The following is a 144,179-nucleotide window of genomic DNA, read 5'->3' on the forward strand; positions in this document are numbered from 1 at the left end:
TCAAGATTCTCAACATGCAATTTAAATTGGACATTTCTATGACTTCCACCAACTGCCATTGAATATGTTCCCATCCAATTCAATAACATCTTGCACATCAGAATTAGCATTGGCAACCTGTGTTGGCAACAAGGTTGCTACTGTAGGTTACATTTTTTGTCACCTTTGTTTGTGTTTGTTCTATTGAATTTTCATGACGACTAATCTCAACATGACTTTGTGAAGAACAACCATTCATCAGTTCATTAAAATTAACATCAAAACTGACCTTGGTATTTCATCGAACAATTGGCATATGCGATTCTGTGTATACTGTGTTCTGCCATATTTTAACAATTTGCTCATCGAGGTTGTTGTTTGAGGGGTCGAGATCAATATCCAAATGAATTGGAATAGATTGGCATTGGTTTTGGCCAACTTTAACATCTGTAGCTCCATTCGTGACCAGCCGCCATTTGTCGTCATTTTCTGAAATGATGTGTGTCGATTGCAATTGAGATCTTGAGCAACCTCCATGGCTTTGAATCAGTCGATTTGGTTAAAAAACATTGCAGTGAATTGCTATTGTCTCCAGTCGTTTTGTTGGTGAGTTGACAATTCTGCCATTGTTGACTGTTGCAGTAGATGAGGAAGAATCGATAGGGGAGCCTACTTGGGTTTTGTGCGCAATGTTAATATGCATTTGTTGGGATTGGTCTGATGGATTTTCTCCACTGGACGAAGGATTGTGACCATAATTGTCTTTCAATACACTGTTCAAATAAATTGCCTATGTAGAGAGCATTTGGTGTACTATTGAATTTGCATGGTTGCCTGGGTGCTGGGATGTTCTCTTTTGTGGACTATAGGATCGCATTTGCGATGGGGAAATTGGGCAGGTGTGACCGCAATTGCGATCAATGGGTCGATTTGGCAAAGGGGTCTTTCTTCCCATTTGCAAAGTGAGTGTCGCTTTTGCGACATTCCCTAGGATTAGCAGGCATCGTATTTGCGATCATTTGGTTGCATTTGCGAGGGCTCACTTTGCAACTTCTGTAGCTAAACAAAAGTTGGGATTTCGGGACTTTTTTTAACAAATATACTACTAAGTCATCAACCTAGTAGCTAATATATTAAAGAAATCCCAAATTGGGTACAAATGTTACAAAGTATCCCATAAAATAGGGAGGTTCTGAAAATAGTGTATTGTAGGTAACTATTACAGAATAAGAAATGACAATTGTAAGCTATCTCATTTTATCATATTTTTTAGCTCTATACTCGGTGGGAGGCGATTTTAGGAAGGGATTTTCATACAAAGCTATTGGGTAATTGATTTTGACTCAATTTCGATATTATATCATGATTATCTATTAATCCATGAGATTTGAAGTGAATGTTTTGAGATAATTTACTACATTTTCAAGAAAATACAAATTTTAGATTTGAGAGTCGAATTAGACTCGGATTTAAAAATCAAACATATATATGGGGTTATGCACAGTCGAGATCTACCCCTTGACTCGGATTTTGACGAGGAAAGCCCGGGGTTGACTTTTATTAATTGGGGAATTGTATAATGATCTTAACTTTATTAATCGAAATTGGTTACTCTTGCATTGTTTGATATTAGTAAGTCCCTGTTGAGTAGATTTGAGTCGTCTGCAAGTAAACTTTAAAGAAAAAATATTTTTAGAGTATTGATTTGGCCTAATTGAGGTAAGTATCTCGCCGAGCTCTGTGTGGAGAATTAACCTTTAGGATTTAGTTTAATTTGCATAACTTGTGATATGTGAAATGCCATGTATATAAGGTGACGAGTATGTACATGGGCATTTAATTGACCGAATTTATACCTTAGGCTATTGATATGCCTTGAATTGGAGTTGTTATTTATATCAAACATGTTTTATTGTTGTTCACTCCATGTACGCTTATGTTATTGTTATAATTCTTGTACACATTATTATTGAGTCGTGGACTATATCGTGTTGTGACTTTGGTATGGTTATTTTGGTGATGATATGGCACATATGTACGTGATGTGCGGATTGATTGTTATTCTGGGGATTATAAGGGTGGTGAGATGTGCATGCAACAACATAAGGGTGGTGTTTATTGATGCGCATGCGGAGAGATAAAGGTGGCTTGTACGCATGTTACAAATAAGAAAAATATTTCATTGCGACGCGCACACGACAAGATAAGGGGGATTATGCGCGTGTGGCTATATAAGGGAAACTATTTCATTGTGAAGCTCACACAGCGTCATAAGAGTGGCTTGATGATGATGTGTTGTGGTATTTCGGGATGATCCTTGATGTTACTAATGTGTTGGAACAGGTTGATGTTTTGAACATTCCTGGTGTCGCATCCCGTTTTCTCATAAAAACGGGTTTCGACGTGTGACAACTCTTTTAAACGGGTGTTAAAAGAGAAGGGCCGCCACCTAAAGATTTTAAGGTGCGTTAGGGCATCTATTTTGAAATAACTCTATTTTAACTAATCTGTGTCACCAAAGATCGGGCAAGGACTCAAATTACCTCAAATAGAATATGTTAGGCACTCTTCGAGGTCCAAAACTGTGGGCCCCGATCGAACTTTAAACTATGTGAATTATCTAATTAGGCTAGGTGATCAAATAAATAAAGGTAAATTTAGATGTCGAAGAGTCTTATTAGGGCACGTGAGAGTCGGCACAAATCTTAATGGCTACAGAGATACAACTACATTGATCTATGTTAAATGAATAAGTGTAAATAACAAATACATAAAGCAAAGGAGAAGATAGGGGGGTCCTAAGTTTTTTAGCTTAAAGGATCACCCCGTACAACATAAATAATACTTCGCAACTCCTTTGAGCTAGGGGTTGCTCATATTATTCAGCAGGCATAGACTATCATCTCCTGCTACCTGATAACTATATTAAACTTATTTACCTAAAGGCGCTCTAATTCAATTCTAGGCTGTACCCTATGCGTGCACTACCCGTCCCATACTTATGGTCCAGGAGGCTTTGGACCTCTATTTGGGTGGTGCTAGACTCTTCTTTAGGCTTCTCAAATAATAAAACTAGCGCACATTCAAAAATACATGTAGCACTACACATAAGTTGTAACACCCCGAAAAATTTCGATGTATTTCAGTGTAAAGCCCCGTAAGTTTCGCAAATGAATTCAAGGTTTCGTGGTGCCGGAGTACGCTTACGTGTTTGAGGAGTAAGTTCAGACTTTTTGGGTTGAACAATGCGCTAAAAATTAAAGGAAAAAATTTGAGCAGAAAAATGCATTTCTACGGCCCACTATGCGGTCGCAAAATCACTTTGCGGACCGCATAATGGCCGCAAAGTGAGGACGAGATGGGCAGGCTTGGATTCCATTCTGCGATCGACTATGCGACCGCAGAAGTATTTTGTGGTTCATTATACGATCACATAACAGGTCTTCTAGTTGCATAGTGACTGCAGACCTAGACATGCGATATCAGATTTGGGCATCAATTTTGCGGCTAATATGCAGACCACATATCAATTATGCAATCTCATATGCGACCATATATCCTGTTGCGGAGCTTCGTTTTTGGATTTTTATAACCCGACCCTACTTCATCAAATACACGTAAAGGACATATTTTGAGCCAAAAATCTAATGGTTTAGAGAGAAGTGAGAGTGTTTTTGAGAGAGAGGAAACCCTTATTCATCAAGTCTTGCTCAAATTTTGGAAGATTAGCAAGGTCTTCAACCTAAAGGTAAGATTCTACACCCTAACCCTCAATTTCGAATTTTGTCTAGAATTGGGTAATTAGTAAGATAATATTTGGGCATGGGAGTTGTCCATCTTGCATGTGTGTGCTATCAAAGGGTGTAAGAAGATTGTTGAGCTAAGAATAGTAGATAATGGGCTTGTAATGATGGAATCTTCCATAAAAGAATCTTGAAACTTTAATGCACACCTAGTGTTTGATAAAATGCTCAAATGAGCTAGAACTATGATCATCCTCCTAATTTTGATTCAATTTGTTACATTTTCAAAATAGATTGCAGTTGCTAAGATTTCCGGAATATTTTAGAGTGTAAGGAAGCTCAATTGAGGTAAGTTGGCTAAAATTTCTCTCTTAGAACCGAATTCCATAATGTTCTCATGAGTTTCAAAGTATGGGATGCGTATTGACATATTGTGGCTTGGAAACGTATTTCAAATGAAAGCTAGTATGCCAAATTATATGAGAAAATCTTAATATTCTTAAGACTCTTAATTGCTCATATGGGTACCTAAAGTCTTGATTGGAAATGTCTTATTGTTGATAACCTATAAAGGTAGTTGGAAATGAAATAATTGAATTGGGGATATAGTGTGTGGCCAACGTGCCAATAATTTAATTTATGACTATGGCTAGTAGTGCAAATGATTTTAGAGAATGCGATAAAGAATACGAAATGAGCCTCGACTAGATTGTTGAAAAAACGATTTCAAAAATAGAATTGCCTAAAGGCTTTTGTACTCAATTCATGCCCATAAGTGGCTTCTTTAACTAATGCTTTACTTTATAAATATATCCAATGTGATTCTAGTTCTTACATACTCAGGTGTTGAAAGTTTATATTGTCATTTCTGGGAAGGAGTATTACAAGAATAAATGGTGTATTGATTGCTTATGATTTTGATATGTGCCTGTATTGCTGGTCGGTATGCCCCATTATTTGGGAATGAACATTGTGTGTTTAAAGTTTCTATTACTAATAAATTTGTGGTATATGATTTCTGAAATATTATATATGTTGATATTTGTTGTTGACCTTTGAAATTGAAAGAGGTGAAAGTGTGAAATATGAAATACAGCCACCGTGCCAAGAATAAAGAATCTTGTGAATGGCCAAATGAGCCAAGGAAATATTGTTGTTGTGAGTGACTGAAAAATACTAATGAGAATTTATACAATGTGAAAGATGTTGAGGTGAGTACAATTGTATTTATGTTACCTTTGTGTGCAAATCAAAAAAATAATAAAATTGGGAGAATCATTAGCAAAACTAAGGAAGGGTGGGTCATAAGGCCCTTACTTGAAACTACACGTGCCGGTGTAGGGGTGGATTGTGATTATTCCCCTTATTTGGGATGGAATTGAAATATTAGAGAAATTGTTATATTATTCCCCTTAATTGGGATGAATCTCGTAACAATTGTGGGTTGGAAAAGTCGACCCACACGGAATATATGGGAAGGCGGCCTAGCTGATCGAGTGGAGATCGAACGCCATATTGCGCACATGGTGGTACTACCCTTGGTAACAACTTTCTTTCGCATCACTTGTCAAACCACATTGTTCGTGGGGAGATGGCTTAGCCGATCGGGCGTGATCGGAGTCCGTGATAACAAAGACGGTGGTATATCGGTACTAATGATCTCCCAACCAAGATATTGTATATGAAGTTCGTATTTTAAAAATTATTATGTTTTAACTGGACATTTGGATATTGTGGATTGTGACTTGCTATTTCTATGTGTTGCCTTTTCTTATATGGGAATTCAATTTTGAAAGAGGATTTTAGCTATACATACTAGTGCTATTCGACAGTACTAACGCCCCTTTTGCTGGGGGCACTGCATCTTTAATGGATGCAGGTAGTTCTACAGCAGGCGACATTGATCAGCGATAGCAGTACACTCTTTTCAGCTGATTTAGTGAGCCCCACTTTATTTTGGGGTCATGTATCTTTTGTTTCTCATGTACTGTGTTTTGAGATATAGCCGAGGCCTTGTTGCCGGCATTTTTATATTACTCTTCTGTTGTACTTAGAGGCTCCATAGACAAGTTGTGTATTGTGGTTAATGTTGGGAATTGAATTAAAAATGTTGGTATTTGGAAATCATGTTTTACATTAATTCTATAAACTCGGAATATTTTGGAAATAATGAATGAAGCTGCTAATGGGAATGTAAAGAAAGTTGTTAATAAAATCTTTTCAGTGTTTGATTAATAGAGTGCATCTCTTTTTTGTTCATAGATGAGTTTGGGCAGAAGAAAATCTTACAGGCTTGCTCAGTCGGGTTCTCTCGGTTGAGCGCCGGTCGCGCTCCCCGAGTTTGGGGCTGGACATAAGTACAATTAAAGGCTCAAATTAACCTCCACACATAAATGCACGCGGACAGTTAGGCAATAGACAATTTCAAACTCATTAGAATTATTCAGTCCTATAGGCATAGCTTCTAGATGATTCTGATTTTCACTGTTGTACATGTAGTATTGCAGCTTTAAGCTAATAGATTTTTATATTAAAGGCGTTAAAGGCCCTATGGACGTAATCTCTACTTGTTTGTACGATGAGGCAATAAAACTATTTGAAAACTCAGAGTTAACGACATTGATTTTATAAACATGATGTCTAAGATGAGTAACATTATCCTATAGGTAGGATTTCTAACGGTTGATAATTGAAACTAGTTTTATAACACTTTATCCCTATAGGCATGTTTTCAAGGTGAGCAATGTGATAAGAATAGCAATAACAGTAGATAATTAATCAATTAATGTCCCATAGGCATGATATCTAGATGAATATTAATTGGAGAAGGTCTTTATCACTTAACGCGGTCCTATATGCATGTTATATAACAATCGCACAGCAATAGCATAAGTTGAGGAAATAATCAATGATATTTGAATAAAGCATGCGAACAAGGGAAACACTTATATTATAGACATGTTCTAATGTTAGCATGTAACACATTTAAGTTCTTATAGGCATGCTTTCTATCAGTGTATAGAAAATAGGGCATGTCAAACAAAGTAACAAGTAAAGCAATTAAACCCTATAGACATGTTTTCTACCCATTCATGTTAGAATTAAAATGCCCTATGCCCTTTTTCACTAATTTACCATATGTTTTGTTTATAAATTATTGCAGGCCCGAAACAATGAATACAAGTGCAAATATTACATACCGAAGGACTACATGCGCAATAAACAGAGACGACCCAAAAGAGAAATAACCCAGTACTGCCTGGGCCTTCAACAAGCTCACTTTTCACGCGAATAGTAGACCCAGATCCAAGCACACCTCAAACAGGAGAGTGTATAAATTGCACAACTCGAGGCCACACATGAGCTCATACCAGGCTTAGATGGAGGAGCCATACATTACAACTAATTGACAACTCTCAAGTCTATAATACCGCATAGGGACACGATTACATAAACATATAGGAACTTTTTTTAAAAGTTAAGGGAACAAGATTGATCAAATAAGAGGGCTTGGGCATGCCAACTAGGTGGACCAGCGAGAACCAACTTTAACATAGCAAGTTGACATAGAAAACTAACGCCATATTGAGCAATCTTTTAACAAAGAAAAGGGTATAGCATGCTGGACACTGTCACATATTAGGAGGACTTAAGAAGCAAGTCCATTGGGTTAACAGGGTAAGCGTGCACACACATGCTAAGTTTCCAGAAATCAAGTTTAGCATAAGGTATTAACTAGAATAAGTCGAAAAAAAGACATATGAGCCTTAATCATAGTAGTTATAGTCAGAGGGATAGCAATTTCAAATGAAGATTTCTAACATGGGAGCATAATAAGATCACAATCAGTACAACAAAAACCTAATAGCATGGTCTACAACAGACCTCAACAGTGCCAAAATCCAAAGAATTCATGAAAAGCATATCAACGTAAGAGGAATAGGACAAGCAAGCATAATAACTCATACCAATTATCCAGACATAAGAGAGGAAGCTAACATAGAAATTTTCCATAGAAGAAATGTTGAAGACATAGGATTAACAAATCAAACATACACTAGAACTCAAATGGCATGAAAACATGCCTTAGCTAATCAATACAGCCTCAGAAACTTAGCTGGTTGGACAATAATAACTCAACAAGGTCTAAAACATAGGCATTGATTTATCACAGAGATACAGGACAATGTGGGGAACACACATTAGTTTACGAGTAGCACGTTTAGGATAATAACATGATCAGGAGTTAACTCTAGAAGAGTATTAAATTGCATATTGTTACAACCCAAATTCGCGTACCTTAGATCACGCCGTAAGTCAGTCGACGTAAATCCAAGAAGAGATTATCTTTGAGATGATAAGAATTTAATCCTATTGGTCTTAAACGATATAAGGGTGTATAAGAGTGGTTAACAAGTATTAGAAGTTAAACGAATCAAGGATGTTGTAACCCGTATTTTTGGGTAACACTAGAGGTGATTAATTGTCCCAAGAGGTCATGTTTTAATGTATTTGAATCATATAATATCCGTATCATAAGTCTTGAAGTCAAGCGAGTTATGAAACAAAGTCGACATAGGCGGTTTAAGACATATGGACAGATATAAGATACCTCAACCCCGTTTTAAGTCATTATTTTTCAGTATATTCAGACCTTATAACCCTAAAAACAGTCTCTCAAGGTTCTCTCATGATCCAAGACCCAAACAAAGGGCAAACAACACAAATCAAATGTCGGGAATCCCGTGGCGCTAGTAAGTTTCTTGTTCTTCTTGTTGTTGCTGATTTTTGTGTTGTTCCAGCTCGTGTGGGAGGTTGTTTTAAGTGTTTTATGTCCTGTAAATACACCTTCATGTTTTTAATATCAACCCTAGGTGATTTCAAGTCTTCTAAAGTAATTCTAGTGCCGAAAAACCCGAATTAATTGCTAGTTTCGCTTCCTTGTTCTTGTGGAAGAATTGAAGGGATATTAAGTGTTTTATGTCCTGTAAATACACCTTCAAGTTTTTAATATCAACCCTAGGTGATTTCAAGTCTTCTAAAGTAATTCTAGTGCCGAAAAACCCGAATTAATTGCTAGTTTCGCTTCCTTGTTCTTGTGGCAGAATTGAAGGGATATTTCGTGGAAAATTAAGGTCAAATTGGAGTTGTTCTTTCTGTTTAAAGGTAAGGAACCTCTTACTCTATATATATTTAAGATTATCCAAGTTGCAGCTAAGTCGTTGAAGCTAGAACTTGTGAAATATATATCGAAAGGCTTGGTAGTAATATTGTTGGTTGGTGGACTATTTTGGAGGCTCAATATGATTATTAATGATGTTGTTTGGGCTGTTTGGTAATTTTATTGACTTGTGGGAAGTCATATAAATAGGGGAGGTGATGTCCGTTTTATCGTAAAATAGGTTGTGGTCAATACATAATAGTTACGTCGCTTAAACGATAATGATAGTGTCATTTGTCTTATTATAGACTAAGGAGTCGTGACATTTGCATAGCTTGAGGTTGGGAAGTATATACAAGGTATGTAAGGCTATCCCCTTCATTCTTTTGCACGACTCCGATTGTACATAATGTAATGAACGAGCTCCTAAAGATACTCTACTCTTAGAAGCTAGCAGTACTTACATTGCTGCCCTTCTTATGAAACGATTGATATTGATGTTACTTCTCTTATTCTTATATTATCAATGTTGTTGGTAGTTCCTGATTCTTATAAGATTCTTGATGAAGAGTTAATCCTAATAACGTGTAAGAAGGATACCGACCTTACGTCACTCCGAAAGGTTCAAAATGTGGTTCCAATGAGTCCAGCATGCATCATATATATGTATCTATTTTACTCTACCGAGCCACGCTATAGTCGGCCGGGTATGGCACCTATTGTGCAACCACTGATCAGTTGGGTTTTACCGAGCTCCACGTGGCCGGGTACGATTCTACCGAGCCCTATGATGGCCGGGTACGTTTTACCGAGCCTATTACGGCCGAGTACGATATGATAATGATGATGCCCACAAAGGCGTATGTTTTAAAAGTTTATGTATATATATATATATATGTATGTATCATGTATTTCATGTCAGTAGCCCTCAGAGGTACCCAGATGTCACAGGTTGTATATTCCCTATCACTGTTTACATTATTGTTCTTACTTATGCTTTCCTTCCTTACATATTCAGTACTTTATTCGTACTGACGTCCTTTTTATTTATGGATGCTGCATGTCGTGCTGCAGGTCCTGATAGATAGGTAGACGTAGCTCCCCCACCACAGTAGGCTGTCCAGTTCAGTGGTTATTGGCGAGATCCCTTCTCCGGACTTACCGTGGTCTTGGTATGCATTTCTGTTATAGACATTATGGGTATGTCGGGGCTCTGTTCCGGCAATGTTGTAGCACTTATGTTCCTTTAGAGGCTCATAGACAGGTGTCGACTTATGTATGGTTTAGAATGCCTTGTCGGCTGATTTTTGTTGTATAGTCTTTCATGGCATGTTATGTTAACAATCTTGTCGTCCCATGTTATGTATGTTCATGACATTATCTTTCATTGTTGGATGTTCATGATCCATGTCTACTATTTATATTGATCTTGTCGGCCCTTAAAGATAATAAGGAAGGTTAGATAAAATGTACGTTGGTACTCGGCAAGTATGGCCCGGGTGCTAGTCATGACCCTCCAGTTGGGTGGTGACACATATGAATGATTTAACAAGAATTAGAACATGTTTTAGGTGTGATACAGAAGAAAGAAAGAAGTTAAACTCAGAATGAGAAATAGTAATAAGCATTCAAACGCATACAGTAGAGCAAACAGTCTTAAGTAAACAAAATTAAGGCAACAAATAGGCAAATTCGGTTACTAGAAGGTATATAGCCTCAAGAAGAACTTCAAAGCACACAATAGCATGTCGGTTCATAAAAAGAATCTCAGAAACATGGATATGCAGAACAAGAATTCAAACGAAAGAGAATGAAATAGCAAGGGTCATAGGTACTTACCAGTTACTAATTGAATAAAAAAAGAATAATTTTAGTAATATCTCGAACGTCAGTAGCAGAACAAACAGTAGAACCCCAAAATCTCAGTGCGTCAGAGTTCCCAAGGATTTTAGATGAACCCCGGGCAGTGCTCGCACTGAGAAAGGTCGAATAATCGAATTTTGGTGGCCTAAACTTTCAACCAGCTAAGAGTTTAAGCTTCAGAATAGTGTAATGCGAGAATAAGAAATAAAATAGTAGTTTTGTTTAGCGACCGGAGTCCGTTAAATGTGAAATTCGGGAGGGGTTTATATAGTAGTAAAGATAAACATACAAAATAAGGAAATATAGTCAATCAAGCATAAACTAGGAAAGAGAAGCATGAAAAATCTCTCATAATCAATTTAGGAGAGAATCGGGCAAACCCTAGTTCAAAAGGAGAACACAGATGGTCGAAATATCACTGAATCAGACCCATATAGCCTAGTAGTGAGTGTATCCAGAAGAAATATCGTCTAAATATCAAAAGTTGAAGGTGATGGCACTTGATTTGGGAGATTGGTACTTGCCAAAAATGGGGCAAGTACTATGTAATACCATAGTCTTGTAAGAAACAACGAGATATTGCATAGAAGGTAAGGTAATCATGGATTGATTCTTTTTTGGGGTCGGATTTGGAGAAGCTTCAGAGATACGACGACTAGGGTTTCTCAGAGACGAAGAGAATAGAGAGGATTTAGGGGCGACTATATATTAGGTAGACGTGTCTCTAGGGTTTGGGTGAGGAAGATATAAGGAAAGGAGAAGGGTCATTATGGGCCGTTGATAATCTAAGATCAACGACCATGATTAAAGGGGAAGCGGGGTGGGTCAGGAGATGGGTATAGGGTAATGGGCTGCTGATATTGGGTTAAGGGGTATTGGGCCAAGGTTTTGGTCCGAAAATTAGCCCTATATTGGGCTAAGAATTAAATACACCAAAATTGTTTAAAATAATTTATAACAAAAATATTAATAAATAATAAAACTATTACTTATGAAATAAAATGATTGAAAGCAATAACTTAACATTATAAAAATATAAAAATGCTATATAACATGAATAATGTAATAAATTTAATTATGCGAAGAATATAGGCTATTACTACAAAATTATGTAAATAGCTCAAAGAATGCAAATATAATTACATGAAACAAAGTAAACATATTATCAAACATATATGTGGATGAAAATAATAAATTTAGATGATTAAGTTATCATAAAATAATTTAAAGAGGTAATTAATACATATTCAAGCAATTTAAATGCAAGAAAATTAATTTTAAAGCTTTAAAAATTATGAAATATTATAGAAAATACTCATATGACTTTTGTAATTTACGTAATAATGCAAAATGACATTTTGAATTTGAAAAAATATGAGGGAAAAATTGGGTATCAACAACTGCCCCTATTTACCCAGTAATGACGAAAGAGTTGTCGGGTAAAGAAAAATGATGACCAATTTTGTATTAGTATCCCTGGTGTTTCGCGAACCAGTCCATGTGTAGTTCTGGATCCAACGGCAAACGAAACCGATGGCATTGTTATAAGAGTGGTCATTTGTTTCGAAAAAGGATCTTTTGGGTAGGATAGTGTCGTAAATAACGGATAATCTTAGGTGGAGCTATGAATGCGGATTTGAACGTTACAGATGTATAAGGCCAATATTTGAATGGCTATGTGAGAAAAGGTAATCAATTACTAGTCGTCGGTTACGTCTGATATAGTCAGGGATGTGAACGTTGTGAACGGAAACCAGAGAGTGAATTGCTCTTGTTTGTAGAATAGCTACCTCCTGAGTCACCCGCATAACTTAAAACACGATGCACGCGAATATATGTAGGTTATTGCAAAAATTTAAACATGATGCAAATTCCCTTCGGATTATGAGGGTTGTCTTCGGACGATGAGGATGATGTCTCTAGACCATGACGTCCTGGGCCATGAATGCCACAACCCAAATTCTCCTATGGGCCGTGATGGCCCCCAATGTTATCGCTAGGCAAGCCGACAATGAACTAACTCTGTGATCCTTTCTTTTACAGATTTGAAATAGTTTATTTTTTTAGTTGGGCATGATTTAAGAAGTAAGCATTTAATAAAGATGAAAAATCAAGATTTTTAAAGCAGTGAGATAAATAAGATAACCCAAAAATCACCACGTGCCTACTAGCTTAAACCACCAAGGCCTGGTGTGACAAGTGTACGAGCAACTAGTAGAATATATAAAAAGAGTTCTACGCTACTGTCTGAAATGAAGTAGATAGAAATACAAGCAAAATATTAGACTTGGGCTGTTACGGAATAAGTCAGAAGGCAGCTCACCGTGTAGTCACATAGAAGTGGTCAAGTGTGTGTGCCAGACTGATATCCAAATGCACTTATGTCAGATCCTGCGCATTAAGTGCAAAAGTGCAGCGTGAGTACATAAACAACATGTACCCAGTAAGTATCTAGTCAAACCTCCAAGAAGTAGTGACGATGGTCGACTTTGACACTTACTATGGGCTAACAATAAAATGTCAAAACAATAACTAAGCTTATTTCCATCCTTTAACAATTCATATCTCAAGTCAACAAAACAATATCAATTATGATTGATTCCTAAGATTTATCATGCGTAATTTTAACTGAGGTCGTACAGCCCGATCCAACATAAAAATATTTAAATTGTGCACTTCCGAGAGTCGAACGATGCGAACCATAGATGAATCTATCTGCTACGGAGGCGTTCGGCCCGCTCCATGAAAAGATAAAATATTTATAACAGTTAATTCCAGATTTATTAAGAGGCTATAAATAAAGAAACGTCAATCCTCAATAACAGTCAAGTGGCCCGTTCAAGAATTTAAGTAAGTGCAATTTAGCCTTCTACCATTCCTCTATCAAGTTCCAACATCATTTAAGCAATTAAGTTAACAAGTAGGGTGCAAACATCATAAATATAGCATGGTATGGGTCCTAGACTACCCGGAAAATAGCATAATCAGTAGCTACGTACGGACTCTCGTCACCTCGTGCGTACGTAACCCCCACAAATAGAAGCACATTTTAATAAATTCACCTATGGGGCTAATTCCCTCTTACAAGGCAAGAAAAGAGACTTATCTTGTCTCAAAGCCCACTTTTCAGTCAAAGATTGTAATCAAACCCTCAAGATGGTGCCAAACGACTCGAAACTAGTCAAATATTATATAAAATGATCAACACATGTTCAAAAGTTCATATTCTAACTATTTAAGTGATTACCCAACCCCAAATGTAGGATTCCTAATTTTCACCCCCGGGCTAACGTGCCCGGATTCCGAAAGTTTCAAAGAAAGTTGTTACCCATAACCTCATGAACTCAAATATGTGATTTTCACTAAATTCCATAACACATTCCGTGATTATATCCCATTTTTATCAAAAACCTAGGTTTTTACCTAAACCCATGACTATCACTAACTTACATATTAAATCTACCCATAAACTATGTATTTAACTAACATTGCGTAGAAATTACTCACCTCAAAGTGTTAGGTAAAATCCACTCTTTAAGAGTTCCAAGAATCGCCCAAGAAATGAAATAAATGAGCTCAAAATACCTAAGTTCCGTCATTAAATGAGGTTTCTGCCCAGAAGTACTTTCGCATCAGCGGTAATTGGGCCGCATTTACGGTGCGGCTTCCACAGCACAAGGCCCGCTTCTGCGAAACTCCACAAGCCCAGCATAGGCCACATCTGCGGATGGAACCCCGCTTATGCTATGAGATTTCCACTTCTACAGCTCATATCGCTTCCGCGTTTTCCCCAACCGCACTTGCGCTTTCGCAGGTGCAAAAAATCACACGCATCTGCAGTCCATGGCCAAATGCTTCCAAGCCGCTTCTGCGGTACAAATTACGAATATGCGGGCTCGCACCTACGGCCAAAAGCTCGCAGGTGCGGGCACACCAGAACTGGTGCACCAGCAATCCCTTTTGAGTCTTGACTATCCGCGCATCATCCGAATGGCATCTGGGGCCTCGAGGCCCCCGTCAAAACATACGAACAAGTATAAAAACATAATACGGTCTTGCCTAAAATCCCGAAACACATAAAAGAACATCAACACTAAGAATCACACCTCAAACCAAATTGCATCAACCTATTAACTTCAAGTTCTTCCAACATACTCCGAAAACGCCGAAACATACTTAAACTACCCGGAGAGTGAATTTCTTTTGTTTGTAGAACAACTACCCCCTGAGTCACCCGCAAAAATTAAAACACGATGCACGTAAATATATGTAGGTTATTGCAAAAATTTAAACATGATGCAAATTCCCTTCGGATTATGAGGGTTGTCTTCGGACGATGAGGATGATGTCTCTAGACCATGACGTCCTGGGCCATGAATGCCACAACCCAAATTCTCCTACGGGCCGTGATGGCCCCCAATGTTATCGCTAGGCAAGCCAACAATTAAATAACTCTGTGATCCTTTCTTTTACAAATTTGAAATAGTTTATTTTTTTTGTTGTGCATAATTTAAGAAGTAAGCATTTAATAAAGATGAGAAATCAAGATTTTTAAAGCAGTGAGATAAAAAAGATAACCCAAAAATCACCACGTGCCTACTAGCTTAAACCACCAAAACCTAGTGTGACAAGTGTACGAGCAACTAGTAGAATATACAAAAAGAGTTCTACGCTATTGTCTGAAATGAAGTAGACAGAAATACAAGAAAAATATTAGACTTCGGCTATTGCGGAACGACTCAGAAGGCAACTCACCGTGTAGTCTCGTAGAAGTGATCACGTGCGTGTGCCCGACTGATATCCAAATGCACCTACATCAGATCCTGCGCAATAAGTGCAGAAGTGCAGCGTGAGTACATAAACAACATGTACCCAGTAAGTATCTAGTCTAACCTCCAAGAAGTAGTGGCAATGGTCGACTTTGACACTTACAATAGGCTAACAATAAAATGGCAAAACAATAACTAAGCATGGATTACAGAAATATATATATATCTGAAAACTCAATAACATGAATAATAAACAATCATTTCGCTAATAGTATGTCCCAAGTTTATTTCCATCATTTAACAATTTATATCTCAAGTCAAAAAAACAATATCCATTATGATTGATTCCTAAGATTTATCATGCGTAATTTATGCCGAGGTCATACGGGCCGATCCAACATAAAAATATTTAAATTGTACATTTCCGAGAGTCGAACGATGCAAACCATAGATGAATCTATCTGCTACGGAGGCGTTCGGCCCGCTCCATGAAAAGATAAAATACTTTATAACAGTTAATTCAAGATTTATTAAGAGGCAATATTTAAAGAAACATCAATCCTCAATAACAGTCAAGTGGCCCGTTCAAGAATTTAAGTAAGTAAAATTTAGCCTTCTACCATTCCTCTATCAAGTTCCAACATCATTTAAGCAATTAAGTTAACAAGTAGGATGCAAACATCGTAAATATAGCATGGTATGGGTCCTAGACTACCGGGACAAAAGCATAATCAGTAGCTACGTACGGACTCTCGTCACCTCGTGCGTACGTAGCCCACACAAATAGGAACACAATTTAATAAATTGATTTATGCGGCTAATTCTCTCTTACAAACTAGAAAATAGACTTACCTTGTCTCAAAACCCACTTTTCGGTCCAAGATTGTGCTCAAACCCTCAAGATGGTGCCAAATGACTCGAAACTAGTCAAATGTCTATAAAATGATGAATACATGTTCAAAAGTTCATATTCTAACTATTAAAGTGATTACCCAACCCCAAATGTAGAGTTCCTAAATTTCACCCCCGGGCTCACGTGCCCTGATTCCGGAAAGTTTCAAGCAGAAAGTTTCAAATAAAGTTGTTACCCATAACCTGATGAACTCAAATATGTGATTTTTACTAAATTCCATAACACATTTCATGGTTATATCCCATTTTTATCAAAAACCTAGGTTTTTACCTAAACCCATGACTTTCACTAATTTACATACTAAATCTACCCATAAACTATATATTTAACTAACATTGTGTTGAAATTACTCACCTCAAAGTGTTAGGTGAAATCCTTTCTCTAAGAGCTCCAAGAATCCCCCAAGAAATGAAATAAATGAGCTCAAAATGCCTAAGTTCCGTCATTAAATGAGGTTTCTGCCAAGAAGTACTTCCGCATCTGCAGTAATTGGGTTGCATTTGCGGTGCGGCTTCCGCAGCACAAGGCCTGCTTCTGCGAAACTCCACAGGCCCAGCGTAGGCCGCATCTGCGGATGGAACACCGCTTCTACGACGAGAGTTCCACTTCTGCAGCTCATATCGCTTCCGCGTTTTCCCCAATCGCACTTGCGCATTCGCAGGTGCACAAAGTCACACGCATCTGCGGACCATGGCCAAATGCTCCGAAGCTGCTTCTGCAGTACAAATTACGCACATGCGGGCTCGCACCTGCGGCCAAAAGCTCGCAGGTGCGGGCACACCAGAACTGGTGCACCAGCAATCCCTTTTGAGTCTTGACTCAATCCGCGCATCGTTCGAATGGCAACTGGGTACCCCGAGGCTCCCTTCAAAACATAAGAACAAGTCTATAAACATAATATGGTCTTACTTGAAATCCCTAAACACATTAAAGAACATCAAAACTAAGAATCACACTTCAAAACAAATTGAATCAACCTATGAACTTCAAGTTCTTCCAACTTACTCCGAACGCGCCGAATCATACTTAAACTACCCGGAGAGTGAACTGCTCTTGTTTGTAGAACAGCTACCTCCTCAGTCACTCGCAAAACTTAAAACACAATGCACCGGAATATATGTAGGTTATTGCAAAAAATTAAACATGATGCAAATTCCCTTCGGATTATGAGGGTTGTCTTCGGACGATGAGGATGATGTCTTTAGACCATGACGTCCTGGGCCATGAATGCCACAACCCAATTTCTCCCGTGGGCCGAGATGGCGCCCAATATTATCGCTAGGCAAGCCAACAATGAACTAACTCTATGATCCTTTCTTTTATAGATTTGAAATAGTTTATTTTTTTGTTGTGCATAATTTAAGAAGTAAGCATTTAATAAAGATGAGAAATCAAGATTTTTAAAGCAGTGAGATAAAAAAGATAACCCAAAAATCACCACGTGCCTACTAGTTTAAACCACCAAAACCTAGTGTGACAAGTGTACGAGCAACTAGTAGAATATACAAAAAGAGTTCTACGCTATTGTCTGAAATGAAGTAGACAGAAATACAAGCAAAATATTAGACTTCGGCTGTTGCGGAATGACTCGGAATGCAGCTCACCGTTTAGTCTCGCAGAAGTGATCAAGTGTGTGCGCTAGACTGATATCCAAATGCACCTATGTCAGATCCTGCGCATTAAGTGCAGAAGTGCAGCATGAGTACATAAACAATATGTACCCAGTAAATATCTAGTCTAACCTCCAAGAAGTAGTGACGATGGTCGACTTTGACACTTACCATGGGCTAACAATAAAATATCAAAACAATAACTAAGCATGGATTACATAAATATATATCTAAAAACTCAATAACAGTAATAATAAACAATCATTTCGCTAATAGTATGTCCCAAGTTTATTTCCTATCATTTAACAAATTTATATCTCAAGTCAACAAAACAATATCAATTATGATTGATTCCTAAGATTTATCATGCGTAATGTATACCGAGTTCGTACGGCCCGATCCAACATAAAAATATTTAAATTGTGCACTGCCGAGAGTCGAATGATGCATACCATAGATGAATCTATCTGCTACATAGGCTTTTGGCCCACTCCATGAAAAGATAAAATACTTTATAAATGTTAATTCAAGATTTATTAAGAGGCAATATTTAAAGAAACGTCAATCCTCAATAACAGTCAAGTAGCCCGTTCAAAAGTTCATATTCTATCTATTAAAATGATTACCCAACCTCAAATGTATGATTCCTAAATTTCATCTTCGGGCTCACGTGCCCGTATTCGGGAAAGAAAGTTGTTACCCATAACCTCATGAACTCAAATATGTGATTTTCACTAAATTCCATAACACATTTCGTAGTTATATCCTATTTTTATCAAAAACCTAGGTTTTTACCTAAACCCATGACTTTCACTAACTTACATATTAAATCGACCCATAAACTTTGTATTTAACTAACATTGTGTAGAAATTACTCACCTCAAAGTGTTAGGTGAAATTCCTCTCTCTAAGAGCTCCAAAAATCGCCCAAGAAATGAAATAAATGAGCTCAAAATGCCTAAGTTCCGTCATTAAATGAGGTTTCTGCCCAGAAGTACTTCCGCATCTGCGGTAATTGGGCCGCATTTGCGGCGCGGCTTCCACAACACAAGGCCCGCTTCTGCGGAACTCCACAGGCCCAACGTAGATGGCATCTGCGGATGGAACCCCGCTTCTGCGACGAGAGTTCCACTTCTGCAGCTCATATCGCTTCCACGTTTTTTCCAATCGCACTTGCGCATTCGCAGGGGCACAAAATCACACGCATCTTCAGTCCATGGCCAAATTCTACCAAGCCGCTTCTGCGGTACAAATTACGCACATGCGGGCTCGCACCTACGGCCAAAAGCTCGCAGGTGCGGGCACACCAAAACTGGTGCACCAGCAATCCCTTTTGAGTTTTGACTTAATCCGCGTTTGTCCGAATAGCAACTGGGCCCCCCGAGTCCCCCGTCAAAACATACGAACAATTCTATAAACATAATATGGTTTTGCTTGAAATCCCGAAAAACATTAAAGAACATCAAAACTAAGAATCACACCTCAAACCAAATTGAATCAACCTATGAACTTTAAGTTCTTCCAACTTATTCCGAACGCGCCGAAACATACTTAAACTACCCGGAGAGTGAACTGCTCTTGTTTGTAGAACAGCTACCTCCTGAATCACCCGCAAAACTTAAAACACGATTCACGCGAATATATGTAGGTTATTGCAAAAACTTAAACATGATGCAAATTCCCTTCGGATTATGAGGGTTGTCTTCGGACGATGATGATGATGTATTTAGACCATGACGTCCTGGGCTATGAATGCCACGACCCAATTTCTCCTATGGGCCGTGATGGCGTCCAATGTTATGGCGAGGCAAGCCGACAATGAACTAACTCTGTGATCCTTTCTTATACAGATTTGAAATAGTTTATTTTTTTAGTTGTGCATAATTTAAGAAGTAAGCATTTAATAAAGATGAGAAATCATGATTTTTAAAGCAGTGAGATAAATAAGATAACCCAAAAATTACCACGTGCATACTAACTTAAACCACCAAGACCTAGTGTACGAGCAACTAGTAGAATATACAAAAAGAGTTCTACCCTATTGTTTGAAATGAAGTAGAAATAAATACAAGCAAAATATTAGACTTCGCTGTTGCGGAACGACTCAGAATGCAGCTCACCGTGTAGTCTCGTAGAAGTGATCAAGTGTGTGCGCCAGACTGATATCCAAATGCACCTATGTCAGATCCTGCGCATTAAGTGCAGAAGTGCAGCATGAGTACATAAACAACATGTACCCAGTAAATATCTAGACTAACCTCCAAGAAGTAGTGACGATGGTCGACTTTGTCACTTACCATGGGCTAACAATAAAATGTCAAAACAATAACTAAGCATGGATTACTTAAAAAAATAATATATATATATATATATATATATATATATATATATATATATATCTAAAAACTCAATAACAGGAATAATAAACAATCATTTTGCTAATAGTATGTCCCAAGTTTATTTCCATCATTTAACAATTTATATCTCAAGTCAACAAAACAATATTAATTATGATTGATTCCTAAGATTTATCATGTGTAATTTATGCCGAGGTCGTACGGCCCGATCCAACATAAAAATATTTAAATTGTGCACTACCGAGAGTCGAACGATGCGAACCATAGATGAATCTATCTGCTACGGAGGCGTTCGGCCCGCTCCATGAAAAGATAAAATACTTTATAAATGTTAATTCAAGATTTATTAAGAGGCAATATTTAAAGAAACGTCAATCCTCAATAATAGTCAAGTGGCCCGTTCACAAGTTCATATTCTAACTATTAAAATGATTACCCAACCCCAAATGTAGGATTCCAAAATTTCATCCCCGGGCTCACGTGCCCGGTTTTCGGAAAGAAAGTTGTTACCCATAACCTCATGAACTCAAATATGTGATTTTCACTAAATTCCATAACACATTTCGTGGTTATATCCCATTTTTATCAAAAACCTAGGTTTTTACCTAAACCCATGACTTTCACTAACTTACATATTAAATCGACCCATAAACTATGTATTTAACTAACATTATGTAGAAATTACTCACCTCAAAGTGTTAGGTGAAATTCGTCTCTCTAAGAGCTCCAAGAATCGCCCAAGAAATGAAATAAATGAGCTCAAAATGCCTAAGTTCCGTCATTAAATGAGGTTTCTGCCCAGAAGTACTTCCGCATCTGCGGTAATTGGGCCGCATTTGTGGCGCGGCTTCCGCAACACAAGGCCCGCTTCTGCGGAACTCCACAGGCCTAGCGTAGGCCGCATCTGCAGATGGAACCCCGCTTTTGTAACGAGAGTTCCACTTCTGCAGCTCATATTGCTTCCGCGTTTTCCCCAATTTCACTTGCGCATTCGCAGGTGTACAAAATCACATGCATCTGCGGTCCATGGCCAAATTCTTCCAAGCCGCTTCTGCGGTACAAATTTCGCACATGCGGGCTTGCATCTGCGGCCAAAAGCTCGCAGGTGCGGGCACACCACAACTGGTGCACCCGCAATCCCTTTTGAGTCTTGACTCTATCCGTGCATCATCCGAATGGCATCTGGGGCCCCCTAGGCCCCCGTCAAAACATACGAACAAGTGTATAAACATAATACGGTCTTGCTTGAAATCCCGGAACACATAAAATAACATACAAACTAAGAATCACACCTCAAACCAAATTGAATCAACCTATGAACTTCAAGTTCTTCCAACTTACTCTGAACGCGCCGAAACATACTTAAACTACCTGGAATGGCACCAAATTTTGTGTTCAAGTCTTTAATCACCATACAGAACTATTTCCGGTCTCGGAACCCAATTGCACCTCGATATCACCAAAACCTACTCTAAACCAAATTTAAAGAACTTTAAAAACCTTCAAAGTACCAACTTTAAATTTTAGGTGCTGAAACGCTCCCAGGTTATCCAAAATCCGATAACATACGCCCAAGTCTAAAATCATCATACGAACCTATTGAAACCATCAAATCCCGATTTTGAGGTTGTTTACTCAAAACTTTGACCGATGTCAAACTTAGGCACTTTACCCAACCTTAAGGAACCAAGTGTTTCGATTTCAACTCGAACCCTTCATAAAAGAACAAACCATCCCCGCAAGTCATAAAATAGTAAATGAATATGCGAGGAGTCTTATTTAAGAGAACATGGTTCTAAAAAGTAAAATGACTGGTCGGGTCATTACATTCTCTACCTCTTAAAAAAATGTTCTTCCTCAAACGGGTCTAGAACAATACTAGAAGTGCAGAATAAGTGTGGATATCTGCTCTGCATGTCCTCCTCGGACTCCCAAGTCGCCTTATAGACTGGTTGGCCCCTCCACTAAACCTTTACCATGGAAATGCTCTTAGATCTCAATTGGTGAACCTTCCTATCAACAATGGCAACTGGCTACTCCTCTTAACCCGGGCTCTCTTCTAACTGAATCGTGCTGAAGTCTAACACATGAGACAAGTCGGCATGATACCTCCGGAGCATAGACACGTGGAAAACCGGATGAACTCTCGATAGACTGGGAGGCAAAGCAAGCTCATAAGCAACCTCTCCAACTCATCTAAATACCTCAAATGGTACTATAAACCTTGGGCTCAACATTCCCTTCTTCCCAAACCTCATAATCTCCTTCATCGGTGAGACTTTCAAGAGAACCTTTTGGCCCACCATAAATGATACATCACGTGCCTTCTGATCCGCGTTGCTCTTTTGCCTGGACTGTGGGGCGCGAAGTCACTCCTGAATCAACTTTTCCTTTTTCCAAGGCATCCTTCACCAAATCAGTACCATATAACTTAGCCTCCCCGGGCTCAAACCACCTGATGGGAGAACGACATCACCGATAATATAAGGCCTCTAATGGTGCCATTCGATGCTAGACTGATAGCTGTTATTGTAAGCAAACTCAGTCAAGGGCAAGAATCAATCCCACTGCCCTCCAAAGTCGATCACACATGCTCTGAGCATGTCCTCCAAGATCTGAACTGTTCGCTCTAAGTGCCCGTCGGCTGCAGAAGAAATGATGTACTGAGCTCTACACGGGTCCCCAATTCACTCTATACTGCTCTCCAAAAATGTGAAGTAAACTGAGGGCTTCTGTATGATATGATGGAAGCAGGCACACCATGCAACCAAACTATCTCCTGAATATAAATCTGGGCCAACCTCTCTGAAGTATACGTAGTCACAACTCGGATGAAGTGTGTCAACTTGGTCAATCTATCGACAATGACCCAAACTGCATCAAACTTCCACAAAGCTTGCGGCATCCCAACTACGAAGTCCATAGTAATGCACTCCAATTTCCACTCTGGTATAGTCATCTACTAGAGTAGGCCACCTGGCCTTTGGTGCTCATACTTGACATGCTGGAAATTTAGGCATCTAGCTACATACTCAACTATGTATTTCTTCATACGCCGCCACCAGTAATGCTACCTCAGGTCTTTGTACATCTTCGTATCACCTTGATGAAGGGAATATCGAGAACTGTGTGCCTCTTCTAGAATCCTTTCCCTCAAGCCATTGGCATTAAAACACATAGATGACCATGGAGTCGCAGAACACCATCCTCGCCAATATTAACCTCCTTGGAACCACCATGTCGTGCCATCTCTATGAGGACCAAAAAGTGTGGATCATCAAACTGTCGAGCCTTGATCTGCTCCAATAGTGAAGACTGGGCAACGAGACATGCAAGGACTTGGCTGGGCTCTGAAATATCCAACCTCACAAGTCTGTTAGCCAAGGACTAAATGTCCAAAGCTAGCGGTCGCTCCTCTACTGAAATGAATGCCAAGCTACCCATACTCTTTGCCTTTCTGCTCAAGGCATCCGCGACTACATTTATCTTGCCCGAATGATAAAGAATGGTGATGTCATAATCCTTCAGTAACTCAAGCCATATGTGCTGCCCCAAATTGAGATCCCTTTGCTTGAACAAATCCTGCAAGTTGCGATGATCAATCTAAACCTAACACGACATACCCTAAAGTTAATGCCTTCAGATCTTAATAGCATGAACAATCACGACCAACTCCAAATCGTGTGCAGGATAATTCCTCTCACGGGGCTTCAACTGACGTGAAGCATATGCAATAACTCGCCCCTCCTGCATTAATTCATATCCCAAACCAATGCATGAAGCGTTGCAATACACAATATATGTTCCCACACCGAAAGGCAACACTAGAACTGGTGTTGTGGTCAAAGCTGTCTTGAGCTTCTAGAATCTCACCTCGCAATCATCGGACCAAAGCAACGGAGCACCCTTCTGGTGAAATTTAGTCAATGGTGCTGCAATGGATGAGAATCCCTCCACAAACCGGCGATAATAACTTGCTAATCCCAAGAAGCTCCTGATCTCAGTCATCGTAGTAGGATGAAGCCAACTCTGAACTGCCTCAATATTCTTGGGATCCACCTTAATACCCTTGCCTAATACGACATACCCCAAGAATACTACATAATCTAACCAAAACTCACACTTGGAGAACTTAGCATATAGCTTCTGCTCCCACAAGGTCTGAAGCACCACTCTCGGATGTTGCTCGTTCTCCTCCATGTTGCGCGAGTAGATCAAAATTTCATCAATGAAGACGATGACAAACAAATCAATGTATGGCGTGAACACCATGTTCATTAAATCCATAAACGTCGTTGGGGCGTTAGTAAAGCCGAAGGACATCACTAAAAACTCAAAATGTCTATATCTAGTAAGAAAAGCAGTCATCGAAACATCCGAGTCCCGAATCATCAACTGATGGTACCCCGATCTCTAATTGATCTTAGAGAACACCCTAGCACCCTGCAACTGGTCAAACAAATAATCATTATGTGACAATAGGTACTTGATCTTAATGGTAACTTAGTTCAACTCGCGGTAATCAATGCACATCGGCATAGTCCCATCTTTTGTCTTCATAAATAACACTGGTGTATCCCAAAGTGATACACTCGTCCTGACGAACCCCTTTACTAGCAACATCTCAAGTTGTTCCTTCAAGTCTTTCAGAGCCATACAGTACGATGGGACAGATATAGGCTTGGTGCCTTGAGCCAAATCAATGCAGAAATAGATATCACGATTTGGTGGCATGCCTGGAATATCAAAAGGAAACACATCGGAGAACCCCCAGACTACTGGTACTGAATGAATCACCGTAGACTCTGCGGTAGAATCCTGAACATAAGCTAAATAAGACAAATAACCCTTCTCGACCATGTGTCGAGCCTTCATAAATGAGATGATCTGACTGCCGGCAAACAAACCCTTCCACTCGAATCTAGGCAACTTATGAATCGCCAAGGTAACGATATTGGCATGGCAATCAAGGATGGCGTAATATGGAGATAACCAGTCCATGCTTAGGATAACCTCAAAGTCGGTCATATCGAGCAAAATGAGATCCTCTTTAGTCTCATAACCACAAAATATAACCACACAGGACTGATAGATCTAATCCATAACAACAGAATCTCACATAGGAGTGGACACATAAATAGGAGTTCCCAAAGACTCAACACCCAGGAAATGAGAAAACAGAGATGACACATATGAATAGGTAAACCCTAGATCAAATAATAGCGAAGCATCCTTACCACAGACAGAAATAGTACATGTGATCACGGCATAAAATCTAGCTGGAGCACCGATTGGCTGGCCTCCGCTTGACTAAACAGTAGCTGGCTGACCTCTCCCTACCTCGTCTCTACCTCTAGGATGGCCCCTACCCTCCTTCTCTCCGCCTTTGGCGGTCAGACGGCTGTTGTTGTAGTCATAGGCTGAGAACCCTGTTGCACTGCCTTGCCCTGAAGCTTGGGGATGAACCTCCGCACGTGGTTAAAATCCGCACACTCTAAACAACCTCTTGTAACGAAGGGCTGCTGACTTAAAGTATGTCCCTGATGGCCTGAATACACAATGAAAGGACCCTGAGTAGCTGGTGGGTGGTAAGAACTCTCTGGCATGACACTGAAATAGGGTCGCACTAGAGCACCCTGAGGAGGTGGCGGTGCTGAATAGGTGGGCCAACTGAGTTGACCCCTTATGAACTGACCTTTTCCCCCAGAGGTCCCGAAGCCTGAGCAGTAGGGGTCTGTGCTCCCCCTCCCACCTGAGATGTGACTGGGTATACTGGAAATAAACTAGCCTGGGTCATAGAATCCATGAACTGTAGCATACGACCCATGACCTCCTAAAAGACCAGTGCTGACATGAAATCTACTAGGGTTGGCTCTGCTGTAGGCACCTCGCCCTCCTCCTCAATAGCGGGATCCTCTACTGGATCCGCTGGTGGTATGGCTGGGGCAGCAACAGGGGGAACAACCCTTCCCGAGTTTGGAACATCCGCTGTGTGCGTTCTTACCATTTGTGAGAGAATAAGAGAAAGAAACTTAGTATAACATCAACCGCACGATAATAGATGAAGAAAGAGTAGTTTCCTAACACCCTATAGCCTCTCAAATATAATTACAGACATCTCCGCACCAATTCGCAAGACTCCATTAGGCCTGCTCATAACTTGTGAAACCTACATGAACCTAGTGCTCGAATACCATGTTGTCACGTCCCATCTCCTATGGGCCGTGATATCGCCCAACGTTATCCCTAGGCAAGCCGACAGTGAATTAACTCTGTGACCCTTTCGTTTAAAGATTTGAAATAGTTGATATTTTTAGTTGTGCATAATTTAAGAAGTAAGCATTTAATAAAGATGAGAAATCAAGATTTTTAAAGCAGTGAGAAAAATAAGATAACCCAAAAATCATCACGTGCCTACTAGCGTAAACTACCAAGACCTGATGTCACAATTGTACGAGAAACTAGTAGAATATAAAAGCTCGTTGAAGTGATAAAGTATGCACGCCGGACTGATATCCAAATGCACCTGCCTCAGATCCTGTACATTAAGTGCAAAAGTGCAGCTTGAGTTCATAAACAACATGTACCCAGTAAATATCTAGTCTAACTTCGAAGAAGTAGTGACGAGGGTGGACTTTGACACTTACTATGGGCTAACAATAAAATGTCAAAACAATAACTAAGCATGGATTTTTTATATATATATATATATATATATATATATATATATATATATATATATATATGAAAACTCAATAACAGGAATAATAAACAATCCTTTCACTAATAGTATGTCCCAAGTTTATTTCCATCATTTAACAATTTATATCTCAAGTCAACAAACAATATCAATTATATTGATTCAAAAGATTTATCATGCGCAATTTATGTCGAGGTCGTACGGCCCGATCCAACATAAAAATATTTAAACTGTGCATCTATCTGCTACCGAGGCATTTGGCCCGCTCCACGAAAAGAGAAAATACCTATTAACAGTCAATTCTAGATTTATTAAGAGGCAATATTTAAAGAAACACCAATCCTCAATAACAGTCAAGTGGTGCGTTCAAGAATTTAAGTAAGTGAAATTTAGCCTTCTGCCATTCATCTATCAAGTTCCAACATGATTTAAGCAATTAAGTTAACAAGTAGGGTGCCAATATCGTAAATATAGCATGGTATGGGTCCTAGACTACCCAGACAATAGCATAATCCGAAGCTACATACGGACTCTATTTACCCCGTACGTATGTAGCCCCCACAAATAGGAGCACATTTTACTCAATTCACCTATGGGTTTAATTCCTTCTTACAAGGCTAGAAAAGAGACTGACCTCATCTCAAAGCCTACTTTTCGATCCAAGATTGTGCTCAAATCCTCAAATCGGTGCCAAACGACTCGAAACTTGTCAAATATTATATAAAATGATCAATACATGTTCAAACATTCATATTCTAACTATTAAAGTGATTACCCAACCCCAAATGTAGGATTCCTAAAATTTACCCCCAGGCCCACGTGCCCGAATTCTGGAAATATTTGAAGAAAGTTGTTACACATAATCTCATGAATGCAAATATATGATTTTCACTAAATTCCATAACAAATTTTGTGGTTAAATCCCATTTTTATCAAAAACCTAGGTTTTCACCTAAACCCATGATTTTTACTAATTTACATGTTAAATCTACCCATAATATACATATTTAACTCACATTGTGTAGAAATTACTCACCTCAAAGTGTTAGGTGAAATCCCCTCTCTAAGAGCTCCTAGAATCGCCCAAGCAATGAAATAAATGAGCTCAAAATGCCTAATACCCATTATTAAATGAGGTTTCTGCCCAGTAGTACTTCCGCATCTACGGTAATTGGGCCGCATTTGCGGCGGCGCTTCTGCGGCACAATGACCTCTTCTGCGGAACTCCACAGGCCCAGCGTAGGACACATGTGCATATGGAACCCCGCTTTTGCTGTCCCACTTCTGAGATGAGAGTGCCGCTTCTGCGCCTCATACCGCTTCTGCATTTTCCCCAATTGCACATGCGCGTTCGCAGATGCACAAAATCACACGCATCTGCGGTCCATGGCCAAATGCTCCCAAGCCGCTTCTCATGAACAAATCATGCACCTGTGTCCAAAAGCTCGCAGGTGCGGGCACACCAGAACTGGTGCACCAGCAGTCCCTTTTGAGTCTTTACTCAATTCACACAACGTCCGAATGGAATACGGGGACCCCGAGACGCCGTCCAAACATACAAACAAGTCTATAAACATAATACAGACTTGCTAGAATTCCCGTAACATGAAAAACAATATCAAAACTAAGAATCCCGGCTCAAACCAAATTGAATCAACCTATGAACTTCAAGTTCTTTCAACTTTCCCCGAACGCGCCGAAACATACTTAAACTACCCGGAATGATACCAAATTTTGCGTGAATGTCTTAAATCATCATACAGAATAATGTCCTATCTCAAAATTCCAATTGGACATCTATATCACCAAAACCTACTCTAAACCAAATTTAAAGAACTTTAAAAACCTTCAAAGAACCAACTTTCACTATTAGGTGCCGAAACGCTCCCGGGTCATCCAAAACCCGATCCGAACATGCGCCCAAGTCCAAAATCATCATACACACCTAATGGAATCGTCAAATCTTGATTCCGAGTTCATTTTCTCAAATTATTGACCGAAGTCAAACTTAGTCATTTTAGCCAACCTTAAGGAACCAAGTGTTCCAATTTCAATTCGAACGCTTCCAAATCCTGAATTAACCATCCCTACAAGTCATAAAAGAGTAAGATCACATAAGGAGAGTTTTATTTAGGGGAACGGGGTTCTAAAAATCAAAATGACTGGCCAGGTTGTTACAATGAAGTGTATGATAAGAGATTCGTAGGCCATGAAATGATTTCCTCGGGCTATGAGGATGATGCCTCCGGACTATGATGCCTTTGAATAATGATGTGCAGTTTTCGAGAGATCCTCATACCATGGAATGGTGTCTTCAAGCTATGAGGATGGTGCCTTCGGACTTTGATGCCTTCGGACAATGTGGCGATGTTTCAGCCCATAAAATGCAAAAATGTGGCGATATCAATCATTTGATGGAGAAAACAAGTGATGTTTAGTCATATGCGAGGACGAGACAAGAAAAGTCTTAGTCTTGTATGAAATGAGGGCAGTGCTTAGCCCTGTGCGAAGAAGGGAAACAATGTTTAGTCTTATGCAGAGGAGCAGAGACAGTATTTAGTTTCATGCAAAGAAAGGCAGTGCTTCATTTTATGCAATGTGGAGACAGTGCTTAGTCTCATGCAACAGATGGAGAAAATGTTTAGTCTCATTCAAAGAAGGCAATGTTTAGCCATTTGAAGGCAATGCTTAGCCATTTGAAGGCAATGTTTAGCCATATGCAATAGTAGAGACAATTCTTAGTCTCATGCAGAGAATGGAGACAATGTTTAATCTCATGCAAAGAATGCAATATTTAGCCGTATGCAATATTGGACAGTGCTTAGTCTCATGCAAAGAATGGAGACAATGCTTAGTCTCATGCAAAAAAAGCAATGTTTAGCCATATGCAATAATGGAGGCAATGCTTAGCCTCATGCAAGGTATGGATACAATGCTTAGTCTCATGCAAATAAAGGCAGTGCTTTTCCCTGTGCAGTAATGGATGCAATGTTTAGCCTCATACAAGGTATGAAGATAATGCTTAGTCTCATGCAAAGAAAGGCAGTGCTTAGCCTTATGTAATAATGGAAGCAATGCTTATCCTAATTCAAGGAAAGGCATTGCAATGATGAGAGCAGTGCTTAGCCCTGTGTGAGAAAAAGAAATGACTAAGTGTGAGAGGATAAAGCATTTCTTAGCTTGATGTGTTTGCATTTGGAAATTCTTGTTGTTGTGAAGATAGTGATCTTGTTGTGTGTATATATTTGCGGACATTCCTATTATGTTCATTGCGATTGCATCCAAAGAAAAGTCGTGAGTTTTGCGGGGAAGAGGTTGGTTTGTGCTCTCGATTTCCTTGCTTCGCCTTTTGCCTTGAGGCCCTGCTTGAGTCACCTTGGGTAACGCCTGGCTATGATAGAAACACAATCTTCGAAACACATGCATATATTTGATAAATTATTTGCAGAAATGTAGTTTTTGAAATATGTGATAATATACGAGATGAACTGGTGACTGTGACACATTTTGAGACGTTGCAACCTCCTTGCTTCGGAATTTTGAGAATCCTCCTCAAAATTCTGTCCCAGTTTAAATACATACTTATAGCAACACATTCCTTGGCGGTTTCAAATGTGTTGAGATCGGGCAAACTCAAGACCTTGCCCCAATTTCTGACCATAGGAAAAATGAGGATTTTATTGTGATATGACCAAACCCACGGGGCTGCCTACTTATCCCCTCTTAAATAGAAATCAGGTCAAGCGTAGTTCAGTTACATGAAATAGAAAGTGCAAACATAATCTTAAACATAGTATCTCTTGATTGCATTCTAATTGATAGGTTTTGGCTAAATGTCTCCATCCATCTCTGCAACTATAAGTGCTCCTCTTGTCAATACCCGGTGAACCATGTAAGGGCCCTGCCAGTTGGGTGAGAATTTCCCCTTTGCTTCATCCTGATGTGGGAAGATTCATTTTAGTACCAACTGCCCCGGCGTGAATGGCCTCGACCTGACCTTTTTTTTTGAAAGCTCTTGCCATTCTGTTCTGGTAGAGTTGACGATGACATACCGTATTTATTCTTTTTCCATCAATGAGAGTAAGTTGTTCGTACGGGATTCGTACCCATTTTGCATCGTTGGGCTCAACTTCTTATATGATTTTTTAAGAAGAAATTTCCACTTCCGCGGGAATAACGGTTTCAGTACCATAAACTAGTAGGTAGGGAGTTGCCCCAGTTAATGTACGAACTGTGGTACGATACCCGAGTAAAGCAAATGGTAGCTTCTAGTGGCATTGTTTGTATTGTCTACCATTTTCCTCAATATCTACTTGATATTCTTGTTGGCGGCTTCTACGGCTCCGTTAATTTGTAGCATATATGCTGTAGAGTTTCGATGCTTGATCTTCAATGTTTTACACAAGGCTTTTATCAAATCGATATTGAGATTGGCGGCATTGTCTGTGATGATTGACTTTGGTACCCCAAACCAACAAACAATGCAGTTCCAAACAAAATCTGCTACGACCTTCTATGTTACTACTTTATAAGATGCGGCTTCAACCCATTTTGTGAAGTAGTCTATGGCCACCTGAATGAACCTATGTTCGTTTGAAGTAACAGGTTCGAATGGTCCGATGACATGCATACCCCAAGCGGAGAAGGGCCAGGGCGAACTTGTTGCATTAAGTTCATTGGGTGGTACCCGTATCATGTCAGCATGTATCTGGGAATGGTGACACTTATGAACATACTTGATGCAGTCTGTATCCATAGTCATCCAGACATACCCTACTCTTAATATCTTTTTGGCCAAAACGAAACTGTTCATGTGGGGCCTGCAAGTTCCGTCATGTATTTCCTCGAGTAATCTAGATGCCTCCTTGGCATTGGCGCATCGCAACAATCCCAAATCAGGAGTCCTTTTATACAGAATTCCTCCACTTTGAAAGAAATGGTTGGCCAATCTTCGAAGCGTGCGCTTCTGACTGTGGGTAGCGCTCTCTGGGTATTCTCCCTTTTTACAAGTACTTCTTGATGTGATAGAACCATGGATTTCCGTTAATCTATTTTTCAATATGAGCACAATAAGTTGGCTGCTTATGAATTGCTATTGGGATAGGATTGATGAAATTTTTATCTGGATGTTGTATCATGAAAGACAAAGTGGCTAATGCGTCAGCAAACTCATTCTAAATCCTTGGAACTTGTTTGAACTCTATCTTTGTGAATTCTTGATCAGCTCTTGTACATAGTGCAAATATGACAATATTTTGGTGTTCTTCGTAGCCCATTCTCCTAGAACCTGGTGCATTGATTATCCTACCTAGTTGGGTGTATTTAAGATGTAGATTGGGAGTTTGAAGCTAGGGATTTGGAAAGTTTGATTTGGGGATTTGGGTGATGATTTGGTGTCGGATTTTGATAAATTTGGTACGGTTGCACTCGTGGTTGAATGGACTTTTATCGAATTTCGAGACGTGAGCCCGGGGGTCCGTCTTTGAGTCGATTTTTTACTTTTGATTAATAACATTGTATTTTCTTATGGAGTTGATTCCTTTAGCCTGTATTGATTATATCGAATTGTTTATGGCTAGATTCGAGGCATTCAGAACTTGTTTCACGAGGAAATGGTGTGTTGGAGTAGAGATTATCTAGGATTAAGGTACCTAACAGTTCTAAATTTGGTTCTGAGTGTACGAAACCCCGTATTACGTGTCATGTATTTGGTTTTGAGGTGACGCACATGCTAGGTGACAGGCGTGTGGGCGTGCACTGTAGGAATTGTGACTTGGTCAATTCCATTGGACTATGTAGTTGAATAATTTGCGGTTATCCGTACATTTCCACGTATTAGGGAAATTGAACTGCAAATTATGTTTAGACCATGTGTTGACATTGTAAGGACCCACAGAGGTCGTGTACATATTGAATTATATGCTAAATTGATGCTTTATATTTAGTCACCATTTTTACTTGTATATTACATCTCAGTCTCTATTGTTCATTATTGATGCATTATATCATTGTTGTTTGGGCTGCTTATCATGATTTCTAAGAGCCCGAGAGATTGGAAAGGTTGATGACTTAGTAAGGCCGAGGGCCTAATTGTGAGGATATTTATGGGATCGGGTTACACGTCGCAGCATGTTTCATTGATATATGCCATGATTGGCTTGTTATAGCGCTTGGACTGAAGGAGCCCCTCCAGAGTTTGTACACACCCCCAATGAGTGCAGGTACCTACTGAGGGCGAGTGACGAGTGCTGAGTGCTGAGTACCGAGTGCATAGTGCCGAGCGATTGCGAGGAATGAGTGACTATGAGGAATGAATGATTGTGAGGTTGGAGTGAATGAGAGGACTGAGTGACTATTGCTCTGAGAGGATGCATTTGACTTTTATTTCTGTTGCACTTCAACTGTCATATATCATTGTCTTGGAATTTTTGAGAGATATTATCTTCTATTTCAGTTGAACTTGACATGAATTTACTGGTTTGGCCTTAATTGTCTAACTTGAAAGCATGCCTACCTCCTATGTTGAAATCACTGTAATTAAACTTTGACTGTGAAGTTCGTCACTACTTTCAGTTCTTTATTTAGTCTTGTTACTTACTGATTTGGTTGTACTCACGCTACACCCTGCACTTCGTGTGCAGATCTATGTGTTTCCGGACACGGTGGGTGTTGGTTTCATCGCTCAATTGATCTTCTCGAGATTTCAAGGTAGCTGCCCAGTGTTCCGTAGACCTTGTCTCTCCATTCCTATGTTTTCTCTTATTGTATTTAGTTTCAGACTATTATAGACAGTATTTTTCATACTTATGATGTATAAATGCTCATGTACTCTGTGACACCCCGATAGTTGGGAACTTCCTGGAGTTGTGTTTTGGGTTTCTATCCCGTTTATGAGAATTTTTATTGTTTAAATTGCTTTAATTCATTTTCTGTTGAAAGTGTTGGAAATATTGTGAAATGTCGGTTTGCCTAGTACCATGTTAGGCGCCATCACGACACGTTAGGATTTTGGATGGTGACAAAAACAGGATGACAACTAATAAAAGAGCAATTATCATTGATGTCATTTGATATTGTCTTATGGATTTCATCTTTTGTGAAGGATTTGGTGCAACTAGGAATGTTTCCAAACCTACGGAAGGTTCTACTATGGTTATTTTTGGCTCGGGAGGTGTTGTCCCTGCGGTGAGTATATATTCCACCTCTATTTTTCTATATATGCAGTTTTCAATGTCCTAACCATATGTAATTTGAGAATGTTTTCCCTGCCATTTCGATAAATTATATTAGGCAGCTGAACGAGCTAGTATTGTTGGGGCTTCTAGGATCATTGACATTGATTTGAATCCCAATAGATCCAATGACGGTGACTGCATCATACGAAACTATCGGAATTGTCAAAACACCAATCCAAGGTTGTTTATCAAAAATATTGACCGTGGTCAACTCTAGACTCATATTAAGTCAAAAATCACATTTTCATCAAAATTTTACGTAAAAACTTTTCGGAAAACAATACAGACCATACATGCAAATTGATAAACATCAAATAAAACTATGAGGGATCTTGAAATACAGAAATTAAGGATAGTAATCAAAATGACCTATCAAGTCTATCACACAAACAAAGACGATTTATTCAAAACTCGTCCAACGAATATGTTGAATGAGAGGTCTCTAAAGAGTACCTTCTTTGGCAAACACGGACAATATTGCCACGTGAAGTGGAGCACAAGTCTTACTAATGATAATCAAACAATCGGTATCTTACAGCTTGTAATTTGGATGGTTGTTATTTATCATATTGTATTGTATTTTATTGTTAATTTAAATATAAAATTTATTTTAATTATTATTCAGATTTTATTGTATCATATCGTTAAATCCATCATTGTATAACGACGAAAAGTGCCACGTTATGGAATGGCAGATTTTGTTGTGGTGGCGTCATTTCCTTGCTTTTTTCTCTCATGTCCTTCCTTATTATTAAATAGTCAAATTTTATCATTTACCTTAGCTTACTTTTTTATATAACAGTTCTACTCCGTATCTTATTTTTTTCTTAGTATTGTTGCACGTTTGTTTTTCATATTATTAGTACGTGATATTATGAAACGACGACAAATGATACAATTTATCCAAATATTTTACTCATCATATAATATAATACAGTACAATATAATACGATACATTATGAAACGATATGTAACAATAATCCAAATAAGTTGTAAGGTAGAATTTATTATTGACATCAGTTTAAGTAATATGTCAAACCAAATTAGGACACTTACATATGTCAGGCCCCTTTTTACCCCAAAAGATATGTATGTTTTATGGAGTGTGGGTTAAAGAGTTTTTCCAATTAAAGTGACAAACTTGAGTAGGAATTATCTTATTTACAGAGTTGTCACTTGGAATTGATTTTGGGTGTTCCAAGTCACATTTTATATGAATCCTTAGTCAATGGACGGTTTGACTCTATTATTAATGATCCGTAAAAATAAAGTTCGGGTAAGAAATTCTATTGACCGGGGAGAAGGTGTAAGGCATTCCGCGAGTCCTCTGATTCTACCACAGTCACTTTATTGACTAAAATGGCTTGAATTAATTTGGACAAACTGTGTTTTATTAGATTTCTATGTTTTACCTATCCGCTTTTAATTATTAAAGAAAAGATTTGAATAAAATTTTTCTAACTGCACCACGCAAGCGAACGTGCGACCGAGATGAATTTTATTGGTTTTTGTCATAACCTCTCTACGCAAGAGAATCCGCAGTCATAACAAGGATTATTAGTACATTATTACTTTTGGAGAAAATTACTACATTCAAAGAAATTAATTTTGAAATTTATTAAAAGTCAATGTCACGACCCAAAAATCTAAGAAAGGTCGTGATGAAGCCTAACACCGATGTCAGAAAAGCCAATAATGAATGATTAACTTAATTAGTCATTTTAGTACTTCTGAAATCATAATTTTCATCAACTAAATAGTAAGAAATATAATTCACAAGGTAAATGACAATATTTTTAAAACTTCAATAATGAACAACCCGTAAGCACCCCCAAAACTCGGTGTCACAAGTGCATGAGCATCAACTAGAAAATATAATAAAATACATTTGTCTCGACTACAATAATAGATATGAGAATATAAATAACTCTGATGGAGACTCTGCAAGCTGGGGACCATAACATGAAATGCATCTCACGGTAAGTCCCCGCAACATCCGCGCCCGAAAGACCACTAGACATATATGTACCTGCACAAAAATGTGCAGCAAGTGTAGCATGAGTACGTAAATCAACGCGTACCCAGTAAATATCTTGCCTAACCCCATAAAAGTAGTGACGAGGGGTCGACATCAACACTTACTAGTGGTCCAATAAGACAGATACAGCAAGAGGTAAACAGATATGGGGCAGAGTAAATAAACGAAATAAACAAGTATAAATACGTGGTACAATTCTCCTCTCAACAGTAAACTCTAACTCTCGATTAGCAGTTACCCCATCAACCGGAGTAACTGCTAATAATGAACATATATATATATATATATATATATATATATATATATATATATATATATATATATATATATATATATATTATATATATTTATTTATAATGGACCTCACTAGATAGATCGTAATAATTCAAATCAGGAAAACTCCCTGATACACTAGCATTTTTACAATTAATACATACTATTCCATAGGAATATTTTATAGAAATGCGGAGGCGTACGGCCCGATCCCATCATAATATGTGCACTGCTGAGAGTCGAACGACATGAACCATACATACATCAATTATATTGGCAAAGCGAACGGTCCGCTCCCATGAGAGTGTGGTACATAATCCTGCCGAGGCGAACGACCCGATCCCATAAGATGTGCGCACTGCCGAGGGTCAAACGGCACGAACCACAGATGTATCTATCTTGCCGAGGCGAGCGGCCTGATCCCATTAGAATAAGAAGCTTGGATGGATCCTTGACCCCACTCACGAAGGGGCATGTGAGTTATAAGAAGCTTTGGGGAACAATTTCGATGAGAACGAATAACGCGGGAGAAATTCGTAAAAGGAATACAATTATTCGCGGCTAATCACGAAGCCCGTTGAATCTCTACCATAGCGAGTCTATCGCTCTACACAAATCTAGTATCAAGTCGTAATGTAAAATAAAGGAATTTAATAGACAAAGGACAACTCAAATAGTATAGCTACAACATGGTGTGAACCTAAGTCTACTCGGACAATAACATAGATTTAGCTACGCACAGACTCTCGTCACTTCGTGCGTACGTAGCCTCCGCAACAAGTAACACATATCAAATACATCACCTAGGGGTAGTTTCCCCCTCACAGAGTTAGACATGAGACTTACTTTGCTCAGAAGTTCCATAACCGGCTCCAAATCCTCTCTAACACCTCAAACAGATGCACGTCGCTCCAAAATTAGTCAAACAATGTGCAAACCCATAAAATTTACTCTAATACCCATAACAAATCAATTAAAACAAATTTCCAACTCCGCTCAAAAAGTAGATAAAGCAACCCTCGGGCCCACGTACCCGGATTCAAAACTTTTTCGAAGATAACCATTACCCATAACATTACGAACTCAAATAAATAATTTATTCTCAATTCCATGTCCAATTTCGTGGTCAAAATCCAAAATACCAATTTCTAGGTTTTTCTTCAAAATCCCAAATTTTCATGCATGAACCATATAAAAACCATATTTAACTCACTATGTGAATAAATCACTTATCCCATAATAGTATATGAAGATGGCAGTCCAAAATTGCTTCAAAATCGGCTCCCATGGACGAAATGAAGTGGAATTGAGCCAAACCCTTCGTTTTAAATGGACACTGCCCAACCCCACTACAGCACATGCGGCCGCTTCACCGCATCTGCGGTCTCACAGGTGCAGCCAAAACCTTGCACCTACGCATACCCTTTGCCCAGCACAGCTTCGCACCTGTGATGCCAAACGCGCCCCTGTCGTCTCGCACATGCGGAGAACTTCCACTTCTGCGACTCCAGCTGCCCAGTTCGCATTCCGCGTATGCGGAGCATTCCTCGTTTCTGCAGGCTCGCATATGCAAAAACATCCTCGCATCTGTGGCCATCCCATCTTCGTCCAAATGTTGATTCTACGACCACATCTCCACACAAACGGGCTCGCACCTGCGGCCCTTTTCACGGAGGTGTGATTGCACCAGTTATCAGCTACGTCAACATTTCTTCCAAGTCCAAACTCTATCCGTTGATCATCCGGAATCCACCAGAGGCCCTCGGGACCTTAACCAAATATACCAACACGTACCAACATATGATACGAACTTAGTCAAAGGCTCAAATCATGTTAAACAACATCACAACTACAAATTGCGCATCGATTCAAGCATAATCAACTATTAATGTTCTAACTTCCACATCTGATGCCGAAACCTATCAAATCACGTCTGATTGACCTCAAATTTTGCATACAAGTCACATTCGACATTACGGACCTACTCAAACTTCCGGAATTAGAATCCAAACCCGATATTAAAAGGTCCACTCCTGGTCAAACATCCCAAAAAATATCAAACTTCCAACATTCGCCACAAAACCCCGAAATGACCTACGGACATCCAAATCCATATCCGGACGCGCTCCTGAGACTAGCATCACCACATGGATCTATTCCCAAGCTCGGAATCCCAAAAGGACATTGATAAGATTAAAAATATGCTTCAACCCAAAATTATGAAATTCTTCCAAAATGCCAACTTTCCACAATAAGTGCTGTAATGCTCCTGAGTCATGCAAAACCTGTTACGGACATACACTCAAATCCAAAATCACCATATGAACCCGTTGGAACTTTCAAATCCCGATTTTGAGGTCGTTTCCTCAAAAGTCAAACCTTAGCCAATTCTTCAAACTTAAAGCTACCGAAATTACAGATTTCTTTCTAAATCAACTCCAAACTTCCCGAGAATCCAATTCCGACCATACGTACGAGTCATAATATATTAAGTGGAGCTACACAAGGCCTCATACCATTGAACGACACGCTAGAGCTCAAAATGATGGGTCGGGTCGTTACATTCTCTCCCACTTAAGCATATGTTCGTCCTCGAGCGTGCTAAGAACTACTTCGGAGTTGTCCAAATCATTGTTTAACTACTCGTGCACCTACCCGTGCCACCACAACCCAGTTGAGCACATTAGCTCGAGCCAAACTGAAGATCATTCCTGCTACCTTAGCTAACAAACTTTAGAACCAAATTCCAACATCCGAAATTATCCACGATACCAGATCCTAACACACGAACGTCGTATCAATCACAAGACGCTGAACCCAATGTGACCATGCTCCTCTGCTGAAATCACACCATGCACCACATAACTCATTTTCCCAAGGCAATCTTCCCCAAGCACAAAAACTAAAATTTTCGCTAACATGAAGCATGTGGTATACCCCATAACATATATAAGCCATGTTCCAACTCTAGCAATACTTCCACAACGGAAGAGATCTGTAGAATCTGATAACCATTTACCGAATCACAATTCATGGAGTCTCTCCCCCTGACAATAACCATTACTTCATTTTGAACTGAATAACGATATTTGCTCTTTAATATACCTTTCCTAACTCTGGTCGCACTGATCCAGGTCCAATAACCTTGTCTCCCCCAATACCAGTCGCTCAGGTAATAAGCCATCTCAGGCACTACCAAAAGTCTCATATGATGCAATAATATGCCAGCAATCTACAAACGCGAATGTGATACATAAGGAAAACGAACTCTCGAAAGAACTACTCAACCCACATTGCAAATTAAACAACCGAAAAGATGTTATGAACCTTCCTAAAAAATGAGAAGCAACACAAAGAAGAATAGATATAGGGAACTGTACTCAACATCACACTGTTACGGCGTGCAACCCGATCCACACATGATACCGTTGCGGCGTGCAACCCGATCCAACCATAATACCCATGGCGGAATGCCACCTGATCCAAACAACATACCCGCAGCGACGTGCCACCCGATCCACACATAATAATCTATAAGGAAATACCTATCGAGCCAGAATGCTCATATCTACGAAATACCCGAAAGACGACCACAAGCATGCCAAGTGCATAATTTAAATTCTGGGGAGACAGATAGCACCGTATGCTATGAAACCCAAGAACAACTAAGGTGAAATAAATGACCTGCATCTCGAGAGACATCCTGCTCTCAAAACACCACAACTACATGGGATCTCAATACGTGTGCAAATAATCAAACCGTCGCACAACCTACATGGCACAATAGATATTACACGGAATAGCTGACGACAAAAATAACATCCGAGGCCCGAAGACTCCTCTGTAAGCAACGTTATGGTAAAATGAATATATCCGGACTGATATAGAGAACAGATTCAAATTTAGATCCATCCACGTACCTTAAGCCGATTTTGATCGTACCGTACTCGGCTAATAACCTTTCATGGATCCACATTAACCTTTTCCCATGACATACAAGAGCAACCGTCAAATCCAGAACAAACATCCATAGTCCACGACCAAATGAATAGAGTTCCCTTCAGCCATAATTTCTTATATTAGCGATAGTACCACAATTTCCAAACTTGGTTTCAATCTTTAATCATTCAAGTGACTAAATGTCACACTTATACAATCTCCCCATGGGATACGCTTTCACGACCTCCCGCACTAGGTAACAAAGTCTGCACATCCATACCACCGGCCATACTAATGATTTAAAGCAAATCGAGAATCCGTAAATCAGTACACAAAGCTTCTTACACCGGATACCGTTCTCAGGTGACGTTAAAGAAAATACCAGCCTACCCTAAACATCTAATTCCCATGCCGCTCAACACCGAACCACAACTTTGATCCTCAACTTCCAATTCCCATGCCGCTCACTGCACCTAACCTGCCACTACGCGAGAGTACAGAAATTTCATCATAACACCTGAACCACTAACAGAATAAACACTTCATCATATAGAAACTTTTCACCTAACTTATTTCAGGAGAACCATTGCATCACGTGACTGAATTCCCATAACTGCAGAAAATACAAACCTCAAGTTGTGGTCTAAACCACCATAACTCTTCCGGGATCCATCTACACATAATAAGCCATAATAATCGAATGCCTCCAATTAACTCAAATTACGACAGCCGTCAAGCCTCGCACATACTGCCTCAAATCATTTGTATAAATTAACACACTGAAGAAACTGGTTATTGCCACCACCATGTTGATTCAACCATTGCTAACCGAACCAACTTCTTCTAATTTACTCTAGAATTTCTTTAGAAATTATAGTAGCTCCATTCAAAACATAATGAACTCAATATTCACTCCTCATGAGTGACCCCATTTCACGAGACCACATTATCTCAAAATCCAGGAACTATCTCATACCCTCCTTGTGCGCACATTCACATCTTCAACTGGTACACATATTCTGATAATTCCTCTATGAATCCAAAGTTATTTTCTCCCCTAGCTCCAATACTGCACCGCAGACTGATGATTACGTTGAACACTCCAAGTCTCTTTCATTATCCACTACAAAAGCTCGATACTTAACCACACCACGGACTCGAAACCCTTGGGCACCGCACTTTAATTTTTGAACCCACTAGGACCGCTGTTGAGAGTCACTCACTCTGACTTGGTCCCGAATATAACCAACTCCAAGGCTCTGCTATCACATGAACACTCTCTCAAAGACACAACCGGCTGAGTTCCTTTCCTTTTACACCACATCCACATGAAGCATAAACTCTGAGTCTTCCCAAAACTTGAACATGAATCGATAAGGCCAAATATAGCACACGTTCCTCAAATCCTTTGCTCAAATTATCACTGATGCTTTCTTTCCTTAGTCGTAATAACCAGCCAATACATCGATAACCAGAAACCGCACAAGTAGACAACCATGCAATCCAAACGTAGACGGTGGGGCTCCCCCACTTAGCTTGAAGCTACAATTACATAACCCTAGAACCCACCAAGATTCCTTCTTCCCCATTGACATCGACTGACAGTCCACCATGATTCCCAAATTGCTCTAAACTTTACTCAAGGCGTGTGGCTATCCTACCACAGAACCCATATGCTACTATGCCACTCTCCCACTTTGGTTAAACCCTATCCTTTAAGCAACTTCTTGACTTCCACTTTTCATACTTGACCTGCTAGTAATTCGACCACCGCGAGACACAATCCGCCCTATCCTTCCTCATCTTTCGTTACCCAAATAATTCCTCAAAGCAAAATCCATCACTGTAGCACCTGATCTGATATATTGCTACCAACTCTAAGCCCTCCCGAAGATCATGTTCCGATCCATCAGTATAAGAAACGCCGATTCAATTCTGAAGCCAACATATACCTGCCGTATCTGACAACCGCTTCTTAGGCACTATTTCACAACATCATGCCTCGAAGGCAAATCAAAGGAGACCATAACATCGGCGAACATTAATGCGTTCGAAAAGACGACGACACCACATCACAATTGAGAATTTCACCACGCCCGAAATACCAAGTCTTGCTACTCCATCAACCAAAGCTTGGGTATTCATAGACCAACTGCCTTTCCTCCGCGGTATTTAAATGCTGAATCTTAAATCATGCACCAAGAAATCCTCCTTTCAAGTTATTTACTGCCCCAACACATAAACAAGCACCTTACCATTACACCAACACTATGTGATAACACGTCTAAACATCATAGCAATCTACACGCAGCCTCAAAACCATTGAAAACACATCTACTGAGCAGAAATGACAGATCATCCTTCTGCCAAAATACGATAATGACTTGCTAAAATGCGTGGGGAGAAACATCCTACCCACGTCTGTAGTACCACTACAACTCATCGATGCCCAATCGACACGAGCGCTGAACATCGTATAAGAATGAGTAAGAAGGATATAAAGGCATAAGCCTCAAAGGAATCAAATCGCATTATGGGGAATCAAGAAAGGGAAGTGCTCATAACAGCCCTGTAGCCTCTCGAAGATAAGTACAGACGTCTCTGTACCGATCCGCAAGACTCTACAAGACTTGCTTATGACTCATAAGACCTAAATGAACCTAACTCTCTGATACCAAGTTGTCACAACCCAAAAATATACTAAAGGCCGTGATGGCGCTTAACACCACCGTCAGGTAAGCCAATATTGAATGATTAACTTAATTACTCATTTTAGTACTTCTGAAATCATAATTTTCATCAATTAAATATTAACAACAACAACAACCCAGTAAAATCACACTAATGGAGTCTGGGGAGGGTAGTGTGTATGCAGACCTTACCCCTACCCCGAAGGAGTAAAGAGGTTATTTCTGAAAGACATTCGGCTCACGAAAATAAAAAGACAAAAGGTAAAAATGAACTCATCAATTAAATAGTAAGAAATAGAATTCACAAGGTAAATGATAATAATTTTACAACTTCAATAATGAACAACCCGTAAGTACCTTCAAAACCCGGTGTCACAAGTGCATGAGCATCAACTAGGAAATTTAATAAAATACAACATCTGTCTGGACTACAATTTAGACATGAAAATACAAAGAACTCTTATAGAGACTCTGCAAGCTGCGGACCATAACATGAAATACAGCTCACGGTAAGTCCCCGCAACATCCGCGCCTGAAAGACCACCAGACATATATGTACCTGCACAAAATTATGCAGCAAGTGTAGCATGAGTACGTAAATCAATGCGTACCCAGCAAGTATCTAGCCTAACCCCATAAAAGTAGTGACGAGGGGTCGACATCGACACTTACTAGTGGTCCAATAAGACAGATACAACAAGAGGTAAACAGATATGGGCCAGAGTAAATAAATAAAATAAACAAGTATAAATACGTGGTGCAATTCTCCTCTCAATAGTAAACTCAAAATCTCGATTAGCAGTTACCCCCTCAACCGGAGTATGTGTGTATATATATATATACTCCTCAACCGGAGTATGTATATGTATATATATATATATATATATATATATATATATATATATATATATAATGGACCTCACTAGATAGATCGTCATAAATCAAATCAGGAAAACTCCCTGATACATTGAAATATCGAGGCGTACGGCCCGATCCCATCATAATATGTGCACTTCCGAGGGTCGAACGGTACGAACCATAGATACGACAATTATATTTTTGAAGCGAACGTCCCGCTCCCATAAGAGTGTGGTACATAATCCTACCGAGGCGAACGACCAGATCCCATAAGATGTGTGCAGTGTCGAGGGTCGAACGGTACGAACTATATATGTATTTATCCAACCGAGGCGAATGGCCCGATCCCATTAGAATAATAAGCCTTAACGGGTCCATGAACCCACTCACGAAGGGGCATGTGAGTTATAAGAAGCTTTGGGGAACCCTTTTGATGAGAACGCATAACGCGAGAGAAATTCGTAAGAGGAATACAATTATTCGGGCTAACCACGAAGCCCATTGAATCTCTACAATAGCGAGTCTATCGCCCTACAAAATTCTAGTATCAAGTCGTAATGTAAAATAAAGGAATTTAATAAACAAAGGACTGCTCAAATAGTAGAGCTACAGCATGGTGTGAACCTAAGTCTACCCTGACAAAATCATGGATTTAGCTACGCACGGACTCTCGTCACCTCGTGCGTACGTAGACCCCACAACAATAACACATATCAAATACATCACCTAGGGATAGTTTACCCCTCACAGAGTTAGACAGGAAACTTACCTCGCTCTTCCATAACCGGCTCCAAAGTCTCTCTAACACATCAAACCGATGCTCGTCCCTCCAAAACTAGTCTAACAATGTGCAAAAACATAAAACTATGCTATAATACCCATTCTAAAACATTTCAAAGATAAACATTACCCATAACATTACGAACTCAAATATATAATTTATTCTCAATTCCATGTTCAATTTCGTGGTCAAAAACCAAAAATACCAATTTCTAAGTTTTTCTTCAAAATCCAAAATTTTCATGCATGAATCCATATAACAACCATGTATTTAGCTCACAATGTGAAGAAATCACCTACCCCATAATATCTAATGAAAATGGCACTCCAAAATTGCACCAAAATTGGCTCCCATGGACGAAATGAAGTGGAATTGAGCCAAACCCTTCGTTTTAAAAGGACACTGCCCAACCCCCACTACAGCACATGTAGCCGCTTCGCCGCATCTGCGGTCTCGCAGGTGAAGCCAAAACCTCACACCTATGCATACCCTTTGCCCAGCACAGCTTCGCACCTGTGATGCCAAATGCGCCCCTGTCGTCTCGCACATGCAGAGAACTTCCGCTTCTGTGACTCTAGCTGCCCAGTTCGCATTCCGCATCTGCGAAGCATTCCTCGCTTCTGCGGGCTCGTATATGCCAAAACGTCCTCGCATCTTTGGCCATCCCAGCTCCATCCAAATGTTGCTTCTACGACCACATCGCCGCACCTGCGGGGTCGCACCTGCGGCCCTTTTCATGCAGGTGCGATTGCACCAGATATCAGCTACCTCAGCACTTCTTCCAAGTCCAAACTCAATCCTCTGATCATACGGAATCCACCTGAGACCCGCAGGACCTTAACAAAATATACCAATAAGTACCAAAATACGATACGAACTTAGTCGAAGCCTAAAACCATATTACACAACATCACAACTACAAATTGCGCAACGTTTCAAGCACAATGAAGTGTTGAACTTCTAACTTCCACATCCGATGCTGAAACCTATCAAATCAGGTCCGATTGACCTCAAATTTTACAGACAAGTCACATTTGACATTATGGTCCTACAAAAAATTTTGGAATCGGAATCTGAACCCGATATCAAAAGGTCCACTCCCAGTCAAACTTCCAAAAAATATCAAAATTCTAACTTTCGCCAACTGAACCCGAAATGACCTACAGAGCTCCAAATCCACATCCGGATGCGCTCCTAAGACCAACATCATCACAAAGAGCTATTCCCAGGCTCGGAATCCCAAACGGATATTGATAATATTAAAAATACACTTCAATCCAATTTTATGAAATTCTTCAAAAATGCCAACATTCCACATTAAGTGCTGTAACGCTCCCGAGTCATCCAAACCCCGATTCGGATATACGACCAAATCCAAAATTACCATATGAACCCGTTCGAACTTTCAAATCCTGATTTCGCGGTCGTTTACTCAAAGGTCAAACCTTAACTAATTTTTCCTACTTAAAGCTCTCGAAATTAGAGATTTATTTCCAAATCAACTCCGAACTTCTCGAAAATCCAATTTCGACCATACATACGAGTCATAACACATTAAGTGAAGTTACTTAGGGCCTCAAACAGCCGAATGACGCCCTAGAGCTCAAAACGGCCGGTCGGGTCGTTAGAGTTAACTATCATGTTGCGTAAACGAATCCGCGAGTTTAACAAATGATTTATTAAATTAGAAATTAACTAAAGTTATTGGTTACGGTATGAGCTTAGTAAATTGATTTAATGTTAGACATCACGCTACTCAAGCGAGTCCGTGAAATTTTATGCACAACCGTAATTTGTTATTGAATAAATTTGGGTTGAACCCGATGGAGGTAGCCTATGTATCTCACATCCAGTGAGAATCAAACTCGCGTAGTTCGGTAAAACCGCCTATTTTTCTCTTTTTGATTTTTATAAAAATTAATCTTTACACCTTACACAAGACTGCTACAAAATCTTAGTAAAAAAAAGATTATTTGTATTAAACTAGGTAGGAGAATGATTTCTCTTTCCGCTCAACTATTTTTATAAAGCCGGTCAACAATGCAAGCAAGCCTTCCAAATGATGTAGCAAGTAGCACGTAAGTGAACATGATGGTCTCAAAGAGGATACCTATCTTATACGGACCAGGCCCATGTGCCGCGTTTCGCTAAGTCAAATGCACGTGATGCAAATAAAGCAAACTTACTAGGGATATCCGGCAGGAGGTTTGTTCTTTTAGGTTTAAATCCTAGTGTAGAAGGTGTCTAGACTGGCTTACTTGGGCGGGCAACTCGAGTCGAGGAGGGTCATTATACCGGTAGCATTACTTTCCGGCTTAGCTGGTGGTGCTCCCCGCCTAAAACACGTGTGACTAAAATTCTTCACCTGGTGACAAGCACCTCGGGTATCTCAAAGAAAACGGGTTATGTCAAGCAAATGCCCAATTTTAATTTCAAGAAAACTCAGAAGAAGTGCGTGAGAAGACAGTTTATATGTAAAGTTCAACAATATCAAATCGGTAAAAAGAAGGCAAGTAGCATATTAGGCCCAAATAAATCACAGTTTATACAAAATTAATAAAGCCAAATGAAAGCCAACATGTACAAGCTCGAATTTTGGTTGTCCCCAGCAGAGTCACCAGACCTATCATACCTCTTTTTATCCCAAAAGATATGTATGTTTTATGGGTTGTGGGTTAAATATTTTTTTCAATTAAAGTGACAAACTTGAGTAGGGATTATTTTATTTACAGATTCGGCACTTGAAATTAATTTTTGGGTGTTCCAAGTCACCTTTTATTTGAATCCCTAGTCAAAGGAAGTTTTGACCCTATTGTTAATGGTCCGCGAAAATAAAGTTCGGGTAAGGCATTGACCGGGGAGAAGGTGTAAGGCATTCCCCGAGTTCCGTGGTTCTACCACGATCTCTTATTGACTAAATATGGCTTGGATTAATTTGGACTAACTATGTTTTATTGGATTTCTATGTTTTACCTATCCGCTTTTAATTATTAAAATTATTAAAGAAAAGATTTGAATAAAATTGTCCTAACTGCACCACGCAAGTGAATGTGCGACCGAGATGAGTTTTATTGATTTTTGTCATAATCGCTATGCAAGCGAATCCGCAGTCATGACGAGGATTATTAGTACGTTATTTCTTTTCGAAAAAATTACTACATTCGAAGAAATTAATTTTGAAATTATTAAAAGTCAATTATCGCGCTACGCAAACGAATCCGCGAGTTTAGCAAAGTATTTATTAAATTAGAAATTAACTAAAGTTATTGGGTACGGTATGAGGTTAGTGAATTGATTGAATATTAAATATCATGCTACACAAACAAGTCCGTGAATATAAAAGTTAAAGCGCGCCTATTAGTGACCTAGCGTTTAAATTAATCGGTACTTGTATATTTGAGAAAATTTGTCTCACGTTATTAGTCCAACTATTAAGAAAATGGAGACCAATTTGTTTGCAACTATTTGAAAAAGACTAGGTTATCTCCCTTTGATGATTAGTTAATTTGTTTAATATTTTTATTTGTTTTATTAAAAAAGGGCCACCATACGTGTAACTTTAAAGATTCAACAAGAGTTTTCTTTGAAAGATTACTTTTTATTCAAATTAAAGGGGCACTTTTCTCTTTTCTACTTTTAGTCAATTTAATTGGCTTTTTCTTGTCACTTTCAAAATTCTAGTCCGGCCAATAAGCACTAGTCATCATCCACAATTAAAGAAATCTATCATCTTAATCAATAAAATTGACATAAGACGTGAAATCGCATCTTTAACCAAAAACTAATTCAAATTTTTAATATTAATCTATAATTCTTTAATGTTGGGTGATACATATCCAATTAACAAATTATAATTTCTTTAAAAAAGAAACATTTGAACCTATATGCTAATTCCGGTGAAATAATTATGTGAACAAAAGTTTTAAAATAAATTGTATGCTCAAACTTAAGAACAATTTCCTCCCTATTCATCTTTCACAACTAAAGGAAAAATCAAAACGTGAGGAGTTATGTGTAGAGCCATATCCTTTTTACTAAGATAACTATATATGATGCCTTTCAACTGAGGTTATTTGGCCTTAAATTAACATGAAAAATGCAACAAAAGTGGTCAGTTTCGAAAAATCAGCTTCTTATGTATTTACAAGTGCAACAAAACCTTTTGCCATGAAGTTTGGCACATCAGAGTTTCAACACTGCCAATAGTCCAACTTCTAATACTAAGATACTCTTCTTTCAATACTAAAATATTATTACCTCACTCGTTTTTTAAGGACACTATGAGTTTATGCTCTAAGTAGTTCAAACTAATACCAAAGAACGTGGATACTCAGATCTGCCGACTACGAAATAAACCAAACTACTCGACTATAACAATAAAATGATCATGAGCATGCAGATCTCAGCACTCAAATATTCAACAAATTCTTTGAATAAAACTACTCCAAACAAAGCTAAACACGCCTATCTTTTCATCATCTTCTATTAAAGAAAAGAAACTGCATTACAAGTGTTTGGAAGGTTACCTAAAAAGCAGAAATACAGCAGTAACAGTAGCAAAAATTCGACAACAGACGCTATAGGAACAGCAATGAAAACAACAGTAGGAAAGGCAGCGGACTCTACAGTGCTAAGGCAACCCAGAAATCTTAGTTAAACCAGTGATTTTTCAAAGGAAAAAAAAACCTCAAAAACAAATTTCAAGACTCTTCTACTTTTATTATTTTTGGAAGATTATGCACTCTAAGACTCAACCCTGGAGCTTAAAATTTCAGCTTAACAAAGAAAGCTTCAATTGAAATTTTTCTCTCAAACTTTCTCTCCTTTTTTTTCCCAATGAGTAGAGATTTGTTTTTTTTTTTTGGCTCTAAAGATGTATGTTCTTATATATGAGAAACAGCCAGGCATTTCATGAATAAAAATATGTTTATTTTACCAGATTTTTCCATAAATTCTGCTCTAAAATTCAAAGGGCAAGACTTTCTAATTCAATCTTGTCCAAAAGAGACTATTTCAACCAAAATTTGCTCTTCACTATTCAAAGAAAGACTTTTGTTCAAAAACTGTCCAAAAGTCTATATTTTCTTACCAAACAAATGCCTTTTGAGTTTTGTACTCAAAAAGTCTTGAAGCAGTAAATAAGCAACCAAACAAGTACCATATACTGTCAAGTATTCCTCCACTACCTCATTTTAATCAATACAAAACTATTCTACTACTTCAACAAGTTGAAAAACAGAAAATTTAGCATTTCAAAATCTAATGCTAAAATAATTAATAAGAGACAAATTAAATTCTGAAAAATAAAAATAAAATAAAAAATCAGCCATGAAAAAAAAATAGGATTTTTACCATTTCAAAATTCAAGTGGCCGAAACAATGGTGGTATGCCAAACAAGGGCGTTCAGAAATGTCGCCGGAATTTGGCCGAAATTTTGGTCGTCGGATTTTTGGGGTGGAATTGACATCAATAGGTAGGTCTTGCGGAGCTCTATCTGTTGATGTAGGTATTGTGGGGTGGTAGGGGATGGAGGTTCAAGAATTTGGGCAAAACAATGATGACAAGGATTTCTTAGATCTAAATGTGGATTTTGAGGGGTGTTTTAAGGATTTTGTTTGGAGATATGGAAATAGAAGGTTGTGGAGATTACATGGTGAAAATGTTGGGGTGTTCGGAGGTGGGACGCCACCATTGGGCAATTTTCGGCTGTAACAGAGAGGCGGAGCTAGAGAGAGAAGAGAGAGGAAGAAAAAAAAGAATTCATGGAGGAAATGGGGGCAAACCTTTAGCATTTCTAAGTCTTAAATAACTAGTTGGGAGATTGATTGTGGACCATTGGATGAGGGAGGGATGAATAGATGAGATTTAATTTGTATTCACTTACTAAAACGACGTAGTTTCATCATGAAACAACGTCGTTTTGGACCAAGTCTCGGCCAGCTATTTTGGACTGGGTATGGCTGAATTGGGCTCAAACTTTTGACCAATTTTGGCTCAATTTTAATTAAAATACACTACCCAAATCCCTTGTCTCTCTAATAAAATTATAGTCTTATTTAGTCTTAAAAAGAAATATGCAAGTAAAAAGAAAATCCTTTAGAGATGCAAACTAAAATATACAAATACAACAACAACAACAACAACAACCCAGTATAATTCCACTAGTGAAGTTTGGGGAGGGTAGTGTGTACGCATACCTTACCCCCTACTTTGAGGTAGGGAAGGTAGTGTGTACGCGGACCTTTTGGGTAGAACAATGCACTGGGGAGTAAAGAAAAATTTTTGACAGAAGAGGACATTTCTGCGACCCACTATGCGGTCGTAGAATCACTTTGCGGACCGTATAATGGCCGCAGAGTGAAGCAAAGGTGAGGAATATTTGGAGGAAGTCTGAGGTGCATTATGCGACCGCAGAACAGGTATTGGGCCGCATAATCACAGCAGACCCATCCAGCGACTTCAGGTTTTTTGGCACAAATTATGCGGCCGATATGCGGACCGCATATCAATTATGCGATCGCAGACCCTGTTTCAGAGCTTTATTTTTGGGTTTTTACAACCCGACCCTAATTCGTTAAATAGACGCAATGGACCATTTTTTACCAAAACTCTAACATATGTAGAGTGAGAGAGTGCCCTGGAGTGAGAAGGTGTTCCTCAAAAAATTATTCTTCAATTATTGCTCAAATCTTGAAAGATTAACAAGGAAAACTCACCAGGTCTTCATCCTAGAGGTAAGATTCTAGACCGTAACCCCTAATTTTAAAATTTATCTAAAGATGGGTAGTTAGCAAGACAATTCTTGAGTTGGTTATTTTGCATGTATGTATTATCAAGGGGTGTAGGATGATTGTTGAGCTAAAATTGGTAAAGGATGGGTTGTGGGATGATGGAATCCTTCATAAAAGGACCTTGAAACCTTAATGCACACCTAGTGTTTGATAAAATGCTCAAATGAGCTAGAAGCATGATCATCTTCCTAGTTTTAGTTCAACTTGTTATGTTTCTAAAATAGATTGAAGTTGCTAAGATTTCCGGAATATTTTAGAGTATAAGGAATCTCAAGTGAGGTATATTGGCTAAACTCTTCTCTTAGAATTGAATCTCACGATATTCACGTAATTTATGTAAGACCCGAGTGGTTCATTATAAATTGGCTATTCCGAGTAAGTTTGTATTGAAAGATATATTTTTAATAAGTATCCCAAATACTTTATTCATGTTATATTATCAAATGAGGGTGTGCTCAAAATATGGGTTGTGCATTAATAATGTTTCGACTTCAAGTCAAATTCATACGAAGGCTATTATGCAATATTTTATGAAATAACTCTATGTGTCAAAGACTCTTAATTGCTCACATGTGTACTGCAAACCTTGAATTGAATTGTATTTGTTGTTGTTGATGATGATGATGTTTGAAATTGAAAAGGTGAGCATGAAATACTAAATACGGCCAATGTGCCAAGAATAATTTTATAATTGTGGCCACTAATGCCAATAAAATGAAAAGATGTGAAAGAATTATGAAATGCAATGATTGATATAAAAAGGTTGATGTCCCGAATAAGATAGCCTAGCCGATTGGGTCATGATCGGACACCATATCGCATACATGGTGGTGATTGTTCTTGAAATTATAATTGAAATTATGATTGTGGTCGATGTCTCTAATGAGATAGCCTAGCCGATCGGGTCATGATCGGACTCTGTGTTAAAGGTGCGGTGGTATTGATATTGAGAGTGATTGTGGTTAATGTCTCTAATGAGATGTCCTAGCAGATCAGGTCGTGATCGGACTCCATGCTAAGAGTACAGTGGCATTGATATTGTGAATAATGGTATTCTGAATGATGGTATATCGATACTAAGAATCTTGAACCTGAAAATATGGAAGTTTACGTGAAACCTTATGTGATTCTTAACTTGATGTTTTGGTATTGTTCGAGGCTTCTATTGATTTTATGATTGTTCCTCCTTGTAATATTATTCATTCTATTGAGAGGGTGTTTAGTTATACATACTAGTGTTATTCGACGGTACCGACGTCCCTTTTGCTGGGGGCGCTGCATATTTAATAGATGCTGGTTGTTCCACAACAGGAGACATTGATCAGTGACAACGGTACACCCTCTTCCTAGCTGACTTGGTGATCCCCCACTTTATTTCGGGGTCATGCATCTTTTATTCCTTATGTATTGTATTTGAGGTATAGCCGTAGCCTTATTTTAGGCATTATCATAGTACTCTTCTTTATCTATAGAGGCTCCGTAGACATAGTGTGGGTTGTATATTGGTGGTGGGGAAGTCAAACTCGTTATGATGTGTTTTAATTACTATTCTCGCTTCAGACTATGAAACATGCGTGTGAAATTGAGACTTTAAAATGAAGTAACTTATGATAAGAAATTGGTATTGCAGACATGATCACCTTATTGTCTAATTAACGAAAATATGTATTATCTTTATTCATGGATGAGTTTTGGGGAAAAGGAAATCTAACAGGCTTGCTCAGCCGGGTTTACTCGGTTGCGCTCCCTGAGTTTGGGGCGTGACAAACTTGGTATTAGAGCCTAAGGTTGTAAAGTGTCCTAGGATGTCTCGGAGTTGTATCTAGTAGAGTCCTTATTATCGGTGTGTTATCGACCACATCTATAATTAGGATGCTACATGGGCATTTAGGAACAATACCTTTCTTTCATATTCTCGATCGTGCGATAAAGCTGATTGTAAGATATTTCCTCCTTTAACTCGTGCTTTACTTTAACTTTCAGTACATGGCACCTAAGAAGAAGGCAAGAACTGGCCAAAGAGCCAATGTCACCCCAGGAGTGGCAATTGACCCTATAATTGATGATGCGGGTGAGCACCCTAGGGGTGAGAATATCATACTGCACATGTCCCTATGCCTACTGAGGGTGCAACGGTCCCTCCAATTGATATACCACTTCCACCTCTAATTCCAAATTCTGATTCTATTGTTTATGATGTTGATCTTAGGGGAGCCATACAGATGTTGGCTCAGATAGTGGCCTCTTAGGCCCAAAGATCAAATGTTGCACCCACTTCTTCTAGTCAGGAAGGGTATTCTACTAGTTCCAGAGTGAACATGTTTCTCCATTTGGATCGTCCGGTGTTCACGGGTCCTAACCTAGAGGAGGATCCCCATGACTTCATTAATTAGATGTACAAGACTCTCCGAGTTAAGCGTGCTACTGAGATAGAGGCAGTGGAATTGGCATCCTACCACCTAAAAGAGGTGGCATATTCTTGGTTTGAACTTTGGGAGGAGTCCCGTGAAGAAGGGAACCCTCCAGCGAGGTGGGCTGAGTTTGTCGATGCCTTCATTGATCATTTCTTGCCTGTCGGGACTAAGGTAGCCCGTGCTTCTTAGTTTGAGAATCTGAGGTAAGGTAGCCTGAGTGTGTGGGATTGCCATATGAGATACGCGTACCTGTGTAAGTATGCTATTTACATACTGCCCACTATGGAGGCTAGAGTGCGCCGATTTATACAGGGCCTTAGTCCATTGGTAATTAATGAGGTCGCTACATCTGTCTTGAATTCTGATATGAACTATGGTAAGATGGTGGAATTCGCTCAAGCCACAGTGACTCGTAAATTGAGGAACATAATGGAGCGAGAGGGCATTAATGAAGCCCGGTCTGTGAGCAATTTGGGTGGTTCTTCTGGTGGTGGCAAGTCAACATTCAGGGGAGGGTTGTCAGGGCCATCTCAGTCCTTTACTCAGTATCCAGCTAGTGCACTGCCATCAGGGCCCAGTCAGTAGCAACAGTGGAGTCGTTTCAGGCCCAGTCAGGGAAACAGGGGCTTCTATCAGTAGGGTCTTCATGGTGGTAGATTCTAGCAGCAACGGAGGCCCCCATACCCTAGGCGTGGAAAGATGCACTTATGAATATGCTACATGGACTTACCCATATGCTACGGATGTTGATTGAGGTGTCATATTCAGAGGGATTGTCGTTCGTCCCGCCAGGGTATGGGCAGGGGCCCAGTACAGCCAGCCAGTTCTGCAGCTACTACATCCGCCATACCTCCTCCAGCTCGAGGAACTCCAACACCCACAGGGCGTGGTGCAGCTAGGGGTGGAGCGCAGAGTTTGGGAGGATCCAGCCGTTTCTATGCTATGAGGGGTCGCCATAATTCAGAGGCTTCTCCAGATGTTGTCACAGGTATATTGACTGTCTAATCTCATAATGTTTATGCTCTTATTGATCCCGGTTCCACTTTGTCATATGTCACTCCTTATGTTGCTATGGAATTTGGTATAGAATTGGAACAACTTCATGAGCTGTTCTCTGTATCTACTCCAGTTGGTGAGTCTATTTTGGCCGCGCGGGTTTATAGGGATTGTGTTTTCACGTTGTGTAGTCGGGACACCGTGGCCGATCTTATTGAATTGAGAATGGTCGATTTTGATGTGATAATGGGGATGAATTGGCTTTATTCTTAGTTTTCAAGCTTGATTGTCGAACCAGGACTGTTAGGTTCGAATTTCCAAATGAACCAGTTATAGAGTGGATGAGTGATGATGTAGTGCCGAAGGGTAGGTTTATTTCTTACCTTAAGGCCACGAAAAGGATCAACAAGGGGTGTATTTACCATTTGGTCCGGGTTACGGACACCGATGCTGAGGCACCTACACTTGAGCTTGTGCCTGTTGTGAATGAATTTCTGGGAGTCTTTCCTAATGAACTCCCTGGGATCCCACCAGACATGGATATTAATTTTGGGATTGATTTGATGCCAGACACGCATCCTATATCAATTCCGCCTTATATAATGCCTCCGGCATAATTGAATGAGATAAAGGAACAATTGAGAGATTTGTTAGAAAAGGAGTTCATCCGATCGAGTGTGTCGCCTTGGGGTGCACCGGTCCTTTTGTGAGGAAGAAATTTGGGTTACTGAGAATGTTTATTGACTATCGGCAGCTTAACAAGGTCACAATCAAGAATAAGTACCCACTGCCAAGGATAGATGACTTGTTTGATCAATTGCAGGGTGCTAGGCACTTCTCCAAAATTGATTTACGATTTGGGTATCACCAATTGAAGATCGGGGAACAGGATGTTCCGAAAGCAACTTTTAGAACCCGATATATGCACTTTGAATTTTTGATAATGTCTTTTGGGCTAACAAATACCCCAGCAACTTTCATGGATCTTATGAATCGAGTCTTCAAGCCTTTTCTTGACTCCTTTGTGATAGTGTTCATTGACAATATTTTTGTATATTCACGAAGTCAAGAGAACCATGCTGATCATCTCGGGGTAGTTCTGCAAGCCCTGCATCAGCACAAGTTATATGTAAAGTTATAAAAGTGTGAATTTTGGCTTGAGCCTATCACATTCTTGGGTCATGGCGTCTCTAGTGAAGAAGGGATTAAGGTTGATCCTCAGAAAAATGTTGTTGTAAAGAATTGGCCGAGACCTACAACTCCAATAGAGATTCGCAGTTTCTTAGACCTAGCCAGATATTACAGAAAGTTTGTGGAAGGATTTTCTACTCTTGCCTCTCCATTGACTAAATTGACGCAGAAGGCAATTAAGTTTCAATGGTCAGATGCTTGTGAAAAGAGTATCCAGGAGTTGAAAGCAAGATTGACTACGGCACCGGTGTTGACTCTACCAGAAGGTATAGATGTTTTTGTGGTATATTGTGATGCTTCGAGAATCGGGCTTGAATGTGTATTAATACAACATGGAAAGGTGATAGCTTATGCTTCTAGGCAACTCAAGAATAATGAAAACAACTATCCAACACATGATTTAGAACTTGCGGCGGTGGTATTTGCATTAAAAATTTGGCATCATTAATTATATGGGGTCCATGTGGATATATTCACGGACCATAAGAGCCTTCAATATATTTTCAAACAGAAGGAATTCAACCTGAGGCAGAGAAGATGGCTTGAATTACTCAAGGATTATGACATTAATATTTTATACCATCCAGGGAAGGCTAATGTTATGGCGGATGCTCTTAGCCGGAAATCCATGGGTAGTTTAGCACACTTGGAGGAATATCAAAGGTCGTTGGTCAAGGAAGTTCATCGATTGGCTAGTTTTGGAGTTCGTCTTGCGGACTCTAGTGAAGGAGGGGTGATTATACAAAATAGGGCTGAATCATCACTTCTTGTGGAAGTGAAGGAGAAATAGTACAACGATCCATTGTTGGCACAACTAAAAGAGGGGATTCATAAACATAAGACCATGGCCTTTTCTCTTAGCATAGATGATGGTATACTAAGGTACCAAGGACGACTATGTGTTCCAAACGTGGATGGTCTCCGTGAAAGAATTATGACTGAAGCTCACACTTCTAGGTATTCCGTGCACCCAGGTTCTACAAAAATGTAACATGATGTTAAGGAAGTCTATTGGCGGAATGATATGAAGAGGAATGCAGCGGACTTTGTGGCGAAGTGTCCAAATTGTCAGCAATTGCATGCCGAACACCAAAGGCCCGATGGGTTGGCATAGAATAAAAAAATTCCAATATAGAAGTGGGAAATGATTAATATGGACTTTGTAGTAGGATTACCTCGTACTCCTCATAATTTTGACTCGATATGGGTGATTCTGGATCGACTCACAAAATTAGCACACTTCTTGTCGGTTAAGGCTATAGATACAGCGGAACAATATGCTCAGATGTATATCAAATAAATAATCAGGTTGCATGGCACTCTAGCATCATTTCTGATCGGGGAGCACAGTTCACGGCTAATTTTTGGAAGAAATGTCAGCAAGTTTTGGGTACTCAGGTGAATCTTAGTACATCCTTTCACCCGTAAACTGACGGGCAGGCATAGCGGACTATTCAGACGCTTGAGGATATGTTGTGCGCTTGTGTTCTAGATTTCAAAGGTAGCTGGGATGATCATTTACCATTCATAAAATTTGCCTACAACAATATCTATCATGCTAGTATTCAGATGGCACTATTTTAGGCTCTATATAGTAGGAGATGTAGATCTTTCATTGGGTGGTTCAAAATTGGGGAAGCAGAGTTGATAGGGCCAGAGCTCGTACATCAGGCTATGGAAAAAGTTAAAATCATTAAGGATCGGTTGAAGACTGCTCAGAGTCCTCAGAAGTCCTATTCGGATGTTTGCCATAGGGATCTGGAGTTTAAAGAAGATGATTGGGTATTTTTGAAGGTTTTTCCCATGAAAGGTGTAATGTGATTTGGTACGAAAGGGTAATTGAGTCCGAGGTATATCAGACCATACCGAATCATCCAGATGATCGGTGATGTGGCATACAATCATGAGCTACCACCCGAGATGTCATTACTGCACCCGGTGTTTCATGTGTATATGTTGAAGAATGTAGTTGGAGACCCGACAGTCATTGTTCCGGTTGATACTATTGAGGTTAATGAGTAATTGACTTACGAAGAGATCCTAGTTTCTATTATTGATCGACAAGTATGAAAGTTGAGAAATAAAGAAATCGCCTCTGTGAAAGTGTTATGGCGAAACCAACTGGTTGAAGAGGCTACTTGGGAGGCCGAGGAAGAAATGAAGAAAAGGTATCCTTATTTGTTTGAATAACCATGTATTTTTGAGTTGTGCTTTATGAAGATGCTAAGAGTTACTTTCTATGAATTATATATCATTTGTACCGTTGATGTTAAGGGTGTTCCTTTCCTGGTAATATATCTCTTATGAGGCCACGGTTGGTGTTGTTTTTATGTTATATTGCGTCATCGGATTATACATATGTTGTTAGGATTGGTTTCTGAGATTATCTGACAGGTGGATAGGCCTAAGGGGACACTCTAGCGAAATTTTTGAAAAATTGGGGAGTTAGCCAAATTTTGAAACTGCTAGTGTGTGTGAATTAATAGTTAGGCCACATACAATGCTAGTAACAGATTGTTACCCTCATTCGAGGACAAATGATCCTAAATAGGGGAGAATGTAAGGCCCCGTAAATATTTTGCAAAAGAAATATAATGTTTCGTGGTGCCGAATTGGTTTTACGTGTTGAGGATTATAGAAATGCTTCGCGCCTCGGGCGTTTTGGATTGAACAATGCACTTGGGAGTAAAGAAAAATATTCGGCAGAAGAGGGCATTTCTGTGGCACACTATGCGGTCGCAAAATCAATATGCGTACCGCATAATGGCCGCAGAGTGAAGCATAGGCGAGGAAGATTTGGAGGAAGTCTGCGGTGAATTATGCAACCGCATACCTATTCTGCGGTGCATTATACGATTGCATAACAGGTATGCGTGCCGCATAATCACCGCATACCCAAACTAGGAAGTGCGTCTCCTACAAATAAGGTTGAAAGACTTAGACTAGGAATTTCATCTCCTAGGATTTGTGATTTAGATTAGGAAGTATGTCTCCTATTAGAATGACTTAAACAAGGAAGTGAGTCTCCTACGAGTGAGGTTGAAAGACTTAGACTAGGAAGTGAGTCTCCTAGGATTGGTGGTTTGGATTAGGAAGTGCGTCTCCTACGAGTGAGGTTGAAAGTTTTGGACTAGAAAGTGCATCTCCTAGGATTGATAGTTCCAATTAGGAAGTGTGTCTCCTATTGGAATAACTGAAAGTAGGAAGTGTGTCTCATACGACTGAGGTTGAAGGACTTGGAGGGAATGTAACTAGGGATTGGCGCCCTGTATCACTGAGAAAGAATATAACTAGGGATTGGCAACTTGTATGAGTTAGAGGGAATATAATCTGGGGTTGGCGCCCTGTATTAGTGAGAAGGAATGTAACCAGGGGTTGGCGCCTTATATGACTAAGATAGAATATGACCAGGAGTTGGAACCATATATCGCTGGAAAAATTTAACCAAGGGTTGGTACCCTGTATCACTTAGAGAGAAGGTAACTAAGGTATAGGATACCTTGTATGAAAATGGAACCTCACTAAAGATTAGTGTACCTTATATTGGAAAATACAGTTAGGAATTGGTGTACCCTATACTGAACATGCGACTAGGGAGTGGTGTGCCCTATATAAAAAATGAATCTCAACTAAGGACTGGTGTACCTTATGCTGGAAAATGAAGTAGTAGATAATGTAATTATGGGCATGCCCAGAAAGAAAAGGCAGAGACTTTGAAGAACGTACCTTTGGTGACATTCATACTTTTAAAACTTCATTTCTTCGCTACTTTGTTTCCTGCTTCAAACAAAGAAATATTTGTGAGTTTAACAGTGGTGGTCGGTTAGTGGCCTTGATGCCCTGAGTAGTTTGAATTTGCAGCCACCTTGCTGAATAAGAACTGACTCTTTTAGTGCGATACCGAGTTGCTTGGATACTCTGCATTGCTTTCTGGAAATCTTGGCTTTCCATCGTTGCCCCCGACTGTTTCATACCCGGATGTCTAAGTTGTTGTTGAACCTTGTCTATAAAGCAAGTCTTTACTTTGGTGCTTTTTTTTCTTTAAAAATCTAACATGATTATCTTGCACCCGATATCATTTTGTGTATGTGGTGCTATCAGTTTTGCCCATGAAGCAAGTCTTGCTTATTAGAGGAAATCACAATTGGATTTGTGCCTTTGTCAATATCGTGTATTTCCAACATCCTTTATTTTTTTCTTCGGGGAAACAGTAATCAATTTATTAGCCCTTTCTTTGTTGCCTTCCAAACAAATAGACCAACAAACTTTTCTCTTTGAAACTTCCATCAGCATGAACCCTTAGATCTTGTTTAACTTCAACAACTTAATGTTCATGTTGCTTTCTAGGTATGTCTTCTTTGATGTGCTAGGACAGAACTAGCTTTGGATAGTGAGAAAGCTGGTAATAGATTTTAAAATTATTTTCTGATTGTTTTAAAAAAGACTGACTCAAAATTTTAATGAAAATGCACACAATGATGCGATGTAGAAGTGAGAAGGAATATAATTTAATTAAAAATGCCACTTTAGGGGAGAAAGAAAGAAGAAAAATAAAAATGAATATTTTGAATATGGTAGTCAACTTTAATGATCATGACATATTTTAGACGCGGCGGCTAAATCTATCCAACCAATCTACCTTTTATTCTTATTATTCCCTTTCTTCTTTGAAGTTGGCCTCTTTGTACTAATCGTTTGATTCAAATCACAGCTCACCTTCGTCTGGTAGTGCCCCGAAAGGTTTTCACCAACCGACCTCTCTCATTTATTTATCTCTACTTAGCATCGCCTTATGGTGACCATGCCGAGTTTTTACTAGTAAGACTCTATCATTTTTTTATTTTTTTATTTTTGCTTTCTTTTGTGAGCAGCTTGACATTATTCTATGCCATGTGACAACTATTGCTTATTGCGTGCTTCGCTTGACATTCTTAAAGACTGATTAGGAGGTCTTTATTTGGAAGGATTTTAGATAGGGTTAGAAAAAATTGGTTGCATAAAGGCTCAAAATAGATTCAAAATGAGGGGGTTGTATCTTACAACTTTTGGAATCAACTCTTCATAAAAACATAAAAAACTTCTGCCCCAATTTCAGATACTGAAAATTTTTATTTTGACTTGGTTAGACTGAACCCTAGGGTAGAGTTTCCTACGTATCCTCTGAAGGAATTAAGTTAAACTTAGTTCAAACTAACACAAAATATTTATTTGTTGTTTTTCTTTTCATTTTTCTTTCTCTTTTCCTTTTTTACTCTTTTTATTTTTTATATAATCAAATTGTCCTAGCTCGTATTTTCTGGTGGCATAGATATTCGAGTTTTTTTGACTCTATACTTGATTCCAAAAGAGGGGGCCAAAGAAAAATAAAATCGGCTCAAAAGGGGTGACGAAGGATATAAAGTTTTTGGGTAGCAAAAAAAAGGGTCTCCCAGCCTCAAAAGTGCCAAACATTTTATCTCTTCTTAGGTTCGGCATTGATAGACATGACTGTCTTCTTGGTATTATCAATTGTATAGCTCCAACGTCAATATCTTGTTTATAACAAATGGCCTTTGACAATTTGGAGCCACCTTTTCTTGGTCTTGGTCTTTATGTGAAATGATGCACTTCAATACGAGCTAATCCATTTAAAATTCCGTGAAATACACCTTCTCTGGAGATTTGGATCATTTTTCCTATTATGATTAGATTACGGCAGGCCGTATTAAAAAACGTTTTTCATTGATTAGTTCAATAAAACTTCAACCCATTCAAATATCCTTAAGCCTGATTTTCATGATAGATTGAGATGAATATCACCTCTACTGATATAACTATTTTGGTTCCTCATGAACTAGACATATGCTTATCATCAAAGTGTTTCGTCCTTTTCTTTATCTTCAAAGTGTTTTTCCTTGATTCAATTTAAGATTGGATATGCTTTCCAAAATCTAGCCGAAAATTCTGCATGCATGTCATATTACTAAAATTGGCATGAATAGAACCATATGTGTAAGAAAAACTAAACACATTGGATTAAAATGACATAAAACAAAAAGTTGCATTTCATTGATTAAAGGACAGAGAGGTTTGACGACAAAACAAACAAGAAATATTTGGATCACAATCTTGAAATAATCCATATAATAAAAATTATGACAAAACAGGTTATCAAGACTCCTTGCCAGCAATGAGGGAAGTGAATTTTCAATTATCAAGCTCGACATCTTAGCTATGAATTTGAACATCAGCGTCAAATACGACTTTCAACGATTTTGATCGCCTTGCATTCAGTGGACAAATTCTTGACTTTTTCAGCAATTTGTCCCCATATTCTTTATCATTGTAAATCATCCAAACGTTGTGTGCTTTGTCATGACGTTTAGGGTGCCATTATCTTGGACCACATTCATCCCTTCTTGAATCATCATTTCTATTTACGTTTTCAAAGCCCGATAATCCTCAGTGTTATGCCTATGGAAATTAAAATGGTACATGCATCGTACATCAAGGTTAAAACCTTTTGCATATGGATCAGGAACATACCATTGAAGTGGCTCAATCATGCCACAAGGTTTCGGCCTTTTAAACAAACTTGTGTAGGATTCTACGATTGGTATGAAACTATCCCTCTCCTTATGTTTCCCTTCATACTCTTGTTTTGGATGAGGGTTTTAGAGTGATTGAGGGTTCTGCTGTCGCGTACAAAGGTCTCTTGGAGTTGGGGCCCGAATTTTTTGGTGATTGGATGGTTTGGCATAAGACTGAGCATTGAATGTTGCATATTGCAGAGCAACTAAGTATTGAGAATCCGGGGGTGGATAGGAGTGCTGTAGGGAACCATAGAAACCCTGATGAAACTGCCCATATTGTTGAGTTGCTCCCCTTTGGCCCCTTTTCTCCCCTGATGCCATCATGGCCTCCTCATTTTTCTTCATTTAGTTAGCAAGGTTGTCCAGCCTATTCCGGATTGCTTGGGCGGCTGCTTTGAAAGCATCTTGGCTTATAATTCGGCCAGTCTTGAGGCTATTCTCGACCATTTTTCCTATCGTGATTACTTTAGAAGAAGGTCTGCCTATTGCGTACATCATATTTTGAAAATAATCAAGATCATGAACCTGAAAGAAGACAGTGATTAACTCCTGGTCATCCATGGGCAGCTTAACTCTAGATGCTTGCTCTCTCCACCTAACGGCATACTCCCTGAAGCTTTCAATCGGATTCTTCTTCATATTGGAGAGGGAATTATGATATGGTGCAATATCAATGTTGTATTGAAATTGTTTGACGAAGGCTTGGGCCATGTCAGCCAAAACATGCCAGTGAGAGGTGTCTTGGTCAACGAACCATTATGAGGCTACACCCACAAGACTCTCCCTAAAATAAGCAATCAACAACTCTTCCTTTCCACCCGCATCCCTCAAGTGGTTACAAAACCTCTTCAAGTGGGCGATAGGGTCGCCATGTCTATTATATTTCTCAAATTTTGGTGTCTTGAACACTGGGGGTAAATGGATATGAGGAAACATGCATAGATCATTGAATGAGATACTTTTGTGACCACCAAGTCCTTGTATGTTCTTTATGTTCTGCTCAAAACTTTTTATATTCTTGGCCATCTCATCTGGCACTACCGTCTTGACAACCTTTTCATTTTCTATGGGTGACTCGTAGTGTGGAGTCTGAATGTGTGTATCCGAGACCTTGAAGGCCATATCTGGAGAGTAGTATTGGCCATTATAAGCATGAGATGGTGGCGCGATATTTGGCCTTGTCACAAGATTTGGTGGTGGGATTGTATATACTAGTACGCCAAACAAGATGAGAGAGGTGTTCCTAACCGGTGCGGCTAGAGGTCGTACATTAGTACCAGGGGCGGAAGGGAAGCTGTAGTTTGGCACATTCCCTGATGGTATAATGTGATCACTCGTTGTGGGAAGAAGTGGTTGAGTAGCCAGGGGTACGGTAGAAGTTCCCTCTAAGAGACCATGAGGCTAACCGGAGACCCAAGCCTGATACACATGAGACAGATGATGTTTCAATTTTCTTACTTCCTCTGACTCTTGCTCAACTGACCAACAATGGGGGTCATCACTGACCAACTCGATTTCATCATTGTTAGCCATCGGTACCATTCCTTTAGATCTTGTGAAGTAATGATGTATTACCAGTTTCACCACAAACCAACCACCTTAAGCTTGCTAGATAAGAGACCCAAATATGTTGGGGTTAGCATTTTACAAATATGAATCACACATAATATGCTATGCTCCTAACATTACCATCGCATCTAACATGATTTTGGAAGTCTTCATGTTTTATTCTGGCATATAAGGTTGCTATCTATTGGCACTCTTATTTTCTTCTCTATTTTATTTTCTTTTCTTTTCACTCGCCTCATTCTGATCCCTCATTTTAGAGCCGTTGAAGAATATTTTGACCGAACCTTTTGGGGGTTGCCTACATATCATGTAGTCACATGAATCAGATATTTATGTAGTTCAGGGACATGACACTTTATTTTATTTATTTTTTTAAAATTTACAAAAAAACATCTTTTTGGTTCATTTTCATATTTTTCTAAAATAAAATCTTTTTCTCTTTTTTTGTGATATAAGACTCAGAAAAAAAAACGAAAATTATATAAAGATACAACCTAAAAAGACAAACATTTAAACTAGAAAAGACTTGACTCAAACAGACTTTTTTTAAACTAAAAGGAAAAACGACAAGACTCAAAACACCAAAAGACTATTATAAACTCGATGAAGACAAATGAACAATTAAAGTGGACTACCAACTAAAAGAAGAGTTTGATCCCTATAGGAGAATCCACCGGCATCATTGTAGTCAAGGTGCTTATTCCTATGGCTGACCTTCCTTATCATGGTATATGTACTTAAAGTCCGTGGCGATGTGGCATGCGAAGGTGGGCACTACGTAGCAAATTTCTCTTGAGTCAAACCTTGCCAAGTCACACGCCCTCGGGCGGTATAAGTAGCCACTTCATAAACCCTCACTTTAACATGCTCCTAGCTCTGACTTAAGAATTGGATCTATCACTCATGGTTATTGGTTGTGTCTGATATATCCGCCTCTCCTTGTAATTCCAGAATCAGCTGGTTCTGGGCTTTTACTAGCTCATTCTCTAGCTAGTTCTTACTTGATTCTGTAGCCCTGGCCTGAGCCCTTAGATCATGTTGTAATGTATTTCTTCGTGCTTGTCGAAGCTGTACTTGAAGCGCTTGAACCTCATGTGTTAATCTGGACATCTCCTTTTTAAACTCAGTGTACTACAAATCCCCATTCACGTTGACAATACTTATATCCCTACGTAGTTCTCGGATGATGGATTCATAGTCTCTTGCTATTTCCTCCTTGGCCTGCCCAACTCTTGTTCTGATTTCAGTCTCTCATTCTGTTGTGCTCTTCATAACTATCTCTTTCTTGGATCCAAAAGTATCTTGGTCATAGAACCACTCAAAATATACATGGTCTAATGCTCCTTGATCCCGATCGTATACCAGTGTGATTCGAGCAGCTTATTTTCATCCCAAACCTGCTGAGCATAATCCTCACGAACAGGATCCTCCGATGTTACCTCCCACATGAAGCTTTGCATGTGCTCCACTGTGGGCACTACCTATTTTTGACCTAATTGGCGTAGGACACTCAAAGGCACGTACGGATAAAAACCCTGAAGACCCATCAGAATCAAAAATGAATGGTGGTAAGACTTGTATATAACCTCTTTTGATAAGAACTAATGGCATTTCCATGTGATTTCATAAGTGGTCAACTTATGAAGATGCCTCATCCATGTTTTGATGCCCTCGTGGAAGCTACTATCTACGATCACATCTTTAAACCTATCTTCAAGCTCATTGTTGCAGCAATGGATACTAAAATTTATCCGTACAAGATGACGGAGAAGGTGCTCTAAAAACCATATTTGGAGTATGATGTTACAAACCTCAAAGAAATATTTTCCTTTCTGATATTTAGTCAGGGCACGATAAATATCTGACAATACCATAGGAATGATAGTGACATCCTTTCCACGCAATAAAGCGGCAACTATGTTAGATAATCGAATATCAATATTTTGGCCATGTCTTGGGAAAACCATCGTCCCTAGAAATGCCACTAGGAATGCTCTTTGCCCATGGCTTTGCCAAACTTTGTATCCAATTTTATTATCAAGCTCTTTTCCATACTTTGAAAATCCACCTGGACACCCATACCTGTTGTACAAAAAACCCAATTGAACGTGCCCTCGTTCCATACTCGATATTTTATTTTGGCTGATTGTTATCTGCTCAAGGAATTTATTGCCAGTGATGTACCTTGAGCCAAAGGTCTCTTCTTCTAAAGCTCATCACCTAACCTTGTGTATCCAGCTAACTCCTCCAAAGTGGGAGTCATTTCGAAACTATTAAAAAGGAATACGTTATTATCAGAATCCCATAAATGCACCAACGCCTCGATTAAGTCCCTCCTTGGGTTGATCTCCATAATGTTCACAAAGTGACCCAGATGGTCCTTTATCTTTTCCTGTTCACAAATGCCCATATTTTTCCACCATTGTCTCAACAACCGGGGTATTTTATGCATAAACCAAATCTGTGGGGGCTCATCATCTTTTGGTCTTTTGTCATATCTTCTTTTTATTGTATGCATACCACACATAAGTGGTAGAACATGAGGTTATGACCGACGCAAGCTTAGAAAATAAAAAAATCTTTGATACCCTGGGGTTTGACTCATAAAAGTTAGAAATAAAAATGTGGAACTCAAGTAACCGACCCTAACAACATTTTGAAGCGAGGGTTTACTGAAGAGCGGACACCCTCGTTGGAAGAAGATAAAATTTTGAAGACCAGTCCATTGTGACCCAAATGGTAAAACTTACCAATTTGTTCGATTTAAACATGACACCAGACCCTAGAGGGGTTCCTTAGGTATCTTGCATAGAGTCAAGAATTAGGTGTGCGTATTTCATTAAAATCAAGCTACCTATTATTACAAAGATTGTCCTCCAACATTTCTAAATAGGGTCTTAATAAAAATGGTCGGGTCAAAAATGGTAAAAGGGCGAAAAAGGATATTATCACGAAAATAACCTTTTTGATTATTTCGAGAAAAGATTTTAAAGCCACCTCAACAAAAATGACCGGACATAAAGGCAAAATGATAAAAGTGGATAAAAATAGACAAATGGCTATTATTACACAAATGATCCTTTGATACTTTCATGAATGGTTTAAAGGTTGTCTCGACAAACGGCCAAAATGGGACAAAATAATAACAAGTAGACAAAATAAATAAATGGTTATTTTTACGAAAATGGCCCTTCAGTACTCCCGAGAGAGGTTCAAAGGTTGTCTTAGCAAATATGACCAGACAAAACTAGATAAAATGGTCATTTTTATGAAAACGACCCTTAAGTACTTCCGTGGAAGGTTTAAGGCTGTCTTGGCAAAATGGCTACAATACTAGATAAGATGGCCATTTTTTGCGCAAAAAAACTTTTGGTACTTCCGTAGAAGGTTTAAAGTTGTCTCAACAAAAATGGTTGGACATAAGGGCAAAATGGTAAAAGGTGACAAAAAATAGCTATTTTTTTGTTTTTATTATTTTATCTTCGAAAATTTTATGCACATGCATAATTTTATGCCTTTTTATTTTTAAAAAAATATGGGTTGAACCCGATGGAGGTTGCCTACGTATCTCACATCCAGTGAGAATCAAACTCGCGTAGTTCGGTAAAACCGAATATTGTTCTCTTCTTGATTTTTATGAAAATTAATCTTTACACCTTACGCTAGACTACTACAAAATCTTAGTAAAAAAATATTATTCGTACTAAACTAGGAGAATAATTTTTTTTTTCCGCTCAATTAATTTTCTAAAGTCGGTCAACAATGCAAGCAAGCCTTCCAAATGATATAGCAAGTAGCACATAAGTGAACATGATGGTCTTAAAGAGGATACATGTCTAATATATATCCGGTCCATGTACCGAGTTTCGCTAAGTCAAGTGCACGTGATTCAAATAAAGCGAACTTACTAGGGATATCCGACAGGAGGTTTATTATTTTAGGTTTAAATACTAGTAGAGAAGGTATCTATACTGGCTTACTTGGATGGACCAATCGAGTCGAAGAGGGTCAGCATACCGGTAGCATTGCTTTTCGGTTTAGCTGGTGGTGATCCCCGGCTAAAACACGTGTGACTAAAATCCTTCACCGGGTGACAAGCACCTCAGCTATCTCAAAGAAAGCGGGTTATGTCAAGCAAATACCCAATTTTAATTTCAAGAAGACTCAGAAGAGGCGCGTGAGAATACCGTTTATATGTACAGTTCAACAATATCAAAGCGGTAAAAAGCAGGCAAGTATCACATTAGGCCTAAATAAATCACAGTATATACAAAATTAATAAATCCAAATGAAAGTCAACATGTACAAGCTCGATTTCTGGTTGTCCCCAGCAGAGTCGCAAGAGCTGTCACACCCCTTTTTACCCCAAAAGATATGTATGTTTTATGGATTGAGGTTTAAAGAGTTTTTCCAAATAAAGTGACAAACTTAAGTTGGGATTATTTTATTTACAGAGTCGCCACTTGGAATTGATTTTTGGGTGTTCCAAGTCATCTTTTATTTGAATCCCTAGCCAAAGGAATGTTTGACTCTATTATTAATGGTACGCAAAAATAAAGTTCGGGTAAGAAATTCTGTTGACCGGAGAGAAGGTGTAAGGCATTCCCCGAGTCCCGTGGTTCTACCACAATCGCTTTATTGACTAAAAATAGCTTGGATTAATTTGGACAAACTGTGTTTTATTGAATTTCTATGTTTTACCTATCCGCTTTTAATTATTAAAATTATTAAAGAAAAGATTTGAATAAAATTGTCCTAGTTGCACCACGCAAGCGAATGTGCGACCGAGATGAATTTTATTGATTTTTGTTATAACCGCGCTAAGCAAACGAATCCGCAGTCATGACGAGGATTATTAGTACGTTATTACTTTTGGAGAAAATTACTACATTCGAAGAAATTAATTTTGAAATTTATTAAAAGTCAACTATCGTGCTACGCAAACAAATTTGCAAGTTTAGCAAAGGATTTATTAAATTAAAAACTAACTAAAGTTATTGGGTACGGTATGAGGTTAGTGAATTGATTGAATGTTAAATATCATGCTACGCAAGCGAGTACGTAAATATAAAAGTTAAAGCACGCCTATTAGTGACCTAGAATTTAAATTAATAGGTACTTGATTATTTGCGAAAAATTATCTCACGTAATTGGTCCAACTATTATGAAACTGTAGACCAATTTGTTTGCAACTATTTGAAAAGGACTAGGTTATCTCTATTTGATGATTAGTTTATTTATTTATTTATTTATTAATTTTTTTATTAAAAAAGGGCCACCATACGTGTAACTTTAAAGATTCAACAAGAGTCTTCTTTGAGAATATCACTTTTTATTCAATTTAATTGGCTTTTTCTTGTGACTTTCAAAATTCCAGTCCAGCCAATAAGTACTAGTCATCATCTACTATTAAAGGAGTCTATCATCTTAATCAATAGAATTGGCATAAGACGTTAAATCGCATCTTTAACCAAAAAATAATTCAAATTTTTAATATTACTCCATAATCCTTTGATGTTGGGTGATACATATCCAATTAACAAATTATACTTTCTTTAAAAAAGAAACATTTGAATCAATATGTTAATTCCGGTGAAATAATTATGTGAACAAAAATTTTAAAATAAATTGTATGCTCAAACATGCGAACAATTTCCTCCCTACTCATCTTTCACAACTAAAGAAAAAATCAAAACATACATTACTAGATAGCCATGAAGAGTTATGTGTAGAGCCATACCCTTTTTACTAAGATAACCCTATATGATGCCTTTCAACTGAGGTTATTTGGCCTTAAATTAACATGACAAATGCAACAAAAGTGGTCAGTTTCGAAAAATCAGCTTCTTATGTATTTACAAGTGCAACAGAAACCTTTTGCCATGAAGTTTGGCACAACAAGGTTAAACAATGCCAATAGTCCAACTTCTAACACTAAGATACTCTTCTTTCAATACTAAAACATTATTACCTCACTCATTCTTTAAGTACACTATGATCTAAGTAGTTCAAACTAATACCAAAGAACATGGATACTCAGATATGCCGACTACGAAATAAGCCAAACTATTCGACTATAACAATAAAATGATCACGAGTGTCACAACCCAATTTCACCTATAGGTCGTGAGGGCGCCCAACACTACAGCTAGGCAAGCCAAGTTAATAAATTAAGCATATATTGACAAAATTTAAAACCAAGAAAAATAATAAAATCCAAACTCTACCAATGTGTGTGCCAAGACCCGGTGTCACGACTGTATGAGCATCTAGTAGATTATACAAAACCTCAAATACTGTCTGAAATAAAATAGACAGAATAAAAAATACAAGGAGAGACACTAGTAGCTGCAGAACGGCTCAGAAAGACAGTTCACCATTATGCCCCTGGATAGCGTGGGTGTAAGACGATAGGTCCCCCACAAGTACTTGCCTCAGTTCCTGCACAAAAAGTGCAACAAGTGTAGTATGAGTACGTAAACAACATGTACCCAGTAAGTATCAAGCCTAATCTCGAAGTGGTAGAGACGAGATAGCTGACTTTGACACTTACTATGGGTCAATAATAATAATGGAAATACAACTAGGATATTTAAATCAACATGATTTACAGAATTTAAAATAATTTATTTAATCAGCGAAAATAATCAAATTCCTTCAAATGCAACAATCCTTAGTATATTAATTAAATTCCTTCAGTTCAAATAACTTCCAATTTATCAATTAAATATCATTTACAGGAATAACAATTAATTCTTTAACAAGCAAGAATAATAATTCATTAAATTCCAAGGATTTTCCAATTTATCAATTAGTTTCGCAAGCTGAAATAACTATTAAAGTATCGTGTAATTATTATTATTAGGCACGATTTCTGCCGAGGACGTACGGCCCGATCCAGAGTGTCAAGTACACTGCCGAGGGACGTGCAGCGCGATCCATAGATGCATCTATCCTGCCGAGGTGTTCGCCCCGCTCCACAAGAAAGGAGGATATTTTCTTATGTGCCTCCGGAAGGAGAGTATATTTATTATAAGATAAATTCAGGTGGAAGAAAAATTTCTTTAATCTATTAATTAATTTAACTAGAACATCAAGCATATGAGGTTTCCATCCTTTAATATCTTTATCTAACAATTCACAATATATTCATATATAGTAATTAATATTAATTAAACAAAGAATACAGTTTACACAAGTAATTCATGCTTTGAGTCCTAAACTACCCGGACTTTAGCATTAATAGTAGTTACGCACGGACTCTCGTCACCTCGTGCGTACGTAGCCCCCGCAATTAGCAATAATTATTCAATTTAATCCCTATGGGGTAATTTCCCCCTCACAAGATTAGACAAGAGACTTACCTCGTCTCAAAGTCTAATTTCTGATTATCGCATCGCATAAAATTCTCGATTCAATGAAACTATCCAAAAGTTATATAAAATAATTAATATATGTTCAATAATTCGAAATTCATCTATTAAATAAATTACTCTATCCAAAATGGTAAATTTTCTAAAATTCACCCCGGGCCCACGTGCCCGGATTCTGGAAAGTTTTGGATGAAAACGTTACCCAAAATCTCAAGAACTCAAATATATAATTTCTATCCAATTCCATAACCATTTTCGTGGTTAAAATCTCATTTTTATAAAAATTTAGGTTTTTCACCTAAACCCTTTATTTCTAAGATTTACTAGTTATAATCTACTTATAATCTACGTATTTAACTCAAGGGGTGTAAAATTAACTTACCTTCAAATTTCTAGTTGAAACCCCCCTCTCAAAAGCTCCGAAATCGCCCAAATGTGGAGAGAAAACGGGCAAAAATGGTGAATTCCCGTTCTTTTAAGCTTTCGCACCTACGGAGGTTGGAACACACCTGCGGCTTTCGCACCTGCGGAAAATCCTCACAGGTGCGAGTTTCACTCACCTGGGCCAAGGTCGCTTCTGCGCACCCTTCCTCGCACCTGCGCATTCGCAGGTGCGTAAATTCTCCGCATCTGCGGTCGATTGCCCCCTTCCCTTTTCCGCTTCTGCGAAGAAATCTCCCATATGCGAGTACCGCGCCTGTGAGCTTCTGTCGCATTTGCGAATGTCGCACCTGCGACTGGCTAAGCGCAGGTGTGATTCTGACAGTAGCTGGGAGCTTCAGTTTTGGTTCCCAACTTCCAACTTGGTTCGAGCCTCGTCCGATTGACACTCGGGGTCCCGGGGACACCGCCCGAACATACCAACAGGTTTAAAATCATAAAAGGGACTCGCTCGAACTCTCGGAACGTGTAAAACAACATCAAATCTAAGAATCATACCCTAAACCAAATTGATTCAAACTTAAAAATTTCAAGTTCTTCAAATTACATCCAATGCACCGAAATATATTTAAACTATTCGGAATGACACGAACTTTTGCATGCAAGTCTTAAATAACTATACGGAACTATTTCCAAACTCGGAATTCCAAACGGACTTCAATTACTCAAAATCCTACTCCAAACGAAATTTAAAGAAGTTTAAACCTTCGAATAGTTAATTTTTACTATTAAGCGTCAAAACGCTCCCGGCTTATCCAAAACCCGATTCGGACATACGCCCCAAGTCCAAAATTATCATACGAACCTATTGGAACCGCCAAATCCCGATTCCGAGGACGTTTTCTCAAAATGTTGACCGAAGTCAAACTTGGCCTTTTAAGACTAACTTAAGGAACCAAGTATTCCGATTTCAACCCAAACGCTTCCAAATCCCGAACCAACCATCCCCGCAAGTCAAAAATCATTAAAAGTACATACAGAAAATTTTATTTTAGGGAACGGGGTTCTAAAAGTTAAAATGACCGGTTGGGTCATTACATTCTCCACCTCTTAAACAAATGTTTGTCCTCAGACGGATTTAGAATAATACCTGGAGTGCTAAATAAGTGTGGATATTTGCTCTGCATGTCCTTGTCGGCCTCCCAAGTCGCTTCCTCGACTGGTTGGCCCCTCCACTGAACCTTTACTACAGAAATTCTCTTGGACCTCAACTGGCGAACTTGTTTATCAACAATGGCAAATGGGTCTTCTTCAGAACCCAAACTCTTATCTAGCTGAACTGAGCTAAAGTCCAACACATGTGATAGGTCAGCATGAAACTTCCGGAGCATAGATACGTGGAAAACCGGATAAACTCCCGATAGACTGGGAGGCAATGCAAGCTCATAAGCAACCTCCCCAACTCGTCTCAACACCTCAAATGGGCCTATAAACCTTGGGCTCAACTTGTCCTTCTTCCCGAATCTCATAATTCCCTTCATCGGCGAAACTTTCAAGAGAAATTTTTCACCTACCATAAATGATAAATCACATGCTTTGTGATCCGCGTAACTCTTCGGTCTGGACTGTGTTGTACGAAGTCGCTCCTGAATCAACTTTACCTTTTCCAAGGCATCCTTTACCAAATCAGTACCATATAACTTAGCCTCACCGGGCTCAAACCATCCGATAGGTGAACGGCATCGACGACCATATAAAGCCTCAAATGGAGCCATCTCGATGCTAGATTAGTAACTGTTATTATAAGAAAACTCGGCCAAAGGCAGGAAACGATCCCACTGACCTCCAAAGTCAATCACACATGCCCTGAGCCTATCCTCCAAAATCTAAATTGTCCGCTCTGACTGCCCGTCGGTCTGCGGATGGAAGGCTGTGCTGAGCTCTACACGGGTCCCCAACTCACTCTATACTGCTCTCTAGAAATGTGAAATAAACTGAGGGCCTCTATCTGATATAATAGAAATTGGCACACCGTGCAACCGAACTATCTCCTGAATATAAATCTGGGCCAACCTCTCTAAAATATACGTAGTCATAACTGGAATAAAATGTGCCGACTTGGTCAACCTGTCAACAATCACCCAAACTGCATCAAACTTCCTCAAAGTCCGCGGCAACCCAACTACAAAGTCTATAGTAATTCGTTCCCATTTCCACTCTAGTATAGTCATCTGCTGAAGTAGGCCACCTGGCCTCTGGTGCTCATATTTAACTTGCTAGCAATTTAGACACCCTAGCTACATACTCAACTATGTCCTTTTTCATTCGTCGCCGCCAATAATGCTGCCTCAAGTCACGATACATCTTAGTAGCATCTGGATGAATAGAATACCGAGAACTGTGTGCCTCCTCCAGGATCTTTTTCCTCAGTCCATCCACATTAGGAACACATAGACGATCTTGGAGTCGCAAAACACCATCCGCTCCAATAGTAACTTCCTTGGCACCACCTCGTAGTACCATTTCTTGAAGAACCATCAAGTGTGGATCATCATACTGACGAGCCTTGATCCGTTCAAATAGTGAAGACTGAGCTACAACACATGCAAGAACTCTGCTGGGCTCTGAAATATCCAGCCTCACAAGTCTATTAGCCAAGGACTGAATATCCGAGGCTAATGGCCTTTCCTCTGCTGATATTGAAAGCCAAACTGCCCATACTCTCCGCCTTTCTGCTCAAGGCATCTGCAACCATATTTGCTTTGCCCAGATGATACAGGATGGTAATATCATAATATTTTAGTAACTTTAGCCATCTGCGCTGCCTCAAATTTAGGTCCCTCTGCTTGAACAAATGCTGCAAACTGCGATGATCAGTAAAAACTTCACAAGACACCCCATAAAGATAATGTCTCCAAATCTTAAGGGCGTGAACAATCACAGCTAACTCCAAATCATGTACCGGATAATTCTGCTCGTGGGGCTTCAACTGACGTGAAGCATATGCAATAACTCTCCCTTCCTACATTAATACATAACCCAAACCAACGCGTGAAGCGTTGCAATACACAGTATACATTCCCGAACCAGAAGGTAACACTAACACTGGTGCTATAGTCAATGATGTCTTGAGCTTCTGAAAGCTTGACTCACAATCATCAGAACATCGGAACTGAACAACCTTCTGGGTTAATTTGGTCAAAGGTGCTGCAATAGATGAAAAACCTTCCACGAATCGACGATAGTAACCTGCTAAACCCAGAAAACTCCTGATCTTAGTCGCCGAAGTGGGACGATGCCAATTCTGAACTGCCTCAATCTTTTTGGGATCAACTTTAATACCCTCGCCCGATACAATATGTCCCAAAAATGCTACAGACTCAAGCCAAAACTCACATTTAGAAAACTTAGCATATAGCTTTTGTTCCCGCAATGTCTGAAGCACTACTCTCATATGTTGCTCATACTCTTCCTTACTGCGCGAGTAGATCAAAATTTCATCAATGAAGACAATGAAAAATGAATCGATATATGGCCTGAATACCCTGTTCATCAGATCCATAAACGCTGTCAGGGCATTAGTTAAACCGAAAGACATTACTAGAAACACATAATGACCATATCTAATACAGAAAGCAGTTTTTGGAACATCCGAATCTCGAATATTCAACTGATGATACCCCGGCCTCAAGTCGATTTTAGAGAACCCCTTAGCACCATGTAACTGGTCAAATAGATCATCAATACACGGCAACGGGTACCTATTCTTAATAGTAACTTTGTTCAATTGGCGATAATCAATACACATTCGCTTGGTGCCATCTCTCTTCTTCATAAATAATACTGGTGCACCCCAAGGCGATACACCCGGTCTGAAGAACCCTTTGGCTAGTAACTCCTCAAGCTAATCTTTCAACTCTTTCAATTCTTTCGGAGCCATGCGATACGGTGGAATAGATATAGGCTGAGTATCTAGAGCCAAGTCAATACAGAAATCAATATCACGATCAGGTGGCATACCTGGAAGATCTGAAGGAAATACATTGAAGAACTCCCGAACTATAGGTACTAAATCAATAGCCAGAGTCTCTGCAGTAGTATCCTGAACATAGGCTAGATAAGACAAACAACCCTTCTCAACCATGTGTTGAGCCTTTATAAAAGAAATAACCCGATTAAATGAACTAACCGACGAACCCTTCCACTCCAGCCTAGGAAAAGATGGAATAGCCAAGGTAACAGCTTTGGCATGACAATCTAGAATAGCACAATATGGAGATAATCAGTCCATACCCAAAATAATTTCAAAATCGGTCATCTCAAGTAATAAGAGATCTTCTCTAGTTTCATAACCACTGAATGTAATAATACAAGACTGGTATATCCGCTTCACAATAACAGAATCGCCTATATGAGTGGACACATAAACAGGAGTACTCAAGGACTCACGAGAAACACCCAGGAATGGAGCAAATAGAGATGACACGTATGAATACGTGGATCCTGGATCAAATAATACTGAGGCATCTTTGCCGCAAATAGAAATAATACCTGTAATTACAGCATCTAAGGCCTCTGCATCTGGTCTAGCTGGAAAAGCATAGAACCGAGCTGGAGCACCAACTGGTTGGCCTCCGCCTAGCTGACCTCCACTTCTAGGACGGCCCCTACCTACCTGTCTTCCATCTCTTGGTGGTCGTACTACTGGTGGAGCAACTGGTCCGGTAAGCATAGGCTGCTGACCCTGCTGCACTGGTCTACCCCAAAGCCTTGGGCAAAACCTCCGCATGTGACTAGGATCCCTGCACTCGTAACAACTCTTCGGTACAATGAGCTACTGACTAAGAGTCTGGCCCTGGGGACCTGAATACCCATTGGGAGGACCCTGAATAATTGGTGGCCGGTAAGAACTCTCTGGTATAGCACTGAGATAAGGTCACACTGGAGCACCTCGAGGAGGTGGTGGTGCTCAAAATGGGGGTCTACTGGACTGCCCCCTCACGAACTGACCTCTGCCCCCAGACGGAGCACCTCTGAACTCTCCGGAGTACGTGAACTGCTTATCTCTCATAATCTACTCTCGGCTCCGCTGACGCACACCTTTAATCCTCCAGGCTATCTCCACAACTAGCTCAAAAGAAGTACCCATCTCAACATCTCGAGCCATAGTGGCCTGAATTCCAGTATGTAAACCGGTTACAAACCTCCGCACTCTCTCCGCCTCAGTAGGGAGTATCATAAGTGCATGGCGAGATAATTCAAAAAACCTCGCCTTATAATCGGTCACTGATATCTGACCCTGCTAGAGCTACTCAAACTGAAACCGCAACTCTTCCCTCTAGGAGGGTGGAATATACCTATCTAGGAAGATACAGGTGAACCTGTCCCAAGTCATGGGAGGAGAATCTGCTGGTCTGCCAAGAACATAAGACTTCCACCATCTACGGGCTCTGCCCTCTAGCTGAAAAGTAGCAAAGTCTACCCCACGAGACTCTAATATCTTCATGTTGTATAGTCTATCCTTGCACCGACCAATGAAGTCCTGTGGATCCTCATGTCGCTCACCCTCAAAGATAGGAGGATGTAGTCTACTCTATCTGTCCAATAGTTTCTGAGGATCAGCGGCTACAGCTGGCCTGGGCTCAGGTGTAGCTGCTTCCACTGGCTGGGCTCCACCCACGGGTAGTGCACCCTGGGTCTGATATACAGCAGCTTCCTGTCCATGAGCCTGCGCGGTAGGGGTCTGTGCTCCCCCGCCCTCCTGAGATGTGGCTAGGTCTGCCGGAAATAAACCGGCCTGAGTCATATTATCCATGAACCGCAATATACAACCCATGACATCCTGAAATCACGGTGCAAATGTGAAATCCACCGGAGCTGGCTCTGCCACAGGCACCTCACCCTGCTCTTCAATAATGGGATTCTCTGCTGGACCCTCTGGCAGCATAACTGGAACAGTCCTGGGACGTCCTCGCCCTCTACCACGGGCTGGAGCCCTCCCTTGGCCTCGGCCTCTAGCAACTGGGGGAGTAGCTCTTCCCTGGTCTGGAACCTCATTTGAGCATGTTCTCACCATCTGAGATAATAAGAGAAGGATATTTAGAACTACATCAATTGCATGATGGAATATGAAGAAAGGTACTTTCGTAACACCCTATAGCCTCTCGAAGATAAGTACAGACGTCTCCGTACCGATCCCCAAGACTATATTAGATTTGCTCATAACTTGTGAGACCTACGTGAACCTAGTGCTCTAATATCATGTTGGCACGACCCACTTTCACATATAGGTTATGATGGTGCCCAACACTACAGCTAGGCAAGCCAAGTTAATAAATTAAGAATATATTGATAAAATTTAAAACCAAGAAAAATAATAAAATCCAAACTCTACCAATGTGTGTGCCAAGACCTGGTGTCATGAGTGTATGAGCATCTAGTAGATTATACAAAATCTCAAATATTGTCTGAAATAAAATAGACAGAATGAAAAATACAAGGAGAGACACTAGTAGCTGCAAAACGGCTTAGAAAGATAGCTCACCACTATGCCCCTAGATAGTGTGGGTGTAAGACGATAGGTCCCCCACTAGTACTTACCTCAGTTCCTGCACAAAGAGTGCAGCAAGTGTAGTATGAGTACGTAAACAATGTGTACCCAGTAAGTATCAAGCCTAATCTCGAAGTGGTAGAGACGAGATGACCGACTTTGACACTTACTATGGGCCAATAATAATAATGAAAATACAACTCGAATATTTAAATCATCATGATTTATAGAATTTAAAATAATGTATTTAATCAGCGAAAATAATCAAATTCCTTCAAATGCAAAAATCCTCAGTATATTAATTAAATTTCTTCAGTTCAAATAATTTCCAATTTATCAATTAAATATCATTTACAGGAATAATAATTAATTCCTTAACAAGCAAGAATAATAATTCATTAAATTCCAAAGATTTTTCAATTTATCAATTAGCTTCGCAAGCTGAGATAACTATTAAAGTATTGTATAATTATTATTATTAAGCATAATTTCTGCCGAGGACGTATGACCCGATCCAGAGTGCCGTGTACACTGCCGAGGGACGTGCGACGCGATCCATAGATGCATCTATCCTGCCGAGGCGTTCGGCCCGCTCCACAAGAAAGGAGGACATTTTCTTATGTGCCTTCGGAAGGAGAGTATATTTATTATAAGATAAATTCAGGAGGAAGAATAATTTCTTTAATCAATTAATTAATTTAACCAGAACATCAAGCATATGAGGTTTCTATCCTTTAATATCTTTATCTAACAATTCACAATATATTCATATATAGCAATTAATATTAATTTAATAAAGAATACAGTTTACACAAGTAATTTATGCTTTGAGTCCTAAACTACCCGGACTTTAGCATTAATAGTAGCTACGCACGGACTCTTGTTACCTCGTGTATACGTAGCCCCCTCAATTAGCAATAATTATTCAATTTAATCCCAATGGAGTAATTTCCACCTCACAAGATTAGACAAAAGACTTACATTGTCTCAAAGTCCACTTTCCGATTATCGCGTCGCGTACAATTCTCGATTCAATGCCGAAAAATCCGAAACTATCCAAAAGTTATATAAAATAATTAATATATGTTCAATAATTCGAAATTCATCTATTAAATAAATTTCTCTATCCAAAATGGTAAAACTCCTAAAATTCACCGCGGCCCCATGTGCCCGGATTCTAGAAATTTTCAAATGAAAACGTTACCCATAATCTCAAGAACTCAAATATATAATTTATATATAATTCCATAACAATTTTCGTGGTTAAAATCTCATTTTTAAAATAATCTAGGGTTGTCACCTAAACCCTTGATTACTAAGATTTACTAGTTATAATTTACTTATAATCTACATATTTAACTCAAGGGGTGTAGAATTAACTTACCTTCAAATTGCTAGTTGAAACCCCCCTCTCAAAAGCTCCGAAATTGCCCAAATATGGAGAGAAAACGGGCAAAAATGGTGAATTCCCGTTCTTTTAAGCTTTCTGCCAAACAGGTCTTTCGCATATGCGGAGGTTGGAACGCACCTGCGGCTTTCGCACCTGCGAAAAATCCTCGTAGGTGCGAGTTTCACTCGCCTAGGCCAAGGTCGCATCTGCGTACCCTTCCTCGCACCTGCGCGTTCGCAGGTAAGTAAAATCTCTGCATCTGCGGTCGATTGCCCCTTCCTTTTTCTGCTTCTGCGAAGAAATCTCGCATATGTGAGTACCGTGCCTGCGAGCTTCTGTCGCATCTGCGAATGTCGCACTTGCGACTGGCCAAGCGAGGTGCGATTCTGACAGTAGTTGGGAGCTTCAGTTTTGGCTCCCAACTTCCAACTTGGTCCGAGCCTCGTCTGATTGACACTCGGGGTCCCCGGGACCCCACCCGAACATACCAACAGGTTTGAAATTATAAAAAGGACTCGTTCGAAATCTCGGAACGCGTAAAACAACATCAAATCTAAGAATCATACCCTAAACCAAATTGATTCAAACTTAAAAATTTCAAGTTCTTCAAATTATTTCCATTGCGCCGAAATATACTTAAACTACTCGTAATGACACGAAATTTTGCATGCAAGTCTTAAATCACTATACAGAACTATTCCCAAACTCGGAATTCCAAACGGACTTCAATTACTCAAAATCCTACTCCAAACCAAATTTAAAGAAGTTTAAACCTTCAAATAGTTGATTTTTACTATTAATTGTCAAAACGCTCCCGGGTTATCCAAAACCCGATTCGGACAAACGCCCCAAGTCCAAAATCATCATACAAACCTATTGGAACCGCCAAATCCCGATTCTGAGGTCGTTTTCTCAAAATATTGACCGAAGTCAAGCTTGGCCTTTTAAGGCTAACTTAAGGAACCAAGTGTTCTGATTTCAACCCAAACGCTTCCAAATCCCAAACCAACCATCCCCGCAAGTCAAAAATCTCTAAAAGCACATACGAGAAATTTTATTGTAGGGAACGAGGTTCTAAAAGTTAAAATGACTGATTGGGTCATTACAACGAGTATGCAGATATTAGCACTCAAATATTCAACAAATTCTTTGAATAAAACTGCTCGAAACAAAGCTAAACAAGCCCATCTTTTCATCATCTTCTATTAAAGAAAAGAAACTGCATTACAAGTGTTTGGAAGGTTACCTGAAAAGCATAAATACAGCAGTAACAGTGCCAGAAATTCGGTAATAGAGGGAATAGGAATAGCAATGAAAACAACAGTAGGAAAGGCAGTGCACTCAACAGTGATAAGCAGCCCAGAATTCTTAGTAAAAAAGGTGATTTTTCAAAGGAAAAAATAAGTTCAGAACAAACTTCAAGACTCACCCCTGAGGCTTACAATTTCAGCTTAATAAAGGAAGCTTCAACTAAAAATTTTCTCGCAATTCTCTCCTTTTTTTTTCTTAGTGAGTAGATATTTTTCTTTTTTTCTTTTTGCTCTAAAGATGTATGTTCTTATATATGAGAAACAACCAGGCATTGTATGATTAAAAATCAATCTATTTTGACAGATCTTTCCACAAGATTTGCTCTAAAATTTAAAGGGCAAGACTTTCTAGTTCAATCTTGTCCAAAAGAGAGTATTTCAACCAAAACTTTCTCTTAACTATTCAAAGAAAGATGTTTGTTAAAAAACTATCCAAAAGTTTATATTTTCTTCCCAAACAAATGACTTTTGAGTTTTGTACTCAAAAAGTCTTGAAGCAGTAAATAAAAAACCAAACAAGTACCCTATACTATCAAGTATTCTTTCACTACCTCATTTTTATTAATACAAAACTATTCTACTACTTCAACAAGTGCAAAAACAGAAAATTTAGCATTTCAAACATCAAAAACTAATGCTAAAATAATTAATAAGAGACAAAATAAATTCTTAAAAATAAAAAAATTAAATAAAAAATCAGCCATGAAATAAAAAAGAATAAGATTTTTACCATTTCACAATTCAAGTGGCCGAAACAATGGTGGTATGCCAACCGAGGGTATTCGGGGAGGTCGCCGGATTTTCGGGGTGGAATTAATATCAATAAGTAGGTCTTGGGGAGCTTTATCGGTTGATGTAGGTATTGTGGGGGTGGGGGTGCACGGAACATCAACAATTTGGGCAAAAAGGTGGCTTCAAGGATTTCTTAGATCTAAAATTCGTGGATTTTGGGGGGGGGGGGGGGTTAAGGATTTGGTTTGGAGATATGGAAAGAGGAGGTTGTGGAGATCACTGATCTCGTCTAATTTCACTCCTCAATTCGTGGTTATAAAATGGTCGATGCAATAATAATACCCAACAAAGGTCGGGGTGGAATTTCGCAGGGAGATATAGATATGGGAGTTAGTAGTATATATCGTAGCGTGTGATTTTGTATATCTAAATTTGCACTTCCACCAAATTGGGTTGTTTTAAAGTCTAATTTTAACTATGAAGGCAATTTAAAAAATAAAACTAGAAGATTATTTTTATTGTTTTTCAAATATTGTAAAAGCCTAGGGCTATGACCTTCACCTAAGTGATTGCCTAATGGGTTATAAACTTAAAGCTTATATTATTGGTCGGGGTGTATTATATCCATCAACACTCAAGTACCCACTCAATACCTCTCGGGTTGCCCAATTTGGCGTTTTCATGTCTAAATGGGTATTGAACAAAACGGTTGATAAACAACTCAAGTTGGGTTTTACTATTTCTAGGTTCAACCCTTTAATTGGGATTATCAATCACTCGATTGACCCAATTTCTTATTAGCCAATTTTTCCTAGACTAAATCTTTCTTTCTCAAGTAGAGACCAAGTCAAATAGACATGAACTAATATTTGCAACCATTAATTCATCAAATAAAAGCAAGAACAAGGCTAAATAATAAACACTCAACCATAAACAAGCAATAAATTAAACACCCATTACGTTTACACACTAGGGTTGGGTCACAACCCTAGTGTAAATCTAGCTACTCATGCTCAAAATGGAAGAAATAGAAGAATAAATGCAGATTAAACTCATATTGCTAAATTAAGTTGATAAACTCTATGTTGAAATAGTTCAAAATATGAAAAACTACTAAAAGAAGCAAAGAAAAACAGCTACTGAAATTGCTGATGTCAAAAGTTGACATAAAAAAGTGAAACTCTTCTATTTATACAGGGCTAGAACTTTCAGACAAAAAATACCCTTTCAGAGGTTCTGTGACCGCACAATTCCATGTGCGGTCTGCACTTTTCTTTAGCTTGACGGGATTGAAAATCTGCGGCCGCATAATTCTGAACTGTGGTCGCACTGCACTCTTTCTGCGGTCCGCACAATTGTAAGTGATGCCACATCTTGCTCTTTTGCGGTTCACACACTTCTAATTGTGGCCGCTCATCTCTTCTTCTGCGGCCGCACAATAATTGTGCGGTCTGCACTTTTGGTAGACTTGAAATGCAGGTTCTCTGAACTTTGCTCTTGACCTAGCTTCTGGGGCAGCACAATTCATCTCCGCACTACACTTTGCACCATTCTCTTATGGAAATCCTTTCATCACCTGTGGCCGCAGATGATATTCTGTGGTCCACATTTCTGAGCTTTTGTGACTGTTTTTGTCCTTGAGTTCAGATTACTCCTTCTTGAGTTGGATTTCATCTTTGGAGCTCATCTTCCAATATTCCTGCAATTAAGCACATTTTCTCAGTTTTCGAGAACACAATTAAGCATTTTTGGACTAAAATGAAAGCTAAAAGGCGCTAATAAATAGTCAAAATCCCCACTGATCAACTCCCCCAAACTTAAGCTTTTGCTTGTCCTAAAGAAAATAAAGCAGTTCCCTCCTCCACAAATTAAAAGCCATTCAAGCTAAACAAAGGTGAGTCATTCACATATCAAGGGACCAACAATTACCCACACCACTTATGAATTATCAACAAGGCAACAAGTTAAACTTTTAAGCACAAATAGTTCTAATGTGGCACTTGAGCATCAAGAGTTGACTTTTATTCATCAAGCAAGCTCGCTCTTCTATGTAGGTCATTGTGGATCTCAAACTCCTCCTCCTCTACTCTGTGTTTTCCTATCTCACTTAAGAATATAACACTCAATCCAAAGATTTGTGAAAGGTTCGCTCATCTCTCTCAAAAGAATGTCGCAAGTACGACTTTAAGTACCATGGGCTTGAACCTCATGTAAATCACCACTAATGTAAGCTCACCTAGCTTGAAATCACGTAGGGCTTTTTCGGAATGCAATGGGTGCTTTTGGACTAAGGCTGGATATGCTATGATAGAACGGGTTCATCTTTCCTTAAGCACTCTATTTTCTTTTATTGGCTCATGCTTTGCCAACTCTTTGAGAAATTTTCCTTTCCTTAGGGGAACTAGAGAGACTTAACATCACTCTTTCTTGGTCATTATATTTATTTTCTCCTTCTTTGATTTCTCCATGCTTTGCATCATTACTTTTCTTTGAATCCTTTCAACTCTTCAACTTATTCACTTTCTTTTGCATTTTTCTTTTTGTTCTTTCTTTTTCTTGCCTTTACTTCTCTTTATTTCTTTTCTCTTTTGTGCCTTGATACCTTTTTCAAACTCCTCGTCTCTCTCCCAAACTTACGTGTTTAGCCAATTGTTTCACAAGAGTATTAAGGAAAGCTCGGGAGCCAAGAAAGGGTCACGATAAAACTGGTAAAGGCTTGTAATATGGTTATCAAATGAGAAAGGTTTTAGGCTCAAATGGGTTGACTAGGGATAACAACATTGGTGGGCACTAGAAAATTTCAAGCGGATCAAGGAGAGCCTACAATTACTTCCCAAGCCAAGCCAAACTTCAAATTTTGCCTAGAAACATATTCGGGGCAAGTTCTAGACAATTCGCATGGGTACTTGGACTTGCAAAAACAACATCTCACCTCTCACACAGTTGGATTGTTAAAGAGGATATAGTTGAGGGCCCATAATGACCATATTCAAGATTGAAAATCGCTATGGTTCGACTAAACCACCCGATGATTGCCTAAGTCAACACAAGAGTCAAAAGGTCACTAACTAGAGCTATTTATTTCCAAAAACCTTATTTTTAGCCATAAGGATGTAGTTAAGTGTGTTGGTACCAAGTGAAACATGTTTGACTCTTCGAGCATGACTCAATTAGGTCTTTTTATTCATTATTACTACTATTATTACCTAAACACCAAAAACATACTAAATCCCTTAAGAAGGTTGTCACGCCATCCATCGTTGGGAAGAGTAACCTGGTTCACACAAAAACTACTTTTGGAAAGAACCGTGGTATTAAGAAAACCAAGGGCTTATTATCTACTAAAACATAAAAATAAGCTATTAAAGCAAAAGGAAGACAAACATAAAGATAAAGAAGCTAATAAAGAGAAAAACTATGAAAAGTAAAACGAATATACATAATGAGGGATAAGAGAGAATATATACATAATGAGAAAGAAGAAGAAAATAGTAATAAGTTAATTATAGGCCAAATGTCTCACAATTATTAAAATACAGAATTTGAATCATCAAATTGTCAAAGAAACTCCACCCCCCCCCCCCGAATAAAAATAAGCATTGTCCCAATGCTTAAGAAAATAAGAGTAATAGAAGGGTGAGAGTGAAGAAAACTCCCTATGGCTCTGTGGCCATCTACGTGTCCCCAGAAGTGGCACCGACCTTAGTCTCCAATTGGATCTCATTATCCTCAAGTACGGGAGTGTCTGGGTTGGTGAACATCTGATGTACTGCCTCGACAGTGTCAGCAGCAAGGTCTGGCTCCTCAAACTGGCCAGCTGCTGCAGTAGGTACTGTGGGATCTAGGCCTGGGTGGTGTGGGTCAATAAGCATGTCAAATGGAATATCTCCTGCTGCTGCAAGCTTCGTAACCTGGCTCTGCAGCTCTTCTACTGGCTTCTTAGAGGCTTGTCGCTTTCTCATTTTCTTCACCTTTTTACCCAAATCCTCTATTACGGACCCATGTTGTACAGAGTGGCCATGATAGTGTTCTGATAATCAATGATCTTCTTCAGGGTTTCTTCAACTGTGGGGTGAATCTTGAGCACCGGCATAGATGACTGCGCTGCAACATGACCGGATATGTCAGATAGCTTTGCAGTAGAAGTCTGCATCCAGATATTGAGGCTCGCTAAACTCTGGGAGACACGCAATGCCGATAGCGGAGCAGAAGGAATAAGCACCGACTTCAAAGCCGAGGTGGGAGGCACTGAGGCTGAAGGTGGAGGCATGGCAACTACACTAGAAGATGGCTCTACTGAAGTGGAAATCATATATGTTGACTCTGCAGCTACCACCAAAGGCTAATCATACTGACATACGGTAGTAGTCGGCCGATACTTTCTTTGCCCGAACCTTCGTGTCAAAATCTTTGGGATCTACTCGTGCATACGTAAAGTACTCTGTGAGGGTGTAGAGATACGGGTAGGAAGTATCAGCCTACCTGGCGACCACTGACATGTTGGCCGACATCATGACACCTACATTGATCGGGTACCCGGCCATAATAGAAGTGACTAAAACTGCCCGTGGAATAGAAAAGTTTGTCTCATTCTGGCACGGGTCTAGTATGCTGCATACGAAGGTCCTCCATCCCTTCGCCTCAAAATTTAGGGTGTTCCGCTGAATAGGAACCTCTGCAGTGATCCATGGTAGTGGTGGCCCCGGGGCTGCAAGAAGCTCAGCTTGCCATGGGCAAGCTGTATCACTCATCGCCAGCTTCTCCAAGTACTGTACCAGCTCAACGTCCTCAAACCTCAAGTAGGAGTTCAGTGTGTGCTGGTCGAACCGCACCTTCAGATTTCTCACTTTTGTAACTTTGGTCCCTTTCTTAATATGTGCCACATTGGCATAGAACTCTCAGACCAAATATTCCTTGGGATCCATAATTGACTAGGTGAACCACATCCACCCCTTCCTCTCTCGGAACTGTCTGTCCACGGCTGGATTATACTTGTCAAGATCTTGAAGTAGGAACTTTCGCTCGAGAGTGAGCAATCTCACCGGCCACCAGCCACGGAAGCTGGTAAAGGCAGCTAGACTCATAAAATGATCCTCCCAGACCTCTTTCTTCTTCGACCTCTCAAGGCCGGCAACTATAGTATCACCCCCTCGGCCATCATCTGGAATATCATCAGTAGCAGTTGTTAGTGCCTCAGGGACAGGTGTAGCAGAGGGATCTGAAGCCTAACTTACACTCTACGATCCCTCGGAAGTGCTATGTGAGGAGGAAGGCTCGTATTGGAGTTGATACCTTCCTAGTGGTTGCTATGGCTATGATTAAACAACAGGATGCTCTTGCACTGAGTCGCCCTCCGATGCTTCCCGAGGTGGGGCATATGAACTAGATTTGGAGGGATTGGCTGTCTTCCTCGGCCTGCTATAGATTTCTTGGTGATTATCTTTTGCAGGGCAAGGGGTAAAGTGCTTTGCTTCTGCCTCTGGAAGGTTTACCCCATCCCTTTGAAGTGTCACCACGGCCACGAGATCTAACCAATTTTTGTAACAAGCAACATCAGAAGTCAGTTGTAATTTAATTGCACATAGACAACATATCACATTGTGGAACATGAGTTCAGGGTGGGGAAGTGCGGTCCACACAATCGCAAGTGCGGCCGCAAACTGGGTTGTACGGACCGCACAATTTGGACTTGCGGCATCAGAGAGAGAAATGCGGTCCGCACAATTTTTGAATGCGACCACAAAATTGAAGTGTGGTACGCACATTTCTTATTGCGTCCGCACATTAGATTTTCCAAAAGTGCCAACTCTCTGATGACAGAGATTGGCCTGATCTGCGGACGCACACACTTTTCTGCGGCTGCGGTGGAATTTCTGCGGTCCGCACAATTTCAAGTGCGACCTCAGAATGTACTTGACCAAGGACCCTAGATCTCAACTTTGTGGGCCGCACAATTTCTTGTGCGACTGCAGATTTCTAAACCAACGCTATCAGACTTCTAGGGTTTTCAAGTTTTTACACAAATTCAACATGGTATTAACAATTAAGGAAGCAAATCAATTTACCCAGTCCCCAAAAAGCAATTAGTAGTTAACCCAACATAGATTAACCCCTACATGGTAGTAAAATTGAAATCTATTGATAAATGGCCTAAAACTACCTAACAAATTATAAATTAAACTAAAAGTTAAAAAATTCTATGAGAAATTATCCATACCAGATATGAAGGAGTGCAATTAAATGATCACAGATGTGGATGTAGTGGGGCAGATGATTGAACAGATGATTTCCATGTTTTAGAATTTAGAGTGCTAGGAGAGGGAAAAACTTTGTACAGTTGCCTTAGGCTACAATTTGTACTTGCAGGCAGACTTGGGAAACAAAAGAGGAGTGCGACCGCACAATTCCTTCTACGGTCCGCACTCTATTACCGGGAGGCTCAAAAGCCTTTGTTGATCTGCGGTCCACAAAATTTGTGGTGCGATCGCAGATTTTGACTACGGACCGCATAATTCGAGGTGCAGCTGCAGATTGGCCATTTCTATGATAGACCAAACTTCAGAGAGACCCACACAAGAATTGTGCGACCCGCACAAGAATTGTGCGACCGCAGTTTCCTTCTTCTATAGCATTCAAAATTGTGTCGTCCGCACTTTTTCCACACTTGGCCAATTTTCTGAGAACAGTTCCTGTAAAGCACACTTTTTCCTATGACACACTTCACATCCAGTTAGCACAAAAATAACACATATCTACGAAAGAAGAAAGTAAAAAGAAAAAGGAAACATGGGTTGCCTCCCAAGAAGCGCCTGATTTAATGTCATGGTACAACGCAGATTACCATCACTTCAAATGAATAACTGCCACCACGTGGGCATCATCAGCTTTTCCCAAATAATTCTTCACCTGGTGACCATTGACTTGGAATACCTCATCATTTTTGTTCTTCAAGTCCAATGCACCAAAAGGTGTCACACCCACGATTTCAAAGGGACCACTCCATTTGGATTTCAACTTTCTGGAAAACATCTTCAACCGTGAGTTGAACAACAAAACAAAATCACCCACCTTGAACTCCTTGTTTTGGATATATTTGTCATGAAGGTCCTTCATCCTCTCTTTGTACATGGACGAACTTGCATATGCATGGTACCGGAACTCATCCAATTCATTCAAATGTGCAACCCGCAAGTTAGAGATGGCATTCCAATCAAGATTCAACTTCTTTAAAGCCCACATGGCTTTGTGCTCAAGTTCCACCAGAAGATGACAAGCTTTGCCAAATACCAACTGGTATGGAGACATTCCGATAGGAGTTTTGTAGGAGTCTTATAAGCCCATAGTGCATCATCAAGCTTATTTGACCAATCCATCCGATTAGCATTCACTGTTTTGGACAATATCCTCTTTATCTCCCGGTTGGAGACTTCCACTTGACCGCTAGCCAGAGGATGATAGGGAGTTGTAACTTTATGAGTGACACCATACTTGCTAAGCAAAGTGTCAAATTCCTTGTTGCAAAAATGCGACCCCCCATCACTTATGATCTCCCGCGGAGTACCAAATCTTGTGAAAATATTCATCTTCAAGAACGCCACCACACTCATCGCTTCATTGTTGGGTAGAACAATGACCTCAACCCATTTAGACACATAATCAACTGCGACCAAGATGTAGGTATTTCCACAAGAAATCACAAAAGGACCCATGAAGTTAATACCCCACATATCAAAGATATCAATCTCCAAAATGGTAGTGAGAGGCATTTCATTCTTCTTCGAGATTCCACCGGCCCGTTGGCATTCATCACATCATTTCACCATATCAGTTGCATCTTTGTAGAGAGTGGGCCAATAGAAACCACAACTTAGTACTTTAGAAGACGTTCTTGCTCCGCCATGGTGACCACCATAAGGCGAAGAATGACATGCTTCAAAAATAACATTTTTCTCTTCATTCGGTTCACATGTTCTAATTACCCCATCTGTGCAAATCCGGAAGAGGTAAGGCTCATCCTAATAATAGTCTTGACAATCCCGTTTGAGCTTCTTCCTTTGGTTTGAAGAGAAATCATCCGGGATGATTCCACATATAAGGAAGTTTGCTACATAAGCGAATCATGGAACCTCCTTCATTGAAATAGCCAAGAGTTGCTCATCGGGGAAGGAGTCATTGATTTCAAGGCCATTATGCGGCCTCCCCTCCTCTTCTAAATGAGACAAGTGGTCCACCACTTGATTTTTACTCCCTTTTCGATCTTGGATGTCAATATCAAACTCTTGCAACAATAGCACTCATCTCATCAACCTAGATTTTGAATCTTTCTTCCTCATAAGATAGCGAAGCACCACATGATCTGTATGAACAATAACCTTTGCACCCATTAAGTATGGGCGGAACTTTTCAATTGCAAACACAATGGCAAGAAGATTTTTTTCAGTAACGATGTAATTGACTTGGGCATCGTTCATGGTCTTACTAGCATAGTAGACCGGATGAAAGATCTTGTTAATACGTTTCCCCAAAACTGCTCCAACCGCTACATCACTAGCATCGGACATGAGCTCAAAAGAAATACTCCAATTGGGAGCGGTGATAATGGGAGTAGTTGTCAACTTGAACTTTAGCAATTCAAATGCCCTCATGCAATCGTCATTGAAGTGAAATTTAGCATCTTACTCTAAAATCTTGCACAGAGGGCTCACCACTTTGGAAATTTCCTTTATGAAGCGTCGATAGAACCCCGCGTGACCCAATAAAGTTTTCACGCCTTTCACTGAAGTTTGAGGTAGAATTTTATAAATCACCTCTATCTTTGCCTTGTCGACCTCTATGCCATTCTTTGAAATTTTGTGGCCAAGGATAATGCCTTCCTCGACCATGAAATGGCATTTCTCCCAATTTAGCACCAAGTTCGTTTCTTCACACCATGCCAACACTTTATCCAAATTTGCCAAACAATCATCAATGGAATCCCCGACTACCAAAAATTCATCCATGAAGTCTTCAAGGTAGACTCTACCATATCCGTAAAGATCTCCATCATACACAATTGAAAATTTGTCAGTGCATTGCATAAATCAAATGGCATCCGCTTGAAAGAAAAAGTGTCATAGGGACAAGTGAAAGTTGTTTTCTCTTGATCTTTCGGGGCAATAAGGATTTAATTATAGCCCGAATATCCTTCTAGAAATCAATAGAAAGCTCGACTGGCTAACCTATCAAGCATTTGGTCAAGGAAAGGGAGTGGAAAATGGTCTATCCTTGTGACTTTGTTTAGCTTCCGATAGTCTATACACACTCTCCACCCGGTCACTGTTCTTGTGGGAATCAATTCGTTCTTGTCATTGGTGACCATTGTTATGCCTCCTTTTTCGGGACACATTGCACCGGAGAAGTCCAAGAACTGTTGAAAATAAGGTAGACCACCCCGGCATCCAACCATTTGATAATCTTCTTTTTCACCATGTCTTGCATGGCTTCATTGAGTCTCCTTTGATGTTCAATGAAGGGTTTGGCATCTTCCTCCAATTTAATCTTGTGCATGCAAAATGCGGGGCTTATTCCCTGAATATCCGCCAAAGTACACCCAATAGCTTTCTTCCTCTTGTGGAGCACCGCCAATATGGAGTCAATCGGCACATCAGTTAAACAAGAGGAAAGAATAACCGGTAAAGTAGAACAGAGGCCAAGGAATTCATACCTGAGATGTGGGGGCTATGACTTCAACTCCAAGATCGGCGGCTCTTCAATTGAAGGCTTTGTAGGAGGAGTTTTCATATTCTCAAGATCCAAGGAAAGTTTCCAGGGTACATAGTTGTATGACCCCATTCCTTGCAAAGAATTAACATATTCCATGAAGCCATCCATCTCTTCATCATCAAAATTTAGCAAGACGGTCTCCAACATATCACCCACATCAATCGTGGCACTTGTATCATCAATAATCACATCGATCACCAAGTCCATGAAACAACACACTTTATTGATATTAGGTTGCCTCATAGATTTGCACACGTGGAACACCACCTTCTCATCACCAACCCGAAAAGTGAGTTTTCCGGCTTCCATATCAATAAGAGCCTTCCCCGTGTCAATGAAAGGTCTACCAAGAATAATCGGCACCTCATAGTCCACTTTACAATCAAGAATAACAAAATCCACCGGGAGAATGAACTTCTCCACACGAACCAATACATCTTCAATCACCCTCAATGGTCTCTTCATTGTACGATCTGTCATTTGTAGTCTCATGGATGTGGGTCTTGGTTGCCCAATTCCCAAAGTCTTGAAAACCGAATAGGGAATCAAATTGATACTTTTCCCAAGATCACAAAGAGATTTTGCAAATTCGGCACTTCCAATGGTACAAGGGACTGTGAAAGCACTGGGATCTTCCAATTTATGAGCCATCGAATGCACACTTGCACTTACTTGGTGAGTGACTTTGATGGTTTCAAAATTCATTGACCGATTTTTGTCACCAAATCCTTCATAAACTTTGCATATCCGGGAATTTACTCTAAGGCTTCAACTAATGGAACATTTATTGAGAGACTCTTCATCACATCAATGAACTTTTTTAATTGATTCTCGCCATTTTTATTGGCAAGCCTTTGAGGATATGAAGGAGGTGGCTTAGGAAATGGTGCCTTAGCTTTTTGCACTACCAGTTCCTGTATATCAATCACATGATCCCTAGATGGGTTCACTTCCTCTTGAGTCTCTTCCACCATGTCATCAATATCAATCCGCACTTCATCCACAAGTTTCCTTTGATTTGAGGTGGTTGCATTCCCACCTCTTCCACTTCTTGTAGTAACAGCCATGGCATGCCCCGTATTATTTCCACCCTTTGGGTTCACCACTGTGTCTCTTGGTAGTGCCCTCTTAGGACGAGAATTCAAAGTTTGAGAAATTTGCCCATTTGCACCTTTATGTTACGGATCAATGTATTGTGTAAAGAAAGTTGGGCATCAGAATCAGCATTCTTCTCCATCATTTGCTTGAACATGTTCTCAATACGGCCCATTTCATTGTTGGAAGAACTAGGACCATGGGAAGGATAAGGAGGTGGGTTGCTTGATTGATGATACATCGAGGGACTTTGAAAACCGACCCCCAATTTCCTTGATTGTTATTCCACCCGCCTTGATTGTTTCTACCCCAATTGCCTTGGTTATTATTGTTTTGCCAATTTCCTTGATTATTGCTTCCACTCTAATTGCTTTGATTATTTCCACCACTCCAATTACCTTGGTTGTTAGAATTCCAATTGCCTTGATTATTTTGAGGTCTCCATTGTTGTTGGCTAGGGCATTGGTAGTTGTATATTTGCCCTTAAAAGTTGTTCACATATTGGACCTCCTCTTCTTGGTCATTGTAAGAGTCATCTTGTACAAAATTGTCCACTCTTTGTTGCATTTGTGGACTTTTTGCTCTTTGTTTGTTCACCATCATACATACTCCCTCCATTGCATTGATTTGACTCGGGGTTTGCACTTGTTGAAGTTGAGCCTTTGCCAATTGGTACATGGTGGTAGTCAACTCGGCTATGTCTTGTCCATGATCATGCAACTCTTTGTGAAGAAGAATCACATTGGGATCACCTTGTGGAACATTGTCTCTAGATTGCCACGCAAATGAAGTATCCGCCATCTCATCCATAATCTCACACACCTCCGCATAAAGTGTAGTCATGAAGTTCCCACCGGCAAGTTGATTCACTACACATTAGTTGGTTGTATTGATCCCCCGATAGAAAGTTTGTTGAATCATGTTCTCCGTCATATCATTGTTGGGACACTCTTTCACCATTGCTCTATATCTTTCCCATATCTCATGTAGTAGTTCATTGAACTCTTGCTTGAATGCTAGAATTTCATCCTGAAGAATAGCCATCTGCCCGGGAGAGAAGTACTTGGAAATAATTGTTTTCACTAGTTCATCCCACGTATGAATGGAATGAATTGGAAAAAGTTCCAACCAATATAAAGCTTTCCCTCGTAGAGATAAGGGAAAAAGACTTAGTCTCAAAGCATCCTCGGAGATATTAGTTTGTTTGCTCCCCCAAAACATATCTACGAACCCCTTCAAGTGTTTATATGCATTTTAACCCAGTACACTGATGAAGAACCCTCATTGCTCTAGCAAAGTAAGTATCACATTAGTTATTTGGAAGTTGCCCGCCCAAATACACGGAGGTACTATAACACTTGCATACCCTTCATTCGGCAACACCCGATGTGGAGCTGCTCGTGATGGAGGTGGGAGTGGAGCGGGAACATTGTCTTGAGGCGCTCGGCCTCGTCTATTGGCTTGAGGTTCAAGAGAGACCTCATCCATTTGATCATCCTCAACGTCCACATCCCCCAAAGCTACGTTTCCAAGATCATTGTTTGCCATGATTACACCTACAATACTCAACACGTTAGCAACAAGGAAGAAAAATAAGATATTGCCAAAAACATACCTAAATATATAGCTAACACAGTTTTTTAACTCTCCGGCAACGGTGCCAAAAATTAATCTCGTCCAATTTCACTCCTCAATTCGAGGTTATGAAACGGTCGATGCAATAATAATACCCAACAAAGGCCGGGATCGAATTTCGCAGGGAGCTATAGATATGGGAGTTAGTAGTATATATCGTGGCGTGTGATTTTGTATATCTAAATTTGCACTTCCATAGAATTGGGTTGTTTTAAAGTCTAATTTAAACTACGAAAGCAATTTAAAAAATAAAACTAGAAGATTATTTTTGTTGTTTTTAAAATGTTGTAAAGGCCTAGGGCTATGACCTTCACCTAAGTGCTTGCCTAATGGGTTATAAACTTTAAAGCTTGTTTAATTGGCCGGGGTGTATTATAGCTATCAACACTCAAGTACCCACTCAATACCTCTCGGTCAGAGAGTGATTTTGCCCAATTTAGCTTTCTCAAGTGCAAATGGGTATTGAACAAAACGGTTGATAAAAAGCTCAAGTTAGATTTTACTATTTCTAGGTTCAACCCTTTAATTGGGATTATCAATCTCTCGATTGACCCAATTTCTTCTTAGCAAAGTTTTCCTAGACTAAGTCTCTCTTTCTCAAGTAGAGACCAAGTCAAATAGGCATGAACTAATATTTGCAACCATTAATTCCACAAATAAAATCAAGAACAAGGCTAAATAATAAACATCCAACTATAAACAAGCAAAAAAATTAAACACCCATTAAGTTTACACACTAGGGTTGTGTTACAACTCTAGTCAAAATCTAGCTACTCATGCTCAAAATGGAAGAAATAGAAGAATAAATGCTGATAAACTCATATTGCTAAATTAAATTGATAAACTCTATGTTGAAATAGCTCAAATATGAAAAACTACTAAAGAAGCAAAGAAAAATGGCTACTAAAATTGCTGATGTCAAAAGTTAACCTAAAAAAGTAAAACTCTTCTAATTATACAGGGCTGGAATTTTCGGATAAAAATGCCCTTTCAGAGGTTCTGCGGCCGCACAATTCCATGTGCGGTCCGCACTTTTCTTCAGCTTGACAGGATTGGAAATCTGTGACCGCATAATTCTGAACTGCGGTCGCACAACACTCTTTCTGCGGTCCGTACAATTGTATGTGCAGCTGCATCTTGCTCTTCTGCGGTCCGCACACTTCTAATTGCGGCCACAAAACTCTTCTTCTATGGCCGCACAATAATTGTGCGGTCCGCACTTTTGGTAGACTTGAAATGCAGGTTCTCTGAACTTTTCTCCTGACCTAGCTTTCGCGGCCGCACAATTCATGTGCGTACCGCACTTTGCACCATTCTCTAATGAAAATTCCTTTATCACCTGCGGCCGCAGATGATATTTTGCGGTCCGCACTTATGAGCTTTTGTGACTGTTTTTGTCCTTAAGTTCAGATTACTCCTTCTTGAGTTGGATTTCATCTTGGGAGCTCATCTTCCAATATTCCTGCAATTAAGCACATTTCATCAATTTTTGGGAGCACAATTAAGCGCTTTTGGACTAAAACAAAAGCTAAAAGATAATAAGTAGACAAAATCCCCACTTAGCAATTACATGGTGAAAATTTGGGAGTGTTCGGAGGTGGGCCGCTGCAATTGGGAGATTTTCGGCGGCGGCAGAGAGGCGGAGATAGACAGAGAAGAGAGAGAGAGAGAAGAGAGAGAGAGAGAGAGAGAAGAGAGAGGAAGAAGAAAAGAATTATGGGGGAAATGGGGGCAAAATTTTAGCATTTCTAAGTCTTAAATACCTAGTTGGGAGATTGATTGTGTACCATTGGATGAGGGAGAGATGAATGGATGAGATTTAATCTTGATTCACTTAATGAAACGACGTGTGAAACTATGCCGTTTTGGACCATGTCTTGGCCAGCCATTTTGGATTGGGTATGGCCGAATTGGGCTCAAAATTTGGGCCAGTTTTTGCTTAATTTTAATTAGAATACACTAGCCCAATCCCTTGTCTCTCTAATGAAATTATTGTCTTATTTAGTCTTAAAATAAATATACAAGTAAAAAGAAAATCCTTTAGAGATGCAAACTAAAATATACAAATAAAAAGTAAAAATATTTTAGTACTTTTTAATTAAACCTACATAAAAATGCGCAAATAAATTCAAAGAAAAATAACTAAAATAGCTAAAATCATCCAAAAGTTATTATTATTATTATTATTATTTTGGAAAAACCTTGCAAAAATTAGGCATTCACAACACATTCTTACCATTACCATTTTCCAATTCCATTTCTAGGCATAGCTTTAATGCTTGGTTGTGTGGCTAATCTTGTACATTTTTCACAAATGAACTCTCTTATATACTCACTTCCTTGTTGAAAATCCAGCTAAACTTCACTTGACGCAGGTCCAACTTCTTAGCTCTCTCGTCGGCTCTCTCTTGCAACCTTTTTATCTTAGGTGGTAATCCACACACAAAGTCTTGCGCACGTTTTGCCTCATCCTTAATTCCTTCAAGCTTTTCCAATGCCCATCGATCGATCAAAAACTCCAATATATCTGCATAATCATGACTTGTATACACTCCTAACCTTTGAGCCACAGCAGCAAAGTGCTCGAATAGATCTGGATCACACCCATCGTACATTAGGTGGGCAGGCATCGTAATCCTCCTTCTCATCATATTAGCAATGGCTAGCATGGAGTCATTTGGGTCCAATTCCAGCAATTTCTCAACCATCTTGACGTAGGCGTTTTCGTGTCGCTTTTCGTCCGCTGCTATTGTTCCACATATGCGTGCTAATATTGGGTCGGCACCCTTGGCTAGACGAGCAGTATTGCCATGTGACACGAATGTGGCTCTTTCTTGGAATGATGTGTACACAAAGCCTAAGTAGGGGTTGTTCTCTGTTCCTACATCCTATATATAAAGTCAAGGATTTAACTTCACTTGATAAAGGATTTAAGCTAGCTACATATATAGATAATGCAAATTCTTTTTTACACGATGGATATAATTTATCCTATTTAACATGTTAATTATTATTTTTCTCAGGTTAACAAATACTGAGAAATTTATCATAGAAATTTACATATAATAACTTTACAAGTGATAATTGTGTAAATTGCACTGTTAGTACATAAACTTTAAACTCTTTTGAGGAGTAAATTTGCATGCAATCACTAATGAACACTCCTTCGTGAGAATATAGTTACCAGGAACATCAAAACTTGATCTACAACGCAATATCCCCTTTTAGCTGAAGTTCATTTCCAAATTAAAGTATTTTCATTCTTTAGCAAACTTATTCGATAAAAACCTTGAGAGGTGAAGTTGAATTAAGAATTTGAAACTTGTGATCTTAAATATGTCAAAATATTTATGTGATTATAAAAGTTTTTCATTAAAGAAAACATGAAAAGTTTTATCAGAAAGACCAATTTTGCCTCTTTATTTCCCTTCAATATGATTTATTTGTTGTTTTTAAAATTTAAATGAAAAGTATTTTTTAGAAGCTTGGTTGTTAAATTCGTTTATTTCCATTCTTATAATTTTCCACGGAATTAGGTTTAAGGGAAGAGTAATTATTTTTTGAAAAAAGTAATAATTAATTTAGATAAAAATTTAATTACCGTAAATTAATTTGCAAAAATACCTAAATTAAAAACTCGTGTTAAAAAAGAAACTAAAATTATTACCAAGAAATTTTATTGCATAATCTATACTATATTAAAAGTACGAAGGCCCTTAGCGAAATGTCGTTCGCTTTTTACCGTTTAAAAATAGATATCACACTAGAAAAAATAGTCATTTAATTATTCTTCAAGCTAATATTTAGGAATTTAAAATTAAATAATATCTATTACTTATTATACCTTTTCTTATTTGAATTAAGCAAGAGCTCCTTATATTTAGGACTTCAAATTATTAAAGTCTTATTTTATCTGAACTTTAAAATTAAAGTATAATTAAATAACACCAAATATTTATATGTTTTACCTTATATATGAATTTTATACTATTGAACGTTTTTTAGCTCAAAAGAAATTGTACAATCATGCTAAATTTTAGGTGAAAATTATGACGTAAACAAATCAGTAATTAACCTATAAATGCTATGAGTATTCTATGTGAGATTGGTCGATTGGCTATTAATTTATTCTTCGATCAATAATTTACTTAGATATAAATATTAATATAGATTTTAAAACTTAATTAGACAAAAAATTACGAAAATATTTAATAATAACAAGAGAAAGAGAGAGAGATAAGTGATGGACAAGAGTCATTTAACTCTATGACAAACATAGAGTGCAAAAGTTCTGACTTTTTATCATTTGACAAAAGAATTTTTGTGGAATTATATATAGTTATAATTAAATATTTATTTTATTCCTATGAGCTAGTATTAATAATTTAAATCCTCAATAAATAAATTATTTCTATTAGTGACTAAAAAAGATAATTAGGTATTTGAATTTACCTTTTTTCTCAGGATTTGAATTAACTAAGTAGGAAGATCATCTAATTTTATTCATTTCTAAATTCATCATATAGGTAAAATTATTTTTCAAGTTTACACAAATCTTACAATACATAAATTATTTTTCCCAGAAAGAGAATCTCCTTATATGGTACACCACACAAAAGAGAAAAGGAAAAGGTCCCAACTTTGGCACTTATTCATTCTCTAGCTTCTCCATATTTATCTTATTCACAACTGAATTATTAGATGACCATATTTATCAACATTGCAAACGTTTCATGGCTAAGCCTTATAGTTCTTTGTCATGTCTAATCATCTCAATTTTCACCTTATTGCAATTGCTATTTCCTAGGCAAGAAGTTAAAATAACACCACCTCCATTGCCAATTCTTCCATTACCAAGTTACGCTCAACTAAAATGGCAGCAAAGAGAACTCATTATGTTCTTTCATTTTGGTGTCAACACGTTCGCGGATAGGGAATGGGACACCGGACATGAAAATCCTGCTATTTTTAAATACACTGATCATTCAGTCATAAGAAGTCCTTGGAAGAATGGTAAAGGTGATGTGGTTCATGAGTTTGTCAATGCGGCCAAGGCTGAATGAAGAAGTGCCAGTGGGGGTCCTTTCCCTTTATGAATAAGAGTCAGTGGGGACCTTTTCCTTTTCTCCTTTTGTGTGGTGTACCATATAAGGACATTTGTTTTATGCTTAGCCTCTACTTTTTATATTCCCTCCGTGCGTGAACATGTTTCACTGAACATAAAATTTATAAAATTTAAAGAAAAATTGAAGATTTTTAAAATTTATGGTCATAAACCAGTCAAAAAAGGACCCAAAGTATTTGTGTGATTATAAAAACTTCTCATTAAGGGTAGAATTGTAAATTTAAACTAAATTGTTACCAAATTTAAAAAGGGGTCCTTCTTTTAAGAACGGACCAAAAAGGAAATAGGTTGACATAAACTGGAATATATGGATTACTAAATACACTCAATATTTGTCATATTCAAGAGCTTCGATATTAAAATTTTATTTTTAAGGGCATATATTTTATTTTATATGCATCTTACAGTTACACGCCCATCGCGCTAGTCATATATAAAATCACCACCCCTTTTGTTAGAGTATTTAAGTACCATATACACCAAAATGCATGTCTTTTTAAGAGTATAATTTAATCGAGTATTAGAGGTAATTACTTACCGTTTTTAATTAGCTATCTAAACCCATAAATTGTTTAGCCGCATTAATGCACATATCTTATACTCTTTGTACGTAGTGAAATAAGAACACTTACCATCCCGGATCCAATCAAATGATGCACAGTTCTTTCGATCATCTTCATGTCAACACGACCAGAAAGGTATAAATATGTCCGTAGCAGATCTCCATGCCTATTCTCCTCAGCAGTCCAGCCCCTACTCCACATAGCCCAAGGAGATGAACTGGATGCAGTGTCATCACGAACCCCATCAAGAGTATTAATCCAGGTCAGATAAGTTGGCAAAGCTTCTTCCGTTATCATATCTCCCACTAGCACTACAAGGTAATCGTCTGAAAGTTCACAAGTCCGTTGCCTCAGGGCCCGAATTTCGTCGACGAATTCATCCGACGGCTGAGATGGGTTCGGAAGGAGATCATTGGGCTGCCAGGAATTTTCAACGGGCTTGAGGAAAGGGAGAACGCTTTGGGTCACCCAAGGCTCTAATGACTTGAACACTTCTAACTTTTCTGCTGGCATTGAGTGGGTAATCATTTGGCGGTGTAAGGCCACGGCGGAGGGAAGAGGTAAACGGCGGACAAGGTGGTGGCGCGGCCGCCACGGACTGCATGAAAGGGGGTGGGAGAGGGCCTTGGCTTGCATGACTGGGGAAATGTGGATTAGCCTATTTTACAAGATTAGAAATACTGTTGTGAGAGTTTAGAGTTGGCCAATAATTTATACGTGGGGGATTTAGGAGCATGTCCTACCGACAAGTTACATGTTTGTTTTCTTGTAAGGTATAGCTACAACTACAAGTCCTCCCTGACCAAATGTTTGCTTTTGATAGTTTGGTGCGCTGTCTCGTGTCTGTCATTTTGGATAAGCATATTGGATTACATCAGTTATCCATTGTGTTAAGGGTTAACATATAGTGTAATCTTCTACCTTGTCTCCTTTCTATTTCCTTGATTTGGCCAGAGTCTTGAAGGAAAAATATTCATTGTTTCTTTTAAATTACATTATTTTTTTTTTTGATAAGTGATACTTATTTGAAATTGAATGCAAAATGCACTTATCATATATTCTTTTTATTAGCATATACATAAATATCACAAGTATTTTTCGTCCACCAGAAAGACGCACCTCTATTTTTCTATTTTTCTTTCTTCTTGCTTACTATATATATCCGAGCCTATTTGATATATTATTTGTTTTATCTTTTACATCACATAAACTATTCCAAGCAATAATAAAAAGAAATAGGCTGTTTAATGGATGATAAGTACTTTTTTACACTGTGTATAAGTTAATGGCGCAAAGAAAAATTTAGCAACACGTGATTAGGGACCGAAGAAAACAAAAATTTATTAATATTAATACATGTATCATATTAATAAATATATGATATTATTAGTTGGGTTTACATAAAGTTATATATAGTTAATTAATATATATCTTAGATGTCGTGTTAATTAGAATTCTATCACTTAATTTAATAATATTTTTATTAAATATAAAAAATTAATTCTAAAAATCAAAAGAATTAAATATTGATGGATCAATGCTTATCAAAAATACATCACACACATATTCGAATGAGTTTATTGTTTTATACAATAATAATTGTAATGAAAATTTTAAATTATCGACTCCTTTAAAAGATAATTATAATTAGTAAAATTAATAATATGAAAATTAAGACAGAATAACTTGTTACCGCATGTTAATTACACTGATAGATTACAAATCTTTTGCAATATGATACTCCTTCCGTTCCAATTTATGTGAACCTATTTCCTGTTTGGTCTGTTCCAAAAAGAATGACTCATTTCTAAATTTAGAAATAATTTAGTTTAAACTTACAATTCTACCCTTAATAAGAAGCTTTTATAACCACACAAATACTCTGGGCCCCTTTTTGATTTGTTTAGGACCACAAATTTCAAAAGTCTTTATTTTTTCTTAAACTCTATGTCCAGTCAAACAGGTTCACATAAATTGGAACGGAGAGAGTATATAAGTTGAATCATATTGGAGTCGTGCTTTGACACGTTCTTCCTCAATCATTGCATTGTTTAAAAGAGACTAGTAGCCACGATGCGATGGGGGAAGTTTTTCTTTTTTTCATCAATGCGGCCTAGTCGAGTAGCCACGTTAAATTATAAAGTATAGTGACAAACCTATAATAGCACCTTTGTACTACTCCGGACTATTGTGTTCGTACACATAACTCCAACTTCGAATTAGTTTTTTTTTATTGTTTAAAATATGGGTAATCAAAAATCTTACATGGTAAATTTGTTTTAATTGTTTGATGTAACATTTACAGAATAGGAAAGCACTGACGTAATGAGTGATGTGTCATAAGCCTGTCATTAGTATATTTTGACTAATTTACAAATAATTCAGATTTTTTAATGTGTCAAAAAATAATCTTGTGATTTTACTATTATAATTAAAATTCAATAATCATACGTGAAATGTACCTTTCCAAGAAGGTGACAAACACCGTGTTTAATTTTGTAAAGTTTGCTATATTCTTTTAAAATACAAAGTTTTAAATTAAAAGGGTCGAGTTTCCGTTAGTTAATGAGGAACTAACTCAACTCATTGATTGTGCGGGTTTTTAAAAAAAAGTACTTCGCATGAATATGTGAAACATCTCCCATCTCCCATCGTTGTTATTAATTATTATTATTAAGCCTATTTATTTAACCATGACCATTGACGTTATCCTACCATACCGAACTCCGCTTCCTAAATAGGCTAGGATTGTGCAATTTACAGATTTTGAGATGAACAATGTATAGTTTAATATGATGGAAATGAATTTACTAAGTGATGTTTTATACTTCAATACCACACGAGAGGGGTGATTTGTATGGTGTCTAATTTTCCCATGCATTAGATTATAGAAGAACCTAGTTTTTTTTATGCGTTCCTTAAATTACAACTGCGGAGTAAGTAATGCAAAAAGTAAAGAACACAAGTATTTTACATCGAAAACACTCGGCTCAAAAGGTGAAAAATCACGACCTACTTTCTAGTAGGATTTTCCCTAACACTTAATTACAACTCTGAGCCAAACTATAATATTTGCAAAATCTTGCAAACCTAAGGATTAGCTCTAACCCTTGTAGCAACACGCCACATGCTGTTGCGATATCTTCAACTTAACTCTAACTTGAATGATACAACTCAAGTACCTAATACAGTCTTTTCTAAAGAAAAGCCTAAAGGTACAACTCAAAACCTCCTCCTACAATTAAACCAGAATTAAAGACAAATACATGTAATTGGTTCTTCAATCTGGTTCATGTAGCTTCAGGTTTACACTCTTGAAATTCACAGGAATTGCTCACAAAATACCTTGTTATTTTGCTGTCAATTCTTGCTTAACTTCTGTAATGACCCGGCCGGTCATTTTGAGTATTTTAGCCTCATTCCCCTCTTTATTTCCTCCTCTATGTTATTGTGGTTATGTGACTTGTCAGGATGATTGGTTTGGTTTCACGTGAGTTTGAGAGTGAATTAGGACACTTAGTCCCAAAAATGAAAGCTTAAGTTGAAAGAGTTGACCGGAGTTTGACTTTTATGTGGACGACTCCGGAATGGAGCTTTGACGATTCTGATAGCTTCGTATGGTGATTTTGGACTTAGGAACGTATTCGGATATTGATTTGGAGGTCCGTAGGTCGTTTTAGCTTGAATTGGCGAAAGTTAGAAAATTGAAGGTTTGGAAGGTTGAGAATTTTGAGCGAGAGATGACTTAATTAATATACGGGTCATATTCTGAAATCGGATATTGATTTGGAGGTTCGGAGGTCATTTTGGCTTGAATTGGCGAAAGTTAGAACGTTGAAGGTTTGGAATGTTGAGAATTTTGATCGAGAGTTGACTTTATTGATATCAGAGTTAGATTCTAATTTTAGGAGTCAGAATAGGTTCGTTGTGTTATTTATGACATGTGTGCAAAATTTGAGGTCAATCAGAGTTGGTTTGGTATGAATCAACGTTAGTTTTGGAAGTTCGATGTTCATGGTTTGAATAGGTTTGAATTGAGTTTCGATTCGTAGATTGTTTGATGTGATTTTAGGCCCCGAGTAGGTTCATTATGTGTTTTAGAATTTGATGGTATGCTTGGACTGGGTCTCGGGGGGCCCGGATGTGATTGGCCCGGTTGTGATTCGGATTGAATCCGAAACCATTTGAGATTTGGTAGGAAATCTGCCCAACTGAAGGTCTAGTGCAATCGCACCTGTTCATTTTGGGCCGCATGTGCAGTACCGTAGATGCGGCTTGTGAGTCGCAGAAGCAATTTTTGGCCAGGTGGGATGTGACCGCAGGTGCAGTTCTTCCTTCGCAGAAGTAGTGACCTTTCGCAGAAGTGCTTGGCCCTAGCATAAGTCAAAGCCGCACCTCCAATAGAATTTTTGAAGGTGCGGAGCCGCAGATGCAGATATTGGTCTGCAGAAGCGGAACCACTGGGCAGAAAAGGGGAAGATCGAGGGTCTGTACCCATTTTTCATCTTTTGAGTTAGAGACCTTGATTTTAGGTGATTTTGAGAGAGATTTTCAAAGAGTTGATCGGGGTAAGTGATTTTAACTCATATTTGACTATTATATATGAATCTATCATTGTTTTTTATCATTTAATTAGTGTTTTGAGTTGGAAAAATTGAAAAAATTTGTGAAAACTTCATAAGCTATATTTTGAGGGTTTGAAGGTCGATTTGAGGTCGGAATTGAATGATTTTAGTATGGTGGGACTCGTTATTGAATGGGTGTTCGAATTTCGTAAGTTTGGTCGGATTTCGAGATGCGAGCCTCATGTTGACATTTTGAGTTGACTTTTTAATTTTTTTAAAGATTGCAACTTTATTATCCAGAATAGCTTTTTATGGTTTGTATCTATGGTATAAAGTTATTTTGGCTAGATTCTAGCCGTTCAGAGTCGGATATTCAGAGAAAAGGCTTACTAGTTGATTGAGTTAGCTTGTTTGAGGTAAGTATCTTGCCTAACTTTTTGTGGGGGAATTACCCCTTAGGATTGGAGTTGTTTTGTGTCATTTGTGGTACATGAAGGCCGTGTACTCAAGGTGACGAGTGGGTACACTTGCTATATAAGGTAATTGATCGGTTTAAGCTCTGTAGATTTTTTTCATGCCCTTAATCAAATTGGCATAACATGTTATATCCATCATCCTTAATCTCTCCTTACATACTTTATTTGACATTGTAAATACTTGTCAAGTCTCTTACTTGTCATTTGCCCTTACATGCTTTGTTAAAGTTACTGTTTCCTTATTGCCTTGCTAATTATTTAATTGTTGAGTTACCTTACTTGAAGTTGTTATTTATTGGAATATCTTATTGTTGAGTTTTAGCGTTGAAGTTGTAAAAGTCGTGATCACCTTGTGACAAAGTCATAAATTTTTTGAAATACCATTCTTGTTGAGCTATTCACTTTTAGTTGCTATTGTTGAGACTCTTGTACACATTGTGGTTGAGCCATGAACTATTTGTGGTGGAAACATTTATGTTGTTAATTCTTTTGGAGAGTTATGGAATTTGGGCACTTGAGGTGCGAGTTGTGACATGTTGTGATATTGATACGCATGCGGTGGTATAAGGATAGGAGTTGATACGCATGCCGTGAGATAAGGTGGGATTGATATATGTGTTGCTAGTATGGGAACTACTTGAAGCCACGCGGTGTGATAAGATGGGTTAAAATGTGGGTAGCTATTTCGAAAAAATAATTTTTAAAACAAAATATAAGGCACCCGCGGTGATATAAGAAAATATTATGATTGTGATTGTGAAATGAGATTACGATGCGGTACCTCACTGTGATTCTTGTTGTTATCTGTCATTTACCTTAATTGTATTTATTTGCTTTGTTTTCCTTGATGTTCTTATTATGTGATCCTTCCTTGTTACATTTATTGCTTTAAATTCTGTTGTAGTCTATCTTGTTGCATTTCCTTATTGCCTCATTTTCCTCGTTTACATTCTTAGACTGTATTATACTTGTTCAGTTTGTTTTTCTTATCCTAGTAGGGGACTTGACCTGACCTCGTCACTATTCTATCGATGTTAGGCTTGATATTGAAACGACATGACCGGTCTTTTTGAGCATTTCTACGTCACTCGGTAGTTTGAGGGCATGAGTAGCTCCGTATGATGTATTATAACTTGTATTAATCGTCGGTTTTGATTTTCATATTAATCAGAATCGATTTGAAAAAATGAATTTCATAATTTAAGCTTTAAGTTGGAAGAGTTGACCAAGTTTGACTTTTGTGAATTTGACCATGGAATAAAGTTTTGAGGGCTCCGTTAGGTCCGGATGGTGATTATAAACTTGTGCGTATGCCCGGATTTTTATTTGAATATTTCTAGAAGGATTCAGCGCTAATTAGCGAAAGTTGGAAATTTACAGGTTTGGAAAGTTTATAAGTTTGACCGGGAGTTGATTTTAATGAAATCGGGTTCGGAGTGCGGTTTCGGGAATTGAAATAGCTTCATTATGTTATTTGGGACTTGTGTGCAAAATTTGGGTTCATTACGGGTTGATTTGATATGTTTCGGCGCGAGTTTTGAAAGTTGAAAGGTCAAAGTTTATTTTAGTCCGAATTGAGGCGCGATTCGTCATTTCGATGTTTTTATGCGTGATTTGAGGCCACGAGTAGGTCCGCGTTATGTTATAAGACTTGTTGGTATATTCGGACGGGGTCCCTGGTGGCCTGGGTGAGTTTCAGACGAGGTTCATATCATTTCATTTCATGTTGCATTGCTGAAGAGGAACTGGATCTGGTATGATTGCACATGCGACTGGTTCGCGTAGGTATGATGGTCGAAGAAGCGATAAAAGGGTCGCAGAAGTGAGGTGAGACCTGGGCGAGGAAGATAGTAGAAGCGGAATTAAGCGCGCATCTGCGAGTCCGCAAAAGTGTAAGTCTAGCCGCAAAATTGGCGTGTGGCGCAGAAGCATGAGTTGGTTGGCGTACCTGCGTGTGCACAGGAGCGGGAAAACTCCGCAGGTGCGGAAGGGCTTGTCTTCGACGATTTTTGTTCTTTTATCATATTTTGAGATTTGGCGCTCGGAGTGAAGCGATTTTGGAGGCAAATGTTATCACAAGGATTGGGATAAGTGTTTCATACTCGGTTTTGATTATATTTCGTGATTCTATCTTCGTTTTTTGATAATTAGAGTATGAATTGTAAAGAGAAATTAGGGGTTTAGCCTAAAGTCTAATAAAGTGAGTTTTTGAGTTTCGAACATCGATTCAGAGTCGGATATGGGTGAAACTAGTATGGTTGGACTCGTAATTTAATGGTTGTCTGATTTTACAAGTTTCGTCGAGTTTTGAGGCGCAGACCCGGGTTGGACTTTTGGGTTATTTTGGGGGTTTGATTAAAGATTAGATCTTTATCGATTGGGTTTGTTTCGTTTGGCGTTAATTGATGTATTTGAGTTGCTTTTGGCTAGTTTTGAGTTGTTCGGAGGTCGGTACGCGCGGGATGGCATTTTTCGAGCATTGTTTAGCTTGCTCGGTATTGGATTTATCTTATTTGAGGTAAGTAACAATTCTAAACTTGGAGCTGAGGGTATGAACCTAGATTATACGTGTTTTGTGTTTGGTGTTGAGGTTACGCACATTCTAGGTGACGGGCGTGTGGGCGTGCACCGTGTGAATTGTGACTTCGTTATTTCTGTGGTACTATGTAGTTACCTAATCTATTTGTATCTATGAAATCTCTACGTGCTAGAGTAATTGAGTTTTGATCCATGTTAGAAACCATGTCTAGGCTATATGCTTATCCTGTTGGGACCCACTAAGGTCATTTCTGCTGTTGAGTTATTAGCTTACATTGCAAGTACATACTCAGTCATACGCATTCATTTGCATATCATATCTTAGTTTTTGTTACCATTTATTGATACATCACATCATCATTTTGGGCTTATTTTCATGACATTGTGAGCCCGAGAGACTGGAGAGACTGATGACTGAGTGAGGACGAGGGCTTGATGGTGGGGATATTGATGGGATCGAGCTGCACGCCGCAGCAGGTATCATTGATTTATGATGGGATGGGATGCACGACATAGCATATTGTTTTGATAAATGCCATGATTGGCTTGTTACAGCACTTGGGTTGAAGAAGCCCCCACCCCCGGAGTTTATACACCCCCAGTGAATGCAGGTACCTACTGAGTGCAAGTGCCGAGTGATTGGGAGGACCGAGTGACTGTGAGGACTGAGTGACTGGGAGGACAAAGTGAATTGATACTCTGAGAGTATGCATATGGTTTTATCACTGAGTTGCACTGCATTTGACATGCACACTTGGCATACATGCATTGAGATGCATTTCCTCATGTTGTATGACATTGCGTCATTCATGACTTCACATACACATTGACATGTAGGCATAGAGATGTACTTTTCACATGCCATTTGAAAATGAAAACATTTACCTATTGAAAGTTTTGAAAAAAAAACCACAGTTTTACAAACGTTCTCATATTTTGGTGATTTCGGTAAAGGATTTGAGTTTTCACTGATATACTTGAAAAACATGCCTATTTTCCAGAACTATGAATGAGTTGAGCGCTATATCTATAAGTTACTTCTTTTATCATTTTTATTATGTTGTTATGAACTGTTGTTGGCTATTGGTGTTAGACTCCGAACATTGTTCCAGCTCGTCACTACTTTCAACCTAAGGTTAGGTTTGTTACCTATTAAGTACATGGGGTCGGTTGTACTCATACTACACTTCTGCACCTTGCGTGCAGATGTTGGATATTGATGTTGCTGTGCACAGCGGGAGCTGGATTTGAAGATGTACCTGCATTCCGGTCATAGCTGCCTCTTGATCTTGGTAGCTTTAGAATTTTTATTTGTTAATGTATATTTCAAATAGATGATGTACTTTATTTCATACCATCTTTGTAAATTCTAAATCATAGAAGTTCATGATTTGTACTACCAGTCCTTGGGGAAATTCTTATATAAAAGCAGTTGTATTATCATTTCTTTTCTTTATGAATCTCATTAAATTGGTTAGTTGTTAATTGTCTTACCTGGCGGGTTGGGTTAGGTTCCATCACGACAAGTTGAATTTTGGGTCGTGATAAGTTGGTATCAGAGATCTAGGTTCATAGTTTCTACAAGTCATAAGCAAGTGTCTAGTAGAGTCTTGCGGATCGGTATGATGACGTCCATACCTATCTTCAAGAGTCTACAGGGCATTAAGGATAATTTCCCATCTTTCTTTCCTTATCGTGAGGAATTGATTCAACTTGAGACATAACTATTTGAATTCCCTCCACGCATTCGTATGCGGATGTGAGCCAGTGGTGGACGCACGTGGTGGAAAGCGGGAGTTGAACCCGCTTTATCAAAAAATAATATTGTGTATATGTATAAATTAGGATTAAAGCTGCGTAAATTTTGTATAAATATTTTATTTGAACTCACTTGACAAGTACTATTTTAAGACTAAAATTGAACCCACTTGCACAAAATCCTGGGTCCGTTACTGATGTAAGCTCTCAGTATTAGTTGTGCATCGACGACTTGTGATTCCATGGATGATGTGCGAGATGTGATTTCTATGTGTTGATGATGGGCCAGTCTGGAGGACTTGAGGCCGGGTTTTTACCGTAGCTTGAACACAGGGATTTTGGCTGTGTGAGCACGTGAGTTTTGGACTTATATGTCCGGTAGTGTCCCTATGAATGAAATTTGTGACTCGATGAGTGGTTGGATGGCTATATGATGTGTATCATGTGACTATGAGATGTGTTCATATGGTTGAATGTGACGAGAATAGTTTTCTTGAGATGTAAAAAGGACTATTGGGTGCTAGATTGTTGTCTTGATGTGACGTATAGTCTCGAGTTATGAGTGTGTTGAAAGATTTTTTCATGTTGTTTAATTGTGGAACGAAGTAGATTTTCATGTCTTGTTGTGAGTTCAGACTCAGGAAGATTAAGTGATGTCGTAGTAATCGTGGTTGCGAAAAGGGATATCAAGATGTCAATTTGAGGCTAAGCATGTGGGTTATAACCTACGAGGTAATCTACGGATGTGTGACTTTATGATGTTGTATGGAGGCTTTCTTTCCTACTAGTGGGTTATATTTGTGCGATTTGAGTTTGGATCAGTTATAATAGTTGACCTGATCATCATGAGGATGAACGTGAGATTTGCAGATGATTTGAAGTATTAGATGGTTTGTATTACATGAGCTTATAAAGGATTTAGTTGAATCTCCCCACGGTATTATGATAGTAATAGAGTATGGGTATTGCGAGTTATCGAGTGTTTTGATCTATGACTTTGAGCCAAGTGAGGGAGTCTACTATCGACGATTTGATTGTGTGGTTATGTGTGGTACTCGTTTCGATTTAAGGCATACTGGTGAATTAGATATGACTTGTAGAGGCTGGATTTGAGGATGACTTTAGCAAGGAAATTTTTGGATACGGGCTATACTACACTTTATGGGTATATGGAAATCATGGAATGATTTGAGTTGTTATTCGTGACGGATGTAGTGTGCATGGTGTAGAAATTTGCTTGGTTGCGCTAAGGCGGGGCCACTTCTGTGGGAGATGCTGTGCTAATGGGGCATATGTCGTTCGGCCCGTTTGGTCAGTGCAGTTGAGATTTGAGTAGGGTGGTTGACTCTCAATAAAGTTCTAATAGATTCAAGATTTGCATGTAGCAATTGAGAATTTTGCAGATTTGTATCTGGCTAAAATCTGAGATTTGCATTGGATGGTGTTGAGACTCGCGGTATTTCCGTATCATTATAGATTTTAAATTTTGGTATTAAAAAGGTGGATGAAACGACTTCAGATTCACAGAAGGTCTCTTCAGAGTGGGTATCTTGGTTGTTGTACGTTTGGGGTGCTTAAGATGGAATACATCGTCTTATGGGGTATATGGCGGTGTGGTTTTATGCTAGGATCTCTTGTGGTGAGCTTTAGGTGAGGATAGCGGTATTGTAACAAGGACAAGTGTCAGCTTGAGGTCAATTTAGAAGGAACTCAAAGAAATGGGATAGCTTCGTAGTAGCTTGGATCAACACGGTAATGGATATGATCGGTTATTTAGGTACTTATGATGTGGTGAGCCTCTTCAGATGTTTTGTGGCAATGCTCTTGGGTTTTGGTGATTTGCGTGGCTTGGTTGAGTTAGAGGAATTCAGTTCGGATAGCTGGATTATGTGCAATTGGATTTCAAAGTGTTCTCAATGGTTTCTACCACGGTTCGAGGTGTATATTTTCTACTGGCGTGAGGAGTATGTTACGTGTTATGATTATTTGCTGGATGAGATCAAATGGAAGGTTCCTGGCTAATTGATCATGTAGTTTGCTTGTGACATCGAGTTAATTATGAGATTCTCGTTTTTTCCATATTCATGATAGATGCGGTATGTTGTGTGGGATTATGAATTGTGTGTGCAAGGTCACCGTTTAGTTTTGAAAGAAAGGGCATGAATTCTTAGACAACATGGTCGGTTTCAGATGACTAGGTTAATGATATTACTACTTGGTATTGCCGGAGGAGAGTGTATATTTCAGAGGGTGCACTGAGTGTTGACTTACAGATGCTTCATTGGTATTGCGGTACTCGCCTGGATGATCGACTGCTGATATTCATATTTTGCTATGTGGCATAAAAGAATTATAGAAGTATTCCTCATGGGATGATCGTGTATAAGAGATGTATTAGACATTCGGGCGGTGGAGTTGGGATCAAACATGGTGATTCGTGTGTTTTATGGATTTGGAGATCAGGAGTTCTCAGAAACAGATTGTTTCGTGGTTGTGGACTGTGAAGATGTGGCCAAAGCTAGTCAGATGATAGTATATGTTATGGTTAGGTCATTGTGGACTTTCAGAGGATTATTTATCTATTTTTGGGTGACCAGAGTTGATTTGGGGTCCATTGGTAGGCCCAATAAGGATGTATATTCTACACTGGGATGGATTGGTTGACTCTGTACTGCTATTGTTGAGGGATGTGCCATTCGGTTAGATTTGAGCGTATTCGTGTTCTGATATGTTCTATGAGTTACCCTTCTATGCCACAATGGGTTTTGAATTGTTGGTTATAAGCACGCATGGTGCGGTTCTGTTTGGGTCTTGTAGAGGTATTTGAGGGAGATGGTTATTGGGGTGTCGAATGGTCAATTGTGCCTTGGCTATGTTCTCTCCGGACTGTGGTATATTGTGCTATTTTCTTCTTCGTGGTTATGGTCATACACTTCAGGTATTTGATGTCGAATTGCATGTAGTTGTTGATTTTGAGCATGCTGGCTTAAGGAATTTCATATGGACCCGTGTTTGGATGGGGTCACGCATTGCAACTAGGTTATATTGAGATATGATCCTTTGTGATTGATTTATGTGTCTCGGTCCTACTATGTATGATGGGCTCATAGCATTGCAGTTGTGGTGGTACTTGTTTAGTTTGCGTGACGATTTTCTCGTTTAAGTCATTTTTCATTTTTGGGTGCATTAAGTTATTGTGTATTGGTGTACGGATTGCACGATTTGTGGCTCTAGGTTGTATTGGTGTTGCATGTCAATAAAATTGTTGTGTTTGACGAGACGAGGTCATTGGACATAGATTGGGTACTATCGAATATGGTTGTAGTATGTATAAAGGAATAATATCGGATTTCGGCTTAGAATTTAGACTACAGTTCCTGCTGGATGAGAGAGGGCTCTATGGCTTGTTGGTCCGATGAGTGGTTATGAGTTTTTGCGTGTTTATTTCATTATCAATAGCGTGCGAATGTTTTAGAGTGAGGTTTTGTTTAATATGAGGTTTATTACCGGTACCGGGTTTGTTTTGAGCAGTTATTGTGGTCTGAAGTTATTGCTACAAGTACTCGCGTTATGCGGTATATCATGAGATTACATCTTGGGTTATGGTTATGGCTTGATACAGCTTGTTCATACTTATACAATGTGTAGATGCGAGATTCAGATCTTATAGGAAATTCGAGATGTTGAAAATCTTATTCTGTGGTTTACGGGCTAAGGTTGAAGTAATATTCTTCAGTTATGCTGTGTTGTCAGGCCTATATGGAATCAGGTGACATCAGATCACCCCCGGGTATATGCATGGTAAGGTTACACGGCGGTTTGATGACATTGGAACGACTCTCAGCATTTTCGAGGACGAACACATGTTTAAGTGGGGGAGGTTGTAACGACCCAACCGGTCATTTTGAGCATTTGCACTTTGCTCGATAGTTTGAGGGCATGAGTAGCTCTGTATGATGTATTATGACTTATGTGAATCGTCGATTTTGGTTTTCAGGTTAATTAGAATCGATTTGGAAGAATGAATTCCATGATTTAAGCTTTAAGTTGGAAGAGTTGACCAAGTTTGACTTTATTTAATTTGACCCTGGAATGAAGTTTTGAGGGCTCCATTAGGTCCGGATGGTGATTTTTCACTTGGGCGTATGCCCGGATTTGCATTTGGATATTTCTAGAAGGATTCAACACTAATTAGCGAAAGTTTAAAATTTCAAGGTTTAAAAAGTTCATAAGTTTGACCGGGAGTTGACTTTGATAAAATCGGGTTCGGAGTGATGTTCCAAGAATTGAAATAGCTTCGTTATGTTATTTGGTACTTGTGAGCAAAATTTGGGTTCATTCCGAGTTGAATTGATAAGTTTTGGCACGCGTTTGAATGTTGAAAGTTCATTTGATTTTGAATTGGGGTACGATTCATCGTTTCAATGTTGTTATGCGTGCTTTGAGGACTCAATTAGGTCCGCACTATGTTTTAGTAGTTGTTGGTATATTCGGAAGGGGTCCCGGGGGGCTCGGGTGAGTTTCAGATCATTTCGTTTCATGTTGCATTGCTGAAGAAGATATGGATCTGGTATGATCGCACCTGCGGCTGGTTTGTGCATGTGCGATGGTCACAGAAGCGATAAAGGGTCTTATAAGCGAGGTGAGACCTGGGCGAGGAAGATCGTAGAAGCAAAATTAAGGGCGCATCTGCAGAAGCGTAAATCTAGCCACAGAAGCGGCGTGTGACGCAGAAGCGTGAGTTGGTTGGCGCACCTGCATATGCGCTTAAGAGGGAATACTCCGTAGATACTGGAGGGCTGGTCTTCATAGGGATTCGCAGAAGCGAGATTTTTAAGCAGAAGCGGAGGTAGCAGATGCGATAATTTGACCGCATATGCAGAATTGCTGGACAGAGGCTATAAATCGAGTTTTTTGGTTCTTTGATCATATTTTGAGATTTGGGGCTCGAAGTGAAGCGATTTTGGAGGAAAATATCATCACAAGGATTGGGGAAAGTGTTTCATACTCGGTTTTGATTACACTTCGTGATTCTATCTTCGTTTTTGATAATTGGATTATGAATTTTAAAAAGCAATTTGGGGTTTAGTCTAAAGTCTCATAGAGTGAGTTTTTGAGTTTTGAACATCGATACCGAGTCGGATTTGGGTGAAAATAGTATGGTTGGACTCGTAATTTAATGGGTTGTCGGAATTTATAAGTTTTGTCGAGTTATGAGGCGCGGGCCCGGGTTGGAATTTTTGTTTGATTTTGGACTTTTGATTAAAGATTTGATCTTTATAGATTGGGTTTGTTTTCTTTGGAGTTAATTGATGTATTTGAGTTTCTTTTGACTAGTTTCGAGCCGTTCGGAGGTCGGTACGCGTGGTATGGCATTTTTAGATAATCGCTTGGCTTGCTCGGTATTGGATTTGGCTTGTTTGAGGTAAGTAACACTTCTAAACTTAGAGCTGAGGGTATGAACCCTGATTATACGTGTTGTGTGTTTGGTGTTGAGGTGACGCACATGCTAGGGGACAGGCGTGTGGGCGTGCACCATGTGAATTGTGACTCGGTTATTTTTGTGGTACTGTGTAGTTACCTAATCTATTTGTATCTATGAAATCTCTACGTGCTAGAGTAATTGAGTTGTGATCCATGTTAGAAACCATGTCTAGGCTATATGCTTATCATGTTAGGACCCACTGAGGTTATTTCTATTGTTGAGTTATTAGCTTACATTGCAAATGCCTAGTGATTGGGAGGACCGAGTGACGGTGAGGACTAACTGAATTGATACTATGAGAGTATGCATATGGTTTTATCACTGAGTTGCATTGCATTCGACAAGCACACTTGGCATTGAGATGCATTTCCTCATGTTGTACGACATTGTGTCACTTATGACCACATACACATTGACATGTAGGCATAGAGATGTACTTTCCTCATGCCATTTAAAAATGAAATATTTACATGTTGAAAGTTTTGGGGAAAAAAATCACAGTTTTACAAACGTTCTCATATTTTGGTGATTTCGGTAAAATATTTGGGGTTTCACTGATATACTTGAAAGGCATGCCTATTTTCTAGAACTGTGAACGAGCTGAGCACTATATCTCCAAGTTACTTTTTTTATCACTCTTATTATGTTGTTATGAACTGTTGTTGGCTATTGGTGTTGGACTCCGACCTTTGTTCCAGCTCGTCACTACTTTCAACCTAAGGTTAGGTTTGTTACTTATTGAGTACATGGGGTCGGTTGTACTCACACTACACTTCTGTACCTTGCATGCATATGTTGGATGATGATGTTGCTGTGCACGATAGGAGTTGGTTTTGAAGATGTACATGTGTTCCGGTCATAGATGCCTCTTGATCTTGGTAGCTTTAGAATTTTTATATGTTCATGTATGATTCAAACAGATGATGTACTTTATTTCATACTAGCTTTGTAAATTCTAAATCTTAGAAGCTCATAATTTGTCCTACCAGTCCTTGGGGAAATTCTTATATAAAAGCAGTTGTATTTTCATTTCTTTTCTTTATAAATGTCATTAAATGGGTTAGTTGTTAATTGGCTTACCTAACCGGTTTGGTTAGGTGCCATCACGACTAGTTGGATTTTGGATCGTGACATATACTTACTGGGTACCGTTGTGGTGTACTCATACTATGCTTCTGTACTTCTTTTTGTGCAGATCCAGGTATCTCATACCAAGTTAGGCACGAGTGAATAGAGCTTCCAAATTGGAGAATTCAAGGTATATTGCAGATGTTCGCAGTCCTCCGAGTCACACTCTATCCTTGTTTTCTATTGCATATTCTTTATATAGATAGTGATGTATTTGCGATGTTTCAGTATACTCGTGTAGAGCTTATGACTCAGTCTTACCAAATTTTTGGAGTTATTATCAGCCGTATTGTGGAGTCCTTTTATGATAGCTGGTTGGTTTAAATTTTAAGTTCTATTATTTCAGTTTTTTCTTCTTGTATGTTTGGCTTATCTAGTCTTAGAGACTAGGTGCCATCACGACATCCTACGGTGGGAGATTGAGGTCGTGACAACTTCAGTATGTGTGCGTCACCAATGAAAGAGAACAAACTGACATTTATTGAGTTAGTAAAATAAGGATTAACTAGAGACCTGATGCTTTACTCTTCCTTGGTGGAAGAGTTCTAGTTATCTTTAACTTCTATCTCTTTCCTAATCTTGAATAGAGTTCTTTTCAAGTAAGGAGTCCTGTTCGTTATCAAATATGCAATCTTTTCATCCTGGGATTATCAAAAATAACTACTTATACTTCTCCCTTATACATGTATGCCATTGTCTTGGTTCTGACCGTAACCTATGTACAGTGTCCATGGACCTGGTTCATGCATGTGTTCCTTTGTCAATCATCGAAACCTATACCGCTTAGGTCAATAATTTCTCCCTTTTTGATGATGACAAATTCTATGCTTTTGAAAATGATGGAATATGTTTCAACTTAACTCAACATCAAGCACAATGTCAGAACACTTTCCATTTTAAAGTCACAAATTATCAAGGACCAGGTTCATTAGGTTATAAACATCACAGTTCAATGCAAAAGCACGCCTTATCTTCCCCCTTTTTGGTATCATCGAAAAGTAACATAGTTAAGTCAAGTAACTAGATTTTAATATATATTACTCATGGCCACTGGGGCTATTTCAAATGCAATCATGGATTCAACTTTCTCTTTTTCAATCTAAGGATATTAACCATCTCAGAAATATTAGCAACAATTAGAGAAAAAGCAATTATTGATTGATAAGATCCTACCACAAAGCATTAGAAGAAATAAAAACATATAACCATGAGCGAAAAATAAAGAAATCCCATTCGGATCACTGGTTACAAACTGGGCTAGGAAGGTTTTAGGATTGCGAAGGATCATGCTCTTGGTTTTTGGATTGAAGCAGTTTCAGGATATCTTAAAAACATTCATCATTCTTGTCATTCTCTTTTTCTAACTCAGCCTTGAGAGAATCCCTCTCAGCTTCTACTTCAACAAGCCTTTTTTGCAGCCTCTCAATCTTAACATCCTTCACTTTTTCGTTTTCCACGATTTGAGCTTTCTTGCTCCTTATGGTAGACCTGATTCTTTTAGACATAGATGAGCCCTCAGCCTCAGCCTCAGCCTATATTTCTTGAGAATTATTTTGAGAAGTCTTTCTCTTTTTGTCACTATATGTGGGTACTTTCACATCTTTATCTTCATCTTCAAGAACCAGGTTCATCTCCTCAATCTAGACTACTCCACTTGGCTGACCAACCTTTTTCTTTCCTTTCGAAGTGACTTTCTTGGCACTGTCAGCTAAGGCCATTTTATATTGGCCTCACTCTGCTTCTTTTGGCTCCTTGTAGTTTATATTGTGGGAGGAGTTGCTATAGGGATAGAAGGAGCAACCTTTCACTTAGTGCCACCCATGCATTTTCCTGGGGTTTTAACACTATGACATTTTTTTTGGTGTTGTAGCTATCAAACACTTTCTACAGCAAGTCATGAGAGGGTTCTTTCCTAGAAAGAACACGTTTTTGGAACCATTTCCTCAGCCTAACTAACCCTTTATCAGCAGTAGTGTAACCAGATCCACTACCTCATTCCCGAGTCTCATTTCCAATAATTCCTTCCTTATTAGCACTCTCCTCACTGCACACAACCATTGTCCCTGTTTCTTCATCCAACCCAATATGAGTGGGTGAAGTAGATAGTCACTCGTTCTTCTTCTCTTCCGCTCATATCTGCTTCAATACCCTCACTATCGTTTTATTTTTATTTTTTATTTTTACCACCAATATTTTCAGTATCAACATCCACAGTTTCTACACTAGTAATACAATCAACTAACACATATCAATTTTCAAGATTTTCTTCAATTTCTAAATCACCAGTAAAATATTTGAACCCAAATATTACATGTTCAGTTTCAGATAAAACTGTTTCTTCTCCCTCACTCGCAGACTGGAAAGAGTCATAAAGAATTTGTGGTTGTTCTACTTAACTAGCATTCAACTTCTTGGCTTATTTTCTGCTTGCTATTGTTTTACGTGTCATCATTTTCACCTGATTTTGCCTTGGGAGTTAAAGTATTTGAAGGTGTGGTGAAGGTTTCTGGATGGTGAAGAAGCATTCTCAGAATTCTTGGGATTTTCAGTTGTGTTTTCCATCTGATCCGTTTAGAAGGTTGAAACAATTTGAGAGAGATTTAGGGTTTTGGTGTTTTGATCTTTCAAAGGTTTGGAGAGAAGAAGAGGATAAAGTCGAATTAATTTTAAAAAGGACGAGGTTGAGTGTATAACAACATATTTTGGAGTTTAGAATTCTTTTCACCTTGGGAGTGTAAGTTTGAAGATAAGAGACATTGGACTCTTCCCCAAAAATTTCGACAATTATGACGCGTGGGTCTTTTGGTGAAACTGGTTCATTATAACTGACTGGCCTAAAAAGAGTTTGGAATAAAGTGGGACTCACCTTTTTCAGATCATGATTCATACGCAGTTATTTCAGCTTATGAGGAATGTAGAATACATACCTTATATGCTCGATGAACGAGATTCTTCATTGAAAGTTCTCTTGTGTAAGACTGAATTTTTCAAGAAAGTAAGGGTAATATCATTAGATATCAATGAGATATTTTAGTACATGGAACAAGAATATACTAATAAAAGTATTATACTGAGCAATATCTAATCTTATTATTTACAAAATTAAAAATTATCTAACCAATTTGAGTTAGAATCGGTTTCTTTTAGGTGATCTTAATTATCTCTATTTATAACTTGTTCAAAGTGATCCCTACTCAATGCTTTTGTGAATATGTCAACAATTTGCTTATCAAACAATTCTCAAAATTATCCCTTAGAAAATGATACCTAACATCTATGTGCTTAGTTATTTTATGATGGACCGAGTTCTTGGTCATACTGATTGCACTTGTATTTTCACAAAAGATAGGGATACAACCTACATCAATTCCAAAGTCCATTAAATATTGCTTAATCCACAATAATAGAGAACAATATGCGGCAACAACCACATACTTAGCTTTAGCAATAGATAAGGCCATATAATTTTGCTTTTTGGTAGCCCAAAATACAAGACATGAGCCAAGAAAATTTGCCATAAGTGAAGTACTTTTTCTGTCCACAAGAAAGCCTGTATAATCAGTGTCCGCACATCCAACTAAATAAAAATTACTACCTTTTGGATACCATAGTCAAAGATCAGTTGTGCCTTTTAAGTATCTCGTGATCTTTTTTACTGTCTTTAAGTAAGACTCCTTTGGATTTTCCTGAAATGTGGCATGATGTCCTACAATTTTCTGATCAAGAACCAAGTTCATTCAAATCTAATTTTGTGGATGTTGAAATAGGAGTGCCAATTTCTTTGGATGTTCCTTATTGGTTTTGTTGCTGAGGAACAAGTTCATGGACAGGTACCTTCGACGTTTGAGGATCAGTTCCTTTTTAGTCAGTTCCCGCTGTCGGGTTGCCCTAGGAGGAAGGACCTTGTCCAGCACCTATACCTTCTTATGATTCAGCTTCGTACTGAACTGTGGTTTCAACATTTGAATTTATTATCACCCCAATCTCTTCATCATTGTCAGGACCCAAAAATACACTATAGGTCATGATGGTGCCCAACGTCGCCGTTAGGCAAGCCAACAATGATTTACCAACTAATTATTTTTGAAATCCTAAGTTTTATTAGGTAAGAATTCCGTGCATTTAAAAATCAGGAATACTTAGAACATTAGTATGATATAAAATAAAATATGACAATATCAAATTGAACCATAAACAACCACTAGGGTATTCTAAAACTCGGTGTGAGAAATGCATGAGAATTTACTAAGGAGTACCATAATAATAATAAATTTAACTTAGACAAGATAAAGTAAATAATACGAGGGAGACTCTGTGGACTGCGATACATAGCCTAAACTGTAACTCACCATAAAGTCTCCTCGGTCCAAATAACTACCAAATGAACCTGTCAGATCCTGCACATTTAGTGCAGAAGTATAGCATGAGTACATAAATCAACGTGTGCCCAGTAAGTATCTAGCCTAACCCCAGAGAAATAGTGATGAGGGATCGACATCGACACTTACTAGTGGTCCAAAAATCAGTATGATAAATCATAACAGATAGGAAGCACGATAGTAGTAGTGAGACAAAAACTGTAACTAACATAATTCTCAAAATTTCTTTTAACGATATAAATCTCTCAAACCTTGTATTCTATCTCAACATATCAGAAATATCAAGTGCCAATCTCAAACTTATAAGGAATACCATATAAAATGCCAGGCCTCAGTAGAAGGGAAATCTCATAAATATCCAGACTGCTAGCAATATGATGCATGATTATGCCGAGATCGTACGACCTGATCCAGAGTGGTGTGTAAAGTGCCGAGGGTCGACCGGCGTGAACTGAAGATGCATCTCAATATACTACCGAGGTGTTCGGCCCGATCCATAAGAAAGGAAGGAACTTATCAAATTATGAGTCACGTGCTTACAACATAGGTGCAGGAGTATAAAGTAAACATGACTTTTACCGTTTATCAATTATCTCGCCAAGAAACTCAAGGTGATAAAGCTCGGCCTAATATATTTCAAATCAATTTCAATTATAAATTCACTTAATTAAGCTGGCATAAATGAGTTCAAATAATTCAAATATTACATGATAAACTGCTAAGTCTACCAGGACATAAACATGATTTAGCTATGTATGAAATCTCGTCACCTCGTGCGTACGTAGCACCCACAACCAGTAGCACATAACAATTACATTACCAAGGGGTAGTTTCCGCCTCACAAGGTTAGACAGGAGACTTACCTCACTCCGAACATCCAATAACCGGCTCCAATTCCTTTATAACTCCTCAATTCAAAGCCAAACGATCCAAACTAGTCAAAAATATGCAAACCAATAATAATATACTCCAACACTCATAATTAGTTAATTTATAAAAATTCCCAACTCAGTTCGAAAAGTTAACTAAGTCAACCCTCTGGCACACGTGCCCCAATTCTGAACATTCTTAAAGATAATCATTACACATAACACCATGAACTCAAATATGTAATTTATTCCTAATTCAATGTCCAATTTCATGATCAAAATTGAAAAATATCAAATTCTAGGTTTCTTTAAAAGTTTAACAATTTTTAACAATTTTCATATTTAAATCCTTATAGAATCCATGTAATTAACTTACAATAAGTGGGAATTACTTACCTCATGATAGATGATGAAAATCTCCTCCTATTTTCGCAATCATGAAGCACACCAGCAACAACAAATCATCCAAACTTGGCCCAAACCACCCCGAAACCACCCGAGCCCCCCGGGAACCCGTCCAATCACACAAAACAGTTCCAAGACATGAAACAAACCTGATCGAGGCCTCAAATCACAACAAACAACATCCAAACTACGAATCGACGATCAAAATCCTTCTTTTAACTTTCAAATATTCCAACTTCGACGAACACGTCTGATTCATACTTAAACCTTCTGGAATGGTGCCAATAATTAAACACAAGTCTTAAATCATGATACAAACCTATTCTAAGGCTCAAACCAAACTTAGGAAATTCCAAAACCTTTAAAATGCTAACTTTCCATGATAAGTGCCGAAATACTCCCGGACCACCCGATACTCAACCCGAACATACGCCTAAGTCCGAAATCATCAAACAAACCTATTGGAACCCTCAAATCCTGATTTTTTGGTCGTTTACTCAAAAGTTAAACCTTAGTCAACTCTTCTAACTTATAGCTTCCGAATTGAGAATTCTCCTTCTGAATCAACTCCGAACTTCCCGAAATTAGATTTCGACTATGCGTATGTCACGACCCAAAATCCAACTAGTCGTGATGGCACCTAACCCAACCCGCTAGGTAAGACAACTAACAACTAACCAATTCCAATGAAATTAATAAGGAAATTAACTAAAATAAAAAGATATGAAACTAATACATTTCCCCAAGAATTGGTAGTACAAATCATGAGTTTCTAAGAATAGAATTTACAAAAAAACTGGTATAAAATAAATTCATCATCAGTTCAAAATATACATAAACAGATTTTTATAAATCTAATGTTACCATGAACAAGAGGCAGCTACAACCGGAACGCAGGTAGATCTTCAGATATAGCTCCCAATGAACACAGCAACATCAGCAGCCAACATCTGCACGCAAGGTGCAGAAGTGCAGTATGAGTACAACCGACCTCATGTACTCAATAAGTAACAAACCTAACCTTAGGTTGAAAGTAGTAACGAGTTTGTACGAAGGTCAGTGTCCAACTCCAATAGCCAATAACAATTCATTACAACATAAAGCAGTATTACAAGAAGTACCCCAGAGATAAAATGCTCAACAAAATCATGATTTTTGAAAATAGTTCTGCCTTTCAAGTATATCAGTGAAAACCCAAATTGTTTACCGAAATGGCCAAAAATATGAGTAAGTTTGAAAATAGTAATTTCTCCAAAATCCTTTCAACAATAATTAAGGTGTTTCATTTTCTTTCCAGATAGCCAGTGTAAAACAAATGCATCACTATGCCCATATGTCAACATGTGTGAGAACTCATGAATGACGTGATATCGTACAGCATGCGGAAAACACATCTCTATGCATGTATGTCATATGTGCATGTCAATGCAATGTATCTCAGAGATGAACTCATGTACTCACACTCTCAGAGTTCTCAATCTCACTTTCTCACACATTCCACTCATCATGCTCAATCACTCGGTACTGTATATGGCCAATCCGGCCCAGGGAAGATCCATCCCGGAATATACACATCAACTGATCATCAGTCAGTCAGTACTGAGTAGGGCCAATCCAGCTCGTGGAGAAGATCCATCTCCAGGTATATAATGCTTCAGACAAAATCCATGTCTAGGGAAGATCCATCACTCAATAATATCAACCGCGCTCACTGGGGGTGTGTGCAGACTCCGGTGGGGCTCCATAAGCCCAAACGCTATCATAAATCAGTATAACCACTGCGGCGTGCAACCCGATCCCATAATGTCACTCATATTCAGGCACTCGGCCTCACTCAGTCATTAATCTCTCCAGTATCTCTCTCACGGTCAATGTCATGATACTAGCCCGAAAATAATGATATGATGCATCAATAAGGAACAATAGAGACTGAGATATGATATGCAATGAAATGAGTATGAAATTTCATTTTAAACAAATAATTCAACAATAATATGACCTCTATGGGTCTCAATAATACTGGCACATAGCCTCAGCGTGATGTTTAATAAAATTCTTAGCTCAATTTCTTTAACACATAAAGCTACATAGAAGATGCCAACATTATTTGACTACAGAATTTCACGGAACCAATTACGTCACAATTTCTATGGTGCACGCCCACACGCCCATCTCCTAGCATGTGCGTCACCTCCAAACAATTCATATAATACGTATATTCAGGGTCCATACCCTCAGCTCCAAGATTAGAAGAGTTACTTACCTCGAACAAACCGAATCCAATGTTGAGCAAGCAAAACAATGCTCCAGAAATTCTATTATGCGAATATCAACTTCTGAACAACTCGAATCTATTCACAATAAATTGGATCCAGTCCACACAATTGTAAGAATTAATTCCATATCAAAATGCTAATATTTTTCCACAAAATTAGAAATTACACTCTAAATATCGCATGTGGGACCCACGTCTCGGAATCCGACGAAACTCACAAAATCCGACAACCCATCCAATTATAAGTTCAACCATACTAATTTCACCCAAATCCGACTCCGAATCGATATTCAAATCTTGGAAATTTATTTTATGAAATTGTAGAAAATTCCTCCAATTTCTCTTGAAAAATCAATAATCTAACGCCGAAAACGAAGATTAGTTTATGGACTATAATTACAAGGGAGTCAAGAATACTTACCCCAAGTTGTGTGGAAAATTTCCTCTCCAAAATCGTCCAAACCGAGCTACAAAATCCAAAAATGGCTAAAAATAGCGAAGCCCCATATTTAAGGCTTCTGCCCAGCGACTTCCGCATATGCGATGGAATAGTCACATTTGCGACATCCACTTATGCGGACAAGCTCGCACCTGCGAAGGTCGCTTCTGCGGTGCGTAAACCGCATTTGCGGACGTGCTTCAACGCCTGAAGGTCCACTTCTGCTATGCCTCCCTATACAACACTCCCTCTCTTCTGCGGCTGCTTTGTCGCTTCTGCGACCATCGCACCTGCGAGCCCATTTAAGCAGGTGCAAAGACACCAGCAACAGAAAAATTTCAGCCTTAGCCAAAACTTCCAAAATGCTCCGAACCTCGTCCGAAACTCACCCGAGTCACTCGGGACCTCGTCCCAATATACCTACAAGTTCCATAACATAACACGGTCCTACTCGAGGCCTCAAATCACACATAACAAACATCAAAACGACGAATCACATCTCAAATCAAAATCTATGAACTTTGAACTTTCAAGTTCTATATCTTGTGCCGAAACACATCAAATCAATCCGGAATGACTTCAAATTTTGCACACAAGTCATAAATGACATAACGAAGCTATTCCAATTTCCAGAATCGGATTCTGACCTCGATATCAAAAAGTCAACCCCCAGTCAAACTTCCCAAAAATTCAACTTTCACTATTTCAAGCCTGATTCCACTTCGGACTTCCAAAAACTTTTTCCGGACACACTCCTAAGTTCAAAATCACCATACGGAGCTATTAGGATCATAAGAATTCAAATCTGAGGTCATTTACCCATAAGTCGACATCCGGTCACTATTTTAACTTAAGCTTTAAACCATGGAACTAATTTTTCCAATTCATTCCAAAACCTCACCGGACCCGAACCAAATACCCCAGCAAGTCATATAACAATTGTAAAGTACAAATTGAGCAGTAAATGGGGGAACGGGGCTGAAATACTCAAAACGACCGGCCGAGTCATTACATTCTCCCCCACTTAAACACACGTTCGTCCTCGAATGTGCCAAGAGTTGTTTCCAAGCCATCAAATAACTATTCCATCTTACCACGCACGTACCCGGGGGTGATCCCACGTCACCCTATTCCATATAGGCCTGACAATACAATACAACTGAAAATCATTAATTTAACCTTAGCCGAAGACCTTAGAATTAAATTCTCAACATAAAGAATTTCTTATAAGACCCGAATCTCACCGTTACATACTGTATAAGTCCGAACAAGAGGCATTAAGCCATAACTATAACCAGGGATATAATCTCCTAATATTTTACACAACTCGCATGCTCGTAGCACTATTCTTGGTCACAATAACTAGTATTAAATCCATATCGAACAAAACCTCATTCCAAAACCTTCGTACACTGCTAATAATGAAAGAAACACACAAAAATCTCATGACCCCTTATCAGATCAACGAGTCATGGAGCTCTCTCGCCCCCACCTGAACCATAATCACTCTCTAAGCTGACTTTCAATATTATCCTCCAAAATATACCGTAATCAACCCCGATAGTACCCATTTTAGGTCCAATGGCCATATATTATTAAACACAACTATCACACATACATGCCACACCAATATAACTCAGAGCCACTAACCATGCCATCCGTGCGCTAATACGCAACAATTCAAATGTACTCAGTCATGGAAAATGACTCAAATGAAAGAACTGCCCCACAAGACTAGAAAGTACCGCTACAACGAAATTCTGAAAATCCATCACACACCATAGAACCATCACCCGATTCTAACACAAGGTTCATACCTTAACATAACTCTGCTACAATACGTGACCCCATCCAAACGTTGTTCTATATTATATACCTCGAGCTACCCTACTCAAAATCAATAGCCACAGAGAGGCAAATTACATAATGCCACAATAAACCTGAAAGAACATAACTAATATGCAATCTATCATGCAATACCCAAATACTCATCTCGCTCGAATTCCGCCATGAGGCCTGTCGCGCCCCGTTTTCTTGTGAAAGTCGGGCTTCGACGTCGTGACAACTCCTCTTAAAAGTTAGAGTGTTAAAAGAGAGAGTTGCCACCTAACGGATTAAGGTGCGTTAGGGCACCTATTTTGCAAATAACTCTGGATTAACCAGTTGTGTCACCAAATATCGGGTAAGGGCTCAAATTACCTTGAGGAGAAGGTGCTAGGCACTCCTCGAGGTCCACAACGGTAGGTCCCGACCGAACTCGAATTATATGAATTAGTCTAAGAGAAGGGGAGCAATTTGGACAAATAAAATGATTGAATTTAAACAAAGGTGGTGGTGGGGGGGGGGGGTCCTATGTTTTTAGCCTAAAGGATCACCCCGTGCAACATAAATAATATTTCGTAACTCCCTCAAGATAGGGTGTTACTCATATTATTCAGCGGGCATAGACTATCATCTCCTGCTGCCCGATTACTATCTTTAAGTTGTTTACCTAAAGCGTACTAGTCAATTCTAAGTCATACCCTATGCGTGCACTACCCGTCCCATGCCTATGGTCCATGATGCTTTGGACCTCTATTTGGGTAGTTCTAGACTTTACTTAGGCTGCTCAAAAATGATAAAACTAGGCGACATACAAAAACAAGTTGGACTTCATGTAAAGGATATTAAGGGCTCAAGTTAGCCTCCACACACAAACAAACAAATGTACGCGGGCAGTTTAAGTAATACATAGTTTCAGAATTTGAGACTTAGAGTCCTATATGCATGGATTCTAGGTGATGCTGAATTCAATATCGTATATGTGGTGTTGCTATCCCATGTTAACTGATTTGCAGATTATAGAGAGGGTCGTGAAACCTATAGACATGATTTTTAAGAGACTATACTGTTTAGGAGTTTTTGGTATTACACATTGATTATTGAGACTACATGTTATAAGTTAATAAACCTATAGACATGATCTCTAAGTGATTTACACAATAGGGACAATAAACCTATTGGAAATGCTCAAAATTACTTATGCTTCCTAATAATCACGTGGATGACAATGTTTGAAGAGCGAGTAGTGAGATCCTATAGGCATGATTTCTAGAGACTGGTGATTGGGACTGATTCTCATATATTTAGCTCTTATAGGCATGCTATCTAAAGGTTGGCAGTTTGAGCTGATTTTATACATATTTAGATCCTATAGGCATGCTTTCTAGTGAATAACTGAGCAGTTATGCAAAGTGCTCACTTCATATGGATATGCTATCTATAACCACATAACAGTAGACATAGCGTCTGAATAGTAAACAAGTAAGGTGTGTGTGTGCTTCTCCTAATATCATAATTTCTATAGGGCTCATGTAATCGAACAACACATGTAGCAAACACATTGTCAAGTCCTATAGGCATGTTATCTATCCATGGCATATAGATATAGAATTCTACCCATTCCATTTTCATTAACACCCCGATTGTTTATACACGACATTATTACAGGCCCAGATTAACAAGTAAAATAGTAATATTGCGTGAAAATAGACAGGCCTATAGCAGGCCCAAATAAACAACTAAATATCCAACCTTGCTGGGCCTTCAACATTTCTGGCCTAGCATACCACACGATCACATGTCCATAAGGAAGTTCAGACCCCTTTAGTGAGCCACAACACCAACTATTGCATCACTTGGAATGAACACAATACATGATAGGGAGGTAGGGTATTAGGGATAGGTTTTTTAGAAGTTGAGGAATGACTAGAGCCTAACCCTAGTGAGTTAGAATTCACAAGGGCCTCAATTGGACCCCGAGCAGTGCTCACACTAGGGAGGCCAAACAACAGAGCCTAGATAGCCTTGGCTTCCAGCCGACTAGGAATAGGAATTTGAATGTCAAAGTAAAAAGTAAGGAGGATAGATAGAAATCACTGAACTGACCATACAACACAAATAGTCAAGCTAGCCAGTAGGTTTAGCAAGGTGCACATAGCAAAGTATCACATAAGCAAACATCATAGGAATTAGGAGAAGAGACAGGTTTGCAAGCATACATAGGTTGCACTGGTGGACATCTAAGGGTCTAAATTAAACTCAGTCTAACCTAATGCCACAATAATCAACACTTGAACACAATAGAGGGATACACATGTTGATAACCACAGAGAAGAGAGAACTGTAGATACACCAAGACATACTAGGAAACATGTTATCACAAGAGTTTTAGAAAATAGAGTTGGAAATCCAGGACAACATGAAATGAGTTTGAACTTGTCTTAAAACACTCCAATATACACAAGATTCATTGAGATGCTACATGGGTATAGAAATAATCCTAGGAGATAAGAGATCACATGGTGCAGATTATGGTGAAGCATGACATGAACAATAGACTATTCTCAGGCATCAATTAACACATAATGATATCAAAGATGAACACCATCATATTTGGACCAAAGTTCAGATACATGTACAGAAAGAAGGAAAGAAACTTAACATTATGAAGGTTTAAACACTAACCAATAGCAGAATTAAAAGAGTGCAGAGTGTAGTAGCAAAAACCCAAAATCCTCGATGCTTCAGAGTTCACAAGAGCCTCGAGAATGGACTCCGAGTAGTGCTTGCATCAGAGGAGGCTGTTCAACAATTTAGAGAGTAGTTAAGCGAAAAAACAAGAAAGAGCAAAGTTCACAGTAGCAAGAACCCAAAATTTCTGGCTTTGGCTTTCAGCCGGCCAGGAACCAGAATATAGAACAAGAGTATTTAGAGAACAAAGAGCGATAACTTCAATTTTTTTAGTAAAACATTAACGATTCCCGTCGTCCCCCCAAAGGCAAAGGGGAATGGGAAGAGGTTTATATAGTAGTAGAAATTAACATCTAAATAAGGAAAATCGTCAATCAAGCACACGAAAGGAAAGAATTATCACATGAAATCAAATCAGTAAGGAAAAGAGAAAAATCTCAAACCCTAATTTTAGTGAAAATGTAAAATCGGCAGAAATAAATAAGAAGTGAAAATCACATGTTGCATAGAATAAGATGAACATGGACAGAAATACATTTAAAAACAAAGAATTGGACCCGATTTAGTTCGATTTAAAAGATTCTGAAACCCTAATTTTAGGGTGAGTAGGAATCACAGAAATACATAGAGATTCATACCATAAATGAACAAGAATGAACATAGACTAAAATAGGTCAATGAACTGAACCATCTTTGGTTCGAAGTTGATGCGATACGCTTGCCATGCTTAGGCAAGCGGTATATAGAAGGTTCCAGTACCAAGGGGGAGTTGAATATGGAAAGAAGTGATCATAGAATCCCATGTCCGGTGGGATTAAGAGGTAAATTTGGGGGGAGATGGCTAGGGTTCTAGAGATGAGAGATGAGAGGATTCAAGGATGGCGGGCGGTGAGGAGTGATTTAGGGTTAGGGGTGTTAGGTTAATTAAAAAGGGAAGGGGTAATATGGGCCGTTGATCTCGGAGATCAACGGCCACGATTAGTCGGGGGTTCTGGGTCGGGTTGGTTAATTGGTCGGGTCAGAGGGTTATTTGGTTTGGGCTCAATGGTTATTGGGCTGGGAATGGGTAGTTTTAGGTCCGAAAATAGGTTATAATTAGAGTATTATTTAAATACCAGTATTTTTAACAATAAATAATTTATAAAAGTGATTAATAAATATGAAAAATATCATTTATGCATGAAAATTATTAAAAACAATTATTTAACATTATAAAAATATAAAAAGTTATTTTCTGCAAAAATAATGTAATTATACATGCATAAGGGTTATTATTGCAAAATGTGCAATTTGGCCCTAAAAATGCAAATGTAATTATAAGAAATGCCCTAAAAATATTTAAAACCTCATATTGGTATAAAGGATAAGTTTATATGATTAAAGCATCATAAAAATAATTTGTCGGGTAATTATTGGATATTTATATAATAAAATGCAGAAATAAATTGATTTAAAGTCTTTAACAATTATGGAAAATTATGAGAAAATACTTGTGTATGCTTGTAAATCAAATGATGATGCATATGCGCTATTTTGAAGGTATATATATTTGGAAAATATGAGGGAGAAATCGGGTATCAACAACATATATATATATATAGGAAAATATGAGGGAAAAATCGAGTATCAACAGCTGCCCATCTTTACCCGGGAATGATGAAAGAGTTGTCGGGTAAAGAAATGATGATTGATTTTGACCGAATGGGGTAATTTTGAAAAATATAGGCCGGACCCTGGTTTCTAAGCTGCCTACATATCCCTGGTTTTAAAGGAATCAGGCCATGTGTAGTTCTGGATCCAATAGTGGAATAAGCCGATGAAGTTATTGTAAGAACAGACAAGATATTCCGGGAATGGTTATGTGTATTTGAATGGTTATCAGATGGAAATGGATAACAGACAGTGGTTGGTTATGTTTGAAATAATTGCAGGATGTGAACGTTGAACAGAAACCGCAGTGAAGATTGCTCCCGTTAGGAGAACAGTTACTTCCTGGATTACCTGCAAAACATAAAACACATTGCATGTAAGTATATATGGATTATTGCGAGAAGTTAAACATGATGAAAATTCCCTTTGGACCATGAAAGCTATCTTTGGACGATGGGGGTGGTTCCCTTAGACCATGATGTCCTGGGCTATGAATTGCGTGATAAGCGATTCGCAGGCCATGAAATGATGTTCTCGAGCTAAGAAGATGGTGCCTCCGAACTATGATGCCTTTGAATAATGATGTGCAATATTGAGAGATCCTCAGTCCATGGCATAGTGTCTTTCAGTTATGAGGATAATGCCTTCGGAATATGACGCCTTCGGAAAATTTGGCTATGCTTCAGCCCATGATATGCAAAGACATGATGCTTGACATGAATCAAGACAAAGCTTAGTCTCGTGTAGGATCGGGGGCAGAGCTTAGCCCCGAGGTAGAGAATAGTGCAAGGTTTCAAATAGCCTTGCATTTGTAGTTAGGGAAGGAGAGACAATGCTTAGTCTCGTGCAATAATGGAGACAATGCCTAGTCTCGTACGAGGGAAGGCAACTCTTAGCCTTATTCAATTAAGGAGGCAGAGATTAGCCTCATGCAAAGATGGAGACGGTGCATAGTCTTATGCAATTGGAAAGGCAAAGCTTAGCCTCATGCAAAATGTAGACAATGCTTAGTCTCATGCAGTATGAAAGGCAGAGCTTGGCCTTGTGCAATTAAGGAGGCAGAGCTTAGCCTCATGCAAAATGGAGACACTGCTTAGTCTCATGCAATAGGAAAGGCAGAGCTTGGCCTTGTGCAATTGAGGAGGCAGGGCTTATCCTCATGCAAGATGGGAGACAATGCTTAGTCTCATGTAATAGGAAAGACAGAGCTTGGCCTTGTGCAATTAAGGAGGCAGGGCTTAGCCTCATGCAAGATGGAAGACAATGCTTACTCTCATGCAATAGGAGACAATCTTTAGTCTCATGTAGTTGAGGAAGCAGGGCTTAGCCTCATGCAAAATAGGAGACAATGCTTAGTCTCATGCGATTAAGGAGGCATGGCTTAGCCTCATGCAAGATGGAGACAATGCTTAGTCTTGTGCAATAGGAAAGGCAGAGCTTAGCCTTATGCAAGGAAAGGCAATGCTTGGCCTTAAGCAGGAAAAGGAAATGAGTGATAGCAGAGTATTTCTTAGCTGGAGATATGTTTGCTTTTGGCAGCTTTGTTGTTATGAAGATAGTGATTCCAAGGTGTGTCTGAATTTGAGAATATTTCTTGTTCCTGCATCCAATGGACAATCATGAGTTTATGGGGAAGGTTAGTATGTGCCTCCGCCTGACTGCTTTGCTTTGCTATGTATCGAAGTCCTGCTTGAGTTACCACAGGTAGTATTTGGCTAATTCATAAAAATAAAGTTTTCAAAAATGTGCGTGCATATGATGAATGTAGTTATTTAAAATACATTAGTATGCAATATCGGATAAATTAGATGAATCAATAACTGTGACATTATCAGAGACATTGCGACCTTCTTGCCATAGAATTTTGAGTTCCACCCTCAAAATTCTGCCCCAGTTATTCAGACAATTTTCTGGATATTCCGCACACGGTGCCGTTGGCTGAGCTTGCCCCGGAATTTTGAGGGTCCTCCTCAAAATTCTGCTCCAGTTTCTGATTGTGAGGAAAATGAGAATTTTATTGAATTGTGACCGAACCCACAGGGTTGCCTACGTATCCCCTCTTAAATAAGAATCAAGTCAAGCGTAGTTCAGTTACATCAATTGCATAAATGTAAACAACTTTAAACATAGTATCTTTTGACTGCATCTGAGTTGATAAGCTTTGGCCAAATCTCTCCATCCATTTCTGCGAGTATGAGTGCTCCTCCTGTTAGTACTCTGTGAACCATATAGGGTCCTTACCATTTGGGTGAGAATTCCTTTGGCTTCATCCTGATGTGGAAAGATTCGTTTCAGCACCAACTACCCTGGTGCGAATTTTCTAGGTTTGACCATTTTGTTGTAAGCTCTGGACATTCTGTTATGATAAAGTTGACCATGGCACAGTGCATTCATTCTTTTCCCGTCAATGAGAGCTAATTGTTCATAGCGACTTCTTACCCACTCTGCATCACTGATTTCAGCTTCCTATATAATTCTCAGGGAGGGAATTTCTACCTCGGCGGGAATGATGGCTTCAGTACCATAGACCAATAGGTAAGGAGTTGCCCCGTTTGATGTGTGTACTGTGGTCCGGTATCCCAATAAGGCAAATGGTAACCTCTCGTGCCATTGCTTATGGTTGTCTACCATCTTCCTCAGTATTTTCTTGATATTCTTGTTTACGGTCTCCACGGCTCCATTCATTTGAGGCCTGTATGCTATGGAATTCTTGTGCTTGATTTTGAATGTCTCGCACATAGCTTTCATTAGGTCACTATTGAGATTGGCGGTGTTGTCGGTGATGATGGACTCTGGAACCCCAAATCGGCAAACAATAAGATCTCTGCGATGACTTTCTTGGTTACAGCTTTGTAGGATGCAACTTCGACCCATTTTGTGAAGTAGTCTATGGCCACTAAAATGAGTCTGTGCCCGTTTGAAGTGGCGAGCTCGATTGGTCCAATGACGTCCATTCCCCAAGAGGCAAAAGGCCAAGGTGCACCCATTGCATTGAGTTCATTTGGTGGCAACCGTATCATATCTGAGTGTATTTGGCACTAATGACATTTCTGAACATACCTGATGCAGTCTATTTCCATAGTCATCCAAACATAATCTGCCCTCAGTATCTTCTTGGCTAAAACGAAAACATTCATGTGTGGTCCGCAAGTTCCAGAGTGTATCTCTTCGTGCAGTTTGGAAGCTTACTTGGCATCAACACACCGTAATAATCCTATGTCTGGAGTCCTTCTGTACATAATTCCTCCACTTTGGAAGAAATGGTTGAACAATCTTCGGAGCGTGCCTTTTTGAGTATGATTTGCATGCTCCGGGTACTTTCCGTTTGCCAAGTGCTCCTTAATATCATGAAACCATGGGTTCTCGTCTGCTTCTTCTTTAACATAAGCACAGTAAGCTGGCTAATTATGAATCCTTACTAGAATGGGGTCGATGAAATTCTTGTCTGGATGCTGTATCTTGGAGGAAAAAGTGGCAAATGCGTCTGCGAACTCATTCTGGATTCTCGGGACATGTCTAAACTCTATCTTCGTGAACCTCATCATCATCTCTTGCACATGATATAGATATGGTACTATCTTGGTATTCTTTGTAGCCCATTATACCCGCACCTAATGTACTAGAAGATCTTAATCACCAATTACTAGTAATTCTTGGATATTCATGTCAACGGCCAAATTGAGCCCCCAATATGCAAGCCTCATATTCTGCCATATTATTGGTGCATGGAAATCTGAGTTTCGCGGATACTGGATAATGTGGACCTGTTTCTGCACCAAAACGGCTCCAATACCCACTCTTTTGAAGTTTGCGGCTCCATCAGAAAACATTCTCCACCCGTCGTAGGCTTCGGCGATACTTTCTCCTACGAATGATACTTCTTCATCAGGAAAATACATTTTTAGTGGTTCGTATTCTCGTCCTACAGGATTTTTCGCAAGATGACCGCTAATGCTTGTCCCTTAACTGCCTTCTGAGCCACATAGACGATGTCGAATTCACTCGACAATATCTGCCATTTTGCCAGCTTCCTTGTAGGCATGGGGTTCTGGAAGATGTAATTCAGAGGATCCATCCTTGATATGAGATATGTTGTATAGGCACAGAAGTAATGCCTTAATTTCTGGTCTATCTAGGTCAAAGCACAACAGGTGCGTTCCAACAAAGAATACCGTACTTCGTAGGGTGTGAACTTCTTACTCAGATAGTATATGGCATATTCTTTCCTTCCCGTCTCGTCGTGTTGTCCCAAAACACAACCGAAAGCCCCATCTAATATGGAGAGATAGAGTAGAAGTGGTCTACCAGGTTCTGGCGGGACCAGGACTGGCGGTGTAGACAAATATTCTTTGATTCCGTCAAAAGCATTCTGACAATATTTAGTGTAATTGGTTGCGACATCCTTCTTTAGCATTTTGAATATCGGCTCACAGATCACGATTGATTGTGCTATGAAGCGGCTGATGTAATTAAGACGTCCCAAGATGCTCATCACATCTTTCTTGTTCCTTGGAGGTGGCAAATCCTGGATAGCCTTGACCTTTGATGGGTCTAGCTCAATTCCTCGGCGGCTGACGATGAATCCTAATAATTTTCCTGCGGGGACCCCGAAGGCACATTTTGTGGGATTCAATTTCAAATTGTACCTCCAAAGCTGTTCAAAGAATTTCCTCAAGTCTGCTATGTGATCTGTACTTTTCTTGGATTTGATGATGACGTCATCCACATATACCTCTATCTCCTTGTGTATGATGTCGTGGAAAATAGTTGTCATGGACCTCATATAAGTCGCCTCAGCATTCTTCAGACCAAAACGACATCATTTTATAGCAGTACACCCCCCATGGTGTGATAAAAACTATCTTTTCGGCATCCCTTTCATCCATCCAGATATGATGATATCCCGCGAAGCAATCCAGAAAGGATTGGAGTTCATGCTTGGCGCAATTGTCGATCAGTATGTGTATGTTGGGTAACGGGAAATCATCTTTGGGACTTGCTTTGTTTAGGTCCCGATAATGGACGCATACTCTGACTTTCCCATCCTTCTTCGGAACTGGCACGATGTTAGACAACCAAGTTGGATATTCAACCACTCTGAGAACCTTAGCTTTGATCTACTTGGTGACTTCTTTTATTTTCAAACTCATATCTGTCTTGAACTTTCTGAGCTTCTGCTATACTGGCGGATACATTGGGTTGGTAGGTAGTTTATGAGCCATTATGGACTTGCTCAAACTGGTCATATTATCATAGGACCATGCAAAGATATCCTCATATTTTTTCAGGAAATAAATGTATTCTACTTTCTCTAATGGTGACAGGTGAATGCTTACACGTGTTCCCTTGAATGTTTCAGAGTCTCCTAGATTAACTGTTTCAGTCTCATCCAAATTGGACATAGGCTTGTTTTCAAAGTTTTCCACTTCTCTGACAATTTCCTCGGGTATTATATCTTTTTCCAGATCCTCTGAATCATTATCCTTATGTTGCGTTGTCTCATTACATGTCACAGTCGTAAGTTCATCGGGATAGGTAATAATAATGATGTAGAGAAAAACGTAAAGAATAATAATAAATACTAAAAACAACAATGCATTTAGATAAATCTTGAAAACGTCAAACAGATACGGCTCGATGACCCGAGCAATTATTTCAAAACAAAACATTCTTAAATTGTTTTAAATGCTCATAAAAATTGCTTTTAAATTAAATGATGTTAATTTCCAGGCTACCCAGGAACTCGACGGCCCTTGATGGTGCAGCAGTCCAGTTCTTGAGAACAACTCCCTTCTCCACGGTCTGAATAATGAGGCCTTCCTCCTCCTCCTTCTCAACTATCACATTGCAATCCATGCCTTCATCATCTAGAAACAAATTCCTTATACCGGCTAGAACTTCATCTTCTTCGGACTCCCACATCATGTCAGCTTGGTGAAATGCCTGGCTCAAATGTGGTACTGGTTGCTCTAGCGGGTAATAAGGACCACGCCATGGTGACGACCAATTGTTATACTCATGGCAGGTGTATTCATACCCAAGCCCAAAATTTGTGCGGTGACGCTTTAGCTGTATTGGTTTGGTGATCCCCTGGAGTTCCTTACCGAGACCTTTGCCAGGCTCATACCTTGTCCATGCCAATATGCCATCTATCTTACCGCTCCACCATTTGTCCTTTTCAATTGCATTGATGCGCTCGATGCGATGGTATATTTCTCCACACAACTTCCTTCTATTCTCGATGCCCGTAACAGTTTGACTGGTGTCAGTAGGATTACTTCTTTCCCCATGGATGATCACTTCCTGATGGTTCCACTCAAACTTCACGACCTGATGTAGAGTAGAAGCTACGGCCCCAATGGCAAATATCCAACGTCGTCCCAATAATAGGTTGTAGGTAGTAGATATGTCCAACACTTGAAACTCAACATCAAACAAGGTTGGGCCCATTTGTAGGGTGAGGTTGGTTTCCCCAATTATGGCCCTTTAAGACCCATCAAATGCTTTCACATTCATACTTCCTGCTCGTATCTCGTGCAGGCCTTTACCCAATCTTTTCAGAGTAGTTAGTGGACATATGTTAAGACTCGAACCCCCATCTATCAGGACTCTGGCAATGAACTTATCCTCAAACTGCACTGTGATATGCAGTGCCCTGTTGTGACCTAGTCCTTCTGATGGTAGCTCGTCTTCATGAAAAGTGATCTTGTGGCTTTCCAACACTTGTCCTATCATATTGGACATTTGTCAACTGGTAATGTTGTTGGGTACATAAGCCTCATTCAACACTTTCATCAACGCGTTCCTGTGTGCCTCAAAATTCTGCAGTAGTGATAGAATGGATATCTGAGCAGGGGTTTTGTTCAAATGATCAACCACAAAATACTCCCTTGCCTGCACCTTTCTCCAAAGATCATCCGGGCCGGTTTCAATGATGGGCTGCCTAGAAATGACTTCTTTACTTGTTCCTCCCAAGTGCTTGGGCATGTAAACCCTACCAGTTCTGGTCATACCTTGTACTGCACCAGTTTATTCCATTTCCCCCATTCCTTTCCTTCTTGCTTCTGCGACATAATCCCATGGTATAACATTAGACTTATAAGACGGTGTAGGTGCTACCATCACGGTGAAGGGTGTATTTACTTCAAACTCAAATGGAGTTGGTGCAGCTACCTCAACTTCAATTGGTGCCTGAGTTTGTACCATGATAGGTGTGAGAGTGACTGGAGATGTTTCAGGATTATCCCCTTCTCGAATGAGTCCAATTGACTCCTCTGAGTCCCATTCTTCATCGGTCTCTATCATGTTTACCCCTCCGCCCCTATGATATAGGAGAGGATTATCACGGACATTGGGTGCAGCCTCCTTTGCCTGTATGACTTTGGTATCGATTAATGCATGAATATTATCCTTCAAAGTAAGACACTCATCAATGGTATGACCGTTCATGCCTGAGTGATAGGCACATGTCTTATTTGGATTGACCCATTGAGAGGAATTTTCCATGGCGACAGCGGGAATGAGAGTGATATAACCGGCAACATTCAGTCTCTCGTACAGTTGGTCTATAGGTTCAGCAATTGGGGTGTATTGTTTGGGTGGTCTGCGGTCAAAATTTGTTCTAGGTTTTTGGTAGTTTTGGTAGGCTAGTGGTGAGTGGTAGTATGTGGGTTAGGTGTTATAGGTATGGTAAGTGGTGGCTGGTTGTCGGTATTTGGGAGGTGAATGCTGATATGTGGGTGGAGGTGTTTGGTATGTGAGAGGAGACTTCGTACCTTGGGCTACCATTACTGCACCTACTTCTTTCTTCTTGGAGATACCTCCTGACTGCAGGGCCTTATTTGTGGCTTGGAGTTCTTCAAAATTTGTCACCATTCCGCTTTTAATCCCTTCTTCTATTCTCTCTCCCAACTTGATGATATTATAAAATTTATGGTTCTCAATAACCATCAATCTTTCATAGTATTGCGGATCCTGAGCTCTGACAAAGAACTTATTCATCTGTTCTGCTTCCAACGCTGGCCTTACTTTTGTAGCTTCAGACCTCCACCGAGTAGCATACTCGCGGAAAGTTTCCGTTGGCTTCTTCTTGAGATTTTGAATGTAGAAAACTTCTGGTGCATTTTCTGTGTTAAACCTGAACCGATCCATGAAATATGATGCCATGCTTACCCAATTAACCCATTTCTTTTGGTTATGACTGATGTACCAAGACAGGGCGTATCCAGTGAGGCTTCTCATGAACAACTTCATGTGGATTCTTTCATCCCTGCCCACACCTATAAGCTTGTCACAATATGTTCTCAAGTGCACCTTAAGATCACCTGTTCCGTCAAACATTTTGAACTTGGAGGTTTTGTAACCCTCTGGCAGTTCTACGTCCGGCTGAATACACAAATCTTCATAATTCAAACCCTCAATGCCTTTGCCCTATTCGATACGTTTGAACCCTGTCGGTAAGTTTCTTGAGTTCATCTGCCATGTTCTTGATGAGCAGGTCCTTCTCGGCAGATTCAGGTATGTATAGGGTCTGTTGTGGGGTGTGGGGTGTGTGGGTAAGGTTTCCACATATATAGGATTGCTTTGGTGGACTCCTGGAATTTGGGCGTAATGGTGGTCATTGATTGAGTTTTGTGGGTCAGGAGTAGGTTGTGGTACATTCTGAGAAGTGCGGTATATGGTAGTTTGTGAGTACTGGGTCGGATGATGATGATGATGTGGAGGAGTTGGTGCTGGTGGAGGATTAGGATTTTGGGAGGCGTGACGTATTGATGAGGTGCGGGAGGATTTTGTGGGTGCTGGTTTTGTGTGTTTTGAGGAGGTTTTGAGTTTTGGGCATTTTGTTGGTTGATGTCGGGAACATTCAAGGTAAGGGAAAGGTTTTCGAAGTTACGAACCTGTTCAAGTTCCCCTTGTAACTCCAGTATCCTTTGCTCTAATCGTAAAACCAAGTCGTTCTGTGCCGGTATACTCCGACCATCTGAAGTCTCAACATTTTCTGCATGTGTAACGTTATCTTTCCTGATACCACTCAGATCATCCATCTTAACCTTTCCTTTGTTCTTAGGATCACTTGGAGGAGGAGGAGGTGGGGGACCTCTAGATCTGGTATGATATGCCGATGATGCCTGTATGCACAAACCAACCTTAGGGGATGGGAATAATCAAAAGAAAGAAAAAGCCAAAAGGTAACCAAGTTAGTAAGGAATATTAAAAGAGTGTTTGCGATATTAAAACATGTTTCACAAAGTCATGAAATAATTCACGTCCTAATTTGGGGACCTCATCGTGCCCGAGGTAGGCCTAGCGACATATAGCTTTGGAGAAAACTCAATGCTGATAACTGCATCATTTCAATAATATGATAAATAGACCAAATCTCTACTAAAACGACAATAATTATAAAGAGTCACTAGTGGTATTTGCCTTATTACAATCAAATTCTAAAATGAATCTAGAAAACATCAGCCCTAATCTACTTGGCCCCAGAGGGACCTTCCCCAAGCTTGGCCTTCTTAGCCCCGTCAATCAGATTCCCCAGGTCGCGCATGTCCAATAGCAGATACGCCTTTACTAGATGTCCTCCTTCATTGACTTCTGCATTCTAACAATCCGAGACCCTTTTCCTCATCTTTCCCTCAAGCTCCATCAGACCCTGCTCCATATACTCCAACCTTTCTGTTGATTTAGTAGTGATTCCCCTCCATTCATTGATTGCTTCCATGTCCATTTTATGCTGTTCCAAATGCCTGGACTCAGATTCAAAGACCCTTTTGCGCAACCTCCTATATTTTACCTTTTGCTTCAGCATCGTCGTATATGACCCTATTCCACAAATCAACCCCTGTCTTGACCTCTCTTGCTATGTCATCGACCAACCATAATAGGTAGAAGTACACATGGCCGTCATGATACCTATCTGGATCGATGGTATCTTTCTCCACAATAATCTTTTGATGCCACATGTTCTGTGCCTCGAACTTGAATGGAATGACATTCCCTTGGAAATCTGTTTTGTAATGAACCATCTTGGAGACTCGTGGTATGACCTGTTTTCTCCCAGCTTGCCTCATGACCTTAATAGGAGCATAAAGATAGATACCCCTTAATCCAATTAGCACTAGATGAGGAACATCTCTTTACCTGATGATGAATTCGCTAGTGGGGAACCATTCAAACATCCAATGGACCTTGTCGTAAGTCAAACATCTAAAGAAGTGTACCCAGCCCACAACGTTTCCTGGTTGTGCAAACCTATCCGGGATAAAAGTTATTCTTTTCGGATGGTGAAAAGCTATGTGGTCATTCCATGGTCGCCGCGGAAATTCTTGATGGTATAGTCCCCTTTGAAGATGTTCCAATAGTCGTATTTGCAGTACCATATTGCAACCCTCAAAATGCATATATCCTTTCTTGCAACGGTTGAAGGCTCAGTATATCTCCGCTACGATTATTGGGATAATAGTGTAAGTCTCTCCCTCGATTCCTTCCATTAGGGTCTAAGTAACCATAGCTAAGCGAGTGTGAATCCTTTCTCCTTGTATTGGGAGTACCAGTATCATAAAAAAATAGACAATGAACAAAAAAACCCGGTGATGAGTCCAACCCAGAGAGGTGATAGCAAATTCATTATGATAAAGACAGTAGGACTTGCTATGCCCATAACACTCGTAAAGGAATTCGAATGGTATGTAGGATTTCTTTAGACATACTAACTCATCATTTTTCCTGAAACCCATCATTTTCAGATAACCTCGAGAAGTGTAATTTTCCGGTACCAACAGACTAGGGCCGTACCAGGGAATCCCAACAAAGCCTCCTATTTACTCTAGAAGGGGAGTCATTTCTATATCATCAAAACGGAAGACGGCCCTCTTCTCATCCCAGAACATTGTAGCAGCCTCGATCAGTACATTGTTTGGCTGAATATCCAACAAAGAAGGTAAATTTCGAAGAACTCTTTTCACATGGTTTTTATCACTTGGCAAGAGATTTTCCCACCAATCTAGCAACAAAGGTGGGATACTTCGAACCATGCCTAACCTGGGGACTTCGTGCCTCATTTCTGCAAAACAAATAAAGTTAGCCCTTTCCCCTCCGGATTCGACTATTTACACATTAATGATTAGCATATCGGCACGTTTTTTTCAAATAATGCACTTATCATGATGGTACCCATTGGAATTTAAGGAAATCCCGGTGGGCTTTGGACAAGGCTTGCCTTAGAGAGTTATTATGCAGACAACATTCTAACCCATACTAGGTTTAGACATGATGCATACACGGTTAATATTAGAGTGGGGTTTCTACGAGAGTCTAGACCGGTACCTTCTAGTGGATAACTTGAGAGGGAAAGGCACGGAACTGTCGATTGCACCGCTGATCGACTAGTTTTACCGCAAATAAGCCTTTCCAAATTTGGAAAGGGTAATATAGGAAGTGCGCGGACACTCATCAAGTGCCGCTATGGTATAATTGCGCACGAGTGGAATATGATGTAGAGCATGCTTTATAAAAAGATAAAATAACACGTTGTTAATTATTTTGCATGATAAAAGTGATAAATGTAGTATTTAATAAATGTAAAGACAAAAAAGAAAGAAGAACAGGGAAAAAGTTAGTTCGTATATAAAAAATTATAATAAAGCAATAAAGGGGTAAGGATTGGGAAAGTCATGATATAACAAAATTTTAAAAGTTGAAGCCACTAGAATGCATATTGTAACCAGATTAAGCGAAGAGTTGCATGTAAGTTCATATAAAAGGGGAAATAGGGAAGGGGGTGTGCATGTAGCAATAAAAGGGAGAATGGGAGCGGGATGTTAAAGTATCAGCAAAATAATAAATACATGCTTATCGAGAGAGAATAATTCATATAGACCAAGTTCGCAATGGTAAGAGCCTAAATAATTCCCCAGCAGAGTCGCCATGCTGTCGCGCCTCGTTTTCTTGCGAAAGTCGGGCTTCGACGTCATGACAACTCCTCTTAAAAGGAAGGGTGTAAAAAGATAGAGTCGCCACCTAACGGATTAAGGTGAGTTAGGGAACCTATTTTGCAAATAACTCTGGATTAACCAGTTGCGTCATCAAAGATCGAGTAAGGGCTCAAATTACCTTGAGGAAAAGGTGTTAGGCACTCCTCGAGGTCCACAACGGTGGGTCCCAATCGAACTCGAATTATATGAATTAGTATAAGAGAATGGAAGCAATTTGGACAAATAAAATGATTGACTTTAAACAAAGGTGGGGGGGGGGGTCCTAAGTTTTTTAGCCTAAAGGATCACCCCGTGTAACACAAACAAACAAATGCACGCGGGCAGTTTAAGCAATACATAATTTTAGAATTTGAGACTTAGAGTCCTATATACATGGATTCTAGGTGATACTGAATTCAATGTCGTATATGTGGTGCTGCTGTCCCAAGTTAACTGATTTGCAGATTATTGGGGGGGGGGGGTCGTGAAACCTATAGACATGGTTTCTAAGCAACTATACAGTTTAGGAGTATTTGGTATTACATGCTGATTATTGAGACTACATGTTATAAGTTAATAAACCTATAGACATGATCTATAGGTGATTTATAAAGTAGGGACAATAAACCTATTGGAAATGCTCAAAATTACTTATGCCTCCTAGGTGAAGACAGCGTTTGAAGAGCGAGTAGTGAGGTCCTATAGGCATGATTTCTAGAGACTGGTGATTGGGAATGATTCTCATATATTTAGCTCCTATAGGCATGCTTTCTAAAGGTTGATAGTTTGAGCTTATTTTATACATATTTAGCTCCTATAGGCATGCTTTCTAGTGAATAACTGAGTAGTCATGCAAAGTGCTCACTTCATATGGATATGCTATCTATAACCACGCAACAGCAGACATAGTGTCTGGATAGTTAACAAGTAGGGTGTGTGTGTGCTTTTTCTAATACCATAATTTCTATAGGGCTCATGTAATCAAACAACACATGTAGCAAACACATTGTCAAGTCCTATAGGCATGTTATCTACCCATGGCATATAGATATAGAATTCTACCCATTCCATTCTCATTAACACCCCGATTGTTTATATAAGGTATTATTATAGGCCCAGATTAACAAGTAAAATAGTAATATTGCATGGAAATAGACAGGCATATAGCAGGCCCAAATAAACAACTAAATACCCAGCCTTGCTGGGCCTTCAACATTTCTGGCCTAGCATACCACACGATCACAGGTCCATAGGGAAGTTTAGACCCCTTTAGTGAGCCACAACACCAACTATTGCATCACTTGGAATCAACACAATACATGATAGAGAGGTAGGGTATTAGATACAATTTTATTTTAGAAGTTGA

At 39.1% G+C, this 144,179-nt stretch overlaps 4 protein-coding genes and 1 long non-coding RNA gene across 5 annotated transcripts; all 5 read right to left on the bottom strand.

The window, feature by feature from the left end:
* Window positions 1-24,898: 24,898 nt before the first annotated feature.
* On the bottom strand, window positions 24,899-26,402 carry LOC138910097 (uncharacterized). Its single transcript, XM_070201321.1, has 2 exons — window positions 26,238-26,402; window positions 24,899-25,489 (listed from the first exon to the last, which is right to left on the bottom strand). The coding sequence occupies exons 1-2, from the start codon at window positions 26,400-26,402 to the stop codon at window positions 24,899-24,901; spliced, it is 756 nt and encodes a 251-aa protein (XP_070057422.1).
* A 23,646-nt stretch (window positions 26,403-50,048) lies between these two features.
* LOC138910658 (uncharacterized) lies at window positions 50,049-82,311 on the bottom strand. Its single transcript, XR_011415805.1, has 2 exons — window positions 81,996-82,311; window positions 50,049-50,091 (listed from the first exon to the last, which is right to left on the bottom strand). It is a non-coding gene; the product is annotated as an uncharacterized lncRNA (long non-coding RNA).
* A 6,711-nt stretch (window positions 82,312-89,022) lies between these two features.
* On the bottom strand, window positions 89,023-89,484 carry LOC138910098 (uncharacterized). The gene has a single exon (XM_070201322.1). It carries the CDS (start codon window positions 89,482-89,484, stop codon window positions 89,023-89,025), a length of 462 nt encoding a protein of 153 aa, XP_070057423.1.
* A 2,412-nt stretch (window positions 89,485-91,896) lies between these two features.
* On the bottom strand, window positions 91,897-92,592 carry LOC138910099 (uncharacterized). The gene has a single exon (XM_070201323.1). The coding sequence runs from the start codon at window positions 92,590-92,592 to the stop codon at window positions 91,897-91,899; it is 696 nt and encodes a 231-aa protein (XP_070057424.1).
* A 4,236-nt stretch (window positions 92,593-96,828) lies between these two features.
* On the bottom strand, window positions 96,829-101,068 carry LOC104116712 (stearoyl-[acyl-carrier-protein] 9-desaturase 6, chloroplastic-like). The gene is made up of 2 exons (XM_009627627.4): window positions 100,429-101,068; window positions 96,829-97,559 (listed from the first exon to the last, which is right to left on the bottom strand). Exons 1-2 carry the CDS (start codon window positions 100,993-100,995, stop codon window positions 96,996-96,998), a joined length of 1,131 nt encoding a protein of 376 aa, XP_009625922.1. The 5' UTR covers window positions 100,996-101,068; the 3' UTR covers window positions 96,829-96,995.
* Window positions 101,069-144,179: the final 43,111 nt, after the last annotated feature.

This window comes from Nicotiana tomentosiformis, chromosome 4 (genome assembly GCF_000390325.3).
Source record: "Nicotiana tomentosiformis chromosome 4, ASM39032v3, whole genome shotgun sequence".
In the NCBI taxonomy this organism is placed as follows: domain Eukaryota; kingdom Viridiplantae; phylum Streptophyta; class Magnoliopsida; order Solanales; family Solanaceae; genus Nicotiana; species Nicotiana tomentosiformis.

Bases quoted from the DNA above. Each gene is read 5' to 3' on its own strand.
- LOC138910099 (XM_070201323.1), bottom strand. From the start codon at position 92,592: ATGGCTCATAAATTGGAAGATCCCAGTGCTTTCACAGTCCCTTGTACC.
- LOC138910098 (XM_070201322.1), bottom strand. From the start codon at position 89,484: ATGTCTCCATACCAGTTGGTATTTGGCAAAGCTTGTCATCTTCTGGTG.
- LOC104116712 (XM_009627627.4), bottom strand. From the start codon at position 100,995: ATGCAAGCCAAGGCCCTCTCCCACCCCCTTTCATGCAGTCCGTGGCGG. The intron at 97,560-100,428 runs GTAAGTGTTCTT...CTTTATATATAG, and splicing joins ATTTGATTGGATCCGGGATG to GATGTAGGAACAGAGAACAA.
- LOC138910097 (XM_070201321.1), bottom strand. From the start codon at position 26,402: ATGGTAAGAACGCACACAGCGGATGTTCCAAACTCGGGAAGGGTTGTT. The intron at 25,490-26,237 runs GTCTTTTAGGAG...GTTATGGATTAG, and splicing joins TAGATTTCATGTCAGCACTG to ATCTATCAGTCCTGTGTGGT.